At 46.9% G+C, this 140,316-nt stretch overlaps 4 protein-coding genes and 1 long non-coding RNA gene across 10 annotated transcripts in view; 4 read left to right on the top strand and 1 right to left on the bottom strand.

Moving 5' to 3' along the window:
- Positions 1–18,077: 18,077 nt before the first annotated feature.
- LOC130150025 (uncharacterized) lies at positions 18,078–21,020 on the top strand. 2 transcript variants are annotated; one of them, XR_008822089.1, is made up of 2 exons: positions 18,078–18,198; positions 20,611–21,020. It is a non-coding gene; the product is annotated as an uncharacterized LOC130150025 (long non-coding RNA). The 2 variants fall into 2 exon arrangements; XR_008822090.1 differs by lacking the exon at positions 18,078–18,198 and adding an exon at positions 18,205–20,242.
- Positions 21,021–24,888: 3,868 nt separating this feature from the next.
- Positions 24,889–45,827, top strand: TMEM39A (transmembrane protein 39A). 4 transcript variants are annotated; one of them, XM_056340489.1, is made up of 10 exons: positions 25,427–26,676; positions 27,243–30,019; positions 37,321–37,514; positions 39,093–39,315; positions 40,694–40,777; positions 42,207–42,349; positions 42,815–43,163; positions 43,980–44,167; positions 44,658–44,778; positions 45,308–45,827. In XM_056340489.1, exons 2-10 carry the CDS (start codon positions 30,008–30,010, stop codon positions 45,539–45,541), a joined length of 1,548 nt encoding a protein of 515 aa, XP_056196464.1. In that variant the 5' UTR covers positions 25,427–26,676; positions 27,243–30,007; the 3' UTR covers positions 45,542–45,827. The 4 variants fall into 4 exon arrangements, with proteins under 4 accessions (XP_056196467.1, XP_056196464.1, XP_056196466.1 ...); XM_056340492.1 differs by lacking the exons at positions 25,427–26,676; positions 27,243–30,019 and adding an exon at positions 24,889–25,216; XM_056340491.1 differs by lacking the exons at positions 25,427–26,676; positions 27,243–30,019 and adding an exon at positions 30,445–36,121.
- A 144-nt stretch (positions 45,828–45,971) lies between these two features.
- Positions 45,972–63,354, bottom strand: LOC130150021 (uncharacterized). The gene is made up of 20 exons (XM_056340487.1): positions 63,144–63,354; positions 63,005–63,061; positions 61,389–61,426; positions 60,037–60,177; positions 58,414–58,476; positions 57,136–57,256; positions 56,613–56,705; positions 55,446–55,606; positions 54,249–54,334; positions 53,945–54,028; positions 52,671–52,733; positions 52,451–52,528; positions 52,270–52,358; positions 51,497–51,533; positions 50,084–50,232; positions 49,808–49,870; positions 49,411–49,486; positions 48,690–48,774; positions 48,425–48,512; positions 45,972–47,872 (listed from the first exon to the last, which is right to left on the bottom strand). The coding sequence occupies exons 1-20, from the start codon at positions 63,297–63,299 to the stop codon at positions 47,762–47,764; spliced, it is 1,839 nt and encodes a 612-aa protein (XP_056196462.1). The 5' UTR covers positions 63,300–63,354; the 3' UTR covers positions 45,972–47,761.
- Positions 63,355–63,403: 49 nt separating this feature from the next.
- On the top strand, positions 63,404–89,330 carry CHD1L (chromodomain helicase DNA binding protein 1 like). Of its 2 annotated transcripts, XM_056340485.1 has the most exons (23): positions 63,404–63,598; positions 64,899–65,011; positions 65,793–65,899; positions 67,133–67,247; positions 69,363–69,394; positions 71,964–72,045; positions 73,292–73,454; positions 73,785–73,940; positions 75,134–75,226; positions 75,677–75,773; positions 77,220–77,293; positions 78,395–78,505; positions 80,603–80,717; positions 81,161–81,314; positions 82,416–82,581; positions 83,949–84,094; positions 84,459–84,622; positions 85,356–85,564; positions 86,615–86,713; positions 87,493–87,563; positions 87,820–87,934; positions 88,181–88,289; positions 88,976–89,330. In XM_056340485.1, exons 1-23 carry the CDS (start codon positions 63,502–63,504, stop codon positions 89,052–89,054), a joined length of 2,667 nt encoding a protein of 888 aa, XP_056196460.1. In that variant the 5' UTR covers positions 63,404–63,501; the 3' UTR covers positions 89,055–89,330. The 2 variants fall into 2 exon arrangements, with proteins under 2 accessions (XP_056196460.1, XP_056196461.1); XM_056340486.1 differs by lacking the exons at positions 63,404–63,598; positions 64,899–65,011; positions 65,793–65,899; positions 71,964–72,045 and having other exon boundaries at positions 67,151–67,247.
- Positions 89,331–96,242: 6,912 nt separating this feature from the next.
- VANGL1 (VANGL planar cell polarity protein 1) overlaps positions 96,243–140,316 on the top strand; it is a 46,338-nt gene continuing 2,264 nt past the window's right edge. Inside the window, exons 1-8 of the mRNA XM_056340583.1 lie at positions 96,243–96,340; positions 104,547–104,838; positions 106,593–106,719; positions 109,456–110,063; positions 128,980–129,113; positions 132,446–132,578; positions 134,604–134,838; positions 136,102–140,316. The exon at positions 136,102–140,316 is cut by the window's right edge and continues 2,264 nt beyond it. Coding sequence (XP_056196558.1) covers positions 104,756–104,838; positions 106,593–106,719; positions 109,456–110,063; positions 128,980–129,113; positions 132,446–132,578; positions 134,604–134,838; positions 136,102–136,362 — 1,581 coding nt within the window. The 5' untranslated portion in view covers positions 96,243–96,340; positions 104,547–104,755 and the 3' untranslated portion in view covers positions 136,363–140,316. The remainder of the gene's footprint in view (positions 96,341–104,546; positions 104,839–106,592; positions 106,720–109,455; positions 110,064–128,979; positions 129,114–132,445; positions 132,579–134,603; positions 134,839–136,101) is intronic.

A 140,316-nucleotide genomic window follows, 5' to 3' on the forward strand; every position in this document is an offset into this window, starting at 1 on the left:
AGAAGTTGTTCCTCTGTACCTGCTGCCTGCCTGTCCCACCTTACGGATCTTTGCCCAGTATCCCCCTCTCAATGCTGCTGCAGGAGGCAAATCTTCCTGCTTTTCAAGGGAAAGGTTCAGTTTTTCAGTGTTAGGTCTGTGAGGATCCACTACTTTGTTTTCCTGCCCTCTTTCAAGAGCTCCGTTTTCACACAGCCTTTCACTGCCATCATACTATAGTTGCCATGCGAATACTTTTGTCTGTTATTATTATCTCATAGCAGAGAAAGAATGAAATTTTAATAACAGTTTTGATATGGAAAACACACAAGAAAATTGCCGTCTGTGAGAAGAACAAGGACTGAGGCTAAGCGAAGGCGATTAAAGACAATGCACATGAAACTGGCTGGATCAAAGAACATACACACAGAAGGTTATTTTATACCAGCTTTCAAAACATACATGAGACCCTGGGGAGATACTGCAGGCAGAAGGAATACTTTAACTCCACACTCCCACTAGTTCAGCCCAAGTGCCTTCTGGAAAGTTTGCCGATGTATGCGGGACCAGACCTAGGACTGACAAAATGAACTAGTCAATATACAGCCTGAGATCCTGAGGGCTGGTTGGGAATGAGAGCTGCTATCCCTGCCGGCAGCACTATGTGGAGTGGCTGACCTGCTCTCTCCATCCACATGCAATGCACAGTGCTGCTCTACGGAAGCCACAGTTTTCAGTGACCTTACCACTAACAGGGAAGGATCTCCACATCCACTTCAACCACAGAGACAGATAATAGGAAAAAAAAAAAAAAGAATTAAAAAAAAAAAAAAAGAGGGGCTACACCAGAGAAGAGAATATTACATGGAAAGGAGGGGGGAAAATGGGGGGGAGGGCAGGGGAAGAGAGGAATCGGTTCTTGCGGGGAAAGCCATGCAGTCATATTAATAACCACAGTTTTTGAGGCGTTTGGCTAGGGCTTTTTTTCACCCCATCTTGTCTTCCAAGAACACAAGGATAGAATCACCAAAACAAACACAAAAGGAAGCCTGAGCTCCTATCAGTCCTCTCCATGGCTCCCGGCCCTGGAGGCATTTTCCAGTGAATTCTTTCAGCTCTTAGATGAATTACACTGGAGACCACATGGATATCTGCCTCATTGCTTTAAAATGCACAGCAAAATTAGCTTCGTGCCTCATTTACACCCTTTCCCTTGATTCTCCACAAAGGAAACCATCAGAATAGCCTGTAAGGTATTGATAGTATGGGTCTGCTGCTCTCCAAAGGAAACATAAGAACGAACAGAACTAGTTTTTCTTCTGTTGATACCTATTTGAGGTTAAACGTTAAGCCACTGAGGTGCTGGAGCGCGTCCAAAGAAGAGCAACAAAGCTGGTGAAGGGTCCAGAGAACAAGCCCTATGAGGAGCAGCTGAGGGAACTGGGGGTGTTTAGCCTGGACAAAAGGAGGCTCAGGGGAGACCTGATCATTCTCTACAACCACCTGAAAGGAGGCTGTAGCAAGGTGGGAATCAATCTTTATTCCCAAGTAACAAGCAATAGGATGAGAGGAAACAGTCTCAAATTACACCAAGGGAGGTTTAGATTGAGTATTAGGAAAAATTTTTTTCGCCAAAAGGGTTGTCAAGCATTGGAACAGGCTGCCCAGGGATATGGTTGAATTACCATCCCTGGAAATATGCAAAAGACATGTAGATGTGGCACTTAGGGACGTGGCTTAATGGCGGGCTTGGCAGTGCTAGGTTTTTGGTTGGGCTCTATAGTCTTTTCCAAATAAAACAGTTGTATGATTAGCTCTGTTGTCAGAACAAGAAAGAAAACATCCACAACAGAGCAACGCTTATCCAACAAACCTACAAAACAAGGAAGTCTACACAGTTCAGGACAGCTATATACATCTAATTAAAAAAAATAAAAACCAAGAGGATCTGCAAATCTAAGCTGCATGCTGATATTACAAACTGAGAGTAGAAAGTAGTGTGTGCTAACGAACTGGAGAGCAACTTTGAAGAGTAGTCAGTAACATATTTCACAGATATAGTAAGCTCAACAACTTGTTTCCGAAGGTAATTATTTTATAATGCTAAGAGGAGTAAAACAGTATCCAGCATCTGCATTACCCGACAGAACAAATGTAGACTTCAGACCCAAATGCAAGCAAATGTCAGGACTCAGTTACAAAAATCTTCACACTCACTTAGCATACCTCCTTGGTGTATTTACTTACATACCAGGGTAAAACCAAACCTCCATCATTTCTCTCTCCTATAAAACCAACAGTGACAACAGAAGAGCAAACTAGAAACTTTCGCTGTTCAGAGCTGTTCAATGAATTTTTACCCCAGGATTAGCTGGCAGGTCCCACATACTGCCTTCTCACACACCCAGGGCACTGCCCTCGCTGCTGACAGCTACCCCAACAAGCCATGTTTCTGCAAACACTCAATACTCCTCTCACCACAACCCTGGCACAAGCAACATTCAACACCATGCTATGTACCACCGCCACTTGGGCAGGCACAATACAACCTCCTATTAAAAACAGACATATGAAATAGTAAGGTCATAGAACCACCACACACCCCCCAGAGGAAGCCCACCCCATGTATTTTAGGCCATGCTTTCTGACAATCTGCTACAGATGCCAGATGCTGCTACTCCTGGGCAGCGTGCCTGTGAGCCCGTCTGCACCAGCCCACCTGGCAGCCCAATTCTCTTTCTGGTACCTGTCACACAACCTGTTACTTACAGCACAGGGTACGACACATGCTGACCGAGTGCTGGAGAGGGTACCAATGTCACTGTGAAAACAATTCTCAAGCATCTGATCTTTCTGCAGTGCTCAACAACTTTATCTTGAGTATTACAAATTAATCTGGACTGGAATGCAACCAGATGGAGACATTAACAGTGATTAATATAGTCACATAGATATCCCAAAGCCTGGAGATCAATGCAAGAACAGCAAGGATTTGCCCCCCCTTAATAAGGGCACACAAACCTTCTTTTGACCTAGCAACCTTCCTACAGGTTCTGGGTTTTGTAAGCAACCATCCCCACACAGCCTTGGTGGCATTCAGAACAGAATTCATCAACCCAGAGAGACGAGGGAGATGGCAGCAATGGAGGGGGAATCTCCAGCTTCTCCTCAAGGGGGAGATCCGACAGCTCAGTTCTACAAAAGCTTCATTACCTTTCAAAACCTGTGATGATCCCGTGGATTTTAAAACCAGAGGTTGAAATGGAACCTTCACTCTACTCTCCTCTGTACTAAGACTGACTACAGTCAATCATCATCTCTGGAGTCCTGCAAGATCAGAATCTTCATAAGCCCCAAATACTGAAAAAAGAAAGTGGTTAAAAGAAACTGAAGTACTCCTGCAGTTGCTGTCAGTAACCAATGCTATTTATTCTGACAGTCTTTATTCTGCTTTTCTTCATAACAGCTGCAGGTTATAGCTTGAAGTACTGAAACAATATACAAAACACACTACTGAGAATGTGGGCAGATGGGGGCAAGGGGACTGAGATATGAAAAAGCACCAGGAAAACAGGGAAGAAAAAAAAACTAAATTAAGGACAGAGAATAAAAGCACAAAGACAGGTGGATTCACTTTTTAGCAAACAGGACATTCCAGTTCACCCAGGGAAACAGATGAGAGCAATCACCGTTTTACAGTTAAGAAAAATTAATGAAGAAATTTTAAGTGGACTCAAGCAGAAAAAGGATTAAATCCAGTTTAAAATCTCCCCGTGTTTCTAAGAATCTCAATTCAATCAGCCTCTGCAACAGGTGTGGAAGAAAAGACCTCAACAGGAAAATAAAAGTAAGTAGAAGGAAACTAAATGGGAAAACTACATGAAAAGAGAAGACAAAAATGCTGAAATTCTCAATGAATATGATTTGTTTCAGCAGTGAATTTTACTTCTTATGTTCTGCTGACTCTTGCTGGCAGACATGCCATAACAATATAAAATCAGCCATGGTGCCCTACGAGGTGACAGCAGAACTATCTCATTGATATGCTTTGAGTTAAATAGTTGCAGGTTTTAGCTCAATTAACGAGCAGTAAACAAGGTAACATTTGATTTTAACTATTGCTAGCTGAAACATCAGTGCATGCCTTTCAGCCCAGCATGACTTCCCAGTTAGCGGTCATACCAAGGAAAGACACCTGTAGGACAGAAGTGATTCTGAACTGCAGCTTTGTCCAAACTTCAGCTCACGTGATTAGGACTGATTCACAACTGCAGAAACCGAGGAAGTAATGGTCCAAAATTCTTCACCCTATTATCTCACTGGATATCATCACCAAAACAATAAGGATTCAAATACAAGAGAAAATATCCACCATCCCCCGCCTTTGCAACGGTTGCATACAGGAAATCAGTAATAAACTGTATGAACAATCTGAGAACAGTAAACACTGTGCACCCCATGGGTAATATTAGCCTGTAATTACTAAATCAAAGACCTTATAATTTCCTTATCTAAACTCTACTTGCAGGTTTCTAAAGAATAATTTAAATTGCTGCCTTTCATAACCTCTCAGTTACCACACAGCATTCAGCAGGTGAAGCACTTCCCCCGAGGGGGGTAACCTCTTCACAATAAACCAACAGTATCCACTGCACCAGGTGGGTGCATGAGGAGGGAACTTCCTTCACCACCCAATCCAAATGTGTTCCAGATTAACCTGGGCTGAAATGGGCAAAGTTCAGTATCTTACCTTAATGTGCAAAGAATGATTATCAACAGACAGTTGCTAAAAACCAATTTATTAAATTCATAGCCTCCCATTTTATCAGAAGTGGACTGCATTCTTAAAAAAGTTAAGACAGCTGCTTACCTCTGATGCACAGGCTAGTGCAAACGGGCTGTCCCCCATAAGGAATTCGTAAGAAATTGCCAGGGTACAAGGATGTCAAATTATGAACATAAACCCTGAACTTCCGGCACCAACCTTATTTCTACCCTCTTCCCCTCCTATTCAATTAGGTAAAATATCACACATGCCAGTTTCTTTTGTCAGCTTTGCAGGATTTCTTTATAAGCAGATGTTACTGAAAGCTCACAGTACTTGCCTCTGACAAATACTCAGACCATACTACTGTCAGCATGAATTATTTCCCATGTTAACTAAAACCACCTCTCCACTGAGTCCCATGGCAGCAACAGAATGTTGCTCTTACTTAAAATACACTTGAGCACTTCAGAGCAGCATAAATATGCATGCATGATCACAATAATTAGTCACTTTCAACTCATCACAACACACACGCAGAAGGGCCTAATTCATGTTTCAAAAACTTGCAGTTCGGTATTTTGATGTTTTGGAGACTACAGTACGTATTTCAAAATGTGGAAAGCATGAAGATATTTTGGGTATTTTAAATTGAAAAATATACATTACTCAATTTACCCATAAGTTGACCTTACATTATTACTTCAAAGGTTAAAAGCGATGGGGGGGGGGTGGGGGGGTGGGGGGTGGTGGTCTGAGACACCAGAATGGCGTGTGCACAGAAAGGCACATCTGATTCTACTAACAAATGATGAAATACTGTACCCTCCTGAAGGAAACTAAAACCCAGTGAAGAGCTGGCACTATTATGACTACCACCACAGATGGAGAACTTGTGAATGAACTTATGACAGTAACTGGAAATAAAAAGACAAGCAAAAGGTTAAGCCTCAGTAAAAACTTGCCTGTCAGAGAAACAGAAGGAAAACCTGATCATCGTCATTCCTCTGGAGGGTGTTGCTTTACTATTTCATGCTAAGGGCTCTTAATTTGGAAAACTTATCTTTCACCAGCAAGCTTGAAATATCTAGGCTGCTACGTCAGGCAGCTAACCCAGCGTCAAAAATGCCAGGATCTGGGCCTTGTTAAAGAAGAAAAAATAAAAAAAGTTAGGCCTAGGGACTGCTGTTAAAAAGCCACACTTGGACAAGCAGTACAAAAGCCAGAGTACATGCATCCATGAAATCATTATTAATGGAACATCCTTAATAAAATACAGACTAGAGCAGTCATGCAGAATCTACCCCGAGCTTAATAAAGCCCAACAGTCATTCTACAATTCACATGAAACAGCGGAGCAGGTGCTCTGCACTTCATAATTCCAATTAGAGAAAATTAAACCCTTACCAGTTAAGTACAGGTTGAGGATACACAAATCACAGTCACAGAATGGCTGAGGTTAGAAGGGACCTCTAGGTCACCTGGTCCAACCCTCCTGCTCAAGCAGGGTCACCTAAAGCCAGCTGCCCATATCCAAAAGCCATCTGGGCACGGTTATCTCCAAAGATGAAGACTCTACAGCCTCCCTGGGCAACCTGTGCCAGGGCTCAGTGATCCTCACAGTAAAGTGTTTCCTGATATTCAGACAGAACCTCCTGTGTTTCAGCTTGTGCCCATTGCTTCTGGTCCTGTCACCGGGTGCTGCTGAGAAGAGCCTGGCTCCCTCCTCTTTGCACTGTCCCTTCAGGTATTTATACACATTGGGAAGTTCCTCCCTGAGCCTTCTCTGCTCCAGGCTGAACAGTCCCAGTCTCTCAGCCCTTCCTCACAGGAGAGATGCTCTAGTCCCTTCATCATCTTCATGGCCCGTTCTTGGGCTCTCTTCAGCATGTCCACCCCTCTTGTACTAAGAAGCCCAGAAATGGACACAGGACTCCAGGTGTGGCCTCACCAATGCCGAGTAGAAGGGAAGGATCACCTCCCTTGACCTGCTGGCAATACTTTGCCTAACGTAGCCCAGGTGGTTACCATGTGCCTTCTTTGTCACAAGGGCACACTGCTCACTCACATTCAGCTTGGTGCCACCACCGCAAAGTCCTTTTCTGGCAAATTTGGTTCCCAGCAAAAAAGTTCCCAGCACGTAATGGTACTTGGGGTTGTTCCTCCCTCTGGAAAGCAGCACGACCCTCTGGCATACCTGCCACTCCTCACAATTCGGTGCAGTCTGCAGACTTGCTGAGGGCACACTCTGCCCCATCACCCAGATCATTAATGATGATGTTAAACAGGACTGGGCCCTGCACTGACCCCTGGGGTACACCACTAGTTACTGGCCTCCAACTAGACTTCATGCTGCTGGTGACCACCTTCTGGGCCCAGCCTTTCAGTCAGTTTTCAGTCCACCACACTATCTGCTTATCCAGCTCATACACCAACATCTTGTCTATGAGAACCTTACAGGAGAGAGCATCAAAGGCCTTCCTGAAGTCCAGGTACACAATATCCACTGTTCTCCTGCAATGGAATGACTGGCCTGGTAGACAAGAGAAGTTTATCAAGTTGGTCAAGCATGACTTCCCCCCCGGCAAATCCATGCTGATTACTCCCAATGACTTTTTTGTCCTTTAAGTGCCTGGAAATGGCTTCCAGGACTAGAAGGTTCACCACCCTCCAAGGAATCAAGGTGGCCTATAGTTCCCTGGGTTGTACTTCTTGCCCTTCCTGAGGATATTGGTGACATTTGCTTTCCCCAAGTCTTCAGGTGCTTCTCCCAGTTGCCATGATTGATCAAACATTACCAAGACCAGCCCCGCAGTGACATCAGCCAGCTCCCTCGGTACTCATGGGTGCATCCCATCGTGGCCCATGGACCTACGTATGTCCAGGTTCCCTGACCTCTTAAGTAATCCTCTTCCACCGAGGATACATCTTTCTTACTCCAGCCTTTTGCCCTAGTTTCTGGGACCTGGGAATCCTGAATCCCTTTAATAAAGACTGAGGCAAAGCAGCCATTCAATAGCTCAGCCTTTTCCATGTCCTGCGTAACCAAGTTCCCCGTCTCATTGGGCAACGGCCCCACATTTTCACTTGTCTTCCTTTTGTTACCTATGTACTTATACAGGCTGTTCTTGTCATCTCGGATATCCCTAAATCATGGCTGATATACTGGTCGGGGGATGAAAAATGATCACCCAGTTAGACATTAAAACATGTGCAAACAATAATTCAATCAGAAATTTGACACTAAAAAAATGTTGTTACAAACAATACTGGAAATGTGGTTCGTCCTTTGTCTATACTTCAGGGCAACTAACCTTTCAACATGGGTGAGAAAATGTCTGTGGTGCAACTAAACTCTTCTCATAGCTCTCAAACCTGACTCTAGCTAGATCTGGCCTCCAAAAGGTACAAAGAAACTTTCCCAGGAACATAAAGTGCAACTCTTTTTGTGAAATAAATTATCAATGAAGCATAACCAAACCTAGTTTAGAAATTTACAGCTGACTAAAAGGGCATAGCACTTCAGGCCACAAGGTTAAAAACACCTCAGTACCCATTTCAAAATCCATGGGGAAAAAAAAAAAACAGAAAAAAAAGCATTAGTTATCCAAATATGACATCAATCAGAACTCCGAAATCTATGAAAAATGAGAAAGGTCTCCATTTATAGGTAGACATACTCATATCTAGACAGACACTGCAAACTTATTTTAAATAGATCCGTGATCACACTGAGGCACATAAATACTGCATGATCTGTGTTCCCCAGCATTGTATCCGTACCAGTAACTGTCCCTGTCCTCTGCAGCTTGTCTGCCAACTCCAGTTCTGTAGCCTGCTATGTTTTTTTGAAGCATATGCCAAATCCTACTTGCTTGCTCCAAGGTTCCTTAGCACTGTTTAGAACAGGCCACCTGTAGAACCGATCAGAATCGCAGTGCTGTATGACCCCTCCATGAACAGGGGGGTCAGTTCTGGTTTTTGAACCTGTTGGCATGAACACAAAGCCCTGACTTGCCCCTCTCCATCCAGGAAGCCCAAAACAGTAAGCAAGGTTCCTGCATGGACAGGACTTCTTCCAAAGGAAACTAGGAAGACCAGAACCCCCAGCGATTTTCATTCAGGGTCTTGCCAACAGAGAAATACACACGCGCTGGAGTCTGACATGCTGTGCAAGCAGAGCAAGCGAGCAACATACATACAAGCTGGCTCCCCACGTAAGGGCTGCAGGGGTCAATCTACCCACTTGCCTAGCACTTGCCTAGCACCCCGATCGAAGCCACTAGCATTATAAAGCTTAGAGATACCCAGAAATTCTAGACTAAAGGCTGTTCTTTTTCATCTAAGCAAAATTCCTAGATAGATGAAGACAGTACCAGCAGGAAGACTGGTTGCTGGTAGCCCTGATCTAGATATTAGTGAAGGAAAGTAACCTTATAAACAAGATTTGGTATGTAATTGGAGTTGATAAAAACTCATTATTTTCCAAAGATTTACTTTTCCCCCGATACATTTTTAGATAAAAGTTGTAATGACAACTACGCTGAAGCCTAGACTCACATGACTACTTATCAAAAAAAGTTGCATTCAACAGTATAAATGATCAGTAAGAACACGTTGCCCAAATTTTATTTTCATGTGTTTGTATCTATTAACAATTCACACTGAATGGAACATCTGCAGGACAGCTCCAGAGAGATACTTCCATCTGATGCATGGAAAATTAATTTTTAATTTACACAAACTAATTATCTGACTCTACCTGTTTCGCACTGCACAGTAAAGACAGGTCTCCTATCATGCAGAATTTTCCAGAAGCCCCTGCAACTTCCTCAAGCTCACACACAAATTCCACAGACAGCAGAACAGGTTTAGCAGCAAAAAGGATTCACTTCCACCTAACTTTGAAAATCCTCCTAAATTCAAGCAGGAAATGAAGCATGAAAATGTTCCTTGGGACTGCTTTTATCAGCTCTGTACTATGCAGACTATTATTGAGTATTTTATCTAGGCCAAAATCAAAAGCAGCAATGGGCTAGCTCTGGGAGTATCAAGAAGTATAGCAGTCTTCCTCATTAAATCATCCATGAAAGAATTAAATTCTTGACAACATACAAGATAGAAAGATCACTGTACAGCATCAGCTTCTCTACGCAAGACAGTTCAAGTCCTCAAATTTTACAAGCTAAACCTGCTTTTTTCACAGGCATTTCCTTCTTTTAAACAGATTAGTTTTTTAGCGGGGCATTAAGCTAACAGTTTTTAAACACCTCTTTTACACAACACTTCTATAATCCTATTACCTCTTCCTATTAAAAAAAAAACAAACCACCAACTGCGCTGAGAAATAGTGAAGTCACCGGCTATTAAAAAACCCCAACAAACAAAACAAAAGAAACCCAATCCTCAGACAAACACGCTTTCCACTTCTCCGGATTTCAAGCCAAATGAAGCAAGCACATTAAACCACTCACTGCTGCTGCCACATCCCTCCTTCCTGCAGAGCAGTCACTCCAAGTATGCAGAGCGCCACGCAAGCGGCAGACACTTTTCATCCAGGAAACCCCACACCATAAAGAGATCTCTGTTACCTCTCACGTGCTACAGGAAAGCGCTGAAAACTTGCAGGATGATATGTAAAATAAATAAATAAATAAATAAATAAAAGAACGAAAGAAAAAAACCACCATGTCCCGCTTTTCCCCAGCACTGAGGGGCTCCCTTAGTGCTATCCCACACATCCCTCCCTGGGCTCACCTCGCAGCCAGGCCGGCAGACAGCCTCTCTCCTTTCCTCCCCGCACAGCGAAACCAACACAGGGGCACTCAGGCACATTTTGACAGAGCACTGTGCCAGCTGAAATCCTGCATACATGATTACTGGAATAAACCATCCGATTAGAAACAAAAGGCACAAGCCTTTGCTGCTAAAAGCAAACCACAATTTCTATTGGAGAGCCCTTTTGGCATCTGCTCCAGTTGGAGATTTTTAATGTTAGAGACACCGTTCTTCTGCGTAGATCAAGCTGTTCACCCTCTTGTCCATACCTGTGGAGAAGTCGAGGTGCTACCACTGCGCTCCTCTCCGTTATCAGCCGGCATACCTGCTGCTGACAGTGCCACCACAGACAGAAGCGTGGACTTTATGCAAGGGTGTTTCAACCAGCCTGGCTTACCGACCAGTCTTTTCACCAAAGGTAACTTAGTACTACAAGGTTGTCCCTCAGTGGTGCTTCTTCTACCACTCTGCCCCACAATGCTCTTCTAGCAATCTCACAGAATCAGCAGGATTGAAACAACGAAGGTGTCTCTCTGCCATCTTGCCCATCTGGGGTCCTCCCAGGCTACCAGGGCAGCAGCACCACCACGTTAGCCGTGCTGGCTGAGCTCTGGTCTGGCACACTGCTCCCAGGAAGAGTTTTCTTGCCAACCCACCTGAGCCTCCTCCCTAGCTGCTATATATTAAGCTGACAAACACACTTCCTTCAGTGGAGTCCCACCTACATTTGAGGTATTTTTAAGCACACCCGTGTCAGGGGTGAGGTGGGATTTTCTCATGCTTCCAGTCAACATACAGACAGGAGGAGACCCGAGTACACACAGGATACACGGCTAAGACTGACTGTGTTAGAGGTGGGGAAAGGATTGGTACAGCCTCATGACACGTGTTCATCTCCTGTAACTCACACCTCTTTGAACTTTGTGCGGTATGTAAATTCCAAGCAAGCAGATACTTCAAAGGAAAAAAGTTTGGGACTACTGCATGTTTCAACTGCTCAGCCACATCAGCCAGACCAGCCTGGATCTCAGTTGTCACTGTGTCACTTTCCACTCCAGTCCCCAAACTACACTTTCTCTGCAGCATCAGCTCTCATGCAAACACAGGGTTAGCTGGATCAGGAGGCAAGCAGCATTTCTAGCAGCCTTCTGTGATCCTCGGTCTACCCTTCCCACTGACGAAGGTCAGAACACCTGATACAGCTACATGCAGAGAAGCTTTCAGTGAAATAGAAACGGTTATTTTAGGAGGATGATGATACACATTTCCAGGCAATAACTGGTAACACTCTACAAACTGCTCAAACCAGACAATTTTAAAGTGAAACATATGAGTTAAAAAGAAAAAGACCAAGGTACATTTGTGGAGCCCGATTAGAATAACAGCCACTGCCAGCTAAAGCATTCCAGTTGTGTGGAGAATACTAACAGATGGCTGGCTCCACGCTCTTTTCTTGCTATTTATTACTTGATAACCGTTTGATACTCAATGTAAAAGAAAAGTACTAACAGCTCCAACTCTCTGAATTACAAACTAAAAAAAGATAAAGAATACATAACACATCAGGAAATAACTGTTGTGGTTTAACCCCAGCCAGCAACTAAGCACCAGACAACCACTTGCTCACTCCGCCCCCGCAGTGCAACAGAAGAAAGAAATGGAAGTGTAAAAGTGAAAAAAAAAAAAAATCACAGCTTAAGATTAAGACAGCTTAATGGGCCAGAAAAAGGAAGAAAATACTACTGCTAACAATAATAAAAGAATTAGAACATACTAAACAAGTGATTTCTCACCACTCACCGACTGATGCCCAGCCACCTCCCCAGCAGCAGTGCCCAGCCAGCTATCCTCCAGGTTTGCATACCTAGCATGATGTCCCACGGTATGGAATACCCCTTTGGGTCAGCTGTCCTGGCTGTACCCCCTCCCAACTCCTTGTGCCCCTCCAGCCTTCTCACTGGCAGCTCACGAGACGCTGAAAGTCCTTACCTTAGCATAAACATACTTAACACACTGATGGTTTTTAGTTGTTGCTATCTGGATTATTCTCACACTAAATACAAAACACAACACTATACCAGCTACTAGGAAGAAAATTAACTCTATCCCAGCTGAAACCAGGACAATAACCTAGATATTTAGCTTACATAACTTATTATCTCCATGTGCGTGGGCATCACGGAAGAAGCAATTGCAACAAACGTAAGCGAGGAAAGGCCTGGCAGGCAAATACAATAGATCCATTTCATACAAAAGGAGTATCATAGCAGAAAAGCACTGAAAGAGAACTCTCCATACATCCGTAGCTCCAGCATGCAGGATGGAGAAGAAAATATGAGCACCTCAGTTCCAATTTGCTTCGGTTTATGACAAAAGAGCTGAACAGCTCGCTCCACAGGGAACACGCTGGACAAAAAACAGCCCCCGAGTGTTGGTATGAGCGAACTCCATTATCCTTTGAACGTGTGCCACTGATTTTCTGGCTGCTGGACACTCACCCAGCCATTCTCTCACTTCCCCCTTCCCCAACAGGATAGAGGGAGACAATAAGATGAAAAAGCTCGAGGGCTAAGATAAAGACAGGGAGATCAGTTACCAATTACAATGCAAATGCCTATGCAAGACAGACTCAACTTGGGGAAAATTAATTTATCGCCAATTAAAAATACAGTAGGATTGTGAGACAAAAATGACAACACTTTCGCTCTGCTCCCTTCTTCCCAGGCTCAAATTCACTCCTTCATTCCCACCTTCTCTACTCCCCATCCCACAACAGTGCAGGAAGATGGGGAATAGGGTCAGTCCCTAACAGCTCCTCTCTGACACTCCTTCCTCCTCACACTGATCCCCTGCTTCGGCATGGGTCCTTCCCAGGCAGTACAGTCCTTCATCAGCTGCTCCAGCATGGGCGCCTTCCACGGGTCAGAGTTCATGCCAGAAAATCTGCTCCTGCGTGGGCTCCTCTCCACAGGCTGCAGTCCCCACCAGGAGCCTGCTCCAGCACAAGCTCTCCACGGGCCGCAGCCTTCTTCAGGGCACATGCACCGGCTGCAGCACAGTGTCCCACGGACTGCAGGGTGGGCATCTACTTCAGCACAGTCCCCTCCACAGGCTGCAGGGTGGGTATCTACCCAGCCCCCAGAGTGCCTCCTCCTTCTCCAACCTTGGTGTTCACAGAGCTGTTCCTCACTTTTGTGGTTCTTTCTTTTCTCCCTCTCCTCACATCTCACAGCTGCTGCACAGCATTTCACACTTTATTAAATGCATTTTCCCCAGCTTTGCTGGTGGGCTCAGCCTTGGCCTGTGGTGGGTCTGTTTTGGGGCTGGCTGGAACTGTGTATTAGCACAGGTACAGCCCCTGGCCTCCTCCAAGAGGTCACCCCTGCACCACTACCCCTGCTGCCAACACCTTGCCACCTACACCCAATACAGCTTTTCATTAGCTGAAGCGAAATACTGACTTAAAAGTGATTAAAAGACCCAGCACGTTGCTTGAGATGCATGGCTTCTTAATGATCACTCATACCTATTTACTCAGAATGTATGCCATTTTCTGACTGTGAGTACAGAGCCCTCTGCACCTTGTACCTCAAGCCACAGCACACACCTGTGAGCTACACCTGTGAGCTTCAATGTCCTCTACTGATTCCCAGAATAGTTACTACACACTTCTACCACCTCAGATTAACCAACTGACACTTTTTGACTGTTCATCTAGACAATCACTGGCATGTGTGGCATAACTATTCCACCACAGCTAAGCAAATCTACCTTGAGTTGGTAGACCAACTCACAGTTTCAGCAATGCAGAAGAAATTTCAGTTGACATTTTCACTTAATACAGGGCTCTAGAGAAATCTTGGCTTTAGCATTATTCTGTTTCAGTGCTTTACACTGATCTCAAATATTATATAGTGGATGTACAGCTACTTTTAACATTCCCAGGCAACTTGGTGAGCAAGTTGCAGGCATTTTTATATAGTCACTTATGAAACAGAGGCCCAGCTCTTGGCAAATACTCAGCACCTAAAACATCACATTAAGATTTCTGAGATTACCAAAGGAAAAGCCTATGCCTTCTTTACTAAGCAAGCACAGAGACTTTGCTTCAAATGATCCAACTTCATCATTAACAAGCACAGGCCAATTGAGCAGGTGCTACTCCAATACTCCAGGTACAGTTTGCACTTCCCCAAGATGTAACAAACTGATTTTACACTAGGAAATGCAATCTAATGTCTCCAGGCCAAGAAACACATTTATGAACAGCCTTTCCTGTTACATTGCTACAGCTGAGCCACTGACCTCACTGACACAGCACTGTTAAGACTGAGCACAAAGAGATGGAGCAAGGCATACAGCAAAGAGTATTGGCAGAGCATGTAAGCACCTAACTGCCAACCACAGAAATATCTTTTAAAGAAATACAGCACATTTTAAAAATACCTTCCCCTCCAAGGTCAGTGGAATATCCTGAAAAAGCACATGGTGAACCAGATTTCTGTGAACACAGGAATCTCATGTACAATGGGAAGCCAAGGTCATGATTCAGCTCAGCAATGCCCTATCTTTTCCTGGCAGCTGCCGCCTTGCTGGAGTGGCATCAGTCAGTATGGATGTCAGATGTCAGACACCTTGCCACTTTACAAAACAACAAAAAAAAATAAAATGCCATTTCTAGCCAAAATTCCTCACTCGCCTCTCTCCTGCACAAAAAATAACATCTGAGAAAAACACTATATTAAAGCAATGCACATTCTTATTTCAGCTTTAAGTACTTCACAGTACATTTTTTAAACCAAAGTGTCAGCCACATAGCTAAAGCCATACAGGACAGAAGTTGAAGTAGTAAGTATAGACCTGTGGCTACTTAACACATTTCTACTTTTCAGTTTACAAGTATCTATGAACAAAGTTGTAAAAAAACCAAACTAATTGTAGATGTATTATGGAAGCATAACTAAGAACAGAATCCCGTTAATTGTTTCTCATTTTCACTCATGCAGTAGTACTTCAACATAGGAAGCGTACCAAAGACGTTCCAGGTGAAGCTTCCTTAGGCATGAACAGATTTTACTGTTGGGGTTTTTTATTATTATTTTTGCAGTCTTATCTCAATAAGGATTACAAATTGCCAGTGCCTAATGCAGATGTCTATCAAGAAACCACGTAGACAGCACAACTTTTGTTAAGCTATTAAATGCACAGGACCTTTTCCGTGTTAGAACACAATTTACATCTATGCTGAATTTCCACCAATCTGCAGATAGATTTTTATTCAGGAGAAAAGTTTCAAGTACACAATTTAAGAGCTCTATCTCACATCCTTTGAAAGTGTTACGGCCTAGAACAGGATCTGACAGAATTCAAAACTGTTCCAACAATTCTAGTTCAAGATAGCAGCAAACAATTTTAATCAAATACTTGTGGAAGTAATTCTAAAAACATACCCCTGAGAATTGGGATACTATTAAAACCTTTTGGACAAGCAGCTCAGTAAAATTTTAAGCAATGGGAGATAGTGTACCACTCACTCTCACACTGAGTTACTAATCTCTTTCCTTCCCATCTCACCAGAACTTGCTGGGGAGTCTGAAGAACTAACTAGAAGTGAGATGTGATGTGGACTCCTCCTCTCCTACTCCCTCAGGGTTAAAGAGCTCCTGTCCCTCTACAACCCTCCTCCCTCAAGCAGCAGCAGGGCTTTAGCTCTTTTGGGGAGCAAGAGAGAAGGTGGAGGGGTATGATACTTAAGTCAGAAGCAGAGTAGGGGAAACAGGCTCCTTTCCAACCCTTCACTTCTCTTTACTGTGCAGGTATTGCCACTCCCCAACTCACTGATAAATAAAATTAGCTGCAAGAGTTCAGAAGTCAACTACAAGACTGAAGACTGAGGGGCACACAAGATTAGTGCTGCAGATGCCCCACCAGCAAGAGATCCAAAAATTTTGCTATTACTTAGAACTGCATACATTTAGTAGCATTATCCTAACAGTTTAAAAGGATTATCTGAGTTACAGCACATGATAACTTTATCTCACAGTTCGCTGCCTGACAAATGTTACCCAGCTGCTGCTTGCAGCAGCAGCACTGCATGTATGCTATAAAAATAAATACATCGAGATAACACACTGATAGCTGCAAGGCATATTAGCTGGAGGTATGCCAAAGCAACTCCAACAGAGGAAGAAAAAAAACCAACACAGAAACACAATACTTATAAACCCCCTAAATATGTTAAAAACTATGAAGAGAGAAAACGATGGAAGCTCTCTCTCACTGTTTTACAATATTTCAATGTCCCATTTAACACACTACAAAAACCTCTGCCTCTGAAGCAAAAAACAGCTAGCCCAGTTGCACACGTGCCTGTGCTCCAGCTCCTCCATGAGCGAAATGGAGAAAACAATACCAAGTACTGAATTTACTTTACTACAAAGCCATTCAAAAGCCTGAGTTGAAATGAAAACACCGGTACACTACATCCATCCTCCGGACTTATGATCTCCAATCCCAATACAGTAAGTGCTTCCACCTCGTCTTTAATTTTTAGACAGGTAACTGCTTCCGACTGTACGATGGAATTACGTACGGGCAGACTTTTCGGCAGGATCGCATCCCCGAGACCTGCCTTTGATGCTGACAGGGGCGGCCGCAGCGGGGTCCCTGCAGCAGGGCGAGGGAGCCAGTGCCCGCCGCACCACCCGCGCACAGGATAAGGGCGGCCAAACCCCCTTCGCTAAGGGATCTCAAACCCAAACACCGTCCGGATATCAGTTATGCCCCCCACTCATTTTCCACCTTTTTTTTTTTTTTAACCCGTCCCTTCACAATTTTATCCAGTCCCAACGCCCCGCTTCCTCAGCAGCCCACCCACCCACCGACCGACCGCGGTGAAGGGGGGAGCAGGCCGGCCGGGCTCCCCCTCACGGGCCGGGGCTCCCCCTCACGGGCCGGGCACCCCCTCACGGGCCGGGGCACCCCCGGGCACCCCCTCACGGCGCTTATTTCACCGCCGCTCGTACTTACGAGCCCCCAGCCCGCGCCCCCCGCGCGGCCGCCTCAGCCCTCCCGGCGCCCCAGGGCCACGCCGCCACGCGCGCAGGCGCCCTGCCGCGCGCCCCCTCCCCGCCCCGCCCCGCCGCTGCCGGAGGCCCGGGGCGGGGGACACGGCGCGGGGCGGGGTGGGGGCGGGGCGGGGGGTCTTCGCTTTCCGAAGGGAACGGCGGTGATGGGCCGCGGCCGGCGCTGACCTGCCGGTAGCGCTCCGCACCGCCGCCGATGCCAGCCCACCGCCAACCATAGAGCGGCGGGGACAGAGCGGCCGCCGCCCGCCACAGAGATCCCCTCCCGGCGGGGGGATAGAGCGACCCCGCGGTGGCGGCCGGTCCCCCCCGCCCGCCGTGGCAGCTCGGCGGCGGGGCTGAGGCAGCGGGCCCTGCCCGCGCGTTTGCTGTAGGATTTCGGAGCCCGCTCGGGTGGCGTGGCTGTGCCAGCACGGCCGGGGGCGCTGGGCTGAGGGCCCGAGCTGTGCCGGGCCCGGCCGTGCTGGAGGCCGGGGGCCGTGCCGGCCTGCGCGCTGCTGCCGCGCCTCAGAACGCACCGCGTGTAGCGCTTCTTTACAGCTACATCAGATGGGGCTGGGCAGGAGTTCTTCGAATCTCAAAAAACGGGAGGTAAGATGCCTGCTTCCAGAACCTCCTTGCTCAGGAAGGTGTTCCCCTTCCTTCATCATCAGAGGGCTTTCTGGGTCGGCCCCGAACGGTGCAAGCAAAACCCCTTCTAGCGTACGTGCCCGCATGCAGGTGGCTGAGAGGTTTTATCTGTTTATCTTCATACTTGAAAAAGCCTCAACATCAAAGGTATTTTCACCTGCGGTACAAATTAGATCACCATATGGATTAACCAAAGTTTGTGTTGTTATAATGAAAACATTTGTTCCTCTGTGCACAATTTTCCAGCCTAACTGGCCCCACCTGCCAAAAAGGAACAATTTATTTTAAATTATTTCGTCAAAATATCAAACCTATTTCACTGGCAACATCAAGAAAAGGAAAAGGGGAGCAGTAGGGGTGACCACGGTGCTGCCCTGCTGAGTCCGCTTGGCTCTAGGGTAAGCCTTCATACGTGCCTGCCAGGAGCTGGAATATACCACCCAGACCTTGAAGTTGCACCCAAGAGAAATCGGCTGTCAACGCTAAGAAAGCCCTTTAAGAAAAAGACAAAATTCATCTTCCTTTGTGGTGAGAAATTACTTCCGTTAAAAGAAACAGAGAGGAGAAAACTTATGTTTAAATTGTAGGAAATTGCATGAAGCAAAATGTTGCAAATGCTTTTACAAGTCAAAATAAACTCCACTGAAACTGTCAGATCTGAGAGAGAAAGGCTAGTGTTAAATTCCTTCTGTTTGTAAATAGTAAAGGATGTTGATAATCCAAAATTAAAAGATACATGAGCAGTTGTCCAGTAAAAGCTGTATGAGTAGTGCCTCTTCTAATGGTATAAGTCACACCTATTAATGGTTTTAGTTGGGTTTTATAATCTTATGTAATTGTAAAATCCAGATGCTGCTTGCTGATTGTAACCAAATCTGCCAAAGCAGCATCGGTCTCAATGATAGTAACTTTCTGATAATGCTGTCAGAGTCAGTTACAGATAAAGAAGACACTCTGCTGAGTGACAGAGAGCATTAGTCATTATTCAACCCAGGGAGAGTGTATTGGCATTATCCAGCTTGTCAGTCCACATGCATATGACCGATTTAAGCAGCGTGTATCTGAAATCCCATCACACACAGCAAATCACATTTTCACTCGTCTGCAGACCAACAAAGATAGGTAAGCAAACGATGAGACCTAAAACTACTATGGTGAGGGTCTCGCAGGATAGGGAAGGGGAGAGGAGATGGCCAAAGGTATGTGTGAAGATGCTAGAAGCAAATTGGGGTGTGCAGAGCATCTGCAAGTGCTGTGTGGACTTGGAGGTGTCAGGGATACTGTGTTGCATAAAGAGGTATAAAGGATGCGTGGGAAACGGGCTATTGCAGTGAAGGCATCATGAGAGATGTGGGAAATAAATACGCTGAGAACAGCAATTAATTCAATTTATAGCCCATGGAATGCTGTGGTAATCTGATATAAGCACTTCTATGGCTACGCTTTTATACAAGTTCTTCTCTGTGTTTTCTTCCACAAGTGTTCTTATCTGGCAAGTTTAACATTTGTCAAACTTACTTTAAACAGGCTTCTTCCCTCTGGACTAGATGTTATGTTTGTTCCAAAAACTAAAACCCTCTCCCATGGGAACGGAGTCGGTATTGGTATTGAGAAGGGTCCTGAGTTTGAGGTCTCCTTCAGTGATCTGTCTTTAATCTTTTATTACACAAAACCTTACATTTCCCCCTACCTCAGTAATTCAGGTTATCCTGGTCTTTCACTGTTGATTTTGATCTCACCTGTAGAATATGGCAAGGACTGAACGTAAGCTACCCAGAATATGAGCCATGCATCATCGGGCCACACGCCACATGCAAATGTAGTAGAAGCTAGGTTTTCCCAACTGTCCCGGTGACTCAAGGTTTTCAAAGTGTAAAATGGTATTTTTGAAATCTTTGAATGGAAGTAATGCCATCCAATAAATAATTACCTGTAAACTTGGTAGCAGGTATTTCAGTGGAATTCTACATCTCGAGTTTGGAGGACGCACAGATGGCACGCTGAGGTGAGGAACAGACTTTTTTTTTTCCCTGTCTGGGAAGAGGGTGTGATTGCAGACAGAAAACCTGATGCTTCATCAGTGTCCTTAGCACAGCATAAACGGTTTCCCTCAGAAATCAAATCCATACCAGCAGGTTCTTAGTGCTACTAAAAAATTACCAATGAAGTGATCCTGCATGTAGTTTTGCCTCAATGCAGCACCACAGAAATAGCAAAATTTCTGAGCAATCAGAACATGGGTCATTTAGGTCTGTTTCTGTTAGTGTTACTATTTGCTGAGCAGGAGTAGGTTTTAAAGCCCTGTGGGTTAGTTTCCTATTCACATGGACTTTGGTGATCTGAACTAAAATTGTTCCATAACATGACTTGCAGAAGCTGTTTGGAAGCACTGCTTTCTTGGACGTGGATACAAAGTCCACATTGAACGCCTTCCCCTGCAGCAAGTGTGAAAGCAGCCTTTCTCTTCATCTCTGTTCTTCAGTCTCACAGTTTAACCACAGCCCTTTTACCTGAGAAATCTTTTGGATGAAAGCTGTTTGCCTGATGCAGTGTGGCCTCAGGAGGTGAGCAACAGCAGTGACCCTTTCCTGCATGCAGCTGTGATACAGAGGAACCGTCAGAAGGGAGATTTGACTTCCCAGGTGGTGTTTTGCACACAAAATCCAACTGCTGCCTGTGTGGCCACATGGAGGTCCGCCTCAGGTGTTTAGACATCAGTGACTCACGATCCCCATGACACTAGTACTTTCTGCAAGTGTTAATACAGCTGTGTTAAATCCAGAGTTCTGTGCTCCTGTTTTTACTGCCTTACTCAGCTACACCCTCTTTCAAAACGAGGAGCCCAGTCCTAGTACACACTAAGTAAACATTCTGCGGCACACAATAACATCTATGGAAATATGCTCTGGAGGTAATTGCGTACTGTCACCGTTGTGCAAGTCAGCAAAGCAGAGCTCATTTTAATGTGGGTCAGGTGCCGATAACAGTGTGGTGTCAGTAGCGAGGAGTTTAGACTGGGCTTCAAAAGTTATTCCAGCAACTGATGGACATTCAAGCAATTGGTTCGCGCTGGATTTCATGTTGTTGCAGCTATGCTGTTAGTGGTACCCAGCCCCATCTGGATATGCTGTTTTGCTGAGTGACTGGATGCTAAGTAAAAATGAATTCCAAATCAAATATAATAAAAAATGCTGTTTATTATATTACAATATAATAAAGGAAAATAGCATGCAATATCATAAAAGGAAACAGTGCTTGTTATTATGCACAATATGATAAAAGAGCAATAGGAGTGAAGCATCAAATTATTACTGCAAACATTACAGAAACTAAGAAAAAGATACATCACCAATCACCACTTAAATATCATCCAGGCCCACGCTTCGGCTGGGAAGACCCGTTGCAGCTGGTACCAGGAGTCTCTCAGTAACTGGGAAAATTCCTACACGGTGCACCCACCTGTAGGTGAGGCTTCTGGCCCAGTCCCAGTGCTTGCCTGCCTTTATACTCGATGACAAACAAAACTAGTTTACACACCTAGTGTAAGTAAACTTTTAAGTTTAGGCGAAGTGCAGACGTGCGCTATCTCATGATTGGTAAGGTTCACACACGCCAGGGACGTTGGCCAGATGCCCAAGTGTGGGGTTACCGGCACAATATTTATTGTCTGGATGGTCCTGCTCATACGTTGCTTGTTCAGGGGGCTCAGGACAAACACCACCTGCTTATTAAAGTTGTTCTTGAGCTCCCTGTCCAAGTTATGCAATCCCTAATTAAAGACAAAGACTTTTCCATAAGCAGTAATCAATTTCATAAATTTTCACCACATATGCATACACAAGACCAAAGTCACGTCTTTGCTTTGTCAAGGTAAGGCTTTGACTCTTGAGTTAAATAACACTTGTTATCCAGGGTAAATTTACAGAACTGTTCAGGGTCACACCTATTTATGTCCCACAGATTGTGGGGCAATACCCTGGAGTGAAAGGGTAGAGGGGATGTTTGATAAAATTAAAAAGAAAGGAGTTAAATCAGTAAGATTGGAAAGGGATCTGAAACAGGAGGGAGGGAAAGTGAGTGGCAAAGCAAAAGGGTTTAGGTCTTCTAAAGGACAGCAGAAAACAGACGTGAAGCATGGCAGAAGTGAGAAGCAGATGAAAAGGGCATTAACCTGAAATACCAGAAAGGAAATGAGAGTTAGAAGAAAACAGGAACAGAGGTAAAGACAGGCAAAATCAAGCGTGCTGCTGGCTGAGAGTGTAAGAAGTTTTACACCATTAGTGTTTGCTGGGGTACTGTCTGGTGGGGAAAGACGTGGTGGTGCGTGATTCAGGTTGACTGTTTTGTCAAAGTCCCTGCAGCAGTTACACATTTAATCAGAGAGGAAGGGTCTTTTTGAACATGGGTGCCTCTACTTTCCTGGGCTTCTCACGCATGTAATCCGGTGTTTCATGTAATAAAGCCCCATGCAAGGGTCAGCTAGCGCACTAGGGGCATTCCGCAAAATGTAACAAGGACGGTCTCATCTTTCCCATTCTGCCTGAGCTGCTCCTTGCTCCTCAGTACTGGCTTCCTTAGGTTGGTTCGTATTACAGTTTCCTTGCAAATATGAGGAGACCAAGGACCCAAACGTTCACACAGCTCTTTGATGAATTCAGTGATAAAACTACAACACACCATAGATTGGCCACAAGGACCCAGGCAGATAAACGCAAAATATTCCTGAAAAAGCATTATCCAGAATCGATGGGAATAAATGGTCACTCCGCAATTGTTCTGGGCTCATGCTGTTTCCGTGTGAGAATGAGAAAGGAAAAGATGAGGCACCCAAGTCTCCATAGCATTTCATTGAATTCTGTAGAGCATAACCATTAATAAGTAGTATGCTAGAGTGGAGGGTATGTAAACCTTAAAATATCCAAAGTTGTCAGGTTGTTAGACTAACTTTTACAAATAACACAGTTACTTCTGTAAGTCAAAATGCACAGGAGCTGTAAGATTCTTCTGCACGTATCCAGGCTTGAACTGGTGTTCAGATTTGCCGCTGAGAAGGAATTTCACCCCTGTTGAATTAGCACAGACCTGTCTCCTGCCTCACTGTGCCCTGCTGCACGGCTCCATCAGCCAAGATCTCCTGGGCATGTTTTACACAAAGAGCAGCTTTCTCTTGGAGCAGGGGCCTCGGGCCTTAAACACACCTGCACTGAGGTTAAGAACAATGTATTTTTTGAAAAATTTCACAGCTTGATTTGAGGGTTTTTTCCCAGCTGATCCAGAATAATAGAAGGTTTTGGCAGATTTCCTGGTACAAGGTGTGTATCACAGAGTTGCACACAGGGCTATGGGCACGGTCTGCTGGTCCAGCTGGGCTGTCACTGGTCGTTGCTGTGGCTACAGGGGGAGGGATGAGCAAAGCCGAGGCACACGCGGGTCTGTTCGGAGTGTGGCAGCTGCGGTCCAGTTCGTAGACATGACAATTATCTGAAGGTGCTGCTGAGGCTGAAGGAAGGAAAGTGAAGGCACAGACCCTGAGCTGTTGGCAGGGAATGAGGAGGGAGAATCCTGTATCAGAAACAAGCCCAACCACCCTGATAAGCCACAGAGACTTTACCAGACCCCTTTCCAGAGCATTGGTTTGAAACAGAACAGTGGAGAGGGTTGGTGAGGCCAGCTCTGTCCCATGTATCGCAGCCGCCCGGTTCTCAGGGTACTTTTAAGTGGTGCGTCCCCACGCAGGATTGCCTACTGCTCACACACCAGGTTCTTTCTTTCCTCCAGTATTTGCTCTCGCTCCCTGGGAGAGCTTTCTTGTTGCGATTGTGAAAGCTAATAAATAATTATTTTGTTTATAATAAATATAATAAAGCTAATAAATACATAAATAAAGCGATTTTCACCGCTATATCTCCCCAGCTTTGGGCTGGCACCTACAAGCTGTCCCAGAAGTCACTCGAAAGAAAGATGCCCCTTTGGGAAAGGCGCTCAGGAAAGCCTTGGCTTGGCTTGGTGGCCAGCCCGTGATGGTTTGCTGCCGCTCGGCGGCTGCTGCAGCCAGTGCCCGGTGTCCCGGCCGCACCGCCCGCTCCCCCCGGCTCCGCGGGCTGACGGGGGGCGCAGGCGGGGACCGGACCCTGGCCCGGGGCCCAGCGGGGCACGTCGAGGCTCCAGCTGTTGGTGCTCACTCGCGGGGTAAGCAGAGTTGCTGGCTGTAATGAAGCTGTTGGTTATGATTATTTCATTAATTTTTTTGGGGGTGTCTCACGATGCAAAACGTGGCGCTTTCTGGATTTATTATCGTGACTAGAGCGACAAAAGCGTTCCCGGTGCAACGGGGCGCGGATAAGGGACGGAGCATCTCCCCCTGGAGGCTCCGTGCCGTGCCGTGCCGTGCCGTGCCGTGCCGTGCCGTGCCGTGCCGTGCCGTGCCGTGCCGTGCCGTGCCGTGCCGTGCCGTGCCGTGCCGTGCCGTGCCCTGGGGCTCCGCACGCCCCGCGCCGCCCCGGCCCCGCCGCCCCTGCTGCTGCCACCACCAAGATGGCGGCGCGGCCGGCCCGCCCCGCCCCGCAGCGCCCGTCCCTCCCTGGGCCGGCCGGGGCCGCGGCCGCCGCGGTGGCTGCTGCCGCCGCCGCCTGTCGCCCTGTGATGAGAGCATCAGCCCTCACTGCCACGTCTCCCGGGCAGCTGCGGCGGCGGCAGCCGGCGGTGTGCAGGGCCGCGCCGGGGCGCCGAGGCTGGGCCAGCCGCCTCTTCCCGGCCCTTCCCCTCCCGCCGCGGCCGCCCGCTCTGCCTCCTGCCGCGCCGCGGGGCGCCGGGCCGGGGGTCTGCCCGGCGGGACGAGCCGCGCTCCGCGGGCACCCGCCGCCGCAGCCTCGCCCCCCGCCGGCGGGCCGGGGGGCTGCGGGGGCCGGGGCTCGCCGCCGGGCCGGGGACCCCGCTGCCGGCTGATGTCCGAGCCGCGCCGCCGCCCGCGCGTGGATGTGTGAGTACCGGCCCCCGCGGGGGCCCGGGGGGGCGAGGGGCGCAGCCGGGCCGGGCCGGGCCCCCGCAGCTCTGTGTGTCTGTGTGCGTGTGTGTGCTGGCTCCTGGGCTTTGCGTCGGTCCTGCCGGTGCGTTACGGCACCTGCTCCCCGGCTTCTCGCTTTCGGCGTGTCCCCGTGTGCCAGGGCGGCGCAGGGCCCCCGCGCGCTGCCCGGAGCCCGCCGTGCGGGGAAGGCTGCGGGTTAAACGCGAGCAGGTCGGGCTGGGGACACGGGTGGGTTCGCTTTGAGGTTTTCAAACGCGGTAACCAGTCCTACAACGTCCTTCCACCGGCCTGTGGAAGATGAGGCAATGCTCTGTAACTCCGGGCACACCTCACCCACCACCAGGTACGGTTTCCAGAATGGATGTGGGCGCACGTCGCTGTTCCCTCTTGTACCACTAAAAAGCAGTGTATCGCTCACCCTGCCTTACGCAGGGCAGCACAGGCCGATAATTTTCCGTATTACGTGAGGTAGCTCCTTCGCTACTCCAGCATCATTCTGACATGACCGTGCAGTGGAAAAGAAGCAGCTTTGCAGTTGATGGTCACTCTCGTGCATGCTTTTCCCTTGTAACAGGCCCCTCGTGTCACTGGCATCTTTTGGGGCTGTAAGTGAAGGAAGGAGATGTCTGTGTCACAAAGTGGTCGGTCACAAAGTTCTTGGACATGACGCGTCGTCGCTTTTGTAACCGACTCAGGTCTGTTAACTCACTGTGCTCAGAGGATGTTTTCTGAGGGGGATGCAGCAGTACAGGGACAGGACTGGAATGGCTTGGCTCCAGTTTCACAGGGTGCTGACTGCAGAGCAGGGCACCAGCCCTGTAACCCGGAGCCTGCCCCTTTGCTCACCTCCTGGCACTCCTGGGGTGGCAGTGGCTTTGTTTCTCACACCCATTTCTCCTTCCAGCCGCTCCTCGAGGCGCTGGGTATCGCGATCGGATGATGCTTTGCTGATAAATCCTGGGCCCGCTGGCGCGGAGGTGGTAGCCAGGCAATGCTGACCTCTCTGGGAGTTGTGCTGAAACTTCACATGCCTTGTAGTCCCTTGTCGGACTGGAAGTTCTTCAGGTGTAGATGCAGCTGCTTCTTGTTTCTGTTCTTGAGCATCTCTGACTTGGGTTTTGCAGCGCAAACCAGCACGGAGGGTGGGAATGCTGTCCAGGTTTCACTTATTTGAAATGACAGAAGAGCTCAGGTAGTATCAGTGACACAGTTACCTGTGCCCACCGTGATGCACGCTCCTCATCCCAAGACTGTGGAATATCTGCGTGTCTCCTTGGCTATCTCGTGGCTGACCTAGTGACTTGCAGGCATTTGAGACCTGATTTTCAGAAGGTCTGGCTGTCCACACTCCTGCTGATGGGGGTATCTGTATTGTCTCAACCTGAGCATCTGAAATCGTTGATAATTTCAAAAAGGTAGGCGTTTCATTTTTATTTTTTACTTTATTTTTTTAAAAGTCTTTCTGACTGTAAAATGGGGATAAACATTTCGCTTCCTACTTTTGCAGAGTACATTTTTATTCTGCTTGTAAGAAGGTAAATTCTTTTGAAAACTTCTTGTAATGTACAGGTTAGCACCTTGCTGAATTATTCTTTTTACAGAGACGCTAATGGCATCCTGTTGTAGCTAAGGAGATAAAGCTATTCTCATCATAGCAGCCTGCCTGTATGAGCAATATTTGTGCTGATGTAACATCGCCAATACAGTTATGTTGTTATGTATTACTCAAAAGCAGACAGGCCTAATCACTTTTTTGTCTATGCTTTCTTCAGACACTGCTTTTTGGTCTGAAATTTTAGAGACAGAATCTATGTATGTAGTATTTGAAGGGGGGGGTGAAACCCCACACCTTTCTGCTCTTTTTCACATTGAGCAGCACTGAACATAAATCTTTCTCTGCAAGTGTCTGCATTGCAAGTTAATTTGGGCAACTGGAGCCTGGCTATCTGGATAAAAAACTAACATTTTTTTTCTTCTGCAGGCATCAAATTTGGATGTTTGAGAATACAGCAAGAATATATATGCTACAAATGTGTGTTAAGGTGACTTCCAATGTCCATGAGCATACAGTTCAGAAGCCAGTCGGGTCACTCGGTCTGACTTTGTAGAGTTCCAGCTCCTAAAGGTGGATGTGGTGTAAAGCAACAAGATAGTACTGATTCTGAGACGGTCCTACCTCTCAGTCTCTGTGCTCCCCCTGTGCCTCAGTATCATGAAATCCTGGAAAGAAGTTTTCTTCTGGCAGTTACAAATGTGTGGTTTAGTTTTAGTTTATGGATGTAAAACTCTTGAGTTGGAGGGGCTGGATGCATGCTCTGGATTTAAAGAAGAGATACTTTATCAATAGGAAGATGTATGTGGGTTTTAGCACTGTTGAAAATCAGTTGGAGGTTTGGATGAATTTTTCTACTATTAGAACATTTATTCTTTAAAGTATTACTGATTTCCGACCATTCTTTTGTTTGTCCATTGTGAAATTTTATGTCCTGCGTTGTTTATGGACTGAGAAATACAGACGAGGGTTGAATTTGGCTTGCAGAATCTGCTTAAATGCTTGGGATCTTTAGGCTTCAGTATTACCTGCTCCGTCATAGTTCATTTTGCAGTGTGATATTCTGTTATACGTATTTTCCTTTTTGAGGCCCGATTTTCCTTCTTGCACTGCCACCCAGTTGGAGAACTGATGCAGTTTGACCGTACTGCGGTGCTAACCTATGCACAAGAAACCATAAGGAAGAGAGGAAATTGCGACATCCACGTTCCTCTTCCTTCAGTGATCCCTTCTCCTCTGCCATCTCCTTAATCCGCTCTCTGGCTGCAGTTTGGCCTGCCCTGGTATTGGACGGTGCCATGAAGTTAGCTCTCTCCTCTTTGTTCGCCTCGCTGCAGCAGGTCTTTTGTGCTGATGGGAACTTTTGTTCATTTATTTCTAACCGTACCACGATTGGATAAGCGGTACAGCTTTTAGAGGGTGGATTTTTAAAAATTGGAGGTAAATCTCTGTTAGCTGTATGACTTGGCCAAATCACTCATGAGCTATCACAAATTCTCCTGAAAGACTTCCTGCCATTCTTTGTGGGGTGTAGTCAGTGGAGAGTCATTTCTAAGTTGTTTTTTTTTTTTTTAACTTTTTGGGCTGAACGTGTTGCAAACGGAGTCTTCAGATGGGAGTGAGTATTATGCAAGCAAGTCAGAAAAGCCATGATGGCTAACGTGGTGCAACGGCAGCCATGTATGCTGGGGGTTTGAAATGGTTGGGTTAAAGCAAAATTCTCGGTGTGGCCCAGACATGCTTATAAGGGAGCGTGTGTGCAGGTTTGGACAGCTAAATTAGTCTTGGTATAATTAATTATACCAGGGATTAACGTATCCTACTGCATTTTCCTGACCTGCTAGATTAGTTGCTCTGTAAATGGTGGTGTGAAGTTCTGAGTGCCACCTGCCAGAATAATGCAAGTTGAATTGAGGACTCGTACCGTTTTGCGCGGGGGAACTTGCAGATTACCTGTACCTCTTATTTAAGAGGCAAGTAGAGGGGAATTGATGTATTCTCCTATGTGTTTTATATTTTAATGCAAATTTATGGTTTGTGCAAATTACAATTTATTTAGAGTCCCCTGCAATAATTCTGCTTTTCCATGGTGTCAGGGGTATGCAAATCACAGTCGCACCGATACCTTCCGATACGAATCCCAGCGCAATGACCTGGGGGTAAGGCTTGAGTAAGTGTTTCTTCCTTGTGTTCTACTCCATGCTTTCAAACTCATTGCTACAGATGGCAGATGCCTGCCTTATTTTTAGCTATGTGAGGACAAAACAGAAAACACCTAGTGACTCCCCATGATTTTTCATCATGGCTGATCTCCATTAAATTAACCGTAGGGATTGGCAGAGGAACAAAAACAGCGGGAAAGCTGCTTCTGTTTGTTTTAAAAGCACTAAAATAATTGCAGTCTCTAAAACACTAAAATAATACTGTAAAAAATATTCAATACTATGTACAGAGACCCCTGGCAAGAGAAACACTTGCCAAACAGTTTATCCTGTTTGGGATAAGGAAATTGAGGTCTAAATCAGGAAAATCAGTAACAAACTTCCCTGGAAGTCAGTTGAAGAGAGATTAAAAAAACCCGAGAGTTCCTGGCTTGCAGGCCTGTACTCAGGCCATTAGAGCATGTGTATGTGTTCGGAGTTGGGAGCAGAACACGTGTTTTGGTGGCTTGCTTGGTTGAAAATTACAAGATGGGCTCTTAAGGCAAGAGCATCTTTTCTACCTCGCAGCTGCTCTCAGTGGTGATCTATTTTGCTGTGCATTTGTCCTGATAAGTTGGAAAAGAAAATTTCAGTGGCCATAGCCAAAATTCCCTTCCTTTCGCAGTCGCACGGCACGGTGTAACGGAGGGCGATCAGTGGCTGTGTTTTAGCAGTGCCGTGCCTGTGCGCAGTGTTTACTGAAGGGCTTTGGTGCAAGACGTTCTTGGCAGTGCACGTTGACAAACTGTTTGAACAGCCAGCTTCGGTAGCTTTGCCAGTGTTGTGTCTGCTGATGCACATTGTCCTAGTGATGGAGTGTTACTTCCCAACCACAGGCCCCTTCTAAACAGAACTTTTGTTTCTGTCGGTAACAGGCAGGTGGAGTTGGAGCTTAAAACTTTGTGTTGTGACATACCCAAATCCTGGTTTGGATCTGGAGCTGAAACTCTCCCGAGCTTTCAAACAACAGCGGAGGTCATCTTTGAGAACTGGATGTCAAGCTTGGTAATTCCCACCAGCTCTTTAGTTGGAGCCTCTTGCTCTGGATGAGGCCAGACTCGCTGTCCCTTCCCCCACACGATTTAGCAGGATGGGAACTGTAGGACCAAAATAGAGCATGACCCAGCTGGTCAGGCCTGCATTTCCCTCTGCTGCTGGAAAAGCTCAGCTTTGCACCTCTGTCTTGTTCTCACACGAGGACCAGCCAATGCTTTCTTTGTTCCCAGATCCAGTATTGGGCTGTGAGTGTCGCTGTATACATCGGAAGAAGCCAAAGAAAATGTTACTGTATTGCAAACTGTGCGACGCTGTTGTCTTGGGGGAGAGTGTCGGCCACTTGTAGCTGCTGAGCCCTGAGGATCTTACGTTGTGGGTTGGGTTTTTTTTAATCTTTTTTTTTAAACATAATTTCAATTCATTCATAAAATTACTGTAGTCATTCATTAAAGTCTTATTAAGCTGTTTGTTCTGACCTCCCGCAGCAGTTAGTTGCAAAGGTAATTACATGGTTATGTGGTATTATTTAGTAGTCCAGGAATTGTGCCTTTGTTCTTGTAGTCGCCAGAGGTTCATTAAGAGCGCTTAGTATGTGTATTTTCTTTCCTCCAATTCACAAAGACTTGAACTCATCTGTGTTCTGAAGAGGACCACATCGCCTGCATACCTCTGGAAATCTCTTCGTCGCACCCCCTGAAGTAAGGTCTTTGAGGGGATTTTTAAGGAATGTGTAGGATTTGGTTTGGAAATCCCTCTCCATTTTTAAAAATTACTTTTTCAGTCTATTGGATAATCTTCTTGATATTAAGAACTTAAGTCTGTGCCCCGTCTTTAAAGAGCACATCTGCAAAATGAGCTGAGTTGAGCTTATTGCACTTCAACCCGGAGAGGCTTTTCCTGGAAAAGTTTTCTCTCCTGCTCCCATTTTTGTCTGTGGGTATTTGAAGTACTGTGGCAGCTACAGATGGCAAGTGCTGCCTTCACCTTGTCTTTAGCTAGAACTTTTATTTTCCCCACTTATCTGTCTGCTTAGTTTTAGCCTTCCTCACTGAAGATGCCCGAGTCATAGGATGTAGATGCCGTTCCTGAATTCTTGCCTGTTTCTTGCTACTTTCACCCTTTGATTTGGCATGTGTGTCAAGGACTGATAGATGGAGCCTCTTCAGCCGGAGCTGTGCTGTAGCAGAAAAGCCTACGCTGAGCTGGTGTTCCTGGGTTGGTTTCGTTATTACAGAGGAGGTTCTTGGTTCTTAGTCACTGAGCAAAAATTAATCTCGCTGGTGCATCACCTGACAGTGGTGATTCACCACCTGGCTCTTGGCCTTTTCGCCTGACCCTGGGCTGTGCTTCAGGGGGGTTTCTGGCTCTCTCCATGCTGAATCTCCTTCTTGATCTGTCGCTCCGTACGGCATGAGGACTTGGAAAACGTGCTGACTTGGGAGACCTCCCTCCTAAGCAGCTTTGCCTGCCGGCGCGGGGCTGGGGCCAAGTGCTGGGCCAGGTGGCGGGTGTGCGCCTGTGGAGCCAGCCTGAGTTGAAAGGTTGTGTTGACTTTAGTGCTGGGGGAGCTCTGTGCAAGCCAAATATTTAGCTTTCCAGCTGATAACCTGTTGGTTGTTTCCTCCCTCGCAACAACTAAACGCTCTTTTGATTCCCCAACCAAGTCAGGGCTTCCACAGAACTTCTGCAGCTTGTCGGCTCTCGGTGTGGCAGATGTGAGGGTGCTGATAAGGTGGCCTCATCACCCAGGCACGGGTGCAGCCATCGCTTTTCTAGGCTCTCTTCTTGATGTTTTGGATTGTGGTTTTTTTTTTATACATATTATTATGATGATGATGATGATGTCGGGTGAATGGGTTACCAGCTTTGTGGTTCAGTTTTTCCAGCTGTCCAAATGTTTTTACTTAAATAAATAAATAGGTCTCACACTAAAAGGAAAAAAAAAATAAGCCATAGTAACTGGGAGTCACAGCAGTTGAAAAGAAAACTTGACTATAAGGTGGATTTGCTGATAATTTGTGAATTATGATTAGGACTGCTGGAGAAATAAGAGTTTGAGATTAGGTTGGCTACAGTGGCTTGAAGTGAGGACATTAGTAACCGAGAGACCTTTTTACATAGCTTGTTTCGCTTTCAGAGACTGATGGGGGACGGAGGGAGGAAGAGGAGAAAGAGCTGTTTGTCTGCCAGCTGAAAGTCTCAACTGTTACAGCATATATTTATTTCTAAAGGTTAGAGAATCCTACTCTTTTCCTCCTCCCATCCTTACAGAAACGATTTCACCAGGGGCTAGTAACTGTCTTTCGCAGCCTTGCAAACAAAGTTTTATAAATAAACCACTGTCTGGGACACAGTGAGTTGTTGTCACCTGTGGGGTGGTAACAGAAGCTGTGCAGGTGCTTGCTGTGCCCTGGCAGCCCTGGGGACAGAACCTTTCACTCAGGCCAGGGGAAACTGTCCAGGTCTTAAATGGACCCTGGCCTTTGTGGTCTGGGAGCTCGTGCCTTGGAGCTTATCCAGACAGTCCAGTTCCAGGATATATGTTCCTTTTTGAAGGAAGATGACCTAGAAGCCAACGCTCCTGACAGCAGGGGGACAGGTTGCTGCTGCAGTGGGAGGAGGAATTCCCAGATGCCTGGATGTAGGAGCGCTCTGGAGATGGGCAGTGTGGTTTCCCGTGGCGCTGCGGGACTGCTTCTGGCACTGCTGCTTCCGTGCTCCTTGGCTTGCATTTTCCCTGCGCCATTCCCAGTTCCTTCGTCCTTTTGTCCCACGCTTGATGCTAGCGATGGTTCGGGGTGTTACCACTAGTACCCAGAGGGGCTGGAAATGTCGATGGTGTTTTCTCAGCGCTGGTAGTACCCTGTGCTTCATGTCAGCGCTTTGCAGTTGTGTCACGGGGGTGGCAGGTGTGTTTCCATCCTGCGTAGCCATAAAGCACAGTCACCTCGAATGGAAAGTCTTGCTAGCAAGCCAGACGATGCTGAGAGCTTTTGTGTTGCTGAGGAGGAGGCAGGCAGAACTCCTTTGCTAATGGCCACAGAGGCGTGTTGCTTCACCCCAAGACGTCGCATGCTTACTCAGCAGGAAGGCGGCTGCTTTGATCAAGATGTAGAGTTGCAGTGAGAGACTTGTGGTCTTCTCAGCCCATGTTGCTGCAAGTGGGGATGGCCACATTTCCCTTTCTGCTCTTAAGAGTAGCCGGTTGTAGGACTTGTGGAGCGAAGGAGAGCCTCTTGAATGTTTTCCAAGCTCTCAGAGTTCTCATGCCTCAGTGCAGTGAGCTTCCCAAGAGGACTGGAGGCTCGGAGTTTTCTCCAAATAAAAAAAACAAAACTGTAATGCCATCAAAATAACTGGCTGAGCATTGTAGCATTTCCAGCAAAGAGATGGGGAACCAGGCAGACTTTTCATTCTGATGAGTCACTGACTGTCCTGGTTTGTCTCTTCTGAGAGTTGTTTGGGCAGCTGCTGATGCAGGAACATGATTCTGAGTGATGGTCCCTGGGGAGCAGGACAGGGCTGCATGCTGCTTCACCTCTCAGCTGGCGGATGGTTTGGCTGCCTAGCTGCCCATCACTAAAGCCTTGCTCACAGCTGTGGTTCTTGCCGGCTTGGTCCTGCCTCAGTCAGGAGAGCTGGGGAGCTGATAGGGAGGAGGAGTGTTGGTGCAGAGAAACAAAATACCAAATGCTTTCTGAAGTCCTAAAAGCAAGAATTGGAAATCAGAAGGTCTGATCCCTTACAGTCCTGGATCTTTTTGTGACCATGTAGGCTGTAAAGCTGAAGGTTTTGTCTCTGTCCCAGAGGAAGAGTGTGGTCCCTCTCTAGCACCCAAGAGCTGTCTGTACCCATATCCATTCCCTTGCGTGTTTTTACGATGCCCACGTCTGCCTGAGAGAGGAGATCTTGGAAGCCAGGCGGTTTCTGTTTTGGGGATGTTGAGGATGAAGGGAATACAAATATGTGACTTACTTTTGATGGAAAATACAGGTGAACTGGGAATAACAATGTGGACTCATATTAATGGACTGAAGAGTCTTGTCAGGAAAAGCTTTTATCTTCCATTACTCACTTTCTGTGCCTGTGACTCTGTATAAAATAAGATTGCCGATGGGGTGGGGACTCTGCAAATAGAGAAAGGAGCCTGGTAGACTCCCAGCTCGCTCCGTGGGCTCGTTATTAATACTTAATATGACTTGGATGCACACAGGAATCTTACCTGTTGGAGTGAAGGGTCATGGGCACTTTTTTTTCTTGTTAGCATATTTTTCACAGTTGAGTCATGCCTTTATTAATTGAAAACTATAAAAAAGCTTTTTCCCGTGTCTGTCTGTCTCAAAAAGGAGGGCTGTTGATTGGTTCAAAGCCAAAAAAAGCAGACTTAGTCAAACTGATCTGTAATCTCACTGCTTTGTTTAACTTTATCGGGGGAGCTTCAGTTTTGCGTGGCTAGTTTTATAAAACAAAAGCAAACAACAACAAAAAAGGAAGGGTTCTTAGGCAGATTTTGCTCTAACAGACACCTGCCTAATTTGATCAGACTCCAGTGACATAAAGTTTTATTTAAAGCTTTTGGCTTGAGGAACTGCCCGGTCTATACATTCATGGATCGCTGTGAAAGGGCTTATTCAAGTGCGTTTAAAATACGGTGCGCTGACATTAAGGAGGGTTGCTTTCCACAGGCATTCTTTTGTACTGGTAGAAACCTGCATTTTACTGGTTTGCAAAACCAGAGGGTGGAAATGCAATTACTCAGTGTCCAAGTGTCTATATTAGCGAGCATGCGAAGCATACTAATGGGATAATACTAATGAAAGCTGTTAAATTATTTACATGAATTACTGACTGTGGCATAAAGTACCTTCCACTGTTAATACTGCTAATTAGACCACCAACATACTGCATCCGTTATCACAAACATCCTGTAGGTTGAATCAGAACAATTGTTTTAGCTTCCACAGTCCCTGTAATAGTTTAATTTGGCTTAAAATAGCTTTCAAAGTTGCTCCTTTTAGAGGTTTTTCTCATATTTTTTTTCACCTTAGCTGCTTATGTGAAGTGTCTGGATGCCCTAAGTGAATTCTGCATTGTCTGTTGCTGCCCCTGCTCATCTTGTGCATTCAGGAGAATTTTCTTCTGTTTAATTCTTGAAATATAAATATTCCCAAATAAAACTCTAGAACATCCCAGAGAAAGTTCTCTGAAAGCTTTAGAGCCTTGACTAGAAAGGTAAGGAAGGCTTCAGTTTTCTGTTGTGGTGGTGTTAGAATTATAATGAGAATTTTGAAGTCTGCCAAAGCACATTATTTTCCTCCAAGCCCAAATTGCCCAGTGTTTGCTCTCTCCTTTCATGCAATTTCACAACTCTTTTTTTTTTTTTTTTTTTTTTTTCCCCTTCCCTTCCCTTTTTTACTCTCCAGGATCTCTGCTTTACTTTTTTTTTCTTTTTTGTGCTAGTGACCTTCATGTGGGTATGTAGAGAGCCTTTCCCTTTTGAAGCATCCTGATTTTTGTTGAAATTTTGAGAGTTGGTTATTGGAATATAGATGAAGGATGGGAAATTTTAATACAAAGGATGATTCTTTGAGGGTTTTTTTAGAATAGTTCTGCATGCTGTGTTCATGGTGACAGTGATGTGACTCATGAACAAACTTCCTGGCATTTCTACCAGCTGTGATTTCTCAGGATTTTAAAGGAGGTGATAACTGAATTGTAAATAGACAATAGGTTCCATCTGTAAATTTCAAAGCTAGATCCAGAGTTTCCCAGAAGGTGGAGGTGTTTTTTGGACCCTGGGTTGGTTTTGGCTATGGTATTTTGCTGAAAAGGCATCTGATTAGTCTCCAGACATGCAGATACACCAGAGTCCTTGTAGCAAGATGCCCTCTCACTGTCTTGGTTCTGTACAGCATGTGCGCTTGGAATGACTTCCAGATTCACACTCCAACTCAACACCTTGCTCTTTTATGTCTGCTAGCCATCAGAAACGTACCTGACTGCCGAAATCCTTGCAGTGTTATGTGGGAGACTAGTGAAAGAAAAGCAAAATCATATGGGGAGTGATAAAAGTCTGTGCCAGAGAATCTACCTTTGTTACTGATACTCTGAGTTGCCCAGCCTGTCTCATAGTAGGTCATTTTAAGGAGCTGATTGGTTTAAAATGTGTCATTTAAAATAAAGAAATATTTATAGATTCAGGTTTTAATTATTATTAATATTTTTGAGGGCTGGGATACGTGATTGCTTATATGTGCCTTTGAAGTACTTGTGTACATAGAATCATTTAGGTTGGAAAAGACCTTTAAGATCATCGAGTCTGACTGTAAATCTTGCACTGCCAAGTCCACCACTACACCATGTCCCGAAGCGCCACGTCTACAGTCTTTTGAATACCTCCAGGGACGGTGACTCAACCACTTCCCTGGGCAGGCTGTTCCCGTCCCTTTCAGTGAAAAATTTTTTCCTAATACCCAATCTAAACCTCCCCTGGCACCACCTGAGGCCATTTCCTTTTGTCCTGTTGCTTGTTACTTGGCAGAAGAGACAGCCTCCTTTCAGGTAGTTGTAGAGAGCAGTAAGGTCTCCCTGGAGCCTCCTTTTGTCCAGGCTAAACACCCCCAGTTCCCTCAGCTGCTCCTCATAGGACTTGCTCTCTGGACCCTTCTCCAGCTTTGTTGCTCTTCTTTGGATGTGCCCCAGCATGTGTGTTTTGCAGCACTACTCTGCTAACTAGAACCACTTTAAAATGTACCTCCTGCTGTCGTGTCAGTTGGGATTTCTTGGCACGGGAAGGGAGCTGAACCATGCAATTAACTTCATGGAGACCAGTCTGTCTGTTCAGAGCTCTGGCAGAGGCAGGTCCAAATAACCTACCAGCATCAGACCCTGTCAAGTGATGTGTTGGGTGGTTAAAAAACCCTGCGAATCTCTAGTAGCTTCTTGCAGCAGAACAGGGAGGGGGCTTTTCCCAGGCTTGCTTTTGAAATGAGGCACACAGTTTTGTGGTCTCCAGCACTGGAGATGCTCGGTGGCACTTTCCAGCCAACAGGAAGTGGTAGCAGTCACTGATGGCTAATTTAAACAGCAACTTTTTAAAGACACAGTGTCAGTGGTGTCTGTGCTGTGTATGCAAGCAGACACTGATCCGGTGTCATTGAAATGGCACAGTGTTTTAGGGTGGTGATGGGTGTCCCACAGGGCTCAGAGTGTATGAGAGTGGCTTCCTTTTGCATGAACTTACTTGGCTGGGGTGTGAACTAGGTGACCAGCAGTTTGCAGCTTAAGTGATGTTCCTGCCTCCTTTGCAGACCTGGGAAGGCTTCGGGATCATTTTCTGCATCTTGGGGCACAGCCTGCTGGAGGCACTGGAAGTGGATTGGTTCCTGGTCATGCCCGGTGGAAGGAGGGGACCCAGCCGGCAGCAGCTAAGCCGTTCAGCTTTGCCTTCTCTCCAGACGCTGGTTGGTGGGAGCTGCGGAAACGGTACCGGTTTGAGAAACAGGTAAGGACAACAGCAGGTTTGTTGAGACACCCGTGGCTGGGATAGCGCTGAAAGCTGGGAGCCTTGATCCACTCTGAACTCCGGGCAGGAGTGCAGCTTTGTGGTTAAAGCAAGGAACTGGGAGATGGGAACCTCGAGCCCTCTGCTGTAGTATTAAGAGATGGCCCATGCCAGGGGGAACATGCCCTGCATGACAAACCTCTTCCAGCTTCTCTTCTCAGCTCTGCTGTGGCGCATGCTTACCTCTGCGGCCCCTCTCTTGGCTTCATGCGTTAAGATCAGCCCCATGGGGAGGACTGTGGAAGTGGTCTTAGCCACCCTTCACCGCCGCCACAACAGCCAGGGATGGAAATTGCACAATGCTCCGTTTGTCTTTCTCTGCAGCAGTTCCCAGAGCAGTGAGTCCTAGCAAATGATGAGTCCTTGTCTCTTGTTCGCTTGCCTGCAGTGCCGCAGGGAGTTAGTGTGACATGTCGGAGCTCAGCTGTGAGTCCCCCTCCTGCGTGGTAGAAGGGCAGGGCAGGAGGATGCCTATATTCTGCTTAAGCCCTGCTGGCTGCAGATGAAACTAATCCTCACAGTTGTCAAAGCTCATCCCCGTTTTCTGGGGAAGCTGGGGGCTGAAAAAGGAACACGTGGTGACATACAGATCTCCACATTTCACATAAAGACTAAAAGGGCCCAGCATTACTTCTGTTCACACAGGAGTTAGCAGACTAGAGAAGTTATTTGCTGCATGTTGAGGCCCTCATCTACTTGGTATACGTGCATTCTTACAGAGTAGAGAGATCCAAGCCATTTAGCTTTGGCCTTTGAAGATTTCTCTGCCTGGGACGGATGGATGGATGGCACAGTTTTAGATTCTTGAGGAAAAAGTCACTATTGAGACCACGGAGTCAGTGCCCCAGGGTCCTGGGGAAGTGTCGCTTAATCCTGGTTTCAGTCAGACACAGCATAGTTTATGCCTGAACTTCCTCCATCAGTTCAGTCTGCTGGAGCTTTTAGTTGTCCTAGCCTCTTCTGAAGGCTAGGAAAGAAGGAAGGGTGAAAACACTTGGGAGGGCAGCCTCTAGGAAGTGGCTGAACTCCTCTGTTCCGTTTTTAGTTACCCCTCTTTTTACGAGAGGAACTGTGGTCAGAAAGACAACGGACACTTTGCAGTACTGGAGAAGGAGGCTGGGCGCCACTGTAATGTCCTAGTGATGGGTGGCAGGAGCCAACATTAAGCTCTTGGTCTGGCACAGAGTCCCTCATTGATTTTTGCTTGGAGTTGCTCCCTCACTCTGTACCTCTGTTCCTCCATCTACAAGTTTACTGAAATATTGCTGGACGCATCACAGCACCTCTAGCAGACCGGTCTGTTGTCTAGAGAAAATGCTGGGTGAGGGTTTTGTCTGAGCTAAGAAGCCTATGAAGCTCACCACCAGTCTTGTGCCAGAAACGTGAATGCAAGACTGCTGCCATCTCTCCTCTAGCAATGCCCAGTCCCAAATTCACAACCTCAAGCACTCGCTGTCCTGGAAAATGATAGAGATGATGTAGAATGTTTACCAAGTGAGTGATACCTGTCTGCTTCAGGAATGGTAGTGCCATCAGCCTCTCCGCGCCTCCGATCACAGCGCTGATTACTCCGGAGCCTGTACGTCACTGTCGGATACCTGAACTGCCGTTGGATGGGAGCCTTCTCTTTGAATTCCTGTTCTTCATCTACCTACTGGTAGCCCTCTTCATTCAGTACATCAACATCTACAAGACTGTCTGGTGGTACCCATACAATCACCCTGCTTCCTGCACCTCACTGGTGAGTTCCCGGCGAATGCCATCCCTCATGCTTTTTCATTACACAGCTGCTTTTCATGCTGCTTCAGTCCAGGAATCACAAGGCATTTGACATTAAGGGCGTGAAGGGAAGTTCACATGCACCCCCATCAGTCAGGGCCATGTCACCCCCATTTTTACAGGGGAGAAAATATGTAAAAGGTGGGAGAGGGATGTCAGCAGGATTCCTTCAGTGGAAATTTTTTGTGCTAGCCCCTAGGGTTTGAAATGGAGTTGAGACTCCAGGAGTCTGCTCTCTCCTGCTGTGGGTGCCCTTTCCCAGTGGAAACAACGGAGCCGAGAGAAGGGAGATGATGCAAGTTTTCATTAGCATCTCACAGCAGGTCAGCAGCCCAGGGGTTGGGGAGGGGGTCAGCTCCTCAGCTTATGTAAAGCTCCCAGTCTCCTCAGTTTCAGTCTTCTTCCTGCCCCAATAAGCTGCGCAACCTGGCAGTGACCTGAGTCAGCAAACTCATCTGAGTGAAGCTAGCTTCTGAGGGGGTCCTTCACTTCATGCTGTGTCCGTGCTGCTTGGAAGCCTGGGGCGGTTCCTTAGTTAGCTGCACCGACAGGCGGTGCTGGTGTTCCAGTTACCAGGTTCCAGTTCAGCTACGTGATGCTGGACACAGCTTGCTTTGAAGAAAAAACATTCTGTTTTAGGCTCCCTACCTGGAAGGTTTTAATAGTTATTTGTTTGTTCCCATCAGATGTCAAGAATTCTTTTTTACCCAAAATGTCCCTGAAGTCCCAAACAGCAGTATTCAGTGTCTGCGAGCTGCTCTAGCCCGAACACATTCAGTGGCTTCACTGAAAAATCATAAGGGGTCCAAGAGCTGTATCTGACTTGATGCTGCCAGAGCCAACATTAAACTTCTAATACAGATTTATGGCCTGTGAAGTTGACGTTTCTCAGATCAACTTGATTAACAGGTCGCTACAGACCATCTCTGAGACCAAGAGCTAAAATGAACTGGTGGGCTCACTCTGGACTCCATTTTGGCTGCCCTTGCTCTGGTTGCTCAGTGGCTTTTCCCAGGAGAACTTGCAAGCTGTTCTCCGTAGTAGGATATCCTGGTCCTAGATATCCCTTTGAACCCCAAAATACCTGCCTGAAGGGTGGGTTTGTTTTGTTTTGAGTGGAAATCTCTTCATGGTAAAGAACCTCCACGTGGGGAAGATCTTGCTTCTGGAGACATTCCTGTGTTACTGATGTTTACCCCTCCTCCAGGATAAGAGAGCTTTGGGGAATGCTTACACAAGGTCCTAATGCACTCTCAGCAGCCAGCTTTCTAGTCCCACCCCAGCTGGGTGGTTTCAGAGTCCCTTTCCCTGGTGAAGACCGTTTTTCTTTCCTCCTTCAGAATTTTCACCTCATTGACTACCACCTGGCGGCGTTCATCACAGTGATGCTGGCGCGGAGGCTGGTGTGGGCCCTCATCTCTGAGGTAACATTCCCACTGTTCCCTCTCCTGCCCATAGCACGGATTGCAGAGCATCACCATCCGTGGCCTGAGAAAGTTCTGCAAGCTGGATAGCTGGAGGGTTTCTTCCCCCAGAACAAGCCTGGGTGTGAAGGACTAAGATTTTGGGGATGCCCATCTGCCTTGGAGTTTTCTCCTTGAGCCCATTCGTGTCCTGCAGTATTGGGTAGCTCTGCTGCCTCTGCAGCTATGAGGAGATTAAATGGCCCCACTTGCTTCTTTATCCCTGCCAGTGCAATATGGTGTGTCACTATCTCTATCTCGTGCCAGAGAAATGGCTGAGAGAACTGCAAGTTTGATAGCAGAAAGGCAGATAGGGAGGTTAGCCAAGACTGGATGAATGAACAGGAGACAAGAGGGGAAAGGTCAGCAGGAGGATGTCTGAGTACACTAAAGTGAAATAGGAATAGCTGGTAGAACTGCTTTTCCAGTCCTGGTTACTGAATAACTCTGAGACTCTGGTTGTGTCACGTCAGATTCTGGGACTCTCCCTGTTTGTGAGAGCAGAACCAGGCCAGATGTATGTTTGAGGAAGCTCATTTTAAGGAAAATGGAAGGTCTGTCCACTGAAATGGTTAACAACTCCAGGCCAAGCAACTAAGCGATAAGTGTAAAAATAAATAAAATAAAATAAAATAAATGAACAGTTCTATCCTGTTGAATAGATGGACCAGATGGGATCTCTGAAGTTCTTTTTTCATCTGTGATTCCTGCCATTTTCATTTATGTTCACATTCTCCATAAAACTTCCCATAGACTGAAATTTCTGCATTGAAACCTTCCATGCAAGTTCTTGCACGTCCCATTTATTGGCTCTAACCCCTAAGAATCTTTTCATAGTTCAGTTGCCTTCTCCCCTCTGGAGACTGGAACAAGCTTTCTTGCTGCCCTTTTGAAGGTGGTGCCTCCTTACTAGACTGCAGCCTGTACATCCAGTAGAGATGAGCGGTGGAAATCTAGTTTTGGGATTGCTATGGTGCACCATCTTCTCTTCCCTTAGCTGAGAACTGTGACATTCCAGTTCTTTAGGAAAATAAATGCTGAGACTTGATCCTTCTATAGGAGAGAGCAAGAGGAAGCGTGTTTCAGGCTATCCTGGACTATCATCAGAGCAATAAGGGACCTGAGCAAAAATATTTTCTATTTTGCAGCTCTGCTTTTTTTTTTTTTTTTCAAAAGGCCCTATTTTAGTCATGCCCTACAACTTGTGCTTATTTGAATCTTTCAGATTCTATCAGTCACGAATAAAATCAAAGGCATTCACCTTTGTAAGAAAGTCTGCTGCATCTGGAAGTGGGCAGCTGTGCCTTCCCTCTCCCTGCTCCTCCTCCTCCGCAGGCACGTTCTAGCACTAGCATTGCAGAGCAGCTGAATGTTTCCTCCCCATTTGCAGGCCTCTCAGGTGGGTGCGACATCAGTGATTCACTACATGGTGCGCCTGGTGCTGCTCACCCTCTGCGGATGGGTGCTCTGCTGGACTTTGGTCAACCTCTTCCGCAGCCATTCAGTGCTCAACCTCCTCTTCCTGGGCTACCCGTGAGTGACACCACCTTGTACCTGCATACATAGGTGTACGGGGAGCATAGCTGCTTGGGGGCGGCATGAACCACCATGGGAAGCAGAGCTGTTGGCTGTAATCGGTGCCCTCGTTTTATGATTAAAGGGGAAGTAGGAGTGGCCAGGGTATGATGCAAGGAGGTGGTGCTGAGCTGGTGAAGCACATTGCCTCAGCATGCTGTTTGCATGAGGGGCCTTTACTGTGACTGAAGACTGGGATCATTGGTTCCATAAATGAGATTTAAAGAAGCTTCTCTGCACAGCTGTTGAAGCTGCAGCCTCTGGGCTTTTATGGGGGAGAAGAGTTGGCTACTGACTTCTGGAATGAGGGTTCCTCTGTGGTGTCTCTCTCATAAAGGCCAGTATCTGTTGAGAAGGTGCCCCCTGCTTCGTGTTGGAATGGCTGTCATTTCAGCCCTTTTTTTTTGCTTTCTTTCTCTGCAGGTTTGGTGTCTACGTTCCTCTGTGCTGCTTCCACCAGGACAGCAGAGCACAGCCCCTGCCTGCAGACTGTGGTTACTTGGTACAGGACCAGATGGTGGATGATGGGGCTTCAGCTGTCAGCAGCCTGGTCAAACCCAAAGATTTCCTCTCGCTTCTGTGGGAATCCCTGAGAGAACAGTTCAATAATCCTACGTCTATCCCCACCCACAGCTGCCCCCTTTCCCCAGATCTCATCCGCAATGAGGTGGAGTGCCTAAAAGCAGACTTCAACCGCAGGATCAAGGAAGTTCTCTTCAACTCCCTCTTCAGTGCCTACTACGTGGCGTTCCTGCCACTGTGTTTTGTGAAGGTAGTTCTTCTCTGGCTCTCTCCGCGCCCCTGCCCGCCGTCTCCTTCTGAATGTTGTGTGAATTGCTGCCAGGCCAGATTCCTGGTTAATTCCCCTTTTCTCTGTCTCCCCTTTGGCAGCCTGGATAGCGGAGCATGGCTGCATCCGGAGTGCACTAGTACTGCTCCTGGTTGGCGGATAGGTATTGCCATAAATGTGATGCACCTCTAGTCCCATCACCCCACTTACTAACTCCCCTTCTCCCACCCCCTGTCCTAGGCAGATGATAGCTGTGTTCTTCCTAGAAAAGGGAACCTGTTGTTACCCGTCTCAGATCCAACATCCTGGCTTTCAAGTGCTTGGATCAGAGGCTTTGGTGGTCAGCCTGCTAGAAAAAAGAGCCAACTAGGATGCTTGGCAAGCTAAATTCGAGAACCTTTTGTCATTGTGAGGGTTGTATTTTTAATCTGTCATTTTTCTAACTTGAACGAGCTCCAGTTGGTGTAGTGAAGTGGGCAGGGCTCCAAATCCACGTAGCAGTCTTGGTGCAATTGGTGCTCCTGGGACAGTTCTGTGGCAAGCAAACCCCCTAGGTATCTGCTGCTGGAGGAGGAGAGGCACCAGCTGCAGCATCATCCCCTGCCCTTTCTCCTTCAGGTCAAGGAGAAGGGAGTCTTGAGTGTTTCCTAAGCTGTAACCCTCCGAAACCACCGGTCCAAAAGCGCATGCCTGTAACATGTGGTGTGGGTCTGCTGGATGCACATGCAGTACGTCCCTTGTCATTCCTTCCTCTGTTTTATGACAGTGGTGCCAAGTTCTTGTCTGGTCTCTTTGCAGAGCACCCAGTACTACGACATGCGCTGGTCGTGTGAGCACCTCATCATGGTGTGGATCAATGCCTTTGTCATGCTCACCACTCAGCTGCTGCCTCCCAAGTACTGTGACCTGCTTCACAGATCAGCTGCCCACCTTGGCAAGTGGCAGAAGCTAGAACATGGTTCCTACAGCAATGCTCCGCAGCATATGTGAGTGTGGGGATGGGGAGAGGTTGGCATACCTGGCCAAGAGAAGACATTCTAGTAAATAAGGAAACACCAGCAGTACTTATCTGTTGAGGACACTTCTCCATTCCCCATGCAACTCTGCTGGTCTTTCTGTTCCCTAGAAACAGAAACATCTACTCTAGCGAGCTATCCGAGCTTCTCTGGTCTCTGCTGGCTCCTTCCCAGAAAAAAACACGGAGATTCCTCTTAGCCACTGGAGAAGTAGCATGCGCAGGGGCAGGGGGTGGCCCCCTCCAATGCAGCAGGCTAGGCTCTTGCACTGGGAGCCATTTCTTTGCATCACTCAGAGTCCATCTGGTGGGCTTGTGATCCTCTGTGCTTTTCCAGTGGGAGCTAGGACATCCCTGTGGCAGAGGCTTTGGTATTTTTCAAGATGCAGTCCATTCCCGTGAACCCACGTCCAGGGAGTTGCGAGCACAGATGCTAACGCTCTGGCATTGTTTCCCCACAGCTGGTCAGAAAACACAATATGGCCACAAGGAGTTCTGGTGCGACGTAGCCGATGCCTGTATAAAGCAGTTGGGCCTTATAACGTAGCAGTGCCTTCAGATGTGTCCCACGCCCGCTTTTACGCAAGTATCTCTTCTCTTGCTTGGTGACTTATGATGGTGGGAGGGAGGAGAGGCGCAAACATAGCTGCAGCAGAGCAGATCGTGGGGAAGAGTTCAGTGCTGTGCAACAGCCTGTTGCCGCTAAAATACCCATTTGCAGCAGAGGGGCTTTCCCGTTGCAGGATGACAGTGATGTCTGGGCAGGATGGAAGCCACGGCTGCCTTGTCAGCGCGTGCTCGTTACAGTGATGCAGCTCTCCCATCAGGCAGTGGCATATTCTTAAAGAGGGTTCTAGTCAATGTCTTCCAAGGAAACATTAAAGTATGTCAGCTGGCCAGTACGTTATTTCACCTATCCTCCCCTTCTCAAGAAAAATGACACTCCTACACACCTTGTTTCTTATGCTAGCAGTGGTTGGAGTACAAACATTTCTTCTGCCCAGCATGATGGTCGTTAGCACAGTGGTGCCCAACAACATTATGTATGTACCCCTCCCCACTTTAACACTGCAACAAATTATAGAAATCTTTTTTAACTGTTTCCCTGCAGTTCCTTTTTCACCGTCCATTACGGCTGCTCAACCTCCTGATTCTCATCGAGGGCAGTGTGGTCTGCTACCAGCTCTACTCGCTGCTGCGCTCAGAGAAGTGGAACCATACCCTCTCCATGGCCCTTATCCTTTTCTGCAATTATTATGTCTTATTTAAGCTCCTCCGGGACCGGATAGTATTAGGCAGGGCATACTCCTACCCGCTTAACAACTACGGACTCAAGGCACACTAGGCCGGCCAAATGTGTACCCCTTCTTTTTCCCTTCCCACAGGCCAGGGAGGGAACCTCAGAAAAAAAAAAATATTTTCGTACAGTTCTATTTTTTTCTTGCAGCGTTTATAAATATTTAAAATATTTTATATTTTGTATACTATTGTTTTTGTGGGGCGGGAAGGGAACCAGTGGCAATTAAATGTCGCTTTATAAACAAGGTGTTATTTTATATATATATAAAAAAAATCAATGTGTATATACCGTATATCTATACCCATACATATATCTATGTGAAGCAACAGGATTGTGTGTGTGGTCACTGTGTCCGCTTTACTCACACAACTGCCTTGCTACTGCATACAGTGGGGATAGAACTGATGTTAATTAGGAACTGGTCTGCTGTAGAACTTGGATAAGTTGACAGTCAGGGGAAGAAAGGAAACACGGGGGCCTTTCACCAGGACAAGTAAAGTTTATCATAGTAAATTCAGTACCAGGGAAGTGCTGCACTGGAAACGTGCACTGATGTGATACCAGTTTAGAGAAAGGGAGGAAGCAGTGTGCAGAAAAGACAGACAACACTATTGTCAGTCAGTAAAACCCCTCAGTTCTTTCTTCTTCCCACTGTTAGTAGGATGTGAGTATTATTTTTAAAAGACAACAAACTCTTAACTTTAGCTCCTATCATTCCTCCTAGCAACTTGAGCTCCCTCACTTTGCCCAGAGAATTAATTAAATATTGAAATTATAATTTTTCATCATGTGTCATTTAGGAAGGGATATGAAATAAATAGCTTCATCTAGAAGGACTGTAGTTGAGTATTTTAAACATCCATCTCTAATCCCATGAGTAATAGCATTAAATTAGGGAATATTCAGTCACTTCCTTCAAGCAATAATGTTCCTGGCAGAAATTTATTCTTGTCAAACACTTATGAACTCCCTTATTGCTATACAATGCATTTCAGCAGTGTTTCACTCTAAGGTATGTTGGTAGTGTTTAATAACTTAGCATTAATAATAGAAATATTTACTTTTAAACTCTTCTTCATAAAGCTGAACTATACTAGAATCTAGTGAAAAAACAGTTGTGGCAGTATCACATAGGGGAATTAAAAGGCAGTATCAACCATATAATTTAACTGTGGATGCTAGGGGCAGCTGATGGTAGGAGTTGATGGTTTAACTCAGGTGATTAAGGAGATGGCAATGCGATGTTCTTCCATTCAGATGCCGTCTGACTGAACTTTGCCATTAGTAAAGTGCTAGCTCTGCTTAAAGAGTGGGTATGTATGGGGGGGGGGAAAAACCCTCCCAAACCGTACTGAGTTTGGGAGAAACTGCAACTACTTTCTGTTCCTTCTTCCCTTCCAAGCTGAGTAAGAATACAGTTATCTTCTCTGCTCCTATCTATATGACAGCTTCTCCAGCAGCCTGATCACAAGCCCAGGATACCTGGTGAGCCCTGAACCAGAGCTTTGAATCGCCGAGTTGATGAGGATTCATGCTCTACTTTTTCTTACCCTTGCACATAAGGCCGAAGGTAGATAGGACAGCTCATGTAGCAAGCACACCCTTACTTCGTGGAACAGTTAAGAACTGACCTTAGGCTGTTTGTAGCTTAAGGAACAGCAGCACAGCAACACTTCCATAGCTACAGGCTTGCTATATTGCTGTGAGGAACTAAGTAAGGGGCCAAAAGACAAAACTACCTAATTGCAGTTGTGTTAAGATCCTCATCATTCCAAGGGAGCTAGGCATTATTTGCTGTCTCTTCCCCCCTCAAAACAGTACCTTTGTTATATCCTGGAGCAGGAGGAGTTCAGTGAGGTTTAAGGTCTAGAGATTGCACCTTTCCCTGCACAGTAGTATGAACTGCCCACATGCAGTCCTGTAGATGCAATTGTCTTCCATCTTTACACAGGACACTTACATGGAAAGGGGTTGCAGAAGATAGTTGCAGCTTCCCCTGTTGGCAAAAACACAGTGAGGAACTAGCTAGCACAGTTGGTGTCCCCAGTATAAACTGGACCATCCAATAACAAACAGGGAGCAGAAGTGATGGCTGCTAAGCATCAGTGCCTGCTTAGACCAGTGTTCCTCCCCATTCCTCAAACGGGCCTACTACTGAGCCTTACTCAGATGAACACTGAAAACAAGTCCACTCTTAATATTCGCTCAGGTCACACTAGGGAAAAAAAAAAAAAAAAAGGCTTAGTCCCCTTCTTGGTCACTCCATCATGCAAGGATGTCGTAATAAATGGATGGTTTTTTTGTCTGGTAACGGAACTGCTCTAGCTTCAGGCCAATCCTCAGAAGAACAGCTTCATCCCACCATTTTGCCATGACCTGGGAGAAGACGAGAGAGGGAGAGAGAAAGGAGGAAGGAGGGGAGGAAAAAAGTAGCATCATCACATACAGGTGCTCTTGAAAGCCCTAGAAAACAATTTCTTTTCCCTCAACAGCACCTAAAGGACACATGTTTTTTTTCCCTATTACATCAGTAAGTAACTTTTTATTTGGGATAAAGGCAGCTGTGTGACTTATCATTACAAGACATGGGCCTTTCATATGCATGAGGTCCATTTCAAGAGGGAAGGTCTTAAAGAAGTTACAGAAATGAGAAATCGGAGATGAAAGAGTAGTGACAAATTGGGTACTGATGCAAACAAACAAGACGACAGATAAGTCTACCTCCCAGATATCTGAAGAGTCCTTCTACCATTCAGGAGTGAGTTTCTCCGAGGCAAATCTCTTCACCCACAAGTTAAAACTTATTACCAGCGCCTGCCAAGTCCTCAAGTGTGTTATGTGGAACAGCAGGAGCCTGGTTATAGTGGTTCAGGACAAAGTCAGCTGGGGATTTTTATGACCCAGCATTCACAAAGAGCCAATACTCACCTGGAAACTGATGGGAAGCCCAGCAGCAGAATATCCAATGGGGACCACAAGGCCTGGAATCCCAGTGAAGTTACCAAGCTGCATGAACCTGGGGAAAAAGCTGTTGTCAGCATTCCTGCCTTAGGACAGCAGCAGAGACATGCTTTGGGGAAAAGCAACTAGGATCAATCTCTCCTGCTCTACAGCCTGAGCTCCTTCAGTTAGTGCAGCTAGCCTCCAGCTGTTCCCACGCTTGTTACTGTAGTGCAGGCAGTGCTCTTCTTACCTCATGGACCGGACTGTGAAGGACAGGTCGCTGCTCCCAGTCAAGAGATCAGATTCATAGATTCTTGGGGCAGTGCAAGCAACAGCTGTGGAGAGATCACAAATTTAAGAGGACCTCAGGACATCATCTTGTCTACCCTTCTGTCTCGGATGGTCAGCTAGAGCAGGCTGCCAAGGACCATGTCCAAATGGCTTTTAAATATCCCCAGGGATGGAGATGCCACAGCCTGTCTGGGCAACCTTAAGTGCTTAAAGAGCAAAGGAAGAGTCGGGCAGTGGGCAATCTTCAAGGAACAGCTCAGGTCATTAAAGCCATGTTTGATAAACGTTGGTGATGCCAACTCACACCCCTGGAATGCAATCAAGTCACTGGGATTTATGAATTAAGCAGTTCCTTTTTAGAGCAAGAACATTTGCATACACAGAAGTAGACATCCAGTCCCCCCCCCTCATGTCAACGTGCTGGCTCTGCAGCTCCCATTTCAAATACCAAGGAGTTTCTCAGAGTCATGGACGATATAGGCAGTAAGAATAGAAATACACAGCAGATCTAGAAATACACAGCAGCCTTTCTAACCAGACTGCATTAGCTTCTGAAGGCTTGAGACACAGCAAAGTATTTGCACAAAAGTCATGCACAAAAGGGGAAGTTAATGGAGTGACTGTTCCTAAAATGCACCACAGCTTTTGGGGACCCGCTCTTTGGCCGAGACTGCCAATACCTGGTGTAAGGATACAGTTCACAGTGGTGAAGATCTCTTGCAAAAATCGCATGCTCCGAGTTCTCTGTCGATTTGCCTGCAAGCAGAGAGACCACTGTCTGACTGGGCCTTCTTGATCCGCGAGGCTCACGTTTGATGTTGACAGACTCTGCCCATCAGAACCTATGCCTTTGCAAAAGACAACACCACTCGTGCAGTTTAGAATCAAAGATGCAGGACTAGTCCAGATGGTGTGTCCTCTGTAGTGCCCCACCATTCAGCATGCTTTCACAGCAGAAGGCAGTCCAGCTGGGTGATAATCTCCCCATACACGTGGAAAGGTAAGAGAATCCTCTACCCCACCTTTACAATTTCACTAGGTGCCTCCCTCCAGCCCTCACCACAGCACGTTCCTTACCGTAATATAATCCAGAGCTGTGAACTGGGAAGCCAAGGCCAGGTTAGCCCGAGTGTCCAAATTCTGAAAGAAAACATCGACCATGGCTTTGCTTGCAAGAAACTCAATGTGGAGCCCAGAAGTTCTCTTCCAGGTCCGGTCTACTATATCGGTACTCACCCAACTGGTGGTTTGTCACAGAAAAAGCAGGAAACCCTCAGGTTTCTCAGTGACATGACACTTGCTCTGTATCAGCCAGGACAATTACTGCCACCGATCCAAGCTGCTGCTACTTACCATTTCCTGGAAATGTTTATTGAAGTCAGGTTGCAGGAAGTCCCTCATCTCGCTGAGAATGCAGATTACATGTGCTACTCGAACTTCCTCCATCTCTGGAAGAAACACTTCAACCACACTAGCTCCCAAACTCTGCAGGTGCTCCACAGCTGCATACAGAACAGGTAAAACAAACAGCATCCCTGAGTACACCAAACTTCACAGAAGGGCTGCAAATCTCCACTCCCTTGAGAAGTTGGAGACCCCATAGGCCATTACAAGGTAAGCATCTCCAGCACATCATGTGGCATGCAGACTGCTGCAGCTGCTTCTCATAGGTAAAGGCCTTCAGCCTAACTAGAACTCAACATCCCAACAGGGCAGGGGCAGGGGCTTGCAGACAGGTTCCTAACACAGCTGCTGCCTTTCAGGCAAGTTCAGCTCTTCCCTCTAGCCCCCAAAGTTAACCTGAAGAGTAAAGGTGGACCAACAATGCTTCCAAGCACTCGACATGACTGGTATTCTATCAGCACAAAGTGTTTATTTAGCATCACAAGATTCCCATTCAAAGCCTCTTATGAACCATTATGGTAGAGAAACCCAGGGGATACTCAAGAGACCAGGTCAACAGTACAGGTTCACTAAATCCTGATGTACTTTAGTAAGGCTGAACACCAAGATTTCAGGAAAAGTGAATATTTTGCAGTCTAAAAAGAATCTGTATCTTTTTTTTGTCCCCAGCTTCTTCATAAATACCCAGGCTTGCCTATTTCACTGGCTTATGGTGCATTTCTTCTAAGAAAACTCTACACATGCAGAAGCATGAGTGTCTATGGAAATAAGGAGGCTGAAGAAAATCCAGGCAAACAAAGCTTGAATACTGTGAACTCTCTCAGCTCCAATGCGTAGGAGGCCAACTACTTACTATACCAGGCATTGTAGAGTCTTTTGCCCCAGCCCCAAGTACTCACCAGGGTCAATTTTGCTTAGTCTAAAATCTGACAAAGCCACCCTAAAGGCACCATTTGGCTGATTTCAAGGAAATACCAGAGGACTGGATACATCACAAAGACCTAGCCCTGTCTTTGCTACTGAACATTATGTCGTGAAACAAGTCTCTCCCTTAAAAGTCTTTTACCACTAAAGCTCGCAGAGTAAGTATTAAAAGCACAGATCTGTCTTTATACAGCGGCTTAGCACACTGGACTGCATTCTTCCATTGTAACCTGACTAGCCTACAACTGCCGAGCTTTTTAACCCTCAGCAGTCAGGAGAGCTTCCCTAATACAAAGCTACTGCTGTTTGTCCAGCCAGACCTCTTTAAACATCTGCCTTCAAGGACTTCAGGTGAGATCTTTTTAATGCAGATGTAAGAGGAGCACCAAGTGATACCTTGACATCAGGCAGAGTAAGAGACAGACTTTTCCTCTTTACCTTTCTCACAGATGGACAGGACTTCATCGTCACATGCCTAGAGAATAAAAGCAAAGAACTAAGCAGACTTTAGTAACGGCTGTCTTCTCCTTGGTGAGCGCACTCACCAGGACTTTGGTCCTCATGGAGATTTCCTTGCTCTTGTCCCTAATAGTAGTGAAACACAGCCCTCCAGGACTGCCCTAGGCCACCTGCTCCACAGCTTGCAGGTCATACCCCTAAGGAAAAGAAAGGTCATCTTTTCCAGAGGAGAGCATATTCCTCCTCTGCACTGGGGCAGAGCCAGAAAGAGTCCTGGTTTTCCTCCAGGGAAGAAATCCTGAGCACATTTGTGGGGTCGCATTACAGTTGCCAAGCAGTACTAGCTTGCAAGCCCTGTTTCCATATTGGAATGATGAAGTATCACGCAGCCAGCTACAGCATTGTCACCAAACAGATACACTTAATTTTCCTCATTTGATTTTAAACCAACTGCCTTTTGTAATCAGCTCAGAAGCACTGCTTCCAATAGAAACAGCAGTATAAGGAAGCACACTGCCATCAACTGTACAGTCATTAGTTTGCCTCATGCCTCCAACAGACTTTTCCTCAAAAGACTGCCCTAGGAAAAAATCTATCCCTGTCGATGGTTTCACCCAGGGTATATTCTCTTCCAATTACAAGACTAAATATGAAGAGCTCTAACAATGACAGGCAAGGAAACAGTGAATGCACTGAATTCCTTTAAATTCTCATTTTGCAAAGCAGCAGAAAGAAAGAGGTAGAACAGTCACCTTAAAAAATGTCCAGTCCACTCCCAGTTTTAAGCCTTTCAGGTCAGTAGCACACATATCAGATAGAGTTGCTTTGGGCTGTTTTAGTCCTGCAGGGCACAAACAAGAGTTCCTCCTTTTATCTAGGATGCCTCTAGGAAGGCAAAGCACCTGGGCTTTGGGAGGGAGAGGGCTCACCTACCATATGGATAGAGCGGATCTGGCTCAGCAAGGATACTGTAAACAATGGCTGCATCTGCCACTGAGGTACAGATAGGTCCTGTAAAAGAGAGATCAGTTCTAAAAATGTGACAAGGAGTAAACGGTACCCTTCCTCCCAAGGTCCTTCATAGGCACTGATTGCCTCCCCTGTGAGAACAGCACACAGCAAGGTCCCTGAAGCGGAACAGAAGTTCTCTTACCTACACTGACTGTGGAGTAGGAGAGTGGCAAGCTGCCGTAAGAACTAATGCGCCCAAATGTGCCTAGAGAAAAAGAAATGGGCAGTTAGCCAGGTACCAGTAGTTGCTGGCAAGGTCTGACCTAGATGGCTCTGATACCTCTAGTCAGTAAGCAACATACCCTGCTAGTCACTGTTTGCTGTTTCAGAGCGCAGTCACTCATCTTTCAGTGCCCTGTTCTGCTGACCACGATCTGTCTCATCAGTGAAAGAGACAGGTTCAACAAATAGTGAAACTGGTTTCCCCATAAGAAATTATTTAGCTGAGAGGAAATATGTGCAGGGGCATTTTGAAATACATGCATTGAAATATGCAGAAGCAGCACCTATGGTATGGAGGATGGAGAGGCAGCAGCAGGATTATCAACAGCAAGAGATACCACCCCCTGGGAGATTTCACCCACTCCACCAGTGAGACCTCAAGCCTAACACCAATTGTCTTCTGCAAGTACTTGTATCGCCTTTCTGAGCAGTTAGATTTTTGTCATTGTCATCATTATCTTCCTCAGATGAATCAAAATTAGTCAAGTTGATCACATGTGAAGGACAGAAAAACAGTAATGGCTGAGTATCTGCCCTCAAATGAAGCAGCCAAGATCCTTCAGATTGATAAGCCATTCCCAGAAGCTGGCATCTCTTCCATGTGACAATCCTGTCTCACCACCTCCCATGGTGTAGAAACTGCCCTGTGCATTTATGTCCTCTGCACATTCTTCTTGATTACATTAATTTTGTACAGCAAAACCTGCTACTCCTTCTAACACCGAGATAAGAGGGAATTACTACATCCCGGTTATATACAAGCCTATTACCAGGTTTAATGGACCAGATAGTCTGAGCAGCATCAGCCTCTCCATATAATAGGGGTGATGGCAAACCATTGGGGCTGGAGTTGCTTTTCACCAGCTCACTACAGACACAGGTGTTAAGAACACCTCTCGGCAACAAATGGATATTGAAGAGGGATGAGTGAGTAGCAAAAAAAGCAGCACCCGTGTTTTGTTTAGCGTTTGACTCAAGTAAGTTTGGGGGTTTTAATATCTTTACAATAGTCAGTATTGAGAATATGTCCACTCTGCCAGTCCAGCCCATGTGACTCCCAAGGTGTTATACTCCAGGGTTTCTCTGGTCAAGTTTTGCTTGACAGGAATTAATGGACTGTGCCTGACTTGTTTGTGGCATCCTCAAAACAGCGAACAAGACACACACTCCCCCTCCATGATTAAAGGACTCTACCTTTCAGCCCCACCACACCACAGAACGAAGCAGGAATCCTCACAGAGCCACCCCCATCTGTGCCAATAGCCACCGGGCAGAGACCTACAAAAAAAACACAACCCACACATGGGCCTGTGATCAGAGACATCGTGTTGCCCTGTCCATTCTACTAGTAGCTGTAGCCAAGACAGTACACAGAGCTCTCTGTTCAGCTACAAGTTCTCTCCAGCTTCTAAACCCCTTTGTAAAAACTAAATGCCTGAGGTACTCTGGCTCAGGACCTTCTTCCCACCACCTCTGATCTCCATTTAGGCCCACTTACCTGCTGCTACAGCTGCTGCTGACCCACTGGAGCTCCCACCTGTGAAGTGGTTAGGCTTGTAGGGATTCCTAGGGATCTTGTGGTACCTGAAGCAGACAAACAGTGTTGAATCTTTTTCTAGGAAGGACCACATGCACTACAGGGCAGGAAAAGATCCAGAAACACAGCTCAGGGATTCTGATTTCTTAGTAAAGAGATACCATTTAATCCCAGACAATGCTATGTCCCTAGAAAACAAGATGCAAAGAAGACTTCTACCTCAAAGCCCAATCTCATTATCACAAGCAGCCCATCCAAAAGGCAGGCTCAAAGCAACAGAAAGGATGCCACTCCAGCTCTTCTGTCTGCGACAACACCGTGCCATTACTGCATGCTACAGTGCATTACGCAGTTCCAAAAGGCGGAGCAGCTGGCAGCCAGCAATTCTTACAGACAAGCCAGTCAGCATCCCCACTCTGCCCTTTATCCCAGAGCAACAGCTCCCAAAGTCTCCAGTCTGACCACAGTCCCCAGACACCAGAGACCGGCCAGGAGGCAAGGTACCCAGCCAACCTCACAGGGAGGAAGTGCCCTGGTGTGTTGTTGCAGCTGATGGGGAATCCCCAGTTCCATCCAGCTGCATGTGCACAAGCATGGCTCTCCACACATGCCTTATCAAGGCTCTGAGGACCACTGCTCTGGAATAGCAGTTCTCAGTTTGGCTACAGCTGGAGAATTCTCAACAGTAAAGTAAATTCCAGTGAACCTGTTTTAGCTAGGAAATACAGTAAACCCACTACATTATCCTGAGATGACTACATTTTCTCATCATTCTGGGCCTTTAGCCATTACTGTGACTAAGCATTAGATTACTATTTATCTATTTTCTCTCACCACTTTTGTCTACCACTTATCCTGTAAACATTCACACCTCCAGGCCTGTAAGACCTGGCAAACCAAGTTCCTTACTCAGCAGACACCACTCAGATTCTCTCCTTCCTTTGGTTTCAGGTGCCTTCAGGCTTCCACAGCTACTCTGACCCTCAAATCTACAATGCTGGGGTTTTATACCCTCAGGGTTCTCCCTGCACAGGGTGCTTCAGTCAGTTTTATCCTCACATGCTTGCCCTATTTTTATACCTTTCCCTGACAGTACTGGACAGACTTTTAGCTTTCTAGACCGGGGTGGGGGGAAAGAGAGGCAAAAGGGATTTTTACCTATTAGGGTTGCATCCAGTTGTTCCAGTCCCTAGTTCATGCATGTTTGAGACCCCAATAATGATAGCCCCAGCCTCTCGCAGCTTCTTGGCCACAGTAGCATCTTCTGTTTCAGGCTCTGTCCCAAGATACACTGTTCCCACTCGGTGATGGTAAGGTACCTTAGCAAGAAGACACCTTATTATTCACCCTAAAACCCTGGCAAGGTAGGCAGGCATGTGTGCCTGTGAAGCATGCACACTTCAACTCCATAACAGATCCCAGACATTAGGACCCACAGAGGTAAAGTAGGGGCTAGGAAGCTTCACAGGACACTTAACCCTTCAATATCTGGTCCTTCGCCCATGCAGACGAGGCCTTTTAATACCATGACACAGAAGAGCAGAAACACGTAGATCATCAAAACGTCTGCCTCCCTGCAACAATGCATCTGCTATGCCCAGAGGCTGCAGAACAGTCACCTTGGCTCCACAGCACGTAGGAGCTCTATTTTCCATTTTTCTACAGACAGAGCTGCAGCATTTCAGATCTGCAGTGCTTTGAAGCAAGGCACCAAGATTAGATGAATGCCAAAATACCAGATGGACTAATTTTCAGGATATGCTAAGTACTCCTTGAGGTAGCAATGGAAGACTCTATACAGAAACAGGACTCCCACCTTGTGGGTAGGTCTCTGCAGAACCTACAACAGCTTGATGACACTGTCAGGAGCATTTAATCGTAACTTGTTAGGCCACAGGCAAAACTCCTCATGAATGAAGATTTTCAAAGTAACACATATTTCTGACACGTCCTTTAAAGTAAGGAGAGAGGGATGCTTTGCTGGTGGAGCAGAGGCAGTGCCTGAGAAATACAGGCAGTTACACCCACTGCTACAGATGCTTTCATACATTCTCATTTCATCAGAAGAGGGACTGTTTCCCACTCCCACTCTCTACTTCCCACGGATTAAAGAGATCAGTACAAGATACGAAACACGTCTGCTGTACCCAAGATCTGTCTTCACCTGGCAAAACTTGTTAATCCTACTCATTACAAACATTCTCAGGCTTTTGCCAAGGAGCTGGCCTTAAAACCTCATTAGAGCTGGCCTTTAAACCTCGTTGGAGTGAGCTGTCCATGTTGACCACCTGCAAGATGAACTGACAGCTAGACAAGGAAACTCACCACTTTGAACTCTTCTTTCAGACACACTGGGATGCCATCCAGATATGACAGGGTACATTTATTCCTGTAACGAGCAGTGGAGGCCTCAGCCATCTGCACAAAGGAAAAATAAAAAGTGTATATTATATATATTTAGTTCAGCCAAAGGTCATTACCAGCATCAGAATGGATACCAAAAATGGTTTTCTCAGTCTGCTACTAAGCCAAACTATAAGAGTTTCTTTCTTCTTCCACCATATACTGGTGGGAAACCACTACTTCGAAGCATCTATGCTAATAGATAACACATAAGCACAGAAGTCCCATTTTAAACATATAGTCATCCAGCGGGAAACAGACTGCTTTAATGCTACCTCTCTCCTGGCAGGAAGAAAACTTGTTTGTAGTCCTCTGCACAAGGAGGGAGGAAAACCATACATATTTATCTGTGCAATATATCAGCAGAAGAGCCTCTGCCCCTTCTAATGGATGATACTGCTCTTGGGGCAGCAGAGGCCCCTTTCCTACCAGATGCAGACATTACCAGCATTATTTGCTCCGAGTCCCATTGCACTATCGCTCTGAGTGGGGGCGTGGATTTGTCGCAGTCCTCCAGCATGGCAATGATGTTCTTTGCTACCTGAGATGGCGTCAGCTTCCCACTCCTACAGGGCAGGACAGAAGTTGGGACCTTGTTACAAGACCCCCACACCACACCCACACACAGGGTTTGCCCCTCATGTAGCAAGATGGCAGCTGTCACAGCTGTAAGCAAGAACTATGTAAAAATCTGCATGTGGTGATGATTTCAACACAGTTGACACCACCAGGACAGAAGACTCCCTTCCTTAAGTACAGAATTTGCCTACGCAGCACACCTCCAACCCTTAGAATAGTGGCAGGAACTAGGAAAGTTACCAAGATATTCCTGAACCACCAGATAAACAGGGAAGGCCAGCTGACAGTTTTACAGAGTCCTCAAGCTCCTGAAGCTACGAAACTCCCAGTACTATGAGCTAAGACCAAGAGGTCAGCCTCGCCTTCCTTCCTACAGGTCTCCTGTTACAAAGAAGGGGCTCCCAGCAGTACTGTCATAACAAACAGGCCTTCCCCTGCTCCTGGCAAAAGGCTACATTACACCACAAACACGTCTGTCTCTGGCTGACACAAAAGCCGCACAGTCAGGATGCACCTGTAACACCAGACTAGTGTCGGCTTCCACTCCACAGCCTGCTGGTAGAGGTGGTCCTTGAGGAACCAGTGCGAGGAGCACAAGAGGATTTATGTGAGCACTCTACATGTGGTGCATGCCCCACAGGCAACCAGGAGCTACCAAGCAGCCAACAGCTTGCAGAACTGGACAGTCAGAGATGTACTCCCAGTTCTTTCCAAGCTGGACACATTTACTGGGTGAAAGCAGGCAAACTGCTCACAGGAACACAAGCAGTGGGGAACCAAGTGATTTTTCAAAGATGCACAGTATATGCAACTCGCATCATCCACATGAACCTTCCTCTCCTTCTCACTCATGTTTGGGCAAACAAGGTATGTAGAAATCTCCCCCAGAGAAGACTGACAATAAGCCAAGGAAAGTAGCATTTAAATATCCTTGCAGGCTTGTAAAAGTTGTGCCAGCTCTCCCAGCTGGTTTTCTTTTGTTACTTTATTAGTGGGAAAGGACTGCAGAGGGTGATGCTAAACAGTGGTACCTCAAGGACAATTCTAACAAAAAGAGAGGCCTAAGAGCTTGTAGAACAGTGGCAGCCCACCACAGGAGGGGAACACGTGAGACAGGTTGTTTCCAGACTGTAATTTCACCTACCGGTAGCAGTCCAGGTAGTCTTTGATCCCTTTGAAGCTAAACCCATTGCTAGCAGAATCAGACCTGCAAAGAAATGATTAAAGGGGCAACTGTGAACCATCAAAGCCACCCCTGTTTAGACCTATAGACTTCAGCATCACAGTCCAAAGCAGGTTTGGACACCACTCACAGTAAACCTGCTGGTCACTGTTTGGACTGCTAGCCTATGCTTTTCAGCTCACACTGTCACAGACTCCTTGCACACATACCAGACACTAGGCACTCTAAGGGTGCCACAGAAATAAGGGGTCAGTCTTGTTGACATTTCCTAGTTGCTTCATATTTCTACTGCAATACAGCAGTCATTAAACTGTTCAAAATTTATTCCAGGTTCACATTTGCTACTCACCACTGCAACATTACAGAATAGCTAGAACATACTGGTAAAACTACCCCCAGGATCTTGTTGCAAGTTAGATCCAGAGATAACCAGCAGCACATACAGTGTGTTGTGCAGGAGGGGGAAAAGGCACTATGCAGCACATGCAAGGATACACATCAGCAAGCTGCTTTAAAACTAAGTCAATGGCTCTAGCACATAAGAAATAAACCATTTCTCATCATAACAGGATTAACATAAGATCATGTGAAGAGCTAGCTACAATTACTACTCCTGTGATGTCTCCATGTCATCACCCAAACTAGAAGCCAAATCCTGGAACAGGACAGCACATGGCACCATAACGTGCTATGCTGGGAAGAGGTTAAGGCTCCAGTAACCTGCCCTGTATGTATCACTGGTGGAGGCAGGGACATAAGAACTAGAAGGCTGCACTCACCCTGACCAATGCCTGCAGAAAACATATCCCTCCCTCTAAAGTGAAGGAGCTGAAAGTTTTTTCTTGCTTTAGTTTAAGAACTTGAGCAGGGAGCAAGCTTAATCCTGCTAAAAGCTGAGATACATATAAAGAACCTGAGATGCTGATGAAGTACAGCTCATATTTTCAGTAACTACTGGATAGGCCCACAATAAGAACCAAGATGAGCTGAGGAGAGCATTCACAGCAGCCCAGATGCTCCCATCTCAGCATCAGACCTCAGGAGACATGTAAGCCTTAGTAATGTTTTGCCTGGAATCTAGTGGGATTTAATCAAGTGCAGGCTGCAGTCAAAATGCTGAACTGGCTTTTACCCAAGCAATGTAACTAACAGAGCCTGATTTCTTGTGGATCTTTTTCTTTACAACCCATGTACCTTCTCTCCTCCAAGTAACCCCTGTGTTCTCTTTGAGATTCCCCACAGGCAAGAAACGCCACACCTGCAAACTCATTTCAAGGGTTGTATGCACTGACTAGCCAACCACTAGGTCTATCTGCTCTAACAGTGCAACCAGAGCCCTAGCAAGGGAAGAATCTGGTCTCTCCCCAATAAGCAGGCTCCCTGGAACTTGTGGAAACTTCACATAACTACCAACAATTTATAAGTTACAAAAGGAAAGATGACTGACAGCACTATTTGTTCTGTAAAATAGCTGGGTGTGGGAAAAGATTTTAATCCAGAATACTGACAACAACAGCTTTCCACTGATATAATAGTGCCAAGACAAGTGTTCTTCCACTCCACTCTTACACATCACATACTGACCTTGCAGCTATCAGCTGCTCGATAATATCCGAAGTGCTTCTAGCCTCAGACTTGTCTTCTGCAACCTCCGCAGCAACCTCCGGGATAAACGTGGGATCTTCATGAATGTCAAGCGAACGCATGAGCGAGAAGTTGTTCAGCCTGAAAGAGAGTCACTGCTAGAGTTGCAAGCTCCACCATGACTAATTTTTCAGACTGTTCAGAGGGAACCTTACCCAAGAACATTTTGTTTTAGCAGTCTGCTCTTACAGCAGGGAGTTGCAACAGTTACAAGATAATCCCTTACACCTTTCTTAAAGGCAGCATCAAATCTATCCTGCTTGCTTAACAGAGCCTCCTACCTCTTGACATAAAGCCAGCCAGCCTCCGTAAACCCAAGCTGAGAAAGAAATGGTGAAAGTCTTTGATTCACTTTAATTAGACATATCACCCACAGACCAAAGAGGACAGGAATGGAAAGGAAACTGAGAAAGCAGTATAAACCATACATTCAAGCACTAATCCTGTTAGAACAGCACCTCTTCAGACTTTTCCATGACCTGCTTCAACATGGTTCATTTGCAACCAAATACAACCAGCGTAAGTCCAGGGCTTGGAACATGTAAAGGAAAAAACCCAAGACCCTGCCATAGTTGTCAAGGAATGATCTGCTGTGTAACAGCAGTGACACTTGTCTGGGACTGATTCACATGCCCCAAACAAAAAATTGAGGGGTACCAATTATGTGTAATACATTTCTGTGTCCTGGGATCTGCACAGATCATCCACCAAATCACAGGCAAACTATGTGAGCCAAGCGTGAGCTTGAGGTTCCCGACACCTCTTACCTGACTGGCTTAGTGCAATGTACACTTGAAAGCACAGTTTCTAAACAAAAACATAAAAGCGAGAGAAGGAGAAAAGGCTGATCTAAATAGTGGGTAACTTAAAAAAGAACATACTAAAACCACTGAACTTCATATCCGGCCTCAATTCCACACAACTACTATTCTTTTACCACTGCTGGTGATAAACAGCAGATTTGCACATGCTTTTGCTTTGAAAGGAAAGACTGCTCTTTAGCAAAAGAACAGAAAGGCAAAGAGGCAAGCTGGTGAATTTTATTTCTATCCACTTGCCTGAGTGTGAATAAAGGTTGATTCCTTCTCATAGAGGCCCACTCAAACCAGTTTTTTTTTAAATAATCTAGTAAACATTATGAAAATCTTGCTGACTCTCAAGTTATGCAGCTTCCCTCTTAGAAAAGGTCATTTCAGATAACCCATAAGTGGTACACAATGCAAGTACCTTTACAAGAAAAAAAAAAAAAAAAGAAATGGAACTGGGAGGGGAAGAACACTCCCCACTCTTACCTTATTAAAAGTGGCAGTAAGCAGATCTGTCCAAAAGCCTAGAAAAAAGCAAGCAGAAACATTGGTTTGCAGTAACTCTGACCCAAACACCTTCCTCGCTAGACAAGGAATGCTGGATGTGCTCACAATTGCCGCAGTCTAAAAGCACCCTAGAGAGCATGCAACGCTATGTAGTAAAAAAATAGCACAAATGCTTGTACTTCAGGCCACAAAACTGGCCCGAAATGCTTCCCCTTCTTGCCCCCCTCATATTTATATAATTATAAAGAGAGTGTTCCTTTGGTTCTCCTGCTTTTGTCCTTCCCTGACACAGCCCTGAAGCAGCCTGGAGCTGCAGGGTGCAACACTTTTAAGAGGCATCTATCTAGCTCCCATCCATTACTTTCTTCATGTTCCACAGATTATGCAAACATAGCATAAGGCAGACACTTATTATTATTTTGTTCATCCTACTGTTAGGAACGTTCCTCTCGCTCAACCAGCTCCTGCAGTAAACAGAGTTAACTTGGAAAAGCATGAACAATTTGGAGACTCTGTGGTAGCAGACAGCTGAAAACACTCTTTGAATACCTTGGTTCCCAGTGTAGCGATACCCACGGTCCCAAAGAGAGCAGTCCTTATTCCAGCCTGTCCTAATAGCTCAACAGTGGGCTTCACAGACATGTTAAGGGATGTACACATACAGTACAAGTCTGAAGCAAGACTCACACTCCTAGATCCGCGAAGTGATATGTTGCCTCACACATTACATAAGAATTGCTGCCTCTTCTTGAAAATGCATGGCTCCTAATCTATATCTAATCTAAACCAGCACAGTCCTGTAGGAGATTGAGAATCTCACATCCTCCCTCCAAGGGGGATGTCAGGAAAGATAAGAAGCTCAGGGCCACACACCAGAAGCAGCCACAAAGCAAAGAAGAAAAGGTATTCTGGCTGTTATATCCTGGAAGAAAGCCACTTGCAAGGTATTCTCACAAACACACACAGCCCATCGCTAGTTTTCACCCCAGGCCCACCCAGCCTCCAAGGTCTGCAAAAGGTCACTCTGCTGAAACGCGGCTTTCATGCCTAACCTTGACCCCTGCTCACAAGGAAAGGCCAAGCAGCAACAGAAAGGACCTGCTTTTGGGTGGGCAATGCCGCAAGGCAGGGGACGCAGGCTTTCCCCCCCCAGCCCCCTGCCACAGCCCTCGCACGCTCCACACCAGCCGCAGGCCAAAGCCCACCTGAGGGAGTGCTGGGGCGAGCGCTGGGGCACGGCTGCCTTCCAGGCTCTCCTGAACGCCCTCCCTGAGGGCCGAAGGGCCCGGAGCCCCTCACACCTGAGGGAAGCCGGCGGCCGCTGTACTCCGCCGAGTCTGGTGCTGGCTGCGGGCTCGCCGTGCCACGCTCAGCCAGGGGCCAGCTCACCCTCTCCCCACCGCATCCCACCCGGGGGCCAGGCTGAACCCAAAGGCACGCAGGGAGCGCCGCAACCTCCCCACGATTCCCCAAGCAGACCCCCTCCTTCCGAACCCCCTGGTCCCGCTTTCCCCACCAGCCTCGGTGGGGTTTTACCGCCCTGTTTACCCGCTCCCGCCGCGCCCTGAGGTACCGCCTCCGCTGCCCCGACCCACCGTGTTTGCCACATGAACGAAGAGCCGCAGCCCGGAGCCGCACAGCCGCGGGGCCCACTGCGGAGAGGAGGCAAGAAGTGAGCGCCGAGTCCCGCTCCCCGCCCGCCCGCTCGCCCCCCCTCTCCTCCCCGGCGCTCACAGGGTCCCGCGGCGGGCTGCGGCCCCGCGCCTCGGCCCAGCCCGGCTCCCGGCGGCGCAGCACGGCCCCCGCGCTGCCCGTGTGCCGCCGCACGCAGCACAGGTAGGCGGCGGCGGCCGACAGCAGCGGCAGGAGCAGCAGCAGGAGCAGCGCCATCGCGGTCCTTCCCCTCAGCCCGGCGGGGGCACGGAGCCCTTCCGCTGCCCGGGCGGAGCTTGGGCCTCGCCCCGCCCGTGGGCCGGCCCTGCCCGCGCACCCAGGGCGCCTGCGCCCCGCCCGCGGCCGGCGGAGGTGGCGGGAGCCGCGCGGGGCCGGCTGGTGCCTGACAGGGCGGGCCGGGCCTCCCCTGCCGCCCGCCATGTCCCGCTTCCTTCAGGCGCTTCGCCGCGCTGCCAGCGCCCGGGCGACCGCTCCAGGCGTGGAGGAGGCGGACATTTACCGGTGGGGTCTGACAGGTCAGCGGGCCGCCGTCGGTAGCCGGGCGGGCCCCGGGCTGCCCGGGGAAGGTGGTGGCGGGGGAGCGGTAACGCGCGCTGCGGGGGTCCCTTCTGTGAGGGAATGGCGGGGGCCCTGCGGCTGGGCTCCGTGTTAGCAACCTCCGGGCCTGAAATCAGGAAAGGTGTCAGTAAAGGTGGCTGCCGGCCTGGGAGCGTGAGCTCTGGATGCTGCAGCGAGCGGGGCCGCTGCCGTGCCGGTGCGGGCCTGCCGCCGCTCCTCACTCGCGCTCCCCTCGGCCCTGCCGTGAGGGGGGTGCCAGGGCAGGGCCTTGGCTCCCTCGGCCCCGATTTTACCATTCCAGTGCCTCAGCGCGGCCTTCGACAGCCCTGCGCTTCGAGACCACATCGACAGGGCCGCGTTTAGCGGCCTCCAAGTGGGTTGATGTTGAGAGTGAAGCTTTTAATGCACTTTCTGCTGCCTGAAGGGTGGATGTTAAAGGGGAATGGCCAGGCCATCCACCCTGCTTGTGTATTTTCCTGAGATGTGGGAAGCCCTTGTTTCAATCCCTGTGCTGCTTTGGGTTTGTGTTTCCTGGGGGCTTCACACTCTCTGCCTGCATGTTTTCCTGGGGAGGAGAGGGCAGGAATGGCACAACGTTATTAACAATAGACAATATAATTAACAGTACGCAACATAATTAACAGTACGCAACACTTGAGTCCAGGTACAAGGAACGATCTTGAGAACTCCTACTTGACTTATTTTGTGTTTGTTTTAACATATTGTGCCCCATCATTATGATTGTAATGGTGGTGGTAGCTAGAGTGACCTGCAGTTGAGGTCTGCCCTCAATTCTTAAGTTCAGGAAAGCTGGAAAACATGTGGAGAAACTGTTATTATACAATAGTAGATTGTTACAGACATTTCTGGTAGCCTAAAGCATGTCCGTGCATCTAATACTTACATATTTGAAAAAGTGGCTGGAGCTGAAAATGAAGCTGTCTTTTAGGAATGCAAAGTAGCAACTTGATTATTGGATTAGATTCCTTGTAGAGGCCTTTGTAATGACTTGGGGCATTTTTGTGTGCACAAGTTCCTGAATATGGTTTAATTTAATGGATTTGCTGTAACACTAGTGTGTCTGTTCTCCAGGAGCGTAAACCATCTTCTGCTGAAAACTGGTGTGCTTTTCCTGTAGGGCAGATGTTTGGGAAGACCTGTTCTGGGCAGGATCTGCTTCTGGTGGCTTCAAGGAGTAGCTCTGTATAGAGTGTACTAGATGACTGTGTAAATGTAATTAATTGCTTCTATTGCCAGGCATTAAGCTTCGTTCCTATCAAACAGAAGGTGTAAACTGGCTGGTGCAATGCTATGAAGTCCAGCATGGATGTATCCTGGGCGATGAAATGGGTCTTGGGAAGACTTGTCAGGTGTGTTTTCTTCTACTTCTTCTTATGGAAAATGATCTTTGCCTAACTTTTTTTTTTAGCCCTGTGCTTCTGCAGAATGGAGAAGAAAAAGCATCCTAATGACTGGTCAGTTAAGCAGCTCAATCCTGAAGTCTCTTAAAAGAGAGAGCTCACTGTTTCTTTCATTCTGTAATCACTTAACTGTTAGGTCCTGAATAACACTCTAAAAAAGTTTCAGGGTTTTGTAAAAAGATGAGCGGTCTTTTTATACTGACACCTTAATGCATAATTTGTAGTACAAAGAGTTGAAAGCACAGTACATAGCCAGTACAGAGAGGATGATGTTGTTTTGATGCACCTGCAGCAAAATTATTTTTGAGTTTGCAACACATGGATTAAAATTGACAGGTGTAAATTTTTCAGAGCTTTTATTTTTTGGTAAGTTTTTCAATGGGTTTCAATTTTGTTGGGAAATAACTGTGCTTTAGTTCAGCTAGTTTTATTCAGTCAGTCTTAAATAATAAACTGTTAGTTTCAGAAAATGATGTATGGTAGATCGTTTTTGTGACTGTGGGAGAAAGGCCTTTGGAAAGGGGCTTCAGATATCAAAGTCATGTTTTGGGATCTAAACTTTTTTGTCATTGATGGTGGATCTCATTTGATATTCTGTTAGCTCTGCTTTGTGCTAGAGAACCTGTGGGAATTATCTACGAAGCTTAAGAAGGAGACAGTTTGTGTAGGTTCAGGCTACTGGGTTGAACCCTTTCCTTGTTATCAAAAAATTATTTTCTTTGCCTTCTAGACTATTTCTCTACTTCTTTATTTAACAAAAAAAATAACGAACAAAGAGAGATTCCTGATACTTTGTCCTCTGTCTGTTCTGAGCAACTGGAGGGAGGAACTGGAGAGGTAAGTTTCAACAGTTGTCCAGCTCATCATATTCTTGCACAGCAAGTTACAAAGATTCTCTTCAAATGTGCTGAGTGCAACAGTTTTCTTCCTTTCAAAAGGAAAAAAAGTAAAAAGGGAAGCTACTAAACCAACAAATCAATGCAAACTGTGCAGTTAATGTATAGTCTTTACAATGCTGTGGTATGCATTAATTCATCCAAGTATTGGCTGACTTTCAGTCCAAATGCCCCTACTAGCTCCTTGCTTTTTATTGATTTATAATGCTCCATGCTCAGCCTCTCTTAGGCAAAATCTGCTGAAGACGGCCAGGATTCTGTATGTTGAAAGGTAAGACCCGAATTGAATAGTATCTTTCTTGGCATGCTCACATATATGCATGCAAAATACATTACATCTGTGCATGCAACCCGTCTTCACAGGGGTGCAGTGACTGTGCTGGTGGCACATTTGCTATGCCTGGGATATGTACATTTTTAAGCTGAAGCCCAAAGATTCTTTTTAAGTGGGAGGGCAGAAAGTTAAAGATGAGAACAGAAGTCTGTCTATGTGGCCGTCACACGATGCTGTCTCTTGGCATCTGAAGTTGTCCAGGTTACATTCTGAAGTGAGCTTGCCTGATCTGGGTAGATTTACAGCTGGAATAGTTGGGGCAAAGTGCATCCCTGGTGTAGGTGCAGGAGGAACATTAGGCAAATATCAGTGGTGGGATTAAATGAGGAAGAATTTTATGGTCCCAATTCTTCCTCCATGGAACTGGTTTTATTTGCTTTTTGACTAAGGATAGATTTTTGAGGTCCTGACTTGGACCTGTTTGCCTTTATTTTAGCATGATTTAGGCTGTTTCTTTGGTCCCAGCTGGGCAAACTGTATTCATTCACCTGCTTTTCATGAGCTTTTTCAGTTCTGAATAGCAGATGGGCCATGACTGGTTTTCAGTCTCATGTCAGTTTTCAGTCGTCTGCCTTGAACTTTGAGACCTAGGATAATGTGCTTTATCTGGGACTTGTCCCAATCAGTACCAGCAGCTGAGGTGCCAACCTAAGATGCAAATTAGGAAGGAATTAGATTCAAAAGTTGAGATACAGCCACATCTCACAGGAGGGTAGAGCGTTTGAATAGAGGTTCTCATTATCTGTGCAGTGTAGCTATGTTTGTTTGTAGGGTCCAAGGTCATAAACACATGAAAGACACAGCTTGGCTTACTGCTTTTGCTCTTTCTTTTGATGACAGGTTTGCTCCAGGTCTTTCCTTTGTGACATACATAGGCAACAAGAATGAGCGACCCAAACTGCAGCAGAACCTGAAAGAGCAATCTCACTTCCATGCACTCTTGACGACATATGAGGTACATGGTATCTTTGTCACTTGAAAGGGGATCTCGAGTTTTTCCTCACCTTTTCCATTCCTCTCTACCACCCAGCTCATGCCTTGTCCTCTGTACTCATCTCTGACCTTCTTCAGGGATTTTCTACTCTGTAACACGTTTCACCCACTCAGATATCTAAGTTGCTGCAGTTTTTGTGTCCCTAAGATAACCTGCTTTAATTCCAGCTTTACCACACAGCTGTATCACACCTTGAGTAAAGAAAACAGACACATATCCATCCTTAGCTAATGCTAAATGGTATCTGCATTGTCTTTGTGTGGTGCTTTACTGACCTTTAGCATTTAATAACGCGTACACACATGTGATGTTTAGTAAGATTCTATTAATCAGGCAATGCAAGAACTCCTAGAGTTTGCCTTTTTTGTGCCCTCTTCAGCATGCCCTCCTCAGGCAAAACTCTCATTCCTGGGCTGCAAAATGGTGAGGGTCCTGTTATAATGGGTAGGTCTTTGAGCTGAATGTGATCAGAGCTGTCCTAAGAAGGTCCTGTCCTCCTCTAAATGGAACCAGCCAGAAGAGGGTTGCTTTCTTGGTCAAGCTTCGGACTTTGCATGACCTGGTGCTTAGTTATCTGCAGTGGGAAAACGCCCTTATTTTTCTCTTACAAGTCAGTCCCACTCAGGCATTAATTTCGTATCAGCACTTTGATTTTATTTTAGCAGTCTCTTAGCAAACACATCAACTTAAAATAAGATGTAAGGCATCTCTTACAGCTCCTTTTCTTTTTTCCCCCCTTCTGATCTCACTTTCCCTTTGCCCTTTTGCTTTCCTTCTCTTCAAGTATTTCACTGTCCCCTCCTGCTGGGAGCTGTGTGACCTGTGCTGACCACTCTGAACTTGCATCTTCTTCCACGTTCCACAAGCAGGAGTGGGTGGCAGTGATAACCCTTGTCCTGAATGTGATAAATGGCGGTGCTCATACTGTAACAAGTCTGCTGAAACAACTGTATTGAGATAATCACTTAGCTAGTATTTTTCTTGTTTCTGTTGCTTTTAAGGATAAAATTCTGTGCTTTTTAAGGATGTCTTAAGGGACCTGATTTCCCTTCCTCTTTGAGTCTGAAGTTGGGCAAACAATGTGTGCACTTTAGGATATTAGCAGGCCATTGTGATAGCTTAGATTAATCTGCTGAAGCTTGTGCTTGCTTAGAGTCAAAAAGATTGTAGTGCTTGTGCTGGTTTTGGCTGAGATAAAGTTAAATTTCTTCATAGTACTTAGTATGGGGCTGTGTTTTGGGTTTGTGCTGGAAACAGTGTTAATAATACCGGGATGTTTTGGTTATTGCTGAGCAGTGCTTACACAGAGTCAGGGCCTTTCCTGCTCCTCGCACTGCCCAGCTGGTGAGTAGGCTGAGGGTGTACCAGAAGTTGGGAGGAGACAGAACTGGGACAGCTGACCCCGAGTGACCAAAAGGATATTCCGTACCATATGATGTCATGCTGAGCAATATACTAGGGGGGAGGTTGGCTGTGGGGGTGCTGTGTGGGGACTGGCTGAGCATTGATCAGTTGGTGGCGAGCAATTGTTTTAATTTGCACCACTTGTCTTTCTTGGGTTTTGTTTATGTTTCTTTGTTATTTTCCTTTTCATTATGATTTATTTTTTTATTTTATTTCAATTATTAAACTGTATTTATCTCAACCCACAAGTTTTCTCACTTTTACCCTTCCAATTATCTTCCTTCATCCTGCTATGGTGGGAGTGAGCAGATGGCTGTGTGGTGCTTAGTTGATGGCTGGGGGTAAACCACGACATGCCATGTGCATGGTATTTCGTGCTGAAGGACGAGGGTATGAAAAACCTTTACAGAGTTGAAGAACATGTATGGTGTCTGTAAATTTCCGTTAATTCTCTGAGGGTTTGCTGGTGCTTTGCCAGAGAAGAGTTAAAAAGTAGGATCGCAACAGCTTGTGGTTACAATAGCTGCCGTGTTACTTTCCTCAGATATTAAGTGGCTTCATTCCACTCTGCTCCATTTCACCATAGTTGGCAAGCAAATAAAAAGATGCTCTGTGTCTGAACGAGTATATTTACTTAAGACATAAATCATGGTTCATTTTGTTTCATTGCAGATTTGTCTGAAAGATGCAGCATTTCTAAAATGGTGAGTCTAGTTTTAATTTTTTTCAAACTTAATTCTGCATTCTGTGAGTGATTTCTTAGGTGTATGTATGTGTGTGAGATCCCATGCTTGTTTCACAAGAGCCAAGGATGTTCTTTGCTTTGATTAGAGCTTTGCCTTTACTAACTTTCAATGAAGAATCTTTAATGTCAGCTAAGATGTATGTGAACTTCCCCCAAGGACAGTTTTCAAGCCAGTTAAAATAGTATGATCATAGTGACTTACAGCAGTACGCTATATATCAGTCCAGAAGACATATATAGAACAAAGGAGAACTTCAAGAACTTTGGATTACAAAGTTCTTGCAAAAAATGCAAGATTTACTGAAACCGACCTGCATTATACTAAGATGATCATTTGCTAATACCATTGTAGAGGAATGAAGGCAGGTTAATTAACATTGATTATATACAGCTGTGAGCTGGCTTCAGGGGCGGTGGGTTGGCTGATGTGGATAAGGTGCAGCTGTGGCTGGTTCCTGCTAAGCAGTTAAATAGCTCTGAGGGGTATGGAAGAGGAGCAGCCAATGAAGAGAGATGTGGAAGATGCAGAGGGAAGAGAGAGAGCTGCCCTGGATGTAGGAGAGATAAGGATGCAGTAGAGGCAAGAAGCAGGGTGGACTGGTCTGAAGAGGATGAAGAAACAGCATGAACAGTAGATGAACCTTTGAAACCTTGTGGGGGATTGGTGGCTGCACCGGGGCAAGGCGTGGGAACTACTTATTGAAGTTAATCTGGTCTGGGATGGTAAAAGCCTTTTTGCAGCCTACTGGTTTGCTAGTGCTGCGACATACTATATCCTGAAGTTTGTTGCCTCTTGCCAGTAGTCAGAGCTGTGGAGGGCTTCTGGAGCATTATGCTTTCTAGCAAGACTGATTATACAGCTGAAATTCAGTCTGTAGGAAGTATTGTCATGGTCATATAAGATTTTATGGAAGCCTATGCTTGAAACGGAGAGGAATTTTCATATTTTTTAGTAATAATGCCCATGCCTTACAGTGGTGATAAGTGCTGTGACAAATGCTGTGGGCAGCCAGATATCATGAATGGCTTAGGGCCTTCATAGGAGTAGAAACCTAGTCCCACCCCATGCCCCCGACAGGATTTTGGTCTCTCAACTAGTCAGGCCTGCTGTGGGCACCCTGTTGTCTTCAGCAAAGCACCTGTCCTTGGCCACTGCTGGAAACAACAGGTTGTGCTGGCTGAGCGCATCATGGTAGAAATCAGGCCTAATGAAAGACAGCCATGGCCATATTGTCCTTACAGTTCTGTATCATGTCCTGCACTGCTGTGTATGATTCTACTTATTTTGCAGTTTAGCCCAGGTATGTAGTACCCAAGGAGAGCAAGTAAGTAGCCCTGGTATCACAGAAATGTCAGCTCCAATGCAATTTCCTACTTCTAAGGCTAGCACAGAGCCTCAAAGACATGTCACTCAAGTCTGGATTTTTTTGCCCTCTAGTCTTTCTTCTGGAAAAAAAAACATTGCTGATTGTTTGTACCTTGCCCTGTCTAGGAGCAGTTGGAGCGCTTTGTAAATATGGGACAAAGCTGTCAGATGTCCCACTTCTACTCCTTATGAGCAGTGTAGCAGCACAAATGAGTTGTGCAAGAGCCATGCTCTCACATACTGCATGAGAGATCAGACTCTGCTCTGCACACGAGCGTCTGCGATGTTTCACTCTGCAGTGTCTGCTCTCCAATTCAGTTGCTGAGCCTGTGAGATAAGAATAATGACATTTGACTGTCCTGGCAATGGAGAACCACTTTTAAATAGCAAAGAGGAGAATCGAGGCAAACGGAAAGGCTGTAGGGAGAATGTATGTTGTTGTGATTCCTGCCCTTCACTGGGAAGAAAAGCATATGGTAAGAAAAGCCGAGGGTCATGCTTTCACTCCCCTGCCTACTCATCAGTCAGACTTGTCTATGTGGAAATCACTCTGTGACGTGGGAGTTGAAGCCCTAGTGATAAGCAGGCACAAACAACTGAGGGTTGAAAAGATCTGGAGTTTGCACTAAGCCTAGTGGATCTACTAGATCACCAGTGATTCTGCATCCTACCTGAGGAGACACTGCGTATAGCTGTGTGAACCCACAATATGTTGAAGGGTCCTGCCTTGCATGATTTGCAAAAGACTTATAATCACTGTCTTCGCTACCTCATAATAGTTGTTGCATTTTTGCACAGGTGCTTGGGCCTAGTTTCATGTCTCTTTTTTTTCCAAATCATAGACCTCATTGATGTTTAACTAACTTGTGCTATGTCATTTTCCCCATAGTAATGGGAGTAGAGAGAGAAGCAACAAATTCAAGTGAATTTACTGAGTTTTGTTTTCAGAAAAACTCATCCAGGCTGTAGTTAAGGAGCTCTGCTGGCTTTTAAAAACCAGCACTTGTGAATTCCTCCCACCCAACTCGTGATGTTTGCTTGTTCATGTGGTGGGACCATCTCAAGTTCAGCCAAGCAGAGCCACTGCTTACTTCAGTCTTTTTGTACTTACAAGAATAAATTGTCAGCCCCTAACTGAAGATGCTGGTTTGTGTTTGTTCAGCTTTAATTGGGCTGCCTTGGTTGTAGATGAAGCTCACAGACTGAAAAATCAAAGTTCTCTGCTTTACAAGACGCTGTCTGAGGTAAAGTAACTCCTCTGTCTTCTAGTGGCTAATGACTTTTTCCTTTTCAGTACAGCATACAGATTCTCTGTTTCTTCCTCTGAGTATTTATTAAGCTCTGGGCCGCAACCAGTTTCTATCAGAGTTGGTGAACAGATTCCCCACATTTAGTGGCAGATGGACAAAGGCCTTGGAGGTGGGCAGTATTTGGAGCTTATCTCTCATGCTTGGGCTTGATATGTTGGAGCAATTTGAGAGACTTAAAAATGTAAAGCAGCCAAACGTAGTGCTGAACCACAGCTGTGCTACCGAAGTAGTAGAAGTCTGGTTGACCTAAGACAGTGTAAAGCAACAACAGGTTATCTATCTCCAGCTGTGGGAGGGTGAAGGAGCCCTTGCGTAGTTCATGAGACCTCAAGTCCATGTACTACTGACTTCTGTTGTCCCATTTAATAGAGCCACCCTTTTTTACTGAAATTAGTAGAATTGTTCCAGCTTCCAAAGCACCCTGCCAGAGTGTCAGAGTGAAGGCTGTGTTTCCTCTTACGGCAGTGAAACATGGGCATTAGGTCTGGGCTGGCATCAGCACCAAAGTACTACAGTACCTTGAAAAGTAAATTTTTTATTAAATTCCTGAAAGTCTTACATCTTCTGAACATGTCCATGCTGCATTTCAAGAGCTTTGGTTGTAGTCACAAGAAAGTAGGCATGATTTACCTTAGTTCTTCTGCTAAAATATTTTCTATTACCAAACCTGAGAGGAACTTGCATTTTTTTCAAAGTAGCTGTATTCCCCAAGTCTCTTTACAGAGACTACTGTAAGCAACCAGATAATGTTGCTGTGTGTGTTGGTTAGCCAGCAAGAAGAAATGGAACATAGTCTTTCACAGTTTCATTTCACTGTCCTGTTCTGACAGCATTTTCCAGGCATCTCTCATCACCTAACACTGAGTATGCAGTACTGGACTGTAGAGTACATGGATCTGAGAATTTTAATTTTGTAAAATGTCAGTTTTGTGCTTGTTCTTATTTTGCTTACACTGGCTTTCTTGCATTGGTGCCACCCTACTCTGGTGGAGCTGTTTGACTGTCACACCATACCTTATGCTGTATGGTTTTGGCAGACATTTGCAGCATTCTGCAGGCAGTTCTGGGCCTACTTCATCTTTAAGTTAAAACTTAATAGTGGTGCGGGTGGAGTTGTGTATTGAGTAACTTTTCCAGATATTTTCTTCTAATAAATCTGTTTTGTTACTGGTTCTTTCAGTTCTCAGTAGGCTTCAGCCTGCTACTCACCGGCACTCCGGTCCAGAACAGCCTTCAGGAACTGTACTCCCTGCTCAGCCTCATTGAGCCTGACATCTTTCCTAGGGAACAAGTGAAAGAGTTTGTTGAGTACTACCAAGCGATTGAAAAGGAGAGTGAGCCAGGTCAGTAATAAGCGATGTTGGACTTCAGTCAGAACCAGCTGTTATCTTGACTAGGAAACAGGCAAGCTGTGTCCTCTTTATTTGCTTTCTTTTAATGCTGACTAGTTTTAAAACAAAGCCACTAAAAGTAATAATTACTTACCTTGATGTATCTCTTAAGTATTTAAGATATGCAGCTGTGTCTTGGTTTCTCTGTTAAAATTGGGTTGAATCATTTCACTAATAGATATAAGGTTCCTTATACATTTATTTTGAAAGCATAGTTGTGAAGGTACTGTATAAATTCCTTACATTTAATGCAGTAATCTTTTTTCATCTGCTTCTGCATAGCCAAAGAATTGCACCATCTTCTGCAGCCATTTTTGCTTCGAAGAGTCAAATCTGAGGTGGTTGCAGAGCTGCCAAAGAAGGTGGAAGTGGTTCTGTACCATGGAATGTCAGCTTTGCAGAGGAAGTACTATAAGGCCATTTTGATGAAAGATCTAGGTAACTGAGAGTTTTGAATCCTATCACTTAATTTTAAAAACAAAATTAATTCCTTCTGTAAATCTGTGCTCTGTTGTAGTGAAGCAGAAGACACTTTGGCCTGCGGAGTATATATAGAATAACCATGTCAAATTCAGTGCTTTGGGCTGCTTCATTTGTGATTATAGCTTGTGATAAAATAAGAGACACGTGGATCTAGAACTGACTATTGCAGAGCTAGGGAGGGTCAGTTTCAGGATTCTGCTTTGGGCCAGCCTGTAATTGAAAATACTTATCACAAGGTAAGCCTGTTCGTCTTGCATGTTTTTGTGTTCAGGCAAAAGTGTGGTACAAGAAATTTTGGGTCTGTGAATCTCTACAGATTTTCCAGTAGTAGCACAGGTGGTGTAAAGCAAATCTAAACATACTGGATGTAGATACGAGTTTCTTAGGAAAGCACAGGGCCGTATAGACAATGCAACCACAGGCTCTTACCATAATAGCTTGCTTCTTGTCACTTTGCATCTGAACTGTTACAATGCATCCTGAGATATGAGAAAGTATTTGCTTCTCTCAAATTCTTCCTCTTCCATCTATTCAAACCACATCATATGGCTTGAAAGTGCTTATGTGTTGTAGGGAAAGTAAAACTGGGGGGATGGAGACTCTTTGTTCTTCTAGGACTAGCACTTTGCATGAACATCACCAGGCAATTTGAACTTTCCTCTTCTAAAGTCAGCATATGCACACATATTCTTTTTTCTACTCACAAAATTGCAACCCTGACTGCCTGGGAGATCTTTACTATGCTGTATTACTTTTTTTGTTGGAAAATTCAAATAAGGAACACCAAATGTCTTTCCCTGTTCTTAGTGATTTCTAGGTCTATAAATCACTCTTAGAAAAATGACAGTGACCCTTTCCAGTGAGTCCAGGAAGTTGCAGGGAGTTTGATAAGGCAGAGTAGTTTTCATCATGGTCTTATTTCTAAAGGTTTGTCCAAAAAATGTGAGGGAAAATTTTTTTTGGTCCATGAAAACAGATGTAGTAGCCTTGAGATGGAAAAATCAAATGAAGACGTGATATGCGGAGAGAGATACTCCAGTGCTGAAGCACTTGCAGAGCAGTGCTCCGTACCCAGACCTTCCCAGTCACACTCATTGATGGAGCATGGGCTTTCATGCTCAGTTCCTTTTCTGTGCTTTTTGTTCCAGATATATTTGAAAATGAAGGAGGAAGGAAGATTACACTTCAGAATGTCTTAATTCAGCTTCGGAAGTGTGTTGCCCACCCGTACCTTTTCAATGGTAAGCAAGCAGTGTTCTCTCTTGAAATAGAAAAAAAATAAGTTTCTTAATTTACACAGTGGTTTTCTATTATTGCTTGGCAGCATAATGCATAGAAGAAGCAAGTAATAAACAATGTTGTACTTGAATTAGTAGCAGCTGTGAGTTTGTGACCAGTTCCAACACATGACAGTTCATCAATAATGAGGAATCAAGTAGGGGACTGTGTAAAGTCTGAGTTTCTTACTGCAGCCCTCCATTTGTGCATCTTGTCTTACCTAAACAATGAAGTCACAATAGTTTTCTGAACTACTGAGGGTGTCCTTTAGATACAGAGAAGGACCATCACTTCTCAGGCAAGCATCACGGAGGTCTGCTTAGCGATAGTTGGCAGTGCACACACTGAGGTTGACCACAGAGTCGTTACTTGCATAGTATTAGGTCTGCTTCTGAAACTCTTTTCTGTTCCAGGTGTTGAGCCAGAACCGTTTGAGATTGGAGACCATATTGTTGAAGCCAGTGGCAAGCTGGTTTTGTTGGATAAACTCCTTTCATTCCTGTATGCTGGGTATGTCATGTTGGGGTGAGGAAGATAGGGTGGGGTTGACACAGGGGGAAGAGGTAAACCAGGAAGGCAAACTACCTTGCTTAGCCATAAATTGAGCAGATATTAATTACAACACAAGCGCTGCCCTATTTATTGCATGTTACTGACTACCTGAAAGAAACAATTTCAGTATAAGGAGCTGCATTAGAGGTCGTAGAGGAACCTCAAGAGATTTTTTGAGCTTCCCTTTAAACATTTCTCAAAACACTTCACTAACTCTCTCACGTGTTCTCATATTTGCCATATTTGGGAACTTGGGAGAATAACCATCTGACGTGGTATTCAGCATATCTGGTTTGACCACAGGTTTCCTGAGAGTAGCTTCCAATGCATCAGTTCAGTTCCTTTATGCTATGTTGCTTGTTTCTGCCCGGGAGGCAGAATGGATAGTAAATGTGAAAAATAAAATTTGACTGGACCAAACCCCAAGAATAAGCTTAAACTTCAGCTTTGGGAATGGCATTCAGAACTCCTTGTGTTGAGCTCTGGTGACTCCATAACCTGGAACCCAAGGACCTTGGGTATTTACCTCAGCTCTCAGGTGGGAGGCAAATCAAACTGTGGTTTGCATTCTTGTGCAGTCTGTGAAGCAGTGCCCTCCTGCATGATAAAAGTTCTACCTTCTCTCTTAATTGGGCTGAGATTTCTCTTTGACTGCTTCCAGAGGACAGAGCTTCAACAGACCTCTGGAAGTTCTAATATGGAGGTCTTTGTCCTTCTGGTGTGTAGCACCTTGTAAATGGGTGCCTCTACCTTGAACATCTTTGGCCGAGAACCAGCCCTGTGCAAATTCTGGACTTAAAAATGCCTGTGCTCTGCTCTACAGTGAAGTCTGATTTGAACAGAGCACTGTGAGGCCTAGAGCTTGGAGGGAAGTGACTTGATTTCTCACTTATATGTGATTATAGGAAGAGTTTGATCTTTGAGGGTCGTTTGCTGGAGAAGGAAATGCTCTGCTGTCACAGAGTTGCTGATATTACATTTCCCCACTATTTAAGATGCTTTGTAGCGTGTGATTTGGGAGCAGTCTTTTGTAGCAGGTCATGCGGTGAGGAAGCCCTGGTAATGCTTGGTTGAAGCTGAGATCCTTTTAGACAGGCTCCTTTGGGTCCTCCCCAGGCTGCATCAAGCCAGCAGCAGAGCTGCGCCAGAGCCTTGTTATCTCTCTGTGACTCCACTCTCTAGACATGGCAGCTGATGATGGCAGACAAAGCTAACTGGTTGCATTTGGATGTGGTGCTGAAAATGTGGTGAGGGAACAGGCCATGACTGTGAGGCTTAGTGTACACAAGTGATAAGGCCTTGCTATGTAACGGTGACTGGTTAAGCTATTGTAACCCCTCTACCACTCCGTGAAATGCTATCATGGTATGTTGAGACTCATGGTATCTCATGTTCTTCTTCCAGTGGCCACCGTGTCTTGCTGTTTTCTCAGATGACTCAACTGCTTGATATTCTGCAAGACTACTTGGACTACAGAGGTATGTTCTGCACACTTTGGGAGAAGAGGGCTTATCCTTATGATCTCTGCTATATGTTGTTCCTCTGATTTTGATTGATCAGCCCGGGATGGAGAAGGAACTGTGAGGACTTATACTTCATAGTAGATAGAAACCATATTCTTGCAGCGGTGCTGTGAGTTGGAGGGCCTTGAGTTCAGCTCTTTGCTGTGTTAGCACCTGCCTGAAACGAGCTGGCACTTAAATGTTGTTCTTCAAACTAGTTTCAGCTTTGGTTCCTCAATAAAATGTAGTTAACAGATGGCAGGGTAGCAATGTTTCATTATATACCTGTGTTCAATTATGTACCTGAGTCCTGAAATAATTGCACTGAAGGCAGTAGGCTTGCTCTAGATTCAATTTGTCCAGCACAAAACACAAATTGGGCCACATTCATACCAGGAAATTAATTTTTGATTAAAACAGTTGTTGGCAGCAGGGCCCCAACATGTCTGCAAGGCCAGATTGGATCAGACCACTTTTGGCAAGGTTAGCAAAGTGTTCTTGGGACATTTTCTTTTGTTTCAATCCACATGGCTCCATGCCTACTTAGGATTTCCCATGAAAGAGGCTTTTGTTTGGTGTTTATGGTTTTGGACGACTAATAGTGCAGGATAAAGCCAAATGTAGGGCCATATCCCATACTGCTCGCTCACAGGAAGGCACACATTGAGGGCCATGGGAGTTTGCATAAGGAGGATCCAATGGTTGTTGGCCTGTTTTGTGGGGCCAACAGCCAGCACAGCATAGTCTGAAATGAGATTCTGAACTGATGTTCTTTTACATTGGCTCTGAATTTTCCTGTTGTGTTTCCAAGCAGTACGTTAAATGCTAAGAGTCTCTTCTTCAAACCCAGCTACGTTACCCTTTGTTGACAGTCGACCTGGAAGTCAGGGTAGTTACTTCAGTTTATACAAGGTTTAACTGGGAAGGAATGAAGGAGTTGACTACACTAAAACGAGAATTGAGCCAGGAGGATTTGGCATAAAAGGATTCAGGGCAGTAGTGAGACAATAGAGAATGAGTAGGAGGGTAAGAGCACAGACAGAATTTCAGAAGCCTACCTGTTTCTTTTTTGAAAAGGCTACAGCTACGAGCGGCTGGATGGTTCTGTTAGAGGTGAAGAGAGATACCTTGCCATTAAGAACTTTGGTCAACAGCCCATCTTTATCTTCCTGCTGAGCACCAGGGCAGGTAAGTAAGGAAAGGAGAGACTAACAACCCATGTTGCTTCTGCACTCTTCTTTTGCTCTCTCTGGCAGGATTTCAGAGAGTTCTGATTCCTGCAGAGCCTGTTCATGATGAGGATTTTTGAGGGAGACAAGACACATTCTGAACTTGAGTCTCTCAGCTAGGACATCTGGTTTCTGTGCTTTCCTTTTGGCAGCTGATGCCAAGATACTTTTCATATTGCAGCCACTTGAGTTACTTTTTTTATTCCAAGTTCCATAATGCCTGTCCCTGTGCCAGGTTGAGCTTAAGGAATCTCACTAGCATTTTATTTCTGCAAGCACCAGACTTGAGGCCCGAATAGACTTCCCTTAAATAAGCTGGTGGAATTGCTTCTCGAGTTTGCTGAACATGGACATGCTCTCTAGCTGGCAGACAGACTCAAATGAGAGCCTTTTAGCATTCTGAGACTGCAAAGAACACTGTGGGACTGATACAAAAAAAATGGCAGAAAGAAAACCCTCTGGACTTTGTTTTTATAAGTTTAGAAGGCAGGCATTCTTTGTTGCAGTGCTGGGTGCACGGAGATTAGCATCTCAAATCACGTACACCTATCCAATCAGCATTCCTCAATCTATTACAATAAAGCATACATATTCATCATATTTCCCTAGAATCTAATGCATATTATAACAGATTCCCCGATTTACATATGCATAATACATTTGCGTATGCACACTTCGCTCCTGGGGGTCTTTCTTGGAGTCTTTTGAGACCTCTGGTGGTTGACAAGTTGGTGAACTTCATCTGAACTTTCTTGGGGAACATGCGCACTACTTGTTCTTGTATAACTTCATTTGTTCTCTGCGCTGTATGGTTTTGACCACAATGTTCTGTTACCCCACTTCTCTCATCTAGGTGTCTCAGAAAGCTTGCTACATCTTAGTGAGCTTATTCAATAGGTCAAGTTAATCACTGCTTTATTTTCACCCTCTGTTAGTGGTTCTTTACATCTTAGTTATATCAGGACTGCCATCTGTGCTTATTCCCCTCTTAGCTCCTCGGGCAGGTCTGTGTCTTCTACACAGTATCAAACCTCCCTGTCCCTGTTCAAGCAAGGACAGAGGCAGACTTCTGCTTGCCTCCAGGGGAGCAATCCGCCCTGCTTCACCTGAAAGCATTGAACTTAGCGAACTAAGTCTTCATTTGGCCTTCTGGTCAGACTTCCCTGTGTGAGCCTGGCTCCAATGATACTGCAGTGCATTGTAGGAAGTATGTAGAGAGACGGAGGTGCTTAATGTAGGAATAAGTGTGTCTCTCACCACAGTGCCTGCACTCTCCCTGCCCATGTCAGTCAGAGTTGGTTTTTACTGCACGTTGCTATGTCTAGCCAAAGCATCTTGTATTCAGCTGGGAACAAGTGTGCTAACAGTATTTCCATCACTGTTATGTTATGGACAGAGATTTTCAGGTGCTTGACTACCTCCGTTTGCAGGGATTTTCTGATTGTCGTGAAGAGGGTTTTGGCATGAGCTGGAAGAAATGAGGCAGCAGGCTCCCACCTCTTTAACTACAGTATACAGTCACAATAGCAGGTATTAAAAAAACAGACTTAACTGTATTTTTTTTCTTTTTATTCCATGAGAGCCCAAACTCTAATCTCAAAAACTTTTAAGTCACATAAATGCCTAGGCTCTGGTTATTGTATAGTTGGGCCTGGTTTTCCACTGTTTAAGCAGTGTATTTACCAGTTGCTTCTGTGCTGCAGCCAAGTCGTGACTTGAGCAGTCCCTTGTAGCCTCAGTGAAGTCAGCCCTTGCTGGGTTATTCTGCCTGCCAGTGGAAGAATATGTCTGTGTTGCACTGGTTCACTTGCCCTGTATCTCTTCTGGCTGTATTGCATAATACAGCTTGTTTTTTTGCTATTGCAGGAAGCTAGGAGCTGGAAATGGGAGGCTCGCCCATCTTCTTAGATCCTTATGAGGCTTAGATTTGGGGTTGAGAGATACATTGAATTAGATGTGGTTGATCAGATCTGAGAGCGCCTTGCACAGCATAAATTGTCCAGCCTCTCCTTTATTTTTTGCTGGTGAACTATTTTGTGACCTTTTTTGTTTGTAGGTGGAGTTGGCATGAATCTGACAGCAGCAGATACAGTTATTTTTGCGGATGGTGATTTCAACCCACAAAATGACTTGCAAGCAATAGCAAGAGCTCACCGGATTGGGCAGCACAAGTGAGAAATGTTCCTACTTATGGTTTGGTTGCTGACTTTGTCGGTCTGTCAGTCCTGCTTGCCCTATCCATGGGCAGTGGAAGGTTGAAGTACAATATATTGAAGTTCAAAAAAATGGCAGAGAGGATTTTATGTCTTCGGGGGTTTTGTTGCAGCTTCATGCAGTCTTGTCCTTGTCATGTGTCTAAGGCGGGAGCTTTGTAGATTTGGAGTAGGAGTGGGAGTCTGGAGGTTTGCCTGCTCTTTTGCAGTGAGCATTTCTCCTGTGTCAAGAAGCAATTGTATCAGCATTACATTTCTGCAGATTATTTTTGTTGATTTTGTTCTTGCCTTTTTTTCCCCTGCCAAAGGAGTGGGTGAGGGGATAATGCACCATGCAAGGAAACAGCTTTAGTGCACCTTCTAAAAAAAAAAAAAAAAAATATTTTCTTACACTTTTCAAGGCCTGTAAAAATTATCCGTTTGATTGGGCGAGATACAATCGAGGAAATAATCTACCGAAGAGCTGCTTCGAAGCTCCGGCTGACAAATGCCATTGTAGAAGGAGGTCAGTTCGCTCTGGGAGCGCCCAAGCATCAGGGAGCAGCAGAGTTACAGGTAAAATAAAGCTATATCTTCAATTTGACTCCAGTAGTGTCTTCAGAAATGTCCCAGAGTGTTTCTGCATTTATGTCTAATATGAACCTAGCCAAACGGTTATGTTTTTGGGGGAGATGTGCATTGACATGACAGCTTTTGCATGTCTTAAGAACCAAAATGACATCCCAGGTCCAGACAAGATCTGACATTTGAAGTCAGTTTTTTACAACTTCGAGGCACATCCATTGTTGAAAAAGGTTGTGTTTCCTTGAGGAAGAGGGGAAGGCAGAACCTTTCCTTGTCTTACTTGTTTGTTTTTAATTATAACAGGTCTAAAGTGGAAGCTGACTCATTGTTTCTAGAACTTACTTGTTTCTGATGCTTTTTTCTCACAAACAGAGCTGATGATAAGTACTTAGCTTTTGGTTGCTAGTCTGAAACTTGGTCAACTTTCTGTTGACCTCTTGGCAAATGTAGTGTCTTGGGAGTCAGGGCATGATTTATAATTCTGACCTGAAAGCTGAGGTTTGTGCTGAGAACTTGAGTTGAAAACCTCAAGCAAAGTGACATTTAGGGGAATATACCCGCTATGTGTAGCTAAACCTGGGAGAGGTTTGGAATTAGTATATCCTTTCCCTTGTCACCGCCCCTCCCAACCCTATCAGCATGTATCTCAGCAATTATAGTTTCCATGGGAGAAATGGAACTGAGCCCATAGGAAATTCCATGCTGATATTTTTCTCCCTGTGGATTTTTGTGGTATTTAAGCTTTTGTTTTAAAGGAGTTGGGGGCAAAAACAGGCCTGGTCTTTTTGGCTATGAAGAAAGGTGCTTGAATGCAGTCAGTACAATGCTGTTTTTTTCATCGATCCCTGAAAAAAAAAATGACTGCTCAAGTCTGGATGAGTTATGTTTGAGGGAGATATGCTGTAGGGGCCTGTCCCATCAGGTGCTGGGAGAGCTGGGTGTGTTAAAGCATAAGTATTTTGACAGGTAACATTAAGGCATAATTTCTTCGCTTGTCCATCCTTTGTATTTAAGCCTTAGAAGCTTGAGACACTGGGACTGACAAGTAATCAGGAGTTACTAATACTGAACTTCCCCTTCTCTTTGTTAAAGCTGAGTGAAATCTTGAAATTTGGCTTGGATAAATTGCTGTCCTCTGAGGGGAGTACCGTACAAGATGTGGAGCTAGAAAACATCCTTGGAGAGACAAAAGGAGGGAAGTGGGTAATGGATGTTGTGCTGCCACGTGAAGAAGAGAGTGAAGAGATGGATACAGAGAGTAAGTTAAGAATCTAAATACCTATGATGAAACACATGACACTTAAGTACTGGTAGAGAAAGCTTCCCAGGGAGGGGTGGCATTTTTCAGGCAACAAGAAGAAACGTGGACTTGTAATTAAGTAAGTTACTTGGATTTTGTTTGCGGCCTATCCACAGACTTTATTTCTGAGACTTCCTTGTTCTTCTTTTTGTGCCTATTTGTTAGATAATGGTAACAATACTTGCCCAGTTGGGGGGGGCTTGGGAGCTGAATTCCTTCATGTGCTTTAAATATTTTAAGACCTCGGGTGAAATTCATGAGAAAAGGGGAAGTATTAAAATTGCACCTGCTGTTTTTCTCACAGAGAGCTATTAAATAGATCTATGGTTTTAGAGATATAACAGTAACTTATGGAAAGGCTGTGTAGTATGTGTTTTGTATTTGTCACCAAACAAAAGATTATTTGCCGTGAAAATCGCAAGTTGAAATGCCCTTTTAAAAATTCCAAAATGTGAGATAAGAAATGGAGAGTCACGGTGTCTAAACAACTAGAGCAAACCTACTCTGTGTTCAGTAGTCTACCCTCCAGTCCGAACGGCACACAATTGTGGTTAGTTCTTCATAGCCCCCAAACTATATGAGAATAGATTCTAAGGATACTTTCCTTCTTCTAGTGTCATCGTGAGAAGAACTGAATTTCTGTTTTGAGTACAGAGTAGTACTTAAATATGTATCTGTGACTGAAGCAGAAATAAGGCCCTGCAGGTTAGGTATTGTCTGTACTGCCGCGGTTGCCAGCAACAGGTACTTACTTGCTGAGAGCTAGCAAAGAGTGGTATTTTCTGTTGGTAACTTAGAGGAGCAGTGGTACTACACAGTGTAATAGTTATTGGGAAAATAACTCACTTGATGAGCAGTAACTCTGAGCTGCCAAGAGTTTTGCTTTTTTTGTTATTGTTTATTTTGAGGGGAGCTCAAAAGCCAGTTTGCTGTCCCTTTACAAGAGTTGCCTGTAACTAGATAGCAAAGCTAAATGGATTCGCTACTGGCAGAGGTGCAATGACCGAGGAGAACAGTGATGGAGCCACAGCTTAAGACAGTTAATTGACCAAAATAGGAAGAAGAGGTTTTTGCCAGTATAAATGAGTTAAATGAAAAGCTTTTGCCTAAGGAAGCAAATCTTGATTCTTTTGTTTCTACATGATGCTGTATGAATGTCTACATGTATGACAGTGGTCATACAAAAATTGAGGAAAGCGAACATCTTTTTTCTGCTGAGAGTAGAACAGTGCCACAAAGCAGCCAAATTTCTCTTGATCTCACTGTACGTTGTAGGTGTTAGTGGCTTTCGGTTCATTTTTACACTTTTTAATTATTTTTTAAAGCTCACATGTACGTGTATGAAGGCAAAGATTATTCAAAAGAACCCAGCAGAGAAGACGAAAAAGCATTTGATCAGCTTTTGGATCTTCAGAAAGCCTTGACTGAAGGGACCAGTAAGGAAGGGAGAGCTCTCCGGAACAAAGCAAATGTAAGAGACACAAAAAGGCACATGATGCTCTTTCATTTGATTGTGGAAAATGAGGCTGACAGTTTTGTCTCTACCTGCAGCTTTCAGAAGGCATGTAAAAGATTTGGATGTCAATGTAGTAAAGTTGGCTCTTGAATCTGAGGCCTTGACAATTCAGCAATTCTGATATCCTATCTCTGATCTGTTATGTGGGGCACTCATGTAAACTTAGGTCACAAAACCACATATTATGTGACAATTGGGGTCTGATGATTAAGACCAGTGGACAAGTAGGGAAATGGAAAACGAGTATAGGTTAAAGTGGGCACCAGACACGGCTTTAAGATCATCAGTTTGTTTCCGTGATAGTACTTTCTTTCTCCAGGCCCTTCTCACAGGCCTCCGGGAACAGTCAACCAGGAGGAAACATTTGTTGAGTGCAGAGGAGCTGGATGCTAGGCGGAAGAAGCGCCAAGAAGCAGCAGCAAAGAGAGCAAGGCTCATGGAGGAAAAGAAGGCGGCAAAAGCAGAGGCGGAACGCAAGAAAAAGTAGGGTTTGTAATGCATCTACTACTTGTGAGCTGATGTCTGTTACGCTGTACTCTAGAAATGTGTGTCTGGTTGACGAAAACAAGTTGTGCTCTGTATCTGCTCTGGCAGGTGGGGCTGGGGTTGAGGGGAGGAGATGACAAAATGGCTGCAGGCCACCCTTATGAGAGAGTTAACTTCATACAGCAGAATGTTTGTGTGTGGGCTCAAACTGTGTAACACAGGGATGTGAAGGTGGAAAAATGGCTTCAGCCCCTAGCGAGGGTTCTTTTCCCCTGAATACGCTGCCTGACCTCACATCTAATTTAATTCACAGAGAGTGGCTTGAATAAGAACCCCATATCTGAATGTGCACTGAGCTTATGGGAGAAGCTTTCTGAAATGTCACTGTTGGCTCCTGTGTATTGATCTGTGACTTTCTGGCATGCATCTTAACTTTCTCCTCCCTGTTTTCTAGATGTTCTTCCTTTTCACTGCTTTAAGTAGCTCCTTGCCCCTTGCCATATGCTCATTTTTTCCATGCCTGCAATTGTGTTATTGCACTGGCATGTGGCTCTTCACATCACAGGTAACAACTGTGGTAAATTTTGTTCCTGTCTAAAATAGAGGAGGGGAGCAGAAGGAATGCAAGTCAGGGTCTCCTGTGTTTCACTGCAATGATGTAAAACAGAGTGTGTGCCCCACCCCCGGCTTTGATTTTCATTGAGCAGCATCTTCTCTTGTTTTGTTTCAGGATGGCCTGGTGGGAGGCAAATCATTACACATCTACCTGCCTTCCTTCTGAGGAAAGTGACTTTGAGGAAGAGTCTGAGGAGGATCAAGCTGGGCTGAGTGTGGATTTAGATTACAAAAATGCAGACCTGAACTGTATCAAGTACGTCATGGGAGATGTCACCCACCCCAAAGCAGAAGAGGAGGATGCCATCATTGTCCACTGCCTAGGTGGGACTTAAAACAACAGGAATGTTAGTGGACAAGGGGGCTGAATTGTCCCTACTAGCTCAATAGTTTCTAATTCACATCCAGACTGAAATAATTTGGATTTGAGTCTGGCTTAATTTTGAGTGGTACAGAGGCAATACAGCCTCTACCCCACCATGTATAACCCAGACAAGTACTAGCAAGATAAGATGTACACTGGTCTTTTCATGTCCTCACTGGATTTATGGGCAAGCCTCTTGAAAAGTGCCTGTATGGCTTGAAATTTTATGGCTGTGGCCAAGTGGGCACAGTTCCGCCTGAGAGCAGGGCCTTTTGTTCATCCTGTGGTAGCTGTAGGGATTGAACTGAGAGATTGAAAATCATCTCCCTTATATCATCAGCCACAAGAGAAAAGGCACTTCCAGAGGCTGAGATCAGACTTTCTCTGTCTCAGTGTTTGTCTCTCAACATTTTAAGTACAGAGGCTCTAGGCTAGTCTTCTAATTTAAGGACCTCTGTTAAGGCAGTAAAGCTGAGGGAGAAAATTCACATGACAGAGTTCCTTCTGAATCGGTGCTGGAGCTGCTCTCTGAGCTGAGCTGTAGCAGAACATTATACTCTGCTTTGGTATATGTTAAACTTGCACGAAACCTCATGTTTAAAATGGAAATGCCAAGTAGAAGTGAAACCCCGCAAATAACACACATCCGGTTGTGGGAAGCCCAAGGCACCAATCTGAAGACATACTAGATGAATGCTCTATGCACCTATGTGCATATATGTGAGGATACCAGCAGGTTTATATGCTCAGTGCCATGGTTAGTGCTTGTTTGAGCACCCTGAATGGACAGCAAGAAGGAATTCTTCCCAGAGAGTTTTTCTGTGGGAAGTTTGTTTTTCTCAAGGGCTGAGGTTTATCCTCTAGGATGGTCCCTTGACGACTGGTTGTGTGGTTCCTGTATCTGGTTTTGATAATCATTCGTTGCATTTGTACAGAGTAGGTCCCTTTCCTGCAGGGGTGGTCTTTATCCTCACCTTCTAAAAGGAGTCTAATTTGTCATCTCGTTCTAGATGACTCCGGCCGCTGGGGAAGGGGTGGTTTGTTTACAGCTCTGGAGGCTCGTTCTGATCAGCCAAGGAAAATATATGAGATGGCAGGAAAGATGAAAGGTAAGAGATTAAACCACAACCTTAGGCCAAGATACTTGAAAAAGCTTAAATCCTACTGATGTTGCAGGAGTGAGGTGCCTGGATACCTCAGTACTCATGTTTTTTCCTCTTTCTCTGGATACGTGCATCCCTAGCTCTGAAAGTAGTAGTGCAGTGGGTGCTTTGACTTGACTTATCTGGAGTGTAAGAACTCTGCACAGAGGGTTGGTCATTGCAATGCGTACTGCAAGTCATAAAAAAAAGAAGAAAATCGAAGTTATTCATTATTCACAGGATTTTTTCACTATATGCAAGAAAGCACTGCATCTTCTGTCAAAGTGCTTTTAAGAAGAATGAAAGCCATCTCAGGCAGTACTCAGCTGACCCTTTGGCTCCCTCCAAGCACTAGTCTTCTAAGCATTTATTAGCAGTTTTGAGCTACCTGCAGCTGGTGAGGAATGTACCCCTTGCTGTAAGGTGGACCTGTTGTTTTTCATAATTTCCTGGGAGATGCTTTCTTCTTGTTCCAGCGTCTCTTTCCATTTGTGGTCTTTAACTGGGATGTATGTGTGTCTTTAGGGGGGGGGGGGGGCGGGGCGCAGAGGGAGCGGTGTGGAGGTAACATCTGTCTTGCTTCCCTGGGCAAAGGGTCTGACTCTGCTGAAACCATAATTAAAAAAAAAAAAACCAAGCCAAGGAGAATAATACAGAACATTGACAGTGAAATCACTGCTCCATTGACTGCCTGTTGACTCTTTAGGACTGTTTTTTTTGTTACTGTTCTGTTGTTTTCTGGACAGATTTGGAGTTAGGAGGAACCCTGTTGTTCCCTATTGATGATAAAAAATCCAGGAAAAAAGGACAAGACTTGGTGAGAATGAGAAGCTTCTTTCTGTGTTGTTCTGCCTGCATGTTTTTGAAGCTGTGTATAATGAACATTATGTCTTTTTTCCCAGTAATAATGGCGCTGAATACTAAACATGACTAAGTTGCAGTTAAATGTTAGAGAAAGATCTTTGGCTTGTTTATTAAAGCTAATAGTAATGCCGTTTTCCAGCAGCTATCACTGTGTCTCTTAGCACTGTATATAGACTCCCATTTAATTTTTTTGTATGTTTTCTACTTAGTTGGCCTTGATTGTAGCTCAGCACCGAGATCAGTCCAACAACTTGTCTGGCATTAAGCTGTCTGCTTTGGAAAAGGGCCTGAAGAAGATTTCTTTAGCAGCCAAGAAAAGGAATGGTAAGTGTCTGTGCAGTAGAACAGTGAATCCTTACATATGTGGTTGCATCTAAAGGTGATGACCAATTTCCACCTCTCCTGTACTGTTTTTTGTGAGGTGAAGTAAGAGTGAGACCTCCATGGCAGATATTTTGTGTTCTGAAATACTACTTCTGCTCATGTTGGGTAGCTTGAAGTCCTTACCTAGACCACTTTCTGTATGTGTATCTTGTCCTAAAGAGTGTGCACTCCCTATTCCCTCCTCAGCAACAGTGCATCTTCCACGCATCGGGTACGCAACAAAAGGTTTCAACTGGTATGGTACCGAGCGGCTCATCCGAAAATATTTCACAGCACGGGGTATCCCCACTTTTATGTATCCTTTTGGAGTATTGTCTTACTGTGTTCACGGTCCTAATATTGAAATGATCCCCTAAATATCTTGGTGAATGCAAAGCAAGAAAGCAAGGCAAGGCAGAGATGCCACAGGCCAGCTAAAACTTGGTTTCTTTGACTTTGCTGACATCCAGGAAATCACTCCACGGTGAAGGTGATAATGACAGATTAGTGTGATTCAATATGCCTGTCAGAATTTGTTAGAACTAGGTGCTAGTCTTCTGTTGACAGCCATCAACTTACCTGTATATACCACATCTGTGGGGGAGATGACTGGAATTTCAGAATAACGAAGTGACTCAGAAAGTAGCAGAAGTGAGAAGGTGAAAAAAACATCACAATGTTCCAAGCAAGTGATAACCTGCTTCCTTGGCTGAATGTGGTGGAGTTGGTGTGTGTTAGGACAGGCTCTCCTAACAAAACAGCTCACTGCTTTCACCTTCCAGGAAAAGAAAGAGGTTTACAAGGAGGCTCTGTTTTGTCACTTCTCTAGGAAGACATGCATTTGTTATACTGCCACTGTCAGCGATTCGGTGAAACTGAAAACCTGAAACAAAGACAGTAGTATTCACAGCATTCTGCCTCCTTCCTTGGTGAGTCTCTTAGTGGTCATGTTGTCTGGCGTTCCTTGACATTTGACAGCATTTCCTTGACAGTTTGTATTAGATACTACTTTTGTAGGAATAAAGACTTTTCCTGTGCTTCACAACAATGTTCATCTTCACTGACAGCCTCAAAGCCATGAAGAAGGAGTAATTTCATTGCAAAACATGCTCAAAAAGCTAAGGATCTTTTCAACATCGTGCAGACAGCCTGTATGTATTCACCTTGGAAACATGGCTTACACAGCCACTATTCACCCCTGTATCTCTGCCTTTACTGGTCAGAATGTTTACGTATTGGCAGTAGCTCTGGAGAGGAACGAGACTGCTTCAGAGTTCAAAGAGTCTGGATAAGGATGTTGGCTGGATCCTAGATCTGTTTTGGAGATGGAAAATTAAATTTTCACTGGTGGTTGCTATCCCTTGCAGTAAGTTATTGCTAGGGCTTGAAATACAGTATTGTTTGGCGATATTTCCTTCCCTGCCTTCAAATCTCATCCCTTGTTTCACTATACCCCTTTTCAATGAGCTGTTTAGTAGTTACCTGGGACTTTGTGTACCTGCCCACGTAGACGTGTCAGTGGAAAGGAGGCGGTCAACTATATGACAACCACATAGTATAACCTGTTCATACTGTTCCAGTTTCCCAGAAGTCCATTTGACTTGCATTTGTTCAAATACAAAATTTAGCCACATAATCACGTACTTAGAACCTAGCAAAATCCTGTCCAGTGGTCTTGGCAAAGGCGTACAAGACTGCCAAAACTTGAGACTGGCTTTATAAATGACACTTTTCCTTCTCCCACAACTGCTTTTTCATTAACAGCTCTTTGTTGCAGCTGTTGGGCAAAACCAGTTCCTTATTGCTGTCCAAAAAGCTGTGTGAAAGTTTCCATGACTCTGATTCACTTAAAGGAAATCTTAATGCAGGGTTTTTGATGTTGGCTTTCCTCTATTGCAAGAAAACTTTCCTGGGTTTTGCATTGTTGGCGCTGTTGGCTTTAGCATATTTTCTAGGGCTTTTTTTTTTTTAGTACAACCAGGCAATCATAGCTCTCCTAATAAGTCTTTTGACCAGAGAGACTGTGAGGTGCCAAACTCAATTAAATTTAAAGTTCAGCTTCCAATAGGAAATCATCCCACAAGCAGTGGAAAGTATGTCTTTAAATACCTAATTGCCAACACACATCTCATGGGCTGCGTTTACACTGCCTCAGTAGTACCATCTGGTTGGTTAATAATTTCAGGCCTGATTCTGGCATGGCTCATCACACTGACCGGTGTGCTCCACACTAGAAGAAGCCTTCCTGAGCTGGATACTGTCATTCACTCTTCACTCTACTGGAAAACCCCAAAGGATTTGTTATCTCCTTTGACCCTGCTGAAGTTTAGGAAAGTTAGTGCTGCATAGCACCTCTGTGGATAAGACCTTTCTTGCAGCTGCTCACAGGAACAGCCCCTGTGTATTTGGCAAAGGGCTTGCAGGATCAAAGGCTGACTGTGAAGAGTTTCTGGGGTGAAAGGTGATGAGTAGAGATGCACATTATCGTGTTTTCACCCAGGTATGCGAGCTGGCGCTCTTCCAGCAGGCCGGCTGGTGGCACTGTTCATCAGCTGCAGCACCAGCACATGTTGGTCTTCAGCATCCCTTCAGAGAGCAGGGCAGTGATCTCCAGCCTGGAAAAACACTTCCTCTTTGCCAGAATTAAGACACCAATTATGCTTTTCCTTTTGCCAGCTTGACTGAAGACGTAATTTCAATCTGCAGACTCAAGGCTCTGTTCCTCCACCTCTTCTTTTCCTGTATATTTATTGCCCTTCTTTAAAAGGTTTCATTCCCAAGTGTGTTCCAGTTTGTGTAGTCTTGTTCCTCAACTTCACACACACTTAGGACCAAATGCCAGCCCACCTACGGGTTCTCTGGCCACCATGCAGCTACACGTGGACAAGACTTGTCTTGTGGCTGAGTCCCCCAGAACGGGTTGAAGTAGTGCATCTACCGCCACTATCGCCAGGTATTCCTACGTAAGGCCTCATGCCTTGTTTCTACAAGAAGATGGGTCTCTGCCTCTGTCCTGTGCCCCCCACCCTGCTGTAACTCTTGACTACAGTTACAAAGGAGAGGAGGGCATGACTACCTGCCTGTTATGTCCCTTACCCTCTAAGATAAGGTCCACAGCAGGCTGCAGGGTTCCTGGCACACACGGAGGAACGGTCAGGATATGCAATAGCTCCTAGCTCTCTGTTAGGAGCAAGTCAGAGAAAGATGTTCTCTTCCCCCCTCTAGTCCTTTTGGCCTGTACAGATGAAATCTACCATATTTTTTTCCCTTTAAATTTACTTAGGAAATGTTTCTGGATTGTGGGGGGTTTTTTCTCTTTTTTTTTTTTTTTTTTAAACTAACTTTTTTTAAATCTGCTGAACCCAAAGAAAAATTCTAACTCCATCTGCTTTGAAATGGAAGTGAGATTTCAGTTGAGTCATGAACTGGGTTTTGCAGAATCTCAGCCAAGTGAGGTTTTTGTTAGTGTGTGCTACCCACCACCATTTTTCTCTGTATTTGGGCAGAAATCATGTATTTTGGATAATTAATTCCGTAAAAGGCTCAGTAGCTTTTATGCAAGTTGCTATACAAAATAAACGTGTCATGCTGTTTCTTCAGCTGTGCAGTACCACGCGTTTTCCCTTTCTAAATAGCAACCACCCCAAAAAGGAAGGAAGGTGTTCATTTGTAGTCATGTCCCTCTGGCCTCTCTTTTCCTCTACACAAGATTTTTTGCAGCGCAAGAGCTGAAATGTGGCTTCTTGTGCATATCTGTCATTGTGTGTTTGCTTAAACTTTAGATGTGTGCTGCTAGATTGAGCTCAGTGGCACAGAGCAAGATCATGCACAGTTCAGACTGGCTGTACAAGCAGTTCCATCAGATAGGACCTATGAAGTGGCATCCAGTTGCAGTGAAAATCTTTCCACCCCATGCTGGAGGCTCCAGCTGATGCTGTATAAGAGTGGGCAGTATTTCAGAATGGCTTTTATACTTGTCCTGGCTCAGCTCATGCTTATGTTTCTTACTTGACAAGGCCCAGCCTCTGATTCTCAAAGCATTGTGCAGACAAATCCTGTCTTTGGTGAGGAGTCTCTGCGGCCTGTAACTTAAGAATGATCTTTTCGTTCTACTCAGGAAATGGTAAACAAACAAACGGAGAAACCAATCGGGCTTTTTGGACGTGTAAATATGTGATTTTGTCACTGAATTTTGACACAGACAAAATTATCTGGAGATGTCACTGTGTGTTGGTGAAGGTGGAGTCTGGATCTTGGAAAGAAAGAGGAAGGCTGGTTTCCAGGGTGATAGAGAAAATCTACAGCAAATTCAACCTCAGTATCTTAACAAAAATATTGTATGTATGTGTCTCCAAACAAGGCAGAATTTGGCCCACAAAAATGATCGGTAGAAAAATACAAGGGTAAGTAGATGGGTTTATTTAAAAATGAGTGCATCTAATGATCCTGGAGGAAAAAAGAAAGCAAACGTTGGAGCAAAGAGATGACTTAAAAGTGTAACCTACGTGTCAAGTTGTGTGAAAACTTCCACCGCTTTACAATAGATGATGCTAGAAAAGAGAATGAAGAAGCTAATTTGACTGGATAGCAAATTGATTGTGCACTGTGATCAGCAAATCAAAATGTGTGATTCAAAACCCCAAGGGATTTGTTATAAGAAGGGATAATGTCCACATTCTAGAAAGTGCCTTTTCTAGTAGATCCAAGATGACTTGTGTTCCACACAACTGTGACTGCAGATCCATCTCTCCCTGGTTTTCTGTCCAGCTTGTGCTTTTCAGAGTGAAAAATACAAGCCTGAGGAATGCAGCAGCAGGATTACTAGAATTATATATGAGTATTGCCTCTAAAAAGCAGATGTCTGTATCTTTTTGAATGGCCTGTATGCATGAGTTGGTGTGTGTTTTCCATGCTGGGCTCTACCATTTGCCCATCTTGGCCATGGTCAGGTGGTATTGCATTTGTGGGAAGACACCTAGAACCTTCTGAAAATGTGATGAGGACAAAAATTGTCTGGATCCTTATGGTTCAACCAGGAAGAGAATGTTCCTGCTTGCACTTTCTAACATTTTTCTGAGTATTTCTTCAAAGTTAAGGATAGAAACAATCCCCTCAAGGAGCTACATGAAATAAGAATGTGAGTCATGTTTCCGTTGAAAAAAAAACAAGCTAAAGGAGAGTTAAGGGAATCCAGGTGCTTCTTGTAAGATCTGAAAAAGTCTCAATTTTTGCTGGCTTGAACAAAAAAATTATTTTATTAATTTATTTGTTGAAGTAAGTGCAGAGCATCTACTAGCCTTCCTCTGCTACTTCCAATAAACTCGAGGTTGCAGCATCGTCATTCACAAGGATTTTTTTCTTTTTTTTAACAGAATAGAGAGAAATTAGGAGCAAATCAAATGTATTTATGATCTTATGCAAGTCCACTGCAGAAAGGGATAAAGAATCTGAGATCATACCCCTTTTCTGTGTGCCACATTATGAAACAGGCCAAGTTTGGGCCTGGCTTCATAAGAGTGTCCTACTTCTTCATCTGTCTGTGTGTGCATCTTAAGAGCATGCCATAAAGCAGTGCCCTGGTCCACATACTTGACCACTTGCAGATCCTTCCTGAAACATCTCTTGGCCGCTATGCCAGCAGGAACAGGAAAAGATCAAAACAGAGGGGAACTGAACTGTTCTGCATTACATGCAGACGGAGCGCACGCTGCACCAGAGACCACCTCTGTGTGGCATGGATGTTACTGGAGTGAGTCCAGCATAGGTACGCTAAAATGGTTCAGGGATCGGAGCATCTGACAGGAGAGGCCAGGAGAGCTGGGATTTTTTAGCCCTGGGAGGAGAGGTTTCAGGGTGGAATCAATGTGTGTAAATGTGTATCCACATATATAAATACCGGATGGAATGGAGGAAAAAAAAATAGAACCAGACTCTTTGTGGTGGTATCCAGTGAAAGGAAAAGAGGGAACAGCTACAAACTGAAATACATGAAATTCCACTTAAATGTGAGAATTATTTTTTTATATTTTTTTTTTTTTTACTATGCAGGTGTTAAATACTGGAACAGGTTGCCCAGGGAGGTTGTGGACTCTCTGTCTTTGGAGATGCTCAAAACTTGGCACAGCCCTGAGCAACCTGCTCTAATTGACCCTGTTCTGAGTGGGAAGACTGGACCTCCAGAAATCCCTTCCAACATTCTCCTGTGAATCCATGACATCCGTTCTGGGTACTTCAGAGTTGGTTGGTTGTTGGTTTTTTTTAATCTTCACTATTCAGTAGTGTACAAGAGCATAGCACTTCACACGTTTCTGAATTATGATCCTACCACACAAGGAGCTGGACTTGTAAAACATTCCCTCATGTCTCAGTGGTTTGAACAGATGATGAGAGAGAAGCATGTAACAGTATCTCAGCATCTGCCCCCAGCCCATCTTCAGTGTATTCCTCCTTTGCCAATATTCTGTGTAACAGCTTGACCTGGTTGGGTGCAAGTGGGCGTCACCGCTGGATCTAACAGGTACCTAGACCAGCTAGGTCTGGACGGGGGGTGTAGGTGCAAACTCCTCTGAGGTTTGTATATGACCCCAGTTTACATCCTGAGCAATCTCCTTTCTGTGGGGTACTGCAACAAGCTCTGCTGCTGTAGACCACAAAACCAGTATTTGGCAATCCTCTAAATATTACTGAGCAGCTGCAGGAGCAGCATAGTAGGGGAAGAAATACAGGTTTAGCAAAGTTTCTTGGTTGCTTTCAAAGAAGTCCAGGTAACGACCTTTGAAAAAGACCCCTTGCCTTCCAGGCAGGGCAGCATCTCCCCATGTCCTCTTCCCCAGGTGGCACAGGTAAAACCTTGCTCCTCGCACCAGGCCTCTCCCCCGTGCCAGAGGCATGGCCTCCATAAACCGTTGCCTTTTGTCACATTTTCCCTGCCACCGAGCAGGGAGGAAGCAGGGGTGGTCCGGCGGCGGGGAGCCCCTAGCAGCCAGCCAGGCTGAGGCAGGCTTGCAGCAGGGTGTCAGATGCTTTCCAGGGCAGGGCCATTGCCTGGAATGCAGCGGAGCGCTCGGGCCTTGGGCAAGTTTAGACACATGTTGATGCATAATACAAGATGGAGCCTATCACTTGATATCGGCCTCTTCCAGTCAGGCACGGGGCTGGGTAAGCGTGTACGCCATGCAAAACAGGAGGTAATGTCATTACCAAATCCGAGTGATACGGAAACGTTTCTTCTAATACCGGGCTGACTGTTCCACTGTAAAGTCACACCGTGTTGTATGGATGCTGAGTAGGGGCAAGCACCACAAATAAAAGAGTAGTATTATTTTGGAAAAAGGGGAAATTGCAGAGGAAATATAATAGATGCAATCTACAGAAGCCACAATAACGGAACACAAAAACTATCTGACAGGAATAACTTCAGTGTTTTCTGCATTTGTTCCCTTTGTAGACTGGATCGTTCTTGAGTAGTTCAAAGCGCAGGACTGGAATCTAGGAGGTCTAGATTTTCTTCATGCATTCCCAGCTGCTGGTTCAGTGCATGGCCTGAAAACGTAATTATTTTTGAAGGGTAAGACAACCCAAAGGTGAAATGAAAAAGGACCAACATTAGAATACAGAAAAGATGACCTGCGTGGCACGCAGAGCTCTGCCCATTTCCCTCCCAGCTGCCCAGAGGAAGCAGTGTGAGGAATTTGGGAATTTTGTGCCCAAGGCTGGCCTCGGGCAGCCCGCTGGAGGCTTGGGGCAAACAGGCCCTTCTCCCCGGGGGGCAGGAGGCCCGCTGTGACCAGGCGCAAAGCGCGCAGCCGCTGCAGGCTGCGGGTGGCGGAGCAGGCCGAGCAGTCCCGGGGGCGAGGCACGGCAGTGCCGGCAGGACACCCAGCCGCGGAGAGAGCCCGTGAGCGTGGCGGTGGGTGAGGGCAGAGCCAGAGGGACGGGGGCTTTCTGGGGAGCGATGGTGGCAGGGGAGGTGATGGCGGGGGAGCTGTGGAGCTGTAGGGGTCAGCCCCGGGGGGCGCCGCAGCGGGCGCTGGGGGGGCGATGGCAGGTCTGGGGAAGCGCAGCGGGAGCGCGCGTAGGAGCCGCGGTGCCGGCGGGCAGCGCTGCGGGGAGGGGTCCTGAGGCGGAACCGGGGCTCCGGGGGGAGCGGCGGGGCCCCGCCCGCTGCGGCTGCAGCACGGCCCGGCCGGGCGCCGCCGGGCCCGCGGGGAGGGCGGCCTCGCCCGGGGGCGGGGCGGGGCGGTGCCGGGCACAGGAAGCGGAAAGCGGCGGCAGCAGCGACGGCGGCCGCCGCCGAGGGGAGGCGGCGGGGCTCGGCGCGGCGGCGGGTCGGTGCCGGGAGCGGCATGGGGCGGCCGCGGGAGGGAGGTGAGTGAGGGGGCGAGCCTGCCCCTGCGCCCGGCGGGCGGGGCGGGGGGACGGGGGCCGTGGCGCTGCCCTCCACCACGCCCTCCCGCCGGCGGGACCCCGCCGCCGCTGCTCTGCCCCGGGGTGCCCGGGCCGGGGCGGCGGGACAGCCTCCTCGGCTCCCGCGCCCGGCGGCGGGGGGCCGTCCCCGGCCGGGGGGGGGGCGCGGCGATGCCGGCTGCGGGGGCACCGACCCCGCTCCCCCTGCCCGGCGCTTCCCGGGGCGGCTGGGCGGAGGGGGAAGGCGGCCGGGGCGCTGCCCTGTCCCGCGGCGCGGCCCCGCTCCCCTGCCGGCGGCGGGCGGCAGCTCGCCTCCCCGGGATGGAGCCCTGGAACGCCGCCGAGGCCCGCAGGGGCAGCCCCTGGGGGGGGGCAGCGCTCCCCCCGCCGAGCCGTGCCCGGGGCGGACCCGTGCGCCGCGGAGGTGCGAGGGAGCCCGTGCCAGAGCGGGGGCTCCGCTGGTGCCTCCGTGCCCGCACCGCAGACCCCCAGCGGCTCGGTGGTTGGGGTCATCCCGCCGGGCAGCGAGCTACAGAGGTGACCGAGGGGAGGGAAGGCACAGGCGTGCTGCTCTGCTTAGAAGCTGGCTCGGTCGCTGAAGCGATGCCCGAAGTCGCGGGCTGGCAGCACTGGAGAGTTGTTTCTGTTCAGCGACTCGGGGCCTGGAGAAGCGCGTGTGGCAGGAGACAGCGCTGCTGCGCCTGGGCCGCGCTGGCCCGGGGGTGCGTGCCCGCGGTGCTGCTGAGCGTACCCAACAGAGGGCAAAGCTTTCGCATTAGCTGTTGGGTTTCTGTCATGGCACGCTTTGGAGAGCCGCTGTGAAACAAGGTTGTTTGCTTGTTTGCAAGACTGTCAGGGTTGTAAGCGATCTGCTTTATGCTAAAGGCTGTACTCTTTGACATGCGGGGTCTATGAAAGCATAAATGGCTTGATGGCAGGGGTTTTGGTCTGGGGAGGCAGACTTAGTGGTTCGATGTCTGAGGCAGTGGGGTTTTTTGGCCCTGCGTTTGTCAATAATGAACTGCCCACAAGATCTTTGCAGCTGTTAAGAAATCAAGGCGCACTGGCTGGAAGAGCAAGTTAGGATGTTGTGAAGTATATTCTGTGATATCATTATTGCCTGTGAGCCCATCACCAGGGCATCCTGACGTTGAGGAGAGGAGCTGGGGAGAAGAGAGCTTCAGCAGTGCCTTCGCATCTTTGAAGAGCTTCATTCTGACTGTGCCTCGCTCTCTTCCTGCACTGGGGTTTGGCCATATAGCTGGATGCAACTATGGGACCAGTGTTGGCTCTGGGATCATTTCACTTGTTAATTGTGAAAAATAAATACGAGTGTCTTACAGAAAGCCTCCTCCCTTAAGAACGCTCCCTATGAGCTGACATTTTGAAAGGATCCCAGCCTGTGTCAGAACCACCCAGGCAAGTATGTCCTAACTGTCCACGGTCATTGGCCAGTGGCTCTTTTTGGCTGTTGCTGGCCTTCTGCTTTTGGTTACTAGTGGCAGTGTTCTTGGTGGCCCTTACCTTATGGATATATGCACCTAGGGAGGGCTTACTGTTACCGTGAGGCCAGGATAAGGTACTAGGAAAATGCTACTAAGATGACTGCAGTTGTCCTAGCAAAGCTGCACGCCTGTTGTGTTGTTGTGGTAGCCTGCCTGCCTTCCACCCCTGCTTCTGACAGCTAAAAGCAAAGGACAGCATCAGAAATGGGGCTTTGCTGCTGTAGGCTGTGTTGTGCTGTGTCGGGACTCGAGAGGCAGAGAACTGTGTTGTCCAGTTTTGCTGGTGGGAAACAGTAAGTGCTGTGCTCCTCTGTGTCTGGTACCTTCACTGGGGAATTTGGTGGAAGGAGAAAATGAACCCTTGTGAAAACTATCTTATGACTTCTTCTAATTTCTCATTAGCTTTTACTTTAGAACTACCTGATTTCCGTCAAATTGAAAAACAGTGGTTATTTCCTCGGGGGTCAACACCCTTGCCCTTTCTCCTTGCAAGGTCAGAACCGCTTGGCTTTGTACAGGGTTGAGCAGGAGGCAGGGGATAGGGGGGGTCTCCATACTGTGTAGTTGCGCTGTATTGTGTCGCACTGGGGATTTGATCAGGGTCCGTTGGCTTTTTTGCATTTTAAATCCAAATAGAAAATGCAGGAGGACATGCAGTATCCTAAACAAGGGGGTGCATTTTCATTAGAGAAACCTTTTGCAGTTTATAGCCTTTAATGCTGTCTCAGTATCCAAGTGCTATGGCTAAAAGTAAACTTTAAAAATAAGGTACCTATCCAGGCAGGCAGTACCTGAGGAGTCCTGCAAGAGTCTTTGCCCAGTTTGTGTTTTTCAGTAAGGCTGTGGGGCTTTAAATGTTGGCATTCCCAGCAGCTGTAGTATCACGAGGGTGAGGCCAGGATACCTTCTGCCGTGTTGCATGGCTCTGGGGTTAAGAGGAACACTTGGAGGTCTAGCAGCACAGCAGGGATGTATGAGCGAGGCAGCACATGCTTTCGCTGGTCTGATAGGGTGGCAGCTGAGTATAATTTGCAGGATAGATTTGGATGTTGGTTGTGCTTCAGAAACTTAGTCGCATGTGGTTCTAGCAGTGGGCAGAGGAGATCCTTCAGGGAGGTGCTTCACCGATGGGTCCCATGTGCAGAACTTCCCAACTTCCAGCTGTGGAACGGCGGGGCAGGAGGCAGGGGCTTGCTGTTCAGGAACATTGCTTGCCTGGGTGGTGCTTTTGGCCAGGCGTTTCTGTTGTCAATTGAAACAGCCTCATTACGTTTTCAGATGTGTGTTGTTGCATGTTCTGATTAAACGTGCAGGTGGATTGCTTCAATAAACCAAGTGACTTTTCTTTTGGAAATATCCATGTTGTGGACTAATGGTTTTCAGCCTGGGGCTGGAAATTCCCGTGAGTCTATGAAATCTTTCTAAGAAACCTCTGAGAAGCAAAAGCGAAGAGAATCTATTGCTATAGGGAGTTTGAATTTGCTGACTACTAAACATTTTTGGGGGATGCGGGGCTTGGCTTGCCAATCAAGAACCACCTCTGTAGAGTAAAAGCCTGGGCTTTAAAATATATATCTCTGTGATCAAAATTAACCTTATTTAATGACATGCAAAAATAAATAAAGAGCTTTTGGAAAAGCCTTGTTTCCCGAAGCTTGTTGGCCGTTAAAACTGCAAGCCTTGGCTCTGCGAGTAGGTTAGCGTGGTTGAACTTCTGTGCTTACAGATCAAATTGCTGGACTGGGGCCTGGTCAGGAAATTCAAAAGCAAAAGGTTCCTGTGGCATTGCTCACAGATCTCACTATATATGCAGTTGAACATAGCAAGTTACGTAACTTCTCGTTTTTCTGAAGTGAATAATGGGAATACGCTGCAGCCGTACGGTGCGGGCGAGTTAATGCCGGAGCTGGAAGGCTTCCTTGCTGCTTAGCCATCTCTTAATTATTTTTACTCTTGAACCCTAACGCTATCCCATAGCTTAGCACTTGGGGTTCTGCATGTTTAATTTGTAAAGCTCTTCATTTCACTAAAGGAAGGAAAAAAGATTTCTCAGCGTGATAGCTCGTGGGCATCCGTTACCCTATAGACAGCTGGTGCTGTTTAACAAGCGAGGCTGGCAGCGTACAGAGCCGAATGTGCGCACATCCTCACGGACACTTGTGGCTGCTTGTGCTCCAGATGGCACTTCCAAATATGTGTAACTCCATGAACCGACTGGTAAATCAACTCTAATTGATTGCAAGTTTTAAATGGAGTAAGACTGAAACTGTACAGACGAGGATTTCAAAGCTGAGCTACTTTGGAGTTATTTGCCTCAACTTCACAGGGGAAGATCCATCGGGAAAGCACGGGATGTAAAAGAGTGCTCGTTTGTGTTTGCCCTCTTTGATTTAAAGATGTAACTTGCTCTTTTAAATTTCCCTTGGGCTTGGAGCCAAACTGTGCTCCCTTGAAGACGATCACAAAGCGAACTTCATTGGAAAGGGGATTGGGCTCCCAGCATGGAAAATAGCAATTCAAAAGAACTCTTCTTGGAGATTTATGAGCATATGAAAAGAGGGAGTTACAGCGAGTTGTGTAGCTGCGTAGAAACTGTGATTACAGTGATCTCTGCGGTGTTCAGGGGTAACTGAATTTCTCTGCTGTCATTCAGGATGCAGCCATCCTTGCCTGCGTAGGATCCCAAAATTTTCTTTGCAGTATCCTTAGCTTTGTTTTCCATCTAGTACTGGGCATCCTTCTGTCAGTGGTAAGGGAAAGGCAAAGTGAGAGTGCTGGCCATACTGGGAGCAAACTGCTGGGTGTGCAGTTACACAATTGTCGTGTTTGGAGCGGAGAGGGCATTCCCATCTCCCCTCTAGCTGTTCGCTGGCGTGGCTGTTCACCCTGGTGATGGTTTTACTGTTTGGGGCTGTGCTGTGAACTAGGTCACGGAAAGGATCCAAGACAAAAGCGTGGCGAGCGGGAGAGAAGGGATTTTTTTTGTTTTGTTTTCCAGCGGTGCTGTTTGGTCGCTGAGGATTGTGTTGACACAACCAAGAGTGGTGAACTGTGGTGTGGAGGTGGAAGCTACTTACACCAGCTTTCTTGTCAACGCTGAAACACAGTGCAACTGTACGCTCAGGCCAAAGGAGCTTTCTTTCACAGAGGGCCAGGAACTTTGCAAACAGACCATGCCTTCAGTGGAGTCCTGCGAGATGTAATGATCTTTTGTGAAGCCATTTCAGTTGGCTAAATTTGACTCTCAATTCAGACCTGTTTGTGGAGGGATGAGACCCTTGAATGATGGGGCTGCTTTTTGACGCAGCACAGTTGTCCTTGCCCAGCGGGGTAGGGTAAGAATCATCATTCATAGCGATTTAGTCAGGGAGATGTTTAAAGGCTGCACTTAGTTTGGATATGGTTGTGTTATGAAGGAGATGTATACATGGCTTGTGTTCTTTAGCTTTTTCTCAGGCTCTAGTGGTGGGCACTGTTGGGGTGGTGGCTAATTTGGGGTTGGCATCTGTCTGTGCCATTGAAAGGGCTCCAATCTGGAGGTATAGCTTAGCATGTTAGTTGTCTCTTGGTGCCCTCCCTACCTCTTCCCCAGTAGTTCCAGAATCTTTTCTGGGGTAAGGCTGGTCCCCTTCTTTCTGTAAAATAGACCAGGAGGTAGGTAACCGGCTCGGCTTGGCTGTGAGGAACACGTGTTTGGACTGTGCTCCTCCATCCCTGGTATCTTCGTCTCATCCTGCTCAGACTAGGAGTGGTGTCCAGCTAGCAGCCCAGACTGTCCTTTGTTAGCCCAGTCTAGGAAGCCTTATTGATAATTAGCCTCGGGTGTGCACCTGGCAGAGCCAGTGGTCTTCTCCTTTTGCCGGCTGAAGTGGGGCAGATATATTTTATTCCCAGCAGCCCTGTGACTGGCAGGAAGATCAGTGTGGCCACCGGTGTGTCCTGCAGCAGGGGCAAGGAGGCAGTGCAGAGTCCCAGAGCTTGTTGTACTGCTTCTGACAGCAATCCAGGAGACTTAACGTTTTTTGGTGGCCACCTTGTTGACTTTTCGCAGAGCTGTTTCAAAACCGTTGCTGCTGTTTACACAGAAAACCAAAGTTGGCATGATCCAGCCTGCCCTGCCGTTCCTGTGTCAGTCTTCCCATGAGTCTGCTTCTCTGCCTGCTGCCGGGCACTGCCTTGCTTTACACGCTGTCAAATGGGCACTGCTCCGTCATGGTTTGTGTTTAGGCAGCCTGTGCATTTCCACAGCAGATCCTACCTGCTGGAATAATCTCTGATGCGTCCCGAGAAGTGTGATGCTTTGCTGCTGGGGCTGAGGGGTCAGAAGAGGAGGTCTGTTCCCAGCCCTGTCTCAGCTCTGATTCTTCTGTCTGGGAGTTGGGGGGAAATTCTTTTATGTTGTTGGAGGAAAAGGCTGGGAGTTGATACTTTCCTAGAAGCCTAGGAAAAATGCGTAACCCTTACTGGTATATGCCAGCAGCTCTCCTTGCTTTTCCTATTCCTGTAATGTATTTGTGAAGATGGTAAGTTGTTCTCAAAGGGACTCCAGTAACATCACAGTCAGTGGTTTAAGCCTGTAATACTTGTCATCACCTTTTGTACAACTGAGGGTGTTTCTGGTTTGCAATGCCTAATGATTGCAAGGTCCTCTGTAGCCATCTCCTCTGTTGGCATCCTACTGCACTTTGAAGGTAGAGGGGTGGTGGCCTCACCCCAATTTATCAGAGAAGGTCGTCAGGCACAGAGGAAGGATTTTTCCATGGTTGCCTAGCAGGACAGTAGCAGGACAGAGGTAAAAATCAGCTTTAATGAATCCCAGCCTATTGCTGGAGCCATAAGCTACAGGCTGTGTGCAAGTCTAGGGAGTTAACGAGTGTTAACATCATGTGTCCCAGGCTGCGGGATTTTTATTCCTGTTACAGTAATGATGCCATTTTCCAAACCGTGCCGTGCCTTGGCTTTATGTTTCACTGTGTTTAAATCCATCTTCATTCCTCCCCTCCCAGAACTGGGGCTTGTGTTCCCATCCTTATTTGTCCTTCCTAGATTCTCTGCTGCTTTTTAGGAGCTTTCTCGAGGCACGATACACACTTAGAGCTTGGGAATTTCTGTACACAAAAGGTGTCCCCCCCCCCCCCGCACCTTCTCTCCGAGAGCCCTGGCAAGCCCAAGTGCTGTGCAAATACCTGCAGCTCCTGATGCAGCAGGAACACTTCTTTATTTCATCGCAGATTGCACCGCCAGCCAAGGAACCCTGTGGGGAAGAGGCTTCGTTCTTTGGCGCAGCTTGCGTGTGGTAGAGCTCCCTGCTCGGTTACGAGCTTTTCTGGAGGTGTTAGCGGAGGAATCTTATGGCTGGAAAGAATAGTTGGCCAAGTATAAAGCCCAATTTCTGTTGTTGTCCCTCTGTGTTTGGGGAGGGAGAGGGCTGAAAGCAGCGGTTGACTGTTTTATTGCTAACAGCTTTGAGAAACTGCTGCGAGCAGAAAATAATGGAGGGATTTAATTTGATTTTAGAGCGGGCTTTCGCCCACTCTGGAAGTACAGCATGGCTGTAGTCCTGTGTTGGCTGGAGGCAGCAGTTGTCTGGGCAGGAGGTATGTGAGAGTGCTCCTGCGTGCCAAGTGCTGGGCTGTGCCAAGGTCTGTAGCTGTGACCGCTCCGTCTGCACCTCTTCACCGTTTGCATGTGTTCCCCCAAACCGGTGACGGTGCTCCCCTCCGTCCCCTTTCTCTTGTCGCCTAACGCAGGATGTGGGTTTGGAAGGCGGGGGTGGTGTCTACCCTTCTTCCCCACAGCGTTAAGGGTTTTGACATGTCGCTGTTGGGAATTGTTCTGATGTTGCCCTGCTCCTGTTCCAAAACGCGTGACTCTCTTCTGCCCTTTACGGATGGGACTTAAGCTTCTGTTCCAAATGGAAGTACGCCGTAAGAAACGCTGGCCCATATAAGCTAGACGTGATCTCTAATCAACTCTCCCCAGTGTTATTAGTATGTGTATATATAGAGAGACAATTTTTAATAAAATTCAATTCTTCAAGGCCCAAATTAGTTTCTGGAGGCAAAGGTTACAAAGGAAGGGAGGTGCTCATAGCGCCATTGATTGTATAGCAGCTAATGCTTGCAAAATGGGCACACCTTGCAGTTGTGAAAACAAAGCAGGTTCAGACATGGTGGTCTGATCCTCTCCTGTGTTTCTCCTAGGAAAGTTACCCTTACCCCCCACCCCCCTTCCCCCCAGATGCAGAGTGGCAGCATTACAGCCATAGGTAGGGGGATCTGGGCTGTGTGTTACACGGGTGAGGAGATGGGGGTGTGCAGGTCAAGGCCAGTACAGAAATTCTCCCCTAGAAAAAGTAGCTAGAGTGCTGAGCCTTCTCAGAGTCACTCTCTTTTCCAGGTGACTTACGCTGTTTCTTCCATATTTTTAGATGAATGTGCTGGACTTAACTTCTCTCTGTTTAGCAATCAGTTTATGTAAAGTTCTACAAATGCATGTATTTCACTGGACCAGAGAGAGAGATACCAGCCAGGACAAGCTTGCAAATTGGGCACAGTGTGATGTGGGTGGTGGCATGTGGCCAGGATGAGGGAATTGCTGCAGTAGGAATGATGTCTTGCTTTGATTAGAGTGCACTTCCATGCCTGTTTCTCTTTCCTTAGGTCGATCGTGAGGAGCTGAGCACCCTCCCTTCCCTCCCCTCTGATCCGATTCCTTTTAAGTGAAGCTCACTGGCTTTCTGAGGACCAGACCTCACTGATGACTGGGAAGCAAAGAGTACCCAGGAAAGCACTTTTACCACGGACTCCACCTCAGGAGCACCAGGAACTTGTCTTCTGAGTAAAATCTGTGTTCCTTCCGTGCAGACCCAATGTCTGCTGCAATGGATACAGAATCAACATATTCGGGATACTCCCACTACTCAGGTCACTCCAAAAAAGCCCACAGACAAGGGTAAGGAAATGTTTATTTTTAGTTAGTTACTGCTTTAAGCACATGTCCCGTGGGAAAAAACCTGTAAGCCAGAATGAAATCCGTGGGGCCACAGCTCTGGAGGAGATGTACGTGGAGAGTCCTTATGAGGAACCCAGTCAGGAGACTGGAAACAATAATGCAGCCAACTTAGTGATACTCAACCTGTTGGATGCACACTGGGGTCATGAATGGCCAGAAAGATTGAGATAGTGCCAGCAGAAGGAAAAGATGACTTAACTCCCCTCTTATAGTGCAAGGCCTGAGTAGAGGCTCAGGGGAGGAGACATGTCAGACTGCCTAAACTGATAATTGTCAGTTACTGTCTTCTGATGCCATTTCTTTATTGCATAATAATAAGGTTTCCTATCTCTTCCCACCATCCCCCTGGCTAATCTGTTGATGGTGTGTCAGGGTTTTTTAATAGAATTTGAGTGATGCTTGAGTCCACAAGTCATTTATCAGTATTGATTGGATTAGAAGTCAGGCTTTTTGGAGCTTTTTGGTCCTGTCTGTTGTGGTAGTTCAGCAGCCTCAAGAAACATCTTGCTGTGAAACTTCTGATTACTTGGAAACATGACCCTTTTTCTTTTCCTGCATCACCATTAGTTTTACATGCAAAATGTGTGCCACTTACAGTCTTTGCAACTTAGAACTGAGCTGGTCCAAAATAACTTTGCATTTCAGAAGCAATTATCCTGTGTCGTTGGAAAAAGTATTCTTCCATGAAATGAAGTCTCTTTGCTCGCAGTCCAGTTATTGAGTAAATCATCTCATTTGCCTTTCCTCCCTTCTTTAACACCCCCACCCCCAATATGGATCGCTCTTTGAAGCTTAGAATGCCATGTGGAAAGATGCCTTCAAAGTTCCCAGAACGACATAAAAATTCTAGAGCCTCTTATTGTGAACAGGCCATGAAACCTTGGGGGTTTGGTAATTCCAAGAGAGATGCAATGGAGAGAGCAGAGCTGGGGCACTGGATGCTCCTGAGCTTTAAGATGGTCCTTGAGCGCAGTGAGGGTCTCTGGTGCAAAGGCTGCTTTCCTGTCTGGGGAGGAAAGTACCGATGAGCAGATTAGTGGGGATTGTCTCAAAATGAGTTATTGTCAGATGAGAAACTGTGAGTTCTACAAGGGTACTCTGGAAGTAAGCATGAGCCTGGTGCCCTTGGTGTTCTTGCTGTCTTGGTAAGGGTTAACTGGGGGTTATTGACTAGTGGAAATAAACTTCACCAATTGTTGTACGGTGTTGAGGTCCTAGTTGACGAGACTTTACGCTGCAGGAACTGAAGCTGTCTTGGTTAATTCCTTGTGTTAACCCTACATGTCCCTGTGAGACACTTTGTTGCAGGTGGAGAGCTGCGTAGCCCAGTTAACCCCAAGCGGAGCTGCCAGTTGTTTGGAGGATGCAAGCTTCCCTTCCAAGCACAGCGCTGTCGGAAGCTGTTTTAAGAGAAGATGAGGCGGTGGGGATGTACCCTGTCTCCTTTGCTCCCCTCTCCAGTCACTGAGAGGATAGACCGTACCAGCCACCAGGCTGCAGGCTGCTCTGGTCAAGGACCCTTTCTACCTCTTCCAAAGCTTGTTTTGTCACAGATCCAGTATTGATGAAGCGATGGGCAAGCATGATACTGACCCAATGCTTAGGACACCTGCTGCAGGTAGAGGCGTAGCAGATTCCAGGCTCTGTCCTGGAAACTATTTGATAATGTTGTTCTCTTGTTTTCTTTGGAAAAGGAGTCGGGACAGGCACAAATCGCCGCGAAGCAAAGACGGCAGTCGGTCTGAGAAGTCCGTCACTATCCAGACACCTCCTGCAGAGCCACTGCTTGGGAACGATGCCTCTCGGGCGGAGGAGGGCCAGGTAAGGAGGCAGTGAAATTAAACGTGGAGTGTGGTTTCTGAAACGGAGCGTATGACTTGCCAGCATATGAGTAGGAAAAAAATGATGCTCACTTGTAAAGAAGCATGACTTACGGGTACCCTTGATTCATGCCTAATGCCAAGGCCTCAATCAGTCGTGTCTTTTTCTGAGAGCATTAGTTTTGACAGCAGCGGTGCTGATGTGACTACTCCTGGGGCACTAATTTGCCTCTGTCTCCAGAACGTCATCTGCCAAGCTCTGTAGAAACATCTGTTTCCATCATCTCACTGTGCATTATGCAGGTCAACCCTTTCACCTGTATGTGGGCTTTTGGTTTTTAAGCAGGCTTTGCTCTAGGTAATCATGCGAAACACATTAGGACCAGCATCCCAGTAGGAAAAGGAGATGAGAAATGTAAAACTAATGTGAAATAGCTGGGCAGGCGGGTGAACTCAGTGATGAAAACTAGTACATTAACACTGGGTTAGATAAAGAATGGAATAATGCTGGGTTTAGATTGCACCTAGGATGGATCCAATACTCTCTCTCTGCTCTAGCAGCTGATGTGAAGGTGCATATTCATTTTTGAAGAATGGCTGACGCTGCAAGACATGGAATGCAGGATGTTTCATGCCCCCTGGGCTGGATTTGGGGTGTGTTAATCCTTGGCTGTGGGGCTTCACAGTTTCCACCCAAACTGTGTATGGTAGTACTTTTGGCAGTACTCATGTCACTGCAGGTGGGCTGGCTTCATGTGCTGCCACTTGGTATTTTGGAATCAGATGCTGCTTTTCATGGATCCCAGCTATTATTTGAAATAGATCTAAGGTGTCAATGAATTCTTAGGCCCTTGTTTTCATGCAGACCTCCTCAGCGTGAATTAAAGCCAAAGCGAAATAAGTTGATGTGTGAGCAAGACCTTTCTCCTAGGGAGCAGAGTGCCCAGGGTTGGATCCGGCAGCTTTTGTACCACTAGAGACACGCTCATATTTCTGTGTAACTGCACATTTTTTGTTTGTGCCACTTAATGTGGGAGGAATTGTTATAAGGGTAGACTGAGAGCAGGGTTGCCTGCTGTCTTCTGGGTTGTAGCATTAAGCTGCTCTGGTGTTTCTGTCCCTTCTCTTCTGCACAGTTTCTCTCTTCCTCAAATGGAGGAAACTATGCAGAGCTATTTAATGCATAAACATAAAATAGTTGAAATGCTTAGATGCTTTACCAGAGACACTGAAAAAGAGGAAAATGGGATAGGATTATGCTGCTTTTCTTGACAAGCTACAATGCAGATATCTCTTCTGGGGCCTCTGTTTTGGTGAGAAGTGACTCAAAACCCCCTCATATTAATTCAAGATGCTGACTGTTTGTGGTTGGTCTGTCTCACAACCCTACTGCTCTAGGCATAGGAGGTATTCATGTCTTGGAGTGCATTAGAATTTATACCCCTGGAGTTGTTCAAAGTAGTCATCCTGCCTGTCTGCTCCTTTCCCAAAGATTCACTTCTTTAGAAGTGAATAAAGGACTAAAATGATGCCTGTTTCTTTAAAACAAAATGCTTTGATCAGCATGTGTAGCTGCAGAAGTCTGGCAGAAGGTGTAAATCCTTTTAATGGCACGAGCTGCAGGGAGATACACTCGGGAGGATAGGAAGAAGAGCAAAACGTGTGCTTCTGAATGCGAGTTGCAGCTACAAAGGGGTTGGGTGCCACACAATGAAGCGCATGCATTGCCGCCCTTCGGTGTGTGTTTGTGGGAAGCATCAGGAGTCTTCATGTGCATGAGTCACTCCAGCAGCAGCTGTGAGTCAAATCCATACATGTCAGTGTAACTCTTTGGCCATGCCAGCTCCAGGAAGGAGCGATTGGAGACATCATGGGATGGGAGAGCTAGCTTGCAGAAGTCCTCTGATACTAGCTAGGGAAGAAATAAGACTTTCAGAAAACATAATGTAGCCTGAAGCTTGACTATATGGTGACTGTATTTCAGGTAAGCTTCTTTGTGGCTGAGTGGCTTCTGACAATGTCCTGGACCAGAGCTACTTGGCAGTCTTAAGATCCTCTAAACTTAAAGCCCCATACCTGAAAATATCCTGTGTGACCACCTGTGATTTATTGCCTTAACTAAATTTTTATTAGAATGTCAGGTATTGAGGGCAGGGCTACTGGAGAGGAGAATAAAAGAAAACAAAGTGGAGGAATTTGCTGGAAGTGTGGTTGCTTCTGTTACAGATGGCAAAATAATGTGTGAACATGTTTTTGATTGTGTAACAACAATAACTGGCTTGAAACACTCAAATGAGAATTTCCCTTCCAGGTGCTTCTGTGGTGCACTTGCGCTGCAGAGTGTGTAGGCTGGAAGAGCGCTAGTGCTCGCCCTGCACATGGGAACTGATGATTACTGCAGTTTCCAGGAGTTATGTGATATTACTCGTTAAGTGTGCTGGAAGAGGAACCTCTGGGGTACAGTGAGTGGCATAGCAAGCTGAGCTACCTGCTCTACAGTTACAGGGGTTTAACACCTAATGTTTCTAGTCACTGGTTTGAACAAGTTGCTATTGTTTCCAAACTTTTGCTAGTTTTCAGGGTTGACTATCCAGTATATTGAAGGTGTGGGTTTTGCTACATTTTTTTTCTGGGACTTAAGTCTGTTGTAGCAGTCTTTTTCTGAGCAATAAAAATAGAAGACCTGGAAGGAATAATCTGATTGTTTCAATATTATTTTTATCTCTTCCTCCCTCAGGATGACAACTGGGGTGAGACCACGACAGCAATCACAGGCACCTCTGAGCACAGTATTTCCCAGGAGGACATTGCCCGGATCAGTAAGGATCTGGAGGACAGCGTTGGGTTGGACTGCAGACGTTACTTGGGCTTAACAGTGGCAGCTGTTCTCGGACTCCTTGTCTTCCTTACCCCCATTGCCTTCATTCTGTTACCCCAGATCCTGTGGCGGGATGATCTGGAGCCGTGTGGTACTGTCTGTGAGGGACTGTTCATCTCTGTGGCGTTTAAACTCCTCATTCTTCTGATTGGGACCTGGGCTCTGTTTTTCCGCCAGCCCAAGGCAGACATACCGAGGGTGTTTGTGTTTCGGGCCCTTCTGTTGGTCCTCATATTCCTGTTTGTGTTTTCCTACTGGCTCTTTTACGGCGTGCGCATCTTGGACTCGAAGGACACCAACTACCAAGGAATAGTGCAGTATGCGGTGTCTCTGGTGGATGCTCTGCTCTTCATTCACTACCTGGCCATTGTGCTGCTGGAGCTACGGCAGCTGCAGCCCATGTTCACTGTCAAGGTAGTTCGGTCAACGGATGGAGAGTCGCGATACTACAGCTTGGGGCACCTGAGGTAGGTCCAAGCCCTTGAAGACCAGCAGCGTAGAGAAGTGTGGCTATGCTGTGCCACAAACCGTCATCTGCTTTTGTACGTGTGATGTTGCTGGTTTCTGATTCTTCCCCCAGGGGTGTCCTAGAGTCTCTCCAAAGTTACCAAACTGAATCTCTCATCTCTGTGCGTGCGGGAGAGGTTGGCCCTGCTTCAGAGGGTCCGGTGCGTTTCTGTAAGTGAGAAGAGCTGATGGCACAGCTTTCACTTGGTCGTTGGGCTAAGCCTGGTGAGGTCTTTAAGATCTTTTTCTAGGCTTCTTGCCCTGTCTCCTTGCTGGAGGAGAGGGGAGAGGCTTCCTTGCGTAGCCATGTCTGGCTTGTGCTCTTTGGCTCTGCGGGCCGGGTGCCACGTTGAGAGCAGCCCTTTGGGCCACGTGGAGCACTGCTCCTTGGAGCCACCTCGCAGCAGGCTAGTCCGTGTGGCAGGGGCTGGGGGAAGGAGCAAGTGCCCGGTGTGAGAAAGCATTCAGCAACCTAATTTGTTGTTGAAAACGTCTGTTTGCCCTCGTTTGCCCTGTGCAGCCAAGAGTTGTGCGAGGAACGTGGATGAGGATGTTCCTTGCGTCGCATTGAGCAGCGTCATTTGGAGCCTGCCTACGCCTTTTGCAGCTGGTGGAAATGCTCGTTCAGGTGTTGGTGCTCTGAAGCCTGCTGCTGACACAGGCTGGGGCTGCCTTGAAGGGCTGACCCGGGCATACACTGGGATCTGAAGGCTGATTCCAGTGACGGGGGGGGTCTTTCCTTGTTTCCAAGATCAGCGTTTTTCTACAGTTTTGTGTTGGCTTGAGGGAAATTGCATTTTGTCCTGCTGAAGCAGTTGCCTTGGTGCAGCTAAAATCTCCCAGCACTTCAGGCATTTAGGAATAATATTTTTAATGAGTACTGAGGCACATGTAGGTGCTTTTGGGTGGTGTTTTTTTTTTGGCAGTGCTATGCTGCCTCTAGTTTGGTTTTGTAGCTTGATGTGCTTTTTTTTGCCATAGGTATGGATCAGTTTGCTGGGTCAGATGTATCTGGGAGTGTTTGGGAGCAGTGCGATATCCATAGGTATGACAACGTGCCTGCCTGCTTCCACCTTCCTGCTGGGGTTAATGCTTTCCTCAGCAAAGGTACAAGAAGCAGCAGGTGTCTCAGTCTCCTTAGTATGTGCCCTGTGAAGCTCTCTAGAAATCTCTTATTTCCTGTGCCCTGTGAAGCTGGTAGCTGAGCTCTGAAGATGATTCCCCAGACCATATGTGCACTTAAACATCTGTTCTGCTTATCCTGTCCAGACCCCTATGGCATGCATATCTGTTGCAGATGGAGAGATTAGTGTCTGCTGGTTTAAGTGGATGTAGGAACAGTCTCCTGCAGCCATTAGCTTAGCAATGGAATTGCTTTGAAGCAGATTTAGTGGGTGAAGCTCAAATCTGGGAGTTGATTCCTGGATGTTGTTTCTGGTTTAATGGAAGAACTCATGGCCTTTTGGGTGAACTAGATCTGGACTCTGCTGTATTTTCCTTCTCTGTAAAATGTGAAGGAGAGCCCCTCTTCTGTAATGGAAGTGTTCCCATGGATCTAATGTGGAGTCACCTTCAGGGTTTTAAAAAAAAAAAAAAAAAGAGCTAATCTCTGTTGGTTTCCTTGTGAAACCAATTTATTTTCTTTTTTTTTTTTTAAACTTAGAAATTCTTCTGTGGTGACAGATCCAGCATAGCCTTTAAGACTAGGGAGATGGAAAGACTACCAAAGAGTTCCCCTGTGCCACAGCTTTGTGCCTCGAGGTGTGCCAGGGCGGTTCTCTCGTAAGTGAATTCTGCACAGAAAGTTCAGCACATGTATGTATATACACATGCTGTGCAGGTTTGGTTTGAGAGAGTTTGCTCGTTGCTTGGTGGTAGTTCATAGGTTTGTGTTTGGGGAATTAAGATCCTATACCTGCCAAAGTCTGCATGCCTGGCATTAACCATGTACTAATCTTGCCAGTGGAGGCAAAGAATTTGCTCTAAAATCAAAGCCTATATATTTAATAGCATTTGTTAGAAACAGCATTCTCTCCAGTTCTCCTTCTGCAGCAGGGTTTTGAAGTGCCTTGGGTGATGCAAGGGCAGCAGAAAGTTGTAAAACCAGGGTGAAATCTGAGATGTATGAAAATTAGTAACTTCTCGTTTGTTGGCAAGCTGATTGCAATTTTGTTTGGCATATTGAATCCAAACCATGCGGCATGTAGATGCTTCAGTGTCTTGTGTTACAGGAGAGTCTCGTCAAACATGTCTAATGATGGTAAACTAGTGTTGCTTTTTCTTTAGTTTCTGGCAGATTAGTATAATGTGTGTTTTGAAGCCTGTGTGTCTTTCCATCTTTACTAATGTAAAGGTAAAACTCTGCAAGTTTGGTCAGTGGCCAAGTGTCTCCCGTCTAAGGGGGAGTTCATTCTCTCCCCCTCGCTTGCTACAAGCAACAGGGAGAGTCACTGGTGCATAAGTGGTGAGAGCTGCTGGTCTTGATCCAGAGTGTTGTTCCAATGTGACAAACACTGAGAAGTGAGTGCAGGTGGCATCTCCTTCAACTTCTCAAGGCTTAGGATTGTGTGGTATTGATGTAAAACATAAGAAATTTGGGAACTTCTGAACATCTTTGCAGCATAATTTAATGAAGCTGCCGTCAAAGTCTTGACATGCTTGGTGGTGAAATGCCAGTCAGAGTTGCAAGGGGCTGCCTTCTGCCTCTGGTTGGCTTTCTTGCTGGGGCTGGAGCGGGAGGTCTGCTGATGGGAAAATGCGGAGGGAGACATGCAAGGACAGTGGATTATTCAAGGAGGCTGGAGAAGCAGCCTTGGGTGTGCTGCAGAGGTGCTTGTAGCTAGGGTAAGGTATGCATATACTACTCATTGCTGCCTCTGGGCTCTCTACTTGCCACCTTACAAGCTTGCCTCACCCCAGCGCTTTTAAAGGGGCCTTTAGGTTGTGGGCTGCCACCTGGAAGAAGGAAGCATGCTTTCACGGGTATAGCAATCTGCCTGCCTCCTGAAATCAAAACCTTGCTGCCTCAGTCCAGCTTTTTGTCATCTTCGTGCTCTGAAATGTCTTAACCGATTTGCTCCCTGGCTGCCCAAGGAGTCTGTCCTCCTCAGCGGTCCAGTGTGCTCTGGAGGAGCTGGTGGCAAGAAGGCTCTTGACACATCTTACCTTGTTCAGTGTTGCTTCTTGGAGTAGCTCTGGATTTTCCACAGGAAAATTGTTGATATCAACCTTTTTAATCCAAGGTGGAAGCTTTCAAATTCAAGGTCTTTTCTGATGAGGTGGAAGGAGCTGCTGTGTAAGTATGAGGGAAACAGGCTTTCTGGGGGAGAAGGGAAGAAAACAATAGCTCAGCCACCCTTCTGGAAAACCATGTTTTTGCCAGGCAGGGTACGGACAGGATTTTCCACCCTCCCTGGCTCCAGACACAGTAAAGAAGCTCAAAGTGCTGAGTTAGGTATTCCACTCCACCCCTGAGGGCCCTCGGTCCAGGAGGGTAAGCATATTTGGGAGTAGTTCCCCAAATTCATACTATAATCAACCTATTAATAGGCTGGCGTGGTCCCACCCCCAGCATTTTGGCTGTAACCTTCCTTCTGGGAGACTTGACTGCCAAAACGAGCGCTCCTTTGGCATTGATTCAGGAGCTTGGGGGGGAGGTAAAAATTAAATTGGAGTCCCAGTGGATGTGGTGCCAAGTCTCAGCTCACTGACTGCTCTGCTGCTCCTGGAAGGAAGGGTTGCCACGGAGGAGAATGCTTTATGGTGGTATGAATGGGTAAAGAGCAGCGAATAGAGTAGCTGCAAGAAAGGTCAAGCCTGCGAAAATGCGAGAGGTTGGGTGGGAATGCTGGCAACACTTTTGAAAGCAACAAGAAAGGGAAACAAAGGTGGGGGAGAGCGACAGTAGATAACTCTTCAGTTGCAAGGCTTATAGTTATGTGAGGCTTGGGTTTGCAGCTGAGGCTTTGGTTTGTCCCTACAGGCAGGGACACCGATGGCACCTGTCACCTACAGTACAGTACCTTCTGGATGGCTCAAGCTGAGTAGGAAGGATCTTGCTGGAGAAAACCCTCCTTTTCTGTAGTTAGGGTGCTAAACATATTCCCTTCCTCTCCAGTGAATACTCTTTCCCCACCCTAGAGCTTTGCTAGTCTAGACAGCTCAAGAAAATGAATGGCTTCAAACACGTGTGGTAATTACTGATCTTACACGTAGCCTGAATGCTGGGCTGCAGTACAGTCCTGGTTTTCTGAGGTTAGAAGTCTGAGAATGGGTCTTTCTCCTCCCCTTTGCTCATCCTTGTGGTAGGAATATGAGGAGCAGGGCCACGATAGTTCATCATGCATCAGGTTGTATGAAGCACTGAGAGTTTCAGTCTGCTTTTCTGTCCTTGCTGGTATGGGCTTTCCTTTGTGAACCAGCTGGCTGGGAAGGCCTCCATATACCTTTGGAATCGGAGTGCGGACGCTGTGAGCTGGCTGATGTTCTCTGCCCGTCTAATCAAGAGAAGTTTAGTACTCAAATAGCAGCTCTGTATGGAAAAAGTCGGTTAGAGCATTGCCCGTATGTTGCCTGTACCTGTGTTGCCCATCTGCGTTTGGATGGATGTTTGTTGAACTGTGGTTTACAAATCTGGGAAGGGAGCAGCTGCTTCCTCAGAACAGGTACCTGTCTCTGAAGAGCCTGGACCTTCCCTGCAGGATCTATTGATAACCCTACTGAGAAATCGCATGGCTTACATTTGCTCACAAGACAAAGTAGATGCATTTATGTTTTGTGGAAGAGGAAAACATTTGGCCTGCCTCCCAGCTGAGCAGGAGGCAGCAGAGCAGCTCTTGCCTAGGTGGCACTGAGCCCTTGCCTTCAATACAAACCAGAGCTGAAACAGAATTGCACGGTAGAAACTGATGCTGCTTTTGTCCCGGCTGCTTTGGGTTGGCAGTCTTCTACCTGTTGAACCTGTTGCTTATAAAACTGATTTCTGGGCTGTCTGTTTATGGATCTAAACTGATGAGCGCTCTCTTGTCTGTGTCCCTTGGTGGCACTGGGCCTGTGTTCCCTAGCGAGGGAGTACATGGAGGGCTAAGGAGCGGGAATAAGCTGCTTCATACTCCAGCCTGTGTTTGTAAGCCTCACACATCTGATCTTGCGACAAAGAGTTGTTGCTCAAATGTGCCTCCCCTTATCAAGGGTGAAATTTTTCTAATGAAGAACACCTGGTCACCATTGGAACTGTGCAGAGCGCTCTTGCCTGGAATTGTATCAACACTGCTCTCTGTTACGCTGTCCTAAAATCTCCCTGCCCCTCAAAAGGAAAGCTTCCATGGCATATAGACACCTTTGTTTCTGTTGCTAGCATGGTGAAATGTATCAGCTTAACCATGTGTATAGGCAGCTGGATCTCTTGCCTGAGGCAAGAGCTGCTGAAATATTGCTGTTTTCTGGTGGAGGAATTTCATAATGTGTGTCTAATTGCATCGGTCATTCATAGTGTGACTGATCCCATGTGCTTGTGAGCTATTTCTGTTTCCAGTCGGGCTGTCAGAAGTGGGACTGCGGAACGAGCATTGGCGCATGCTCATGCAATGCTGTACCTGCCCAGCTAAACCCAGCTGGGAGCACTCTGGGCTCCTGGGCTCTTCCTCTACCCTGTGTGCGGTTTGCTTGGTCTGTGTTCCTGGGGACTAGGGGAATTGCACTGACCCTCCTTTCTCCTTGGAGCTTCTTCAACCCTCACCATCTCCGTAGTCAGAAACACTGTGATGAAAGGGATTGAGCTGATGAGGTTTTTTTACCTTGTTCTGTGGCAAAGCATCTTATTAACTGTCCTGCTGCCTTGATCACAGGAGCTTCCTAGGATGGCATGTTCCACAGACTAGTGACTTTGCAGAGCAGCCCTGTCACTAGAGTCTCCAGCCTGTATCAAATTAACCATGTTCCTGAATGCATCTTCTCTGTCCTGAAGTCTGTACAAGGCACCCTGATGAGCATTTGTGTGTGTCCCACCCATCACCAAGCCTGATGAGCACCAGGCTGAATAGTTTGTCCTCCCAAGAAGTTCTGGGATAGCCAGCTAAGTGGGTGCTAATTACATCTGCAAGTGTGAAGCTCCTGAAGAAACTGAGTGTCTGCTCCAGAACAGTGTCTTTTATCACTGAAAGGTGTCAGACTTGTGACCTTCAAGCCAGTGACTTCCAGCACTTCACTTAAGTGGGTGTTTACAGCCACCGTTTTGCAGTTCATCATCTCTGCAGCTGGGCTGCTTCTCCATGCTCCCATTCCTGAGCTTGCAGAACTCTGTCCGCAGCTGTGTCCATGGGCAGTGGAGCATTAGCACCCTTAAAACGCCCCATGCTGTGGAGTAGCCATAAAGCAGGGACGGAAGGGCTGACTTGGGGCTGAACTAGTAATGACTTAATGGGAAAAGACTTCCAACCACATTCTTAGTCATTCTTAGTCACAGGCTATACCTTTCCTGCTCCTGCCTGTGTCTGCTGCCTGTCCTCTAGGAGGATGGTGCTGCAGGGGGCAGTTCACCTGTTGCTCTTGCCATGAGGGTATCCATGGAATTGCAGAAGGGAATTTTCCAGTAGCCTCTGAAAAAAAAATGTGTGCTGTTCCTTGCCAAGTAGGGAGTAGTCTCCTTTGATGCTCTGGGTGAGTTATGGGAATGGTGCCTTGTTCTGTTTTACGAGGGTCTGGCTGCTGGTGCATGAGGTGCATTGTCAGCAGAGTTCAGCGAGGACTTCTTCCTTGGGTCAGAGTGACACCTCATCAAGAGGATGTATGTTTGTGACGGTGGTGAACAGCAGGCTCCAGGAGTGCCAGGTGCCTCTTGTGAGAGGGGAGGGGAAAGTCCAGGATGGACTGTCAGTATCTGACTGCATGCACAACTCCTCTGGGAGTTTCTGATGTGGTAAAGCCTGGGCGTTCTTTGCTTTTCTGAAAGCAGCATGTTTTCCCGGCCTCTTGCCTTTCTGCTTATGCTTTGCAGAAGGTGTTATGTTATGGCTGTACACACAGAGCTGCTCTTTGTTTTGATACAGATGACAGAGCTCAAGGAGCTGCAGTGCCCATGGTCATCTTTCTACCCCACTCTCCTCCCTTGTTTCATCCTGGGCTTTGATCAGCCCCAGTGCCCCTTTGTGCACACACCACCGCTCTCCTCCTTTTCACCGGGAGGAGCGTGGAGCTGGGTGCACTAGGTCACAACCCAGGTACCAGTTACATTGTGCTCCTGCAGCTGCACCAGGCAGCATTGGTGAGCGGTGCAGGGTGGTGGTTGTACCCTGGAGCAGTCTCACATTTTTTGAATGGTTAATACTTTAAAAGTTTACAAACCTACTTGTAATTGAAGGGCCCACTGTCAATTATTAATCCCCCTGGCTAGTACGGTATTACTTGGTCCCTGATGTGGAGCTGCTGGGCTTTGTCCTTTTGAAAGACATGGCGAGGAGGAAATGCCATTGGTTTCATCTGCAGGGATTTCCCTTCTTGTTGGCTCATCTTTCAAAATCGACACTGCCCAGAAGTACAGGAACAGCATGTGCTTCAGCCTACCCTGTACTTAAGGGGTTTGTCATGTAATTTCTTTACCCCTGCAGTCGGTGCCCTCCAAAGCGCCGGTGTGTACCACCCACAGAGACAGATGGTCTCCCTAAGCTGCTGAACAAATTCTGTGGCCATGAAATACTTTTATCTTCAAATGCTGAAAAAAAAAAAAAAATCCACCCCCTCAACTTTTGACATCCATTTCTTGTGGTGAATGATGAAATACAAATATTCTGTGAAGGAGTTAGCTGTGTGCCCTTTGGGGGAATGGAGGAAGTTCACTTTTGGTTAAAAGTGCAAGAAACTGAATTTACAGTTCTTGTACAGCACAACCAACTAATGTCCAAGAAAACTGGAAGCTGATTTCTGACCCTACCCTACTGGAATAAGGATTTAATAGGGAGCTGGATGGTAGTTAAAGAAAATTATTTTTCTCACAAAACTGAGGGCGGTGATGGTGTTTATGACTTAATTTCTCCTTCAGCACTTAGTCCCCATAAATGAACCTCTGTGCTTAAATTCCCCATGTGCAGTTCAGGTCAAGTGGGGACCTCAGCTGATGGTTTGGGGAGAGCTATTCCCCAGCTGACAGCAGAACAGGCCCTGGTCCACCGTAAGGACCTTAGCTGTGGTTTGGGGGCTGCTGACGCTGGCGTGTGCTCTCGAGTCCTCACAGAGGGTCATCTGCATCCTGGTTGGGGCTGGATTTTTGACGCTCAGCTGTGGACCATATCACTATGGCCCAGCGCTGTTCATAGGGGTGCTAGCTATAAAATGAGGTAGCTCTTGCTTGTGCAAAGCTTGCTGGGGTGAGGCTGGTTGGGGGATGCCCCGTGGTGGAGGGATGCTTGCAGGGGGGGCTGGGCTGTAGTTCAAGAGAGCTGATAACTCCTCTATGTGCAGAGGTCTGGTAGCATCGATGTTGCTTCTTCAGGCCTGTCCCTGTAGGCTTGCAGGGAAATCATGCTCTGAAGCGTTGTGAAAGAAATCCTAGAAGAAGTTAAAAGCTGCTGTATTGACTCAAATGGCAAACGCCATTCGAAGTCTGGCTGCGTTAATCTCGTCCCCTGCTGGGGGTCAAGTAAGAGGTGGTCCTCTTTCCTGAGAGAGCACCCTACCAGGCTGCTGTCGGAACAGGAGCTGAATACTGATGTTTCATGGCAGCTGCATCTAAATGGAAAGTCCTATTGCAGCACTGAAGTTTGCTGCCAGTAGAAGCTTTGAACGCTTTCTGTTGTTTCCTTGGAATTAAAGTTGCATTTCTTAGCTTTCACTTTAAAAAAACAACCAATTTATCTCCTCCGCCCCACCCACCCACCCCCAAAAAAAAAACAAAAACCCAAACACAAAAAAACCCACCCAAACCAAAAACCCAACAACCCCCCCAACAAACAGCAACAACAATAAAAACTGCCACCCCACACTTAGTTACTTCATAGCTATTAATTTAACTTCAATAATTTCTTGTCTAAAGACTCTGGCCTTATTTGATGCGTGGTCAGGTTTTAAATTACCTTTTGAAAATGTAGGCTCTTATAAACTTCTTGCCATACCTGCCAGTTCCTGCATATATTTTATTTTATTTTGAGGCTCAGACTAACCAGAGGCATAGCATACATGTATGTTGGGAAGAGGAAATGCGTCGCTGTTGCGGGTTATGCTACTCCCAGGGAGTGGAAGTGGTAATCCAGGGTACCATACATTGCCAGCTGCTATGATGTTCCTGAGTGCTTGAGTGGGGCAATAGCTTGAGTTGGAGGCTAACGGGTACCCCGTAGCTCAGGATTTGGGGGAGACTGGTATTTCATCCCTTATGTCTCTGCGCTGAGTGCTTGTTTCACTCTTGCGTGCAGGGTAAGCTCCTGGTCTTGCTCCCGGCTGCTGTGTTCAGAAAGTAAAGCACGCCTTGGTGTCGTCCTGTCCCCACTGACTTGTTTGAAACTCCTTAAATCCTAAATACCACCTCAAGCGTGTAGAAACTTTTGAAAGCAGTTAAGCCTTCCTCATAAATACTCAGTGCACCCCTCAATTACATAATGTTTGCTCATAGTTTCACATCACTTCTTAAAACTAATGCTGCTGCAAAAAAAATATCCTGTCAACAGTCTGATCCTTCCTCACCCCTCCCAAAGAAATCTTGTCCGGTTGCACAGGGATCTGAATGCTGGACCTGGTAATTTGTATCTCTATGATCTGTGTAGCTTTATAGTCTGTGTGTTGTGTTGGTCTTCCTGGATTATCTAGCCCAGTTCCATTTCTGCAGCGTTTGTAACTGCCCTTCTGGTGCTTAAGGGTTACAAAAGCTTGTGGCAGAAGAAAGGTGCGTTGGGGCAGAGAGAAAGAGGCAGGACAGTATCTTCTCATGGTGGTGGTGGTTGCGTTGGAAGCAGTGCTGCTGCCGCTGCCTGCATGAGGAGACAGGTTGTGCACATGCGTTGGTGCAGTCTGCCTGCAGTCCTCCTTGGTGGTGCATGGCTCTTGGCAAAAGTGTGCTCCTCTGCTGAGCCTGGGGAAAGGAGAGCCTCAAGTCCTTGCTTCTTACATGCACAGCAAGCCTATGGGGACCAGCTGTGGCCTAAGCATAAGGGACAGGTCTTACGCCCCAGGCCATGTCCCTTAAGGCGCAGAGCCAGACACAGTGTATGTACCACATGGGTGGCAGCTTATTGCTGGGGGCTTGGTGCAGAGTCCTATCTCCAGCTGTGAGAGCGGACTCTAAGTTATTATCTTGAACCATGCAGGTCTGCTTCCACGGGGCTTGTTGGCCTCAGTAGTCTGCTCAGCTGCGGAGGTGTTGACTGTAAGATTGACTTCAGCAGCATCCCTGACTCTCTCAAACTGGTCATGGGTCTGTGTTGAGCTGGGTGCGGATAAGTGATGCCACTTGGGCTGCTGGCAGCTGGGTGCAACACCCATAGGTGCCCGCAGAAGCCACCTTGCCCCTGCTCTGTTGGCATCTGTGTCTGGCGTATGTGCCATGCTGTGCAGGTCCATGGGGACAGCTCAGCAGCAGCTTCTTCCCATCATCTTTTAACTTAAGTTGTCCCCTTTGTGCTCTTCCTTCCCAACCTGCCGATTTGCTCAATAGATTAAGGAAACCCTGCTTTGGTTTTGCCCCAGCGTGAGCAGATGGTAGTTTCTTGTTTGGTTTTGGGGGTGTTTTTTTTTAATCTTGAATAAGCAAGTTAATATTTTCATTAGCTCCTTTGAGGATACCCCACCACTTTGCAAAATCACGGCGTGGAGGCAGACAGCTTGGTGCGCTGGCAGTGCGCTTGGAAAACCCAGTTCTGAGCAGCTACTGGATCCACCAGCTACAACTGCTTTCCAGATCCAATTCAGCTACTACTGGCTCCTGAGGGTGCTGGGTTGGGCTTGTGGTGTGGATGTCTGGCCAGGCGTTGGTTTGGTTCACTCTGGGTGTCTGGGACACGGCAGGTACGTGGCTGGGTACGGGCAGCTCCTTTGCTCTCATCTCTCTCTTCTCAGCGTTGCGGCAGAGCCTGAGGCAGTGAGGTGCTGGTAGCGAGGGCTCGCGCCCTGCTGGATGAGAAGGTAGCACCTTTGCCTGTTTGAATGTGTTTATGTATGATCAAAGTCAAGTGGATGTCTCTAGTTGGAGAGCTGCTGGGGCATCTGCATGTGGTTATTGGTGTCTGAGGAACTGGTTGAAATTCAACCCAATCTGTTAGTGCCTGAAAGCTGCTGTTGTCCACTGGCTAATCTGTGAGCTATACCGTTTGGATTTAGTGGTTCTGCTAGGTATCAGCACGGTGAGTAAGTGCTTGAAAACACCCACCCACACACACACTGTTCCTCTTGGAGAAGCAGTCTTGGTGTAGGAGGATGCGAGTGGTTTGCTATGGAGCCTGCTCTGCTGGCAGCTGCCTTCCTCAGCCTTCTGGGGGAGGTTTGTCACGCCACGTGCTCAGGCTTTCACAAGCTGCTCTTTCAGATGCTGCCCCTGAAGCTGCTCTTGTTGTGTGCTCACGTACCCGTCCGGATGGATGGGCTGAGGTAATCGGGGCAACGCACCCTTGCCGCGTGCTAACAGACTCCCCTTTGCTGTTCTGTGCGGGGCTGGAGGACAGCCTTTCTGGTTACCTAGGCTGACCCGTTGCAATAAGGGATCCTAGAATGGCATACAGGGAATCTGGGAAGAAGCTTAGCCTTACTAAGGGCTTAAGTTTTTCCTTTCTTGTGAAGAGAGTCCCCTGCCTCCCATAGGAAGCTCTTCTGGTGATCCAGGACCTCCATGGTTTCTAAAATTCACGCTAGGCTTTTACAGCTCATTTCTTCATTTTCTGTCTGTTGAATATTCATGTCGGGGGTAACAAGTGTCCTTATGATCTTTGCCTCCCTTGGCACTGTATGCCATGAGATGCTCACTGTATTAATGAGGGAGAGAGCTGTGGTGCTGTCACAGCATCTGACCTCAACACAGTGACTGTCTTTTCCTGGTAAATCGTATTATTGGACCTTTCGGACCACTCTTTGATTGAGAGGATTGCACCCTCCTTCTCTTCTTCCTCACTATGTATTACCACTAGTGTCTTGTGGTTTTGTGCTGGTTAATTGTACTAGCTGCCACCTTCAGCTGTTGGAAGTGACGGCAGTGAGGCTGTTGAGAAAGCGTTCGTTGAAATTTGAAGTTCTGCCAATAAAGGTGACTGGGAAAAACATTCAGCCCATGTGCTGGTACCCTGAAGACTGGTTAACTTCCTGAAGTATCAGGCTGGAAGGTTTGCCGGAAGGAGGATTGCAATGGAAGCATACCTGTGGGTTTACAGGGGTTTTGTAGCTGCTTGCTAAAACTTAGCACTCTGTACTTCTGTAGCAACATCTCAGTACTGGCCTGGGAGTACTTTTAGAGGGTTCTTCAGGGACGCTTAAGTAGTTTGTTTGGGTCGTATGACATAAAGGAGTGAATTCGCCACCTCCACCCCACCCCCAAGTTTGGTCATACTTTCCTGTAAAATCCTGTCTTTTAAAAGCTCCTCTTTCCATACTCAAAGCTTCTTTTCCGAATAAAAAAAGATTCAAACGTAACAGCAACATTACTAGTAGACTGGCAGGGGTCCTTTTCTCTTTTGTGCATACCCCGGAGGGTTTTGGCTACATTGGTCTTGAGGAAAACAAACAAAAAAGTCCCAACCTGAAGATGAATCCTGTGCTCCCCCTCTCATTCAGGAAATCTGTATGTTGAAATCCCTTCGGCATCAGCAGTGAACTACTGTATTGCCCAGCTGGTGTGTTGATTCTGGTTTTTGTCTTGCAAATCATGAGGCTTGGTGAAGACCATGTCCGTCTTGGACCATGTAGGGGTCCAAGGGAGACCTGCAGCTAGAGACCTGCAAGGGGAGATCTGCACCTAGAAAATGGGCTGGTGCTCCCCTTAAACTCACAACACTCACGTGACAGTTGTTTGGTGTTGGGAATCGATTGTGACACACTTAAATTCATGTTTTGTTTTGTTTTTTAAGGGCTAGGAGAGGAGAGAACAGATGGGGTTGCCGCAAAACTGTGGGACAAACCCTTGTGTGTGTGTGTTTGGGCTCCGTATAAATCGCAGCATTGATGGATGGATGTTTGCTTCCTTGGGGCAGCAGCCGGTCCTGCCATCACAGTGACGACCTGTTAATACGCTGAGGTTTCTTTCCCTTCCCCGGCAAAGCCTTGACCTTGCAAATTCTCTTCCCTGCCTGAACAAATGCCAGAAGTCGGGTATCTAAAACAAACTCGTCAAGTCCCGGTCGCCCGGTGCCTGTTGGTTCCAGGGAGGGTGAGGATTGTGCTTGCCTGCCTTAACCAAGTGGAGACTTCAGTTGTGGTTGTCTGACAAGAAAATGTGGTTTTCCTGTTCCTAGGGGCTGTGGTCTTGTTCTCTTGACTCTACCAAACTGAAATGCTATTGTAGTTACGATCATCAAAAGGCGTCTTTCTTTCTGCTCTGCTTGTTTGGCCCCAGCTGCCGAAGGAGTTCCTTGTCTGGGCATCTGTGCCGAGATCTGACTCCAGCTCTTTACTGGAGAGGACAAAACTAGCTAAAGCATCAGCACTACTGCCAGCGCTGTGAAGTGCTGCTGTGTGACCTCGGTGCTCTCAGGAGCCTTGCTCCAAGGTGCTGCGTGGGAAGGACAGCGAGTACCGTGTCCCTTGTGCTCTGCCAGCTCGCAGGAGACAGCCCCTGGCATGGCAGCGCTGCCTGGGGAGCATCTGCCGGGGCAGCCTGCGCTGGCCTCACCCCTAGCTATGGTAGGCAGAGCAAGGCAGCAAGTCTGTGCAGAGGGTGGTGTTACCTTCTGTAACAGTCTTCAGCAGGGAGCTTGGTGTGGGAAACATTTTAATTTCAATTGTCGACTTACGGTTTTATTTCCAAGGCTTTGGTCCTGGTGAGTTTGCTTTGGAAGAGCAGTCAAGGGTGGTGGACCTGGAACTCGAGCCCTAGCTCTGTGCCTAGCAAAAAGAGGATGTGAAAAGGGGTTTTCTGGGAGGGAGATGTGGTTGTAGGATGCTTCTGGGGAGGCACAGGAGTTTCCTGAGCCTGTCGGGTGTGAACTGACAGCCCTGCTAGAGAGTGAGAAATGCTGTGAATGAGCAGCTCTGCACTCCAGGAGACCTCAGCATCGCTCGCAGTAGATAAGCTTGGTGCAGTTGTAGGCTGGAGACAGCTGGTAAGGCAAAGCCAACTCTGTGTGGAAGCTGCTTTGTGCAATCCTTGCTCAGCTTCTCTTTGAGGTGCCAAAGATTGCCAACTGGCTGTGGCATGTATTTTGTGTGCCCAGAGACCTTGGCTTGTTTTGATGCTGTGTCTGTTTTGGGGAACATAAAAAAAAAAATGTTGTTTGGAGGAGAGGAGTCTGTGTTGGGAACCATTTGATTAAATAACCCCAGGCTTCCCTTACCCTCAGCCCTCAATTAGCACAGCAGCGATCAGGCCTCTCTGACTATCCCTGTGGATTTTAGGTGTGTGACTCACCCTAAACTCTGATGCTGCAGGATTTGCATCCATGGCAAGGTAAGGAAGTTGATGCTCTGGTAGCAAACAGCTCAGCTCTTTCTGGATGTGTGTTTGTACCTGTTGCAAAAGCATGAGGCACTCCTGCCTTCGATGATTAGCAGTGTCTAGCTGATGGGTGGTATAGTACCATGACAGGCTATGTTTCTAGCTTAGCAGGAAAGCATGAAACTGCTTAAACCATGTGAATGACGGCGGCTGCAGCCTGCTGGGTTTGACTGCAGCGTGTCCAATGGCAACTTTGGGTGTAGAGGTGTGGCTTCAATCTCTTTTTTTTTCTTTGGCTTTATTTTCTTGGTCACTAACCTTTTCCCACTGCTTCAGAAGACTGAAAACCCTTTTTTTAGAAACGAGCAGGGCCCAAAACCAGTATGTTGGTTATATAAACGGGCTTCTTGTGCTTTGCTTCAGTATAGCACTGGCTTGTTTTGCTGGAAATCCTCTAAAAACGCTAATTTCAGCATTGGTGTAGATATGTCACGGAAGGCAATGCAAAGCAAAAATGGCCTGTGAGTTACAGAGTAATGCAAGACCTCAGCTATCAAAACCCCACGTAGCAGCAAGAATTCAGGCAGAACTGCTCCTGACTTAACCTTTGGAGAGAAAAAAAACTGGCCATAGTTGCTGCTGCCTTTGTGTCACGTAGTCCCCTCCTCCGCTTCCTTGGGTGCCCTGTAAAAGTTAATTCATTACTGTTTGTAGAGGACTCTGCGTTTCTCTGCTGCCAAATGCCACTGAGGTACCCTGCGCTTCTGTTGGGTCTGTTTGTTTGCTTTCCATCTTGGCAGCATGCTGTGACTTGGCCTTCTTCAGGGTACTAATAATAATTGAAAAAGAAGAAAAGAAACTGGCTACACAAAAATGCAAAGCAGCAGAATGTAGAGCCTTACTGATCCTGTGCAGAAGGAACACTGGCTTTCCAGTAGGCCACTGGCCTTTGTGAGAGGCTTTTTCTCATGTCATAGGTTTTGAGTCTCAACTGTTGCACGAAAATGCGACGGTTTGTGCCCTGATATGCTTTTCTGTATTCTGGTAGTTTGTTACAACGCCTGAAATACATTGGGCTGCCAGATACTCCTCGTAGGACGTGAGGAGGATCCTCACTCTGACCTTCTCTAAACAGGCAATTAAATATTGAAACTTTCTGTTCATTTTCTTCCTGCCCTTCCCCATTCTTTTCCAGCCGTAAAGGCGAGGGAAGCCTCAGATTGCTGAAGTGCAGGGTGAAATGAATGTGGTGACCGAGCGGTGCTGAGCTCCTCCCGAGACGCTGCAGCAAGGATGCGGGCTGCGCGAGGGCTGCGGCTCCCGTTGCTGTCGGAGCTGGCGAGTGGCTGGGCAGCAGCCTTGCTGCAGCCGCTTCCCCTGCCTGGCACAGCAGCCCAGGGTCTGCCCCGCAGTGGAAAGTCCCAAAAAACCTGAATTTCTGTTGGGAGACAGCAGGCTTAGCATTTTGCTTTGCTCTTACTCGCTCCTCAGTGCTGTTCTGGATGCTTATTTGCTTGCGGTTACGCTCCTCCTTGCACGTGGTGTTGCACAAGCGTGGTGGGTCCCTTGCTGTTTGGGATGGCTGTGCCTGTCTGGGGGGGTTCTTGCTGCTTTGCAGCTCCTGCGTGGGGCAGGTCTGGCTGTCCTGCGCTGTGCAGGGTGAGGCTTCCCCTTGATGTGGGTGAGGAGGTTGAGCAATGCAGCCCAGAAGGCTCTGATTCAGCCTTCTCCTCGCTCTTGCTAATTATTACGACCCTTCTAATTTTCTTGTCTGCAGCATCTTCTCTTTAATTTTTCTTTGAAGGAGAATTTGTAGAGGAGGTGCAGTACCGCTGTCTTCCTAACCTGCCATGCTTCGGATGCGCTACATGGGAAGCAGAAGTGGGCTGGCAGAAATTTCGGAAAGTGATGTTTAATTACAATTCTCTCCCTAGAGAGCAAGACCCTCTGTGTGATTGGGTTATCTCATATGTGGGACTGAGCCTGTGCTGGATTTGCATCAGCAAAAAATCGCTGGGCTTTAATTTTCAGGGCAATGATGGTTGTTTATTGCAGTGTAAAAGCTTTATTGTGTTTGGAATCTGGGTGCATGTGCCAATGAATTGGTAGGGTAGGTTATTTACTGAGGGGATGGAAGGGATAGTGGGTGGGCAGAGCAGGCATCCTGATGATACTGCTCTCTGTGGTGTCCAGGGAAGCGGTCTATGTATTAAAATAGATCGTTCTGCCCTGTGATGCATTGTGTTTTGTCCTAGTTGGTCAGTGGAGCACCTCCCAAACATTTCCCACTGCTGGGATGGAAGTCCCAACGCTGTCTGAAATGAATGCAGTGTATTAAACTCTGTTCATTGTTACCTTCTTGTTTTCAGTTGGTCCTGGTTTTCCAAACATTGCATTTTGAGATGAAACTCTATGGAGTTTTATCTTCCTGGGAAGCGGACATGGAAAAACTCGGTTATGTTTCAATGCAGTCAGAAGGGGGAATGTGTGCTGCTGCTGCCACATGACTTCTTTTATGAAATTTTGGGTTTAAGCTGCAGCAAATTCAGAGTAGACGTCAGAAGTTTGGCAGGGAGAAGTAAACTGACTTTCACTTGTTCTATGTCAGCGCCTATGTGTGTGGCAGTGGGTGGGTCTGTACTACTTCATTAAAGGAAAACTAGTTCCTTGATTAAATAGTGCCTTTTTATTATATATCAGTAGCTGAATGCTTAAGTGGAGTTGCTTTTAACAAATCGGAGGAAATAGGAAGGACCAGCACCTGAAAGGTAAAGCTTCTTTGAGATGCTCTATCTGGATGCAAAAGACCCCATGAAACAGTCCTTAAGGTGGAATTTGCTTCAAAATCTAAATTCTTCATCTTAAAGTTATACAGCTAATCAAATATGTGGCACTGTACCATACCACTGACTGATGAAGGTACGTGGTGAACAAGTCTGGGTTTGTTCTTTCTCAAAATCTCGCGAATGGGCCGGTATCTATGCTTTGTTCACTGTGGGAGTGGGGCGGTTGGAGAACGAGGATGGCAGCGGGTGTCTGTGTGTGTTTAAATTACTGGGGTGGAATGCAGAAGTTTAACATTAGCGCAAGGCACAGGAAAATTTAAATTGCTCCTCTGGGAGCATGTGTTGAATTGGTGGTAGTGCTGAGAATTGAATTTAGGTCTTAATTTGTTGATGTCTTATTTTCCCACGTTACCATCCTTGTAATGTTTTCTTCCTATGTTGTAACATGTGTGAGAATACTTGGTTGCTTTCCTTAGGAGAGGCTTTGTTGGTAAGTGTGAACTTTACAATTAACTGGCAACAAATGTGTTGGCAGTTCCCTTATAATTTTTGTGGGTTCAAAATGAAATTAAGTGTGGGTTCTTGTCAAACTCCAGCTGGCTGAATTGGTGATCTTGGTGATTTGCTGAGAACGCTACTGCCAGCCAAATGCCACACCGGGGCATGGAGCCAGAGCAACAGGGAGAGCGCTATGTCCTAGATCCGGCATGTGTGCTGGCATCTTTAAATGCCATAGCTCTGGCTTGTTTTGAGTTAGTTGTGTTTGTTGGTAGCAGGGCCTCCAGACATCTCTCGCTCTGTTGTCAAAATGATTGCAGAGGAAGATACCTCTGGGTTGAGCCTTTCCGTCATCATTTTATGTGGGGGCATCCCTTCAAAGGGACGGAGGGAGTGTCACTGCTCCTTATCCTGTCCCTGCTGCCTGGAATTTAACAAGCAATACTACGGTAATCCCTTCTCTGGCAGCCATACTCCTCAGGCAGCGATTTTATCTTGCTGTGAAAGCTGAAGAGATTGGGCTCTTGTCTGTGCTGGGATGGAGAGATCTGAGGAGCTGCGAGGTGTGGCTGGTAATGACTCAAAGGGAAAAGCATCCATCCTGAGCTGGTCCCTCCATCTCACTGGCCAGCTACAGCAAAACCAGCGTGGTGCTCTGATCTTCAGCCCCGGCAAGGTCTCTGCATCACAGCTATGGTACTGCTGGGCGGGCTGGGCTCTCTGCGGTGTTTTCCCATAGCACAGACAGCCTGGTGCTTCAGTTCGTGCTGCCCTTGTTTAGGGATTTTTCTGTCACCCTGCTGTTGAGGGCAGAGACCTTTATCTTGCATCTCAAATGAAATTTCAGGTCCTAGAGAGAGTAATTAATAGTCTGCACATTGCACAATTCTGTCTGTGTGGCTGTGCTGTTCCAAACAATGTGGCTATTTTCATCTTTCTTTCTTTCTTTTTTTTTTTTTTCTTTTAAGGAAAAAAAATAACTTGTTGCATTGGGGTGGGGGGGTGTCTTGGTATTTCTCTATTTTTTTTTCCTAGCATCCAGCGAGCTGCACTGGTGGTTCTGGAAAATTACTACAAAGATTTCACAGTCTACAACCCAGCCTTGTTAACAGCCTCCAAATCCCGGGCAGCCAAGCACATGGCTGGCCTGAAAGTCTACAATGTTGATGGTAGGTGAGGTGAAATGTAGTCTCTGAGACTGGGTGGGATGGGGAAGGGCTGGGTTGGCTTTATGCTTTGTTATGCACACATTCTCACCTTTTTGCTTTGCCAGATGCTTGTCTCTTGCTGGAAATCTTCCGAACAGTGCTGAGTTTGCCAGTTCCAGATGACTTTACAGATGTGTTTAGCCCACAATAAGTTTTTTGTCTTTGCTGGGTGAAATGGCCAAGTTTTGGGTCAGGCTTAATTATTACATGGCCTGACAAGCGCTTTTCAGCACCACTGCTGGTTTTAGGCAGCCTCTGCTTTTTGTCACCCTTGGGCCATCTCCTTGGTTGTGATAGTACAATAACCACAACTTTGAACCTGCAGCAGTTCCCCAGTCGTTTATAGCGCTGCTTCCACAGGCAACCTTCAGGAAAATGAAGGAGGTTGGTAGCAGGGGGAAGAATTAAGTGTGCAAGCAGCAGTTGCCGGTGGAAGCGGTGCTTGTCAGCCCGCAGCCTTGGCACTACGTTAGCTATGCGTGGCCATGCTCCCAAGGCATAGTGATGCTAAGCAGCTCTTAGAAATTCAGGGGCGGATAACTATCCCCCTTGAGCTTTGCCATTCTGTAAACCTGTTTCAAACTTTTGGGTTTTAAAGAGGCCCGGGGGGAGAACGGAGGGGTGGATCCCTGTGGACACTCAAAGCAGTGAAGACTGGACTTAATCACTTGACACTCTTAAGCCCTATCAGTGGAAGCTGGGCTTGATAAGCAGGGTGTGCCCAGCCATCGCAGCCTTTATAAAAGTGCGCATTCCTTTGACGGAGGAGCTGAAGTTGTGTGGGGAAGTGCTTATGGTGAAGGACAACTGAAGTTTTCTGACCAAAATGTGGTAAGGCACGTCTGTCCATGAATTCATTAGTACTGAAAGGCTTTGAGAGCTGGAAGGGAGAAGGGACAGAAGGGACTTAGCTGGGCAAGGTGGCTCAGCGTGCAGGGTGTGGAGATCTAAATAGGAAGAGTATCTGTCACAGGGAAAACCATGAGACAGGACTGTTTTGCCTTCAGCAAAGTTGCAGCACCTTATGGGTGTGTGGGGGTTTTTTCTTCATTTTTGGTGACTTCAGAAGTTTCAAAAACCTGGTTCTAAATGTTTCCCCAAACCTGATGCAGCACTCCCGAGTCTGTAAAATTAGCTGGGGGTTTAGATCCTTACAGTGGAACGTCCCCATCCTGATGCGAGGGGGGTAGCCGAGGGGAGGGCGAGGGGCAGGCTGTGTCCATCGTGTGTCCCCTGCTGCCTGGAGGGAAGAAGCGCTCAGGTGGCAGAGAACGAGTTGAGTTTGAAGGGGGAGCAGGCTTGCGCTGCGCTTTTCTAGAGGGGAAATCTTTCATTCCAGCTGCTCACTCTCAGTGAGGCTTGGTGTGAGGAAAGGGCTTGCTGGTCCCACAGCGCCTGCACACCGTTCAAACCCAAGAGCCCGCCAGGCTGGCAACAGGACGCGCCGTTCTGGTTACTGCCTGGCTTGGCTTCTGCAGCGCTGCAGCATCCCTTCAGGAGCTGGCAGGGGCTCTGTTCCTGCAGCGCCTGCTGGGGTGTTGGGACTCCCAAGCTCGGAGGAAAAATTGCTGGTCTGATAGCATTAGGAGCTGCTAGCTCGCAAGACTTGGGAAGAGAAGGAGCCAGAAGCAAGCTGCAGATGTGGCTGGCAGGCCTTTCCAAGTGTCAAGCTCGTGAGCCTGCCAGCACCTGAAAATTTGTGCCTTCCCTTCTGGGGCAGTACCGGTTGCCTGGGCTGTTCCTTGTGCAATGCCGCTGCCTTTGCAAACGTGGAAATCTCAGGCTTAGAGGCATGTCCTTAATAAGATTCCCATCCATTTTACAAAGCAGAGAGTAGTTCTGGCCGCAGCTCACCCTGGCATCCTGACAGTCTCTTACACCCGCCATGTGAAAAGACAGTAATGCTATTAAGGCAACCTAATTTGTTGGCAGCTTTTGTGTTTGATACTGGAGCAGCCAGGAAGGAAGAACATTTTGCTGTAATCTCTTTTACACAGAGTGGGGAGGCTCACCTTCAAAACCAAGATTTTCATTGCCAGGCATAGTTAACGAGGCAAATTATAGTTCTAACCCAAATGTGGGAGCTAGTATCTCCCTTAAGTCATATCCTCTGTTTCAGGGCTGTCAAACAAAGTCTGAAGTGTTTAGACTCTGAAGAAGCTGTGTGAATGCTTGTCTTTCCCACTGCTGAGCTTCAGACTTCTGTCTTAGAATCTGGTTTATGCTTTTTAGGAAAAATTTTAAAAGTTGCCCTTGCATGAGCAGAACAACTTTTAGCATGTCTGTGCAATGGATTGCCCTTAACCACTGCCAGTTGAGAGTGTGGGCTTTCAGGGCAGTTACTCAGAAAAGCACCTCTTGGCGGTTTGGAGGTAGTCCAGGACTTCTCTCTTCTTCCCTCTGCGTAGACCCATCTCTATCCTCTATCTAGACAGAAGGGTTGGTAGGCTCTTGTGGGACAATTTTTTTTCTCTCTGCCCAAACAGCAAGAGCTTCATGAGGGAGCTGCAGAAGCTACTATGTGTTTTAAGGTCGCTAATTAAGGTCTTGTAGTAGACAGCTCTTTCACTTGACTAGGGTGTTACGGAGTAGTTCGCAGCTTCTCTGCTTCTGTAGCTATGTGGGAACTGTTGGCAGCAACAGAAGCTGTAATGGCAGGTGCTGATCAGAATGCCATGAGAAACTACTACACGTAGAGACCCCAGCTGACCCTACCGCAGGACTGCTGCTCTGGCAGCATCTGTCCTTCTGAAAAACCTTATGCTTTGTCTAAAGGTGACCCTGCTGCCTCTGCATCCTGTTTTTACTCCCTGCATGTAACTGTCGAGTTTGGCTTTCGTTCATTCATCTTCATGTCTCATGATGTTTTTGTGTTTGTCTTTCTCCTCTTTCCAACTCCTCACTTCTTGTGCTCTCACACTGTCTTGTTGCTGAAATGTGGTGTGTTCCAGCTGCCCTTGCCTTCAAACTGAAAACATACATAATGGGTGGTAAGTTGCATCCTTGGCATGTGCGCTTCACCTCTGCCTTTGTGTATGTTGCGTGAGGTCCTTCATCCCAACTAACTTTCCTTGTCCACGTGCCAAAGTCCCCTCTCCAAGCCCGTGCTGCCCAGCGGGGTTTCTGCCAGAGCTCCTGAGGACGGGGAAGGGTTTATAGCTTCAGCTGGGAAGGCTGGAGCCACAGAGCACTTTGGACGGGTGCTGTGGGGTGCTAGTCTGTCCCAGCCCCCGTCCTGTGCCTTTCTCACGCTGCCTTTCTCATTCCTTTTTGCCCCTCCTCGCCTCTCCAAGGCCCAGGTAACAACGCGTCGGGGCAGTCCCGTGCCATGATTGCCGCCGCGGCCCGTCGGAGGGACTCCAGCCACAACGAGCTCTACTACGAAGAGGCCGACCACGAGCGCAGAGTGAAAAAACGCCGTGCAAGGTACAGCCGTCCCGTGCCGCCCGCTGCTGCGCGGCGCTGCGGTGCTCAGTCGCGTGGGGCTTGGCAAGCCTGACGAGACGGGGAGACCTGTGATTTAAGGGCTGGGGTTTGGCTGTACATCTGTCACGGTGAAGAAGCGTATGAAACCCGGGTGCACAAGGGATGGTGACGGCTTGCAACTGGAATTATCGGAAGAACGTGTATGAAGCAGAGCTCATGTATATTATGCGGACAAGCTAATGCAATGTCATGGATTAGAGAACTGTCCAGTGCTTGACAAATCTGTAGTTCCTGTAGGAAATCCCATTATTTTTCCCCATGCCCAGCCTTGTTGTCTCGACTCAAGTAATCCAGGGGTGGGATCGGTGGAGCATTTGGTGTTGCCTGTTCATGTGCAAGGAGAGTATTTGTGTTTGGGGACTACTGAAAGGGACAGTTTGACTGCCCTTTTCAATGAGCTGGGGAGGAAAGATGTGACCAGAAGCAGTTAACATTTAATTTTGGAACATAGGTGTGTTTTCTGCCAGTCAAACATAAGCTGCAGAGCTGATGCCTTGTTGAGGTGACCCAAGATAGTGCCTCTGTTTGCTCTGGAGCCTAATTATGGTTTGTAGCTGACATACCTAACAGTTTGAGGCAAGCTGCTTATGGACAGGCATCCCTGAACCCAGCTGTGTTTAGAAGGAATGTGCCGTAACTGGAAGGAGCTGGCTTGTTTCATGTTTTCTTTTTGCAGTTTGTATTTCTTTTGGGGAAATCCTGGCAGAGTGTCGTGCGTCCCCCCTGGCCTGCTTCAGTCTGACCTGTGCTCTGTAGCCACTGTCTTTTGGGCGCTCTCCCAGCCTCAGAGCAACAGGAACTTAAACTTTCCCTTCCGTGCGGTGTAGCATCCTAACTCGGGCACATCTCCCTTGCTCACTGAGTTTGGTTAGAACAGCTGCTTAGTCAGAGGAAAACCATCAGTCACTAGAAGATCAGGCCAGGTGTTTCAAAGGAGGAAGGTCAAAGCTGCAAGAAAAAGACATGAGGAGATTAGAAACGGATTTCCACCCCCCACCTCCCCCAGGTCAAATTAAACGAAACGGGCAGGGGTCAGGGCTTCTCGCGCTGTTCCTCATACACAGTCTGACTGTAGTATGCTGTGTTTCTGCTTGTCACGAGGCAGCTTCCCCTGCCTTTAAGATGCTTTGGGTATTGAGGTCAGCGTGGACAACATTTGGTGACTTGAGCGGAAATCTAGTGTGAAACAAGTCCTGCCAGGAGGGGCAAAAGAGTTTTGTTGGGTGACTTTTTCCATTATTGTTTCTTTTTCCTGACTGCAGTGTAGCCCCTCACTTTCTACTTACTACTGGGCTAACTTGCAGGTGTCGTATGGCATCTGTTTGCCTTTTTACGGTGTGGTCTTGGTGTTTGCTCACCTGTGCCAACACAGGAATGGTTTGCAGAGGGTGTCTCTGGCAGCAGTGTTAGCAGGGAATTCAGAAGCCCCATCACTGTTCAGCGGAGGGGTGCAGAGCAGTCAGCACAAGTTCTGTATCCAGTTGGTGTAAATTGGAGCAGACTGCAGCTTGTGAGCACAGACTCTCAGAGCAGTCTGTGTCCTGGGTCACGCTAATTTATGGCCAGCCTCCTCCTGAGTGCCTGTCCTTACGCTGCACACTGCAGCACTGCCTGCTGGAACCATTGTTTTCACAGACATGCGTTAAACACAGGGGGAGGCGTGTAGTTGATGTTTATGCTGTGTTGGCAGAACCAAGTACAACGCTTAGGCTTTTAAAGTCTTAATCCTGGTTTATGACCCTCAGTTGCTGGATGGCTTAGGCAAGGAAAGAGAAGCTGCTGTCTACACCTCAAGACTGTCAGTAGAGGAGATTTTATGTAAATTTTCTGATGGCAGGCAGCGACTCAGTGACAGAGATGGGAATAGGAGCTTGTAAATTGTGACTCCCGGGCTCTGCCTTAACCACAGACCCATCCTGCTTCTCTCTTGTTATGGCTCTTGCTGTCTTGATTTTCCTTCTGCAGGCTTGTGGTTGCAGTAGAGGAGGCTTTCACCCACATCAAACGCCTCCAGGCAGAGGAACAGCAGAAAGCTCCGGGAGAGATGATGGACCCCCGAGAAGCAGCCCAGGCAATCTTCCCCTCCATGGCAAGAGCTCTGCAGAAGTACCTTCGCACCACCCGCCAGCAGCAGTACCACAGCATGGAGAGCATCTTGCAACACTTGTCCTTCTGCATCACCAATAACATGACACCAAAGGTAATGCTTTCTCTGATGTTGGTGCAGGAAGGAGGGAGAAAGGGGTGGCACATCTGTGTGCACACAGGACAGAAAATTGTGGAGGGAGCTGAGTGGAAGTTCTCATAGCTGCTCTCGGTGATGTGATCAGTGCATTGTAGGTTGGTTGCGTCCGGTCTCAAAGGGAAGTAATGTTTCCTCTACAGCATCTCCTGTCTCTCTTTAGCTGAACGTGTCTATAAGACAATTTTTCTGATATCCATTTCAGCAAAGGGGATACCAAAGAATTGTTTTGAGATGGTGGCCTTGAGTCACAGAGAATTCTCCCAGCTGGCTTGTGGTAGTGGCATGATGCAGGTGGCAGCCTACAAAGGACCATTTTTATTTTTTTTTGTCACTTCTGCAGTGCTGCATTTTGAACTGCTTCTAATTATCACCTAAATCCCCATCTGTCAGACAGTGTTTCTAATTTGTGGCTGCTTGGTGAAATGTCAGTTTGCTGCTTCACACCCTGACTCTGCTGACTTGCAGACGCAGGGAGGGACTGAATGATGAGGGAAAGGGGTCACACGATCCCCCTCCCACTCTCCACCTTCCCCTTTAAGAACACCCCACAATCGCAGAGAAGGATTAAAATGGTGAGAATTTACTCCTGGGCATTTATCCAGGACTTACTATGCTAAGAGCGGGAAGGCTGTCAAGAGATGGGGCTCAGCACCCTTTCACTGGCATCCAGTGGGACCGTGCCCAGGTATGCGAGGGGGACTTCTGCTGCCCCTGGTAAGACTGCAAAGGAGACTTTAAAACACAAGCAATGTCAAACGGCATTCCCTGTTCTGCTTTCGGTTTTGCAGCCTCATCAGGCTGCAGATGTGGAAACCTCTGCTTTCCACCTTAGTTTGGCCTGAAGAAGGGAGGGACAGCTGTCCCACCCACAGTCCAGGACTGCAGTTTTGGGATGGGTTATGGGGCTGGTAGGGGAGGAATGGCCTCTACTCGACTGAACTGCTGCTGGGTGGCAGTGCTTACAGCAGAAGTCTGGGCTATAACTTTGTGAGCTTGCTGGGATGGACAGAAAGAGGATCCTTCTGGTGGCTGTGTCTGCTGCTGAGGTCTGAAAAGCTGGGAGGGACTGGGGGGAGGATGATTCCTAAAGCGTGGAAGCTGAAACTATTTGCAGCATGGCAAACCCATGCTCGTGGAGCTGTGTCTGGGGATGGGAAGAGAGCACTGAAACAGGATGAGTCGTGGGGCCAGCGCTAACTCGTGTCCCTCTCTCGGCAGGCATTCCTGGAGCGTTACCTCAACCCGGGCCCAACCCTCCAGTATGACAGGGATCGCTGGTTCTCCAAGCAGTGGACGCTCGTCAGTGAGGAAGCAGTCACAAGCGGGTTACAAGATGGCATTGTGTTTGTCCTCAAGTGCTTGGACTTCAGCCTTGTTGTTAATGTGAAAAAAATCCCCTTCATCAAACTCTCAGAAGAGTTCATAGACCCTAAATCTCATAAATTTGTCCTCCGCTTACAGTCTGAGACTTCAGTCTAAGGGATTTTGAGGGTGGGTTGTTTGGGGATTTTTTTTTTTTTTCAATATTGTGCTTTTGGGTTTAATTTCCCCAATGCTGACTGAAACTGGCAGATGATGGACCAGTAATATTTGACCATCTGCACTTTATTTGGAAAGGGGAGGGGGGAGTTGGGATATCTTATCTAGAAAGAAATATCTTAAGAGGCGACAGGGTGACTTGGCTCGGTTAGCTCAGCCTTGGAGACAGAACAGATTTTTTTCTAACCCCCCCATCCCCGCCTTGCCAGGCATACTGTAAATCTCATGCTCGCTCTTTCTCCGCACGATTGCAACGTTGGTATTTTTGTTGGAGCACTGCCTTACGCCGTGCGCACGCCTGTGCTTTTGTGTCTCTGCTTTTGCTACCTGTAGCTTTTCTGAGAGCACGCTGCTCACTTCTCCGCTATAGAAACCTTCTTGCACGGGGCTGTGGCAGTCCCAGTTCACTCGGGGAGGAGAGGGTGTCACAGGGCAGGTGTGAGAGGGCTGCTTCTGTGAGCCACCTAATCTAGAGGCTGAAGACTTTTATTCTTTTCCTCCTCTCCACGGGCCCTCTTCTGTCAGTGCTGGACCTGTGTGAGCATGGTGGGATGGTTTTGCTCTCTGTGAAGTTGCTTGTTTTGAACTGGATCAGCCCATCTAGCAGCTCTTCAAATTTTTTAATGTTTTTACTTTTTTTTTTTTTTTTTTACCAGTGCTTCTTAGTGAAACTTTTCTGCAGGACACAGCTCCCTGTTATCTCTCACCTGCTTTCCTCTCTTGCTTGCCCATATCTTTGTCAGGCACTCCCGAGGTTCCCTATTTCTCCCCTTCTGTCTGGCTTTCCAAATGTGTTTCTGCAGCCACAGTCCCCTCGGGGTCTGCCTTACCGCCGCGTCCTTTTGCACCTGCAAGGGCTGCGTATTTGCACTGGGACAGGGTAGGTAGGCAGCTGGCTCCTCCTCAGATAAATCACAGACCCTCCCTATGTCTGACAGCCTCTTGGAGGGGGGGGGGGGGGGGGGAGGCAGGAATGTACCCCTCCCTCTCTAGCTGGCTCCAAGTGCATCCAGAGGGAAGATGGGCAAAAGGAATTCCCTGCTTGGGGAGAGGAGCCAGCGAAGGGCTGACCCCTGCCGTGTGCGTTTGCTTTGGAGAACTGCTGTGCCCTGGAAACACTGCAGTGTGTCCTCACCGTACGCCTTCAGCTATAGCTAAGAAATACCAAACTATGTCTGAATGTTAAGTCCGCCTGCCTTTCTTGGCCTTTCTGTACTGCGGGAGTTCCTGCTCAGTGCTGGGACCCGCTCCTGAGACACGCAGGTTTGTTTGTAGGGCTGCCTTTGCCCGTCAGTGAAGCTTTTGTGTGCAGCTTCAGCGTCACTTGAGTTTCACGGGGTTTTGTAGGGTTTGCTTTTAACAATGAGACTAAAGCGATGTCTGAAGTCTGATTGCCAGCACAGGGCATCATGTGACTCCAGAGCCTGCTCCAAAGCTGGCAGTGACCTGCCTTCAGGCGGGTCCCTCTGAGACCCCTCCAGCTCTGTGGCAGTGGATTTGTGTGTGTGAATGCAAACACTCGATTCATTCTGCCCTGCCTTTTGCCATGGAAATATCTGTCGGGCAGAATCTCACCTACCTTCCATATGGATGTCTTAACACAGAGGGCCCCAGTTCAGTGAGGTACATAAGCCAGTGCCTTTCATTGCCAGGGTGTATTGTCTTCCAAGGGGGGGCTGTGACAGCCCCTCCTGTCCCCTTTGGCCTTCCCCAGCCTTCCCTGGGCTCTTCTAGCAGCTTGTGGGGCTGCCTCCGTGCTCCCACCAGCACAAGGTGGCCTGGCTAAGAGCGGAGCTCTGCTAGTCCTGCATGGCATGGCTGGTGTGGGCTGGCCAGTGCCCACCAGAAGCTGGTGGGAGGGAGCAGCCACCTTAAGCAGGGGTGCTGGTGGCGTGGCAGGGGGGTCCGGCCTCTTCCAGCTTCAGAAGCAATGGAGCTGTGGGTCCGTCGGCACCTGCGGGTAGTCCTCTTTGGGGTCAAGGGAGCACCCTGTGAGTGAGGGTCCCAAATGGTGACTCCCCATCCAAGCGATGCCCGCGGTGTCCTGCACCTTTCTTACAAGTACGTGGCAGTCAGCTGGATCCTGTCTTCTCCATGTGACGTGCCAGATGTGGTTTGTGGAGAAGCTAGGTGGCACAGGACGTGATGGGGTCAGGCCCGTGTCCCTGAAAGGATGGGAAGTAGGTAGGGTTTTCCCTTCTCTAAACTTAGCGTTTGGGTTTCTTTCTAGGTCAGGCTTTCTGGTCTGTATGTGGACTCCTTTATTGACTGTGGCCTTCGCAGTGTTTTATTTTGAAAAAAATAGACTGGTTTCTTCCTTCTTTTTATTTGGGGGGAAAAAAAAAAAAAAGGAAGGGGAGCATATAGTATCTTATCTCACACCTGGCTCTCCTAAAAATGTGTGTATCTGGCGTTTGTGCCGTGCAAAACCAGCAAGGTGGGAGAGACTGGAAGTAGCTTGGGAGACTACGGAGCACTTACGCCTGTGTGGAGGCTACTGCCTGTGGCTGAATTGGCTGATTTCTGTGAAGCTGGAGTAAGAACCACCTTGCTGGGGGGCTTGGGTGGGCTGTGTGCGTGAGAGCGCCTTGTCACAGGCACCTCTGCAAAACTTTCTTACTTTCCCAGGGTTTCCTTCCTCTTTCCTTTTCCCTGCCCCACAAGGAGGGTTGTCTGACAGTATCTTCTCAGGAAACTCATGTCTTAATTGCATTAAATCCTTGAACAGGTGGAGAACCAGGCGGAAGCGGTGTGTGCTTGCTCTAGGTCTGCTTCCTCAGCTGCATGCCGTGGTTCAGCGCTGACTTTTCTGCCTGCTGCTGAAAAGGACACGGTCCACAGGGGGCCAAGTCCCACATTCGATGCTCTTCCCTGTGTCAGCAGTATGAATGCTTTGCCCGATGAATTCTGAAGGAGGGGACTTGGTCTCTCAAACCATCTCTTTAGAGATGCAACCGGCTTGGGGTGAGAACAGACTAAAAGGGGAATTGGGACTCCTGAGTATTCCCTGGTTTAGTTTGGGGTTTTTTTACAACATTTTATTTTGCAGAGCGTCTCTTGTTTCCCCTCTCCATGCAAGATCCAGGGGACCACTGTCATACCTACCTCACTGGGGTGTTGTGAGGCTAAAGTGCTTTGAGATCCACAGATGGATCTGTGGTATCTATGGGAATTCAGACTGTAAAAATACGGATCAGTTAGAGCAGACTGGTTTGTTTAACTCTGTTTATAACCAGCTAATGAGTAAGAGTCAAGTCACAGGGAATGAAGCTCGATCCAAATCCTGCAGTCCTTACTTCTGCAGAGCTTGCCAAGAGCTGAGCACAAAAAAGGCTGGTGGGGTTTGCCAGCCAAGTGCAGGCTGTTCTCCTCCTAATGCCTTTCCTGTCCTGCGCTGTCTCCTTGCACATATTCTCCCTTCTCTCTCCCAGCCTGGATGCTTGTACCTGGCTGGGAAATTTTATTTTATTTTTTAGAATTCAAGTGGCTTATAAGACAACCCTGTTTGTGGTGAATTGGATGGTGTTCCCCTCAGAGGAGAGATCCTTGCACTGGGCGTCCTTCGCTGAAGGCTGAACCATTCGATAGGGTGCTGTGCTGCCTAGCCACGAGTGGTGTTGCCCCGTTCTTTTATGTTGGCATTTTTCCTCTGACTCTCAACTGTGTTGCTCAGATACTTTAAAGGCTTTGGGTTTTTTGCTGTCTGATTTGTTACAGCCTAAATCCAAAGCCATGCTGAGATCTTCCAAAACCAGATGCAGCTAAGATTTTCAGCTGCTCTGGAGCAGATGGAAATGGCTGTGGGTTTCCATGAAGGCTGGCTTTCTCTTTCGTGGCTGAAGAGTGAAAGATTTCTTGCAGCTTCTAGGAGTGTAGGGGCAGATGCCAGACCCT

The sequence above is a fragment of the Falco biarmicus genome, chromosome 5 (assembly GCF_023638135.1).
Source record: "Falco biarmicus isolate bFalBia1 chromosome 5, bFalBia1.pri, whole genome shotgun sequence".
Lineage (NCBI taxonomy): Eukaryota > Metazoa > Chordata > Aves > Falconiformes > Falconidae > Falco > Falco biarmicus.

Bases quoted from the DNA above. Each gene is read 5' to 3' on its own strand.
- TMEM39A (XM_056340488.1), top strand. From the start codon at position 37,300: ATGTTCCTGCCTCCTTTGCAGACCTGGGAAGGCTTCGGGATCATTTTC. The intron at 37,515-39,092 runs GTAAGGACAACA...TGTCTGCTTCAG, and splicing joins GGTACCGGTTTGAGAAACAG to GAATGGTAGTGCCATCAGCC. The intron at 44,779-45,307 runs GCAAGTATCTCT...GTTTCCCTGCAG, and splicing joins TGTCCCACGCCCGCTTTTAC to TTCCTTTTTCACCGTCCATT.
- LOC130150021 (XM_056340487.1), bottom strand. From the start codon at position 63,299: ATGGCGCTGCTCCTGCTGCTGCTCCTGCCGCTGCTGTCGGCCGCCGCC. The intron at 63,062-63,143 runs GTGAGCGCCGGG...TCCTCTCCGCAG, and splicing joins GCAGCCCGCCGCGGGACCCT to TGGGCCCCGCGGCTGTGCGG. The intron at 55,607-56,612 runs GTGAGTTTCCTT...CTTCTTGCTAAG, and splicing joins TGAAAGAAGAGTTCAAAGTG to GTACCTTACCATCACCGAGT.
- CHD1L (XM_056340485.1), top strand. From the start codon at position 63,502: ATGTCCCGCTTCCTTCAGGCGCTTCGCCGCGCTGCCAGCGCCCGGGCG. The intron at 80,718-81,160 runs GTGAGAAATGTT...ACACTTTTCAAG, and splicing joins CACCGGATTGGGCAGCACAA to GCCTGTAAAAATTATCCGTT. The intron at 87,564-87,819 runs GTGAGAATGAGA...TTTTCTACTTAG, and splicing joins GGAAAAAAGGACAAGACTTG to TTGGCCTTGATTGTAGCTCA.